The 144,179-nt window shown below is 38.9% G+C and overlaps 1 protein-coding gene across 2 annotated transcripts; it reads left to right on the plus strand.

Annotated features, from left to right (window-relative positions):
• The first annotated feature begins 12,434 nt into the window (after positions 1-12,434).
• LOC127427881 (paired box protein Pax-7-like) lies at positions 12,435-85,756 on the plus strand. Of its 2 annotated transcripts, none has more exons than XM_051675773.1 (9): positions 12,435-12,815; positions 13,958-14,193; positions 14,405-14,549; positions 14,784-14,912; positions 40,810-41,009; positions 51,244-51,409; positions 52,237-52,433; positions 79,382-79,631; positions 82,983-85,756. In XM_051675773.1, exons 1-9 carry the CDS (start codon positions 12,731-12,733, stop codon positions 83,096-83,098), a joined length of 1,524 nt encoding a protein of 507 aa, XP_051531733.1. In that variant the 5' UTR covers positions 12,435-12,730; the 3' UTR covers positions 83,099-85,756. The 2 variants fall into 2 exon arrangements, with proteins under 2 accessions (XP_051531733.1, XP_051531734.1); XM_051675774.1 differs by having other exon boundaries at positions 14,405-14,534.
• Positions 85,757-144,179: the final 58,423 nt, after the last annotated feature.

The following is a 144,179-nucleotide window of genomic DNA, read 5'->3' on the forward strand; positions in this document are numbered from 1 at the left end:
TGCGACACGATTTTATCAAATTAAATAGGAGGGCCAGATAAACCAGTTGACTAGCCCTGCCACACCCCCTAACCTAAACCCTAAACCTAACCTTCAGTGGAGTAAAATTTTTATTGTGAAGTGAAAATGCAACCTCCAAATCACACACACCATTGTTTATGTGAACGCAATTTCTTCCTGGTTCCTACGAAACTAGAACCTGTTACTCGAAGGTTGCTCACGCAACATGCTATAAGTAGCTAGAGGGAAATATGTCCATGCTCGAATTGACCCTTCGCTAAGCTCCACCCCCCTTGATGCTCGCTCTTACAAGCATTACAGAATTCCCCATTGGAATGAATGGGAGATTGTTGTGAACGACAATGAATATTCTCATAAATGGAATGGATAATATTTTTACGTGGGCTGGTATGAAGAGTGACATTGTAATGCATATTTATATTTATTTATTTATTTAAGTTTTTTTTTGTAAGAGATATTGTTAAATTACACAGTAATTTGATTAAAAACTGTGGAGACTGTGAATCAGAATCAAGGCAAACGATTATTACAGTCATTTGAAAAGACAAAAACTTAATTTAATAGCAATTACACAACTAATAACATTGGCGTAAGTGAACAGAACTGTCTCATAACGTCTCATAACACACTCATTTTGATCCTGTGAACTGTTTATTAGGGGTCAAGTCCTGAAAGGGCGAAGACCCCTATTGTAATCGTTAGTGTTCTCATTATTCTTTTTTTTTTTTTCTGCCATGGGAGTCTATGGCATCCCATAGAACCGTTCGCAGGAAAGTTATTAACTTTTGCACACCACTAGAGGACAATCTGAACTGATATCACAGTAAATTTGGAGTCTGTAACTCAAACCCTTTAGCGCCACCAACAGGTCAAAATTTCACTCATGTTTACACGAATAACTTTTGAACTGTAAGTCCTAGAGACAAATGTTTTCCCCCTGATTCCTGAGCTCACGCCGAGTCGAATGCATTTTTGAATTATAAGGAAACATGTTTTTTCGCTACTTCTCCTACAATTTTTTGTCCGATTTCCACCAAAATTGTTTTAAAGTGATCATGAGATAGAGATACACAAAAGTTATCACTTTTTTTTCCGAAGTTTGAAATCGTTCCTGAGAAATGGGTTCACAAATTTGACGGCGAGCATGCCAAAATGGACCTCATGTTGTATCTCCGCAACACTTTGACGGATTGTGACAAAACTTGGCTTGTGTGATCGCCATCATGCCTTGAGGTCACCTGCAGCGTTTCGCCACACTGCCCCATACTGGTCAGGAGATAGCAAAAACAGCTATTTTGGCTTCTAACTCTTGAACGCTTTGACCAAAAATTATAAAACTGGACGCTTTAGATTCAGTGAAACATTCCGAGTCAAACGATACCCAATTTTCCCATGTCGGCCGTTTTGTCGCAAAATGCTGTATTTTATGAACGCATTGGCGTATCGTTACGAAACTTTGTATGTATCATCAGGACCATGCCCTGTAGGTCCCTGGGAAGTTTGGGTCCGGCGCCACCTAGTGATGGAAAAATGCATTTTTGTCAACTTTGTGAGCTTATAACTTTTAGTTGCATTGGTCTATTTTGTCAGGACTGGTCTCCTTAAGTTTGGGAGGACTTGCCGAGCACAACGATACCATATTTGCTATGGTTCGCCTTATGGCCTGTTGCCACTTCGAAAATAGTTCCAAAACTACTTTAGCGAATTGCTTCAAAGCTGTTCGTCCGATCAGAACGAAACCACCAAAATAAGAAGCGTCATTAGTAAATTTCTTAAATTAAAGAGAACATGGCAAAATTTTGCTCGTAAATGCCAAAAACAGACCGATGAATTTTAAAAGTGGTCTTTTACGTAAATTGATATAACTCTTAAGTGAAATGAGATATTTCACCAAACTTGACACACTTATATAAGGGCTCAACCTGAGAACACACAGAAAAAGTTGCAGGGTTTGGCCATTTGGTGGCGCTATAACAGGGAACGATTAATTTCAAAATTTGCATGCAGTGTCTTTGCATTCATTGTCTTTGTGGGAGTTGCCATCATTGATCATGAGGACAGTTGCATATATTGAGAAACATGGCAGCTATTGGCCAATCATCAACAAATTTGACATTGAGCACACCAAAATGGACTTGAGGCTGTATGTTTGCATTTTTGTTAGACTGGTCTTGTTAGATTGTGTGGGTCATGCAGAGAACAATGATACCATGGTTGGCCGTGATTTGATTTTATGTAAACCTTTTGTTGTTGCTATTACTCCTTTAACATTTGTCCAATCAACATGAAATTGAAATCTGCTGATTATTTGCAGACCATGCCTGAAAATATTAGCAAAAAGATTTTTGTTGTTTAGAATTGTTTCACAAACAAATTTGAAAGTACCAAATTTATTTAAAAAAGAGATATTAAGGCTGTTAGTGCTTTGCTCAAGGGTACAATGACAATGGCTCATGGGTAGTATTGAGCTTGAACCAGCAAGTGTTCAGTACCACTCTTGAGCTTTGCCTATTATGCAAAACCACACCCATGGGAATTGTTATGGTAGTTATATTTATAATGTAGTTAAATAGTGCAAACAGCCAATACATTAATACAGTTGTAAGTGCACAATAGATTTGTTTAGAGAAAACAAAGAATAATTTTGAAAATCTGAAGTTTTACATTGAAATACAAAATGTCATGAAAATATGTCCCATAAGGTTTTAAAACATGATGGTTGTTTTTGAATGGTCTGACAATTTATTTATTTTTTTTACACTTTTACCTTGCTACCTCAAATGTGACAAATACTACACAATGTGACATGTTTCCTTTTGAATGTAAAAGCCATTTTTATTTAAATCAAAGAACAAACAAATTGTTAAACAGAAAGGACATCTTTCCATTGCACAAAAATGCTGTTGAAGTGACTTAAATTTTCCTTAAAGAATATTATAAGGTACTAACTGTACCAACTGTCTCCTGTTTTATTTCAATAAACATGGTGCAACTAAACTCACAAATTGCCTTTTTACAATAACTGTAGTGCTTTAATTAGGGGCTGAGCAATGAAGGTGCCAAGGCACCTAGTGATGCACCGAAATAAAAATTCTTGGCCTAAACCAAAAATTCAGGATGCACTCAACCAAAAACCAAAACAGAAAATGTTTTTAAATTACACTTTGTTAGGAAAAACTAAACAAATTATCAATATAATATTGCATAATATATTTAAATGATTAAAATATATTGTAATATCATATTTTAGTGATTGCACTTGTTCTTCCATTAGGTCGCATTACTATCATAACATCTAGGCTCCTACAACTTTTAAATATTGGATTAAACTTTTTTTATTTTTTATTTCTTTTTTTTTTTTTTTTGTTTAAATTGGATTAAACTAAATATTGCATAGGTGTCTATAAATGTATTGCATATAACTCTATGGATGTAAAAACTGACTTTTCCAATTTTTTCCAATAAATCCTACCAAGTGCTTGAGAATACACAAAGCAATGTATAGTGTGCAATGTTGCATTTAACACCCTCTGCACAACCTTGAGTAAATGCTCTTTATCAATGTACTAATAGCCAAAAGAGCAAGCACTTTTGTTCTGCCAATGATAGAGATTTTAATGTGCAACTACAGGTGCATCTCAATAAATTAGAATGTCGTGGAAAAGTTCATTTATTTCAGTAATTCAACTCAAATTGTGAAACTCGTGTATTAAATAAATTCAGTGCACACAGATTGAAGTAGTTTAAGTCTTTGGTTCTTTTAATTGTGATGATTTTGGCTCACATTTAACAAAAACCCACCAATTCACTATCTCAAAAAATTAGAATATGGTGACATGCCAAACAGCTAATCAACTCAAAACACCTGCAAAGGTTTCCTGAGCCTTCAAAATGGTCTCTCAGTTTGGTTCACTAGGCTACACAATCAAGGGGAAGACTGCTGATCTGACAGTTGTCCAGAAGACAATCATTGACACCCTTCACAAGGAGGGTAAGCCACAAACATTCATTGCCAAAGAAGCTGGCTGTTCACAGAGTGCTGTATCCAAGAATGTTTACAGAAAGTTGAGTGGAAGGAAAAAGTGTGGAAGAAAAAGATGCACAACCAACCGAGAGAACCGCAGCCTTATGAGGATTGTCAAGCAAAATCGATTCAAGAATTTGGGTGAACTTCACAAGGAATGGACTGAGGCTGGGGTCAAGGCATCAAGAGCCACCACACACAGACGTGTCAAGGAATTTGGCTACAGTTGTCGTATTCCTCTTGTTAAGCCACTCCTGAACCACAGACAATGTCAGAGGTGTCTTACCTGGGCTAAGGAGAGGAAGAACTGGACTGTTGCCCAGTGGTCCAAAGTCCTCTTTTCAGATGAGAGCAAGTTTTGTATTTCATTTGGAAACCAAGGTCCTAGAGTCTGGAGGAAGGGTGGAAAAGCTCATAGCCCAAGTTGCTTGAAGTCCAGTGTTAAGTTTCCACAGTCTGTGATGATTTGGGGTGCAATGTCATCTGCTGGTGTTGGTCCATTGTGTTTTTTGAAAACCAAAGTCACTGCACCCGTTTACCAAGAAATTTGAGCACTTCATGCTTCCTTCTGCTGACCAGCTTTTTAAAGATGCTGATTTCATTTTCCAGCAGGATTTGGCACCTGCCCACACTGCCAAAAGCACCAAAAGTTGGTTAAATGACCATGGTGTTGGTGTGCTTGACTGGCCAGCAAACTCACCAGACCTGAACCCCATAGAGAATCTATGGGGTATTGTCAAGAGGAAAATGAGAAACAAGAGACCAAAAAATGCAGATGAGCTGAAGGCCACTGTCAAAGAAACCTGGGTTCCATACCGCCTCAGCAGTGCCACAAACTGATCACCTCCATGCCACGCCGAATTGAGGCAGTAATTAAAGCAAAAGGAGCCCCTACCAAGTATTGAGTACATATACAGTAAATGAACATACTTTCCAGAAGGCCAACAATTCACTAAAAATGTTTTTTTTTATTGGTCTTATGATGTATTCTAATTTTTTGAGATAGTGAATTGGTGGGTTTTTGTTAAATGTGAGCCAAAATCATCATAATTAAAAGAACCAAAGACTTAAACTACTTCAGTCTGTGTGCATTGAATTTATTTAATAAACGAGTTTCACAATTTGAGTTGAATTACTGAAATAAATGAACTTTACCACGACATTTATTGAGATGCACCTGTACATGCAAATAGAACAGTAGTGTATCTTGAGAGACATGGCCATAGATGTTTTTTTTTTTTTTTTTTTTTTTTTTTATATCTTTAACTCCTACAGCATTCATCAGAATTCTAACTTAAAATGTGTCACGATGCTTCTTTTGCTGCTCATGCTGCCGATAATTGGCTTGACCCCGGTATTGCTGCTTGCAGCTATATTTTACTATTGCTTTTATTATGACTTGAATCAATACATAAATTCATTAAGGTTCAGTTATTAGCTTTAATTTACCTTGGAGCAAATGTAGGTGTCATTGCAGATGTTAGGCTATATGTTCATTTGGGAATGAGGGCTGACACAGTTTAATCCATTACATGCTCTTCTCCAGATTTATGTAAAGATTATTTTTATTACAAATGTATTACAAATGACTCGGCAACAACGTGTTTTACTTACAAGTTCTAAAACACACATTAATTCCATAGGCTCTCATTGGAAAATAGCAAAAACGTGTCAGAGTAATGGCGGCAGGGCAACAGTTGATAAGACAGGATTGGTCAGAATCGCCTTTAAGGCAAGGCTTAGCGAAAGGTCAATTGATGCAAAAATAGCCGATGGGGGATGCCGCTTGTCAGTTATTTGGCTGAAGGGGGTTGATTTCAGGGTACATGAACTTTCGGAAGTAACGTGTTGATTTCACGTGTGATCATGTTGACTTTTCCAAGCAAAAAGAGTAGACCATAAAATAGGTGAAAAAAATCCCGTAGACATAAATTGAAGAAGGGACCCAAGCCACATCTAGGAAACCTGGACTCTATTGACTTGGGAAGGTCTGCGCCCTAGCAACCACCCACAACACCCTGTCATCATGGCAGTGAGATTTAAATGGGTGAGCACCACTTATGTATTCTTCAGAACATTTTTAAGTCTTTGAATTTATTTATTTATATTATAGATCTATATTTATAGTTTTTAAGGCTTATATTGTAATTGTATTAAAAACCTTAGTCCGAGCTGTGGCCTAGTGGTTTGCGCATATGTTCTGATTAAGTGAGCCATGGTGCTCATGCAGGTGGCTTGAGTTCAACTCCAACTTGTGACATTTCCCCTCTATCTCTTCATTATTTCTTGTCCTCTATTAGAAAAGTGGTAAACAATGCTAAATATTCAAATGCAATACTTCAGAACTGATTTAACATTGCTACTCTCTCTAATTCACAGTACTAAAGATGCAAAGTACCAGTGGAATGAGCTGTGTTTAAAGTGTGGCCAAAAAATACCACAGATTCTTGATATAGAATGAAGATATCTTGCTCCTGTGAGACTCCAATTTTACCTTGTGATCTATGTGTGTGTCATATGTCTCATAGAGAGAGAAACTGTGAAGTTAAACAAGCAGCAGCCCTGTCCTCACACACAACACTTAACACTTTCACTCTCTTTGTCTGATAAAATAATTCTGCTTTGGAAGCAATAACACATTGTGATAATTCTCAGCAGATGTGAGCATGCCTTAGCAAGTTAACAAGAGTCTGAAGGGAGTGTGGACAGAGTGCAGCAAGAAAGGAAGAGGTCTGCGGTTGTGTACTGGGCTCCCCAGCATGTCTCAAACCTGGCAGCAAAAATCTGGAGCCCATCCAGGGTCTTTATACACAAAACAGACCCAGCAGGGGTTATGCAACTAACAAAACCTATAGATTGCTATAGTTGGGCGAATTTATACAAATTTCTTCATATGATGAACTAGTATAAGATTAACAATGACTGCAATACCTTTTTAGAGAGATGGGGCCACTTTCTTCCTTTTGCTATGAAGAATGAGTCAGGACATGCAATGAACTTGATGTAAACTTGACTATCAGTTTTAGCTGTTTTTCTATTTTGTATATTGTATGTATTGTGCTTGCTTTTCTTTATCCTCATATAAATCAATAAAATACGACAGTAACAAAGATGCATGGGGTTGTCGCTGTATTTTTGTTGAAAATGGTCACTAAAGGATACATACTGCAAATAATGTACGTTTTGAATATTATTAGAACAGATGTATAATTATTATGAGTCTGTTCTGTGATTTCAGGGTACAAAGATACAAATTATCAGAAAGAAGGGAAGCATTCCTATATTCTTTAAGAAAAGTGCGTATTCAACTAGATGAGCAAGTAGTATCACACATGATCTAGGAGTTTTTGCATTACAGGCAGGATGTTAAAAATCAATTTACCAATTCTTTCGTGACATAGTTAACCTGCATCGCCTGCTAGTGGACACATACATTAATTTACGCATCACGGAGTGAATTCTTTCTGTAGCGAAGCTTATTGTCAAAGGCAGCGAGAACAACACATTGTGGATTTACAGCTATATCTCAGCATTTTTATTGAAAACAAAGTTTAGTTTTCTTTAATTGTTTTTCCACAGTTGTTTTAAAGCTTTATTAGTATTGCATTATGTTTATGCTATACATTCGATTTTAATGGAATATGATGCTGTATAGTAGACATATATATTTTGTTTTTAAATTTTACATATTCCCTTTTTATCATCTTTATTCTTATAGATTCTGTGGGCTGTCTTATTTCCATTTTAAAAGTTTTTTTTTCTATTTATTTATTTATTTATTTATTTATTTAGCTATTTTAAATGTTTTGAAACTTCTTACATGCAAACGAGCAATTTTAGAAAATTTTCCAGGACTGTAGTTAGATTTTTTTTTTTTAAATACAAAGCAGAAGCAGAGACATATTCTTTAAATAATCAAGTGAAGGGTTACCTATAAATTATCCACGCTCAAGTCGACCGGATATTAACTTTAAAGTTTCATGTTTTCATAACATTATCCATGTCATAACTTTTGAGTGTCAATAGAAAGAAATCTGAGAAGTTTCTACACCATGTGATTGCATTTGCCTTTTCTAGTAGCCAGTCCAAAAAGAACTGATTTCTATAGGTTGATAACAACGTAAAAAATATATTATAATGTGAATACACCAATTATCAAAACCGATACATAACAACATATAACAATGTCATCATAACTATTTAATAATCTTTCTCCATCTTTCGACTTATATATATATATAGAGAGAGAGAGAGAGAGAGAGAGAGAGATAGGGAGTGTGCAGTTTTTAAACCGGTGAAAAACACTCTAAAAAATGCTGGGTTATTTTTTCAACCCAAACTCTGGGTTGGGCCCTTTGGGTCATTTTACTGAGTTATTTTCTCTCTGTTGGATAGTTTTGTGTAACCCAGCCGCTGGGTTAGTGGCTGGGTCATTTTCACTGACAGTTGGAACTACACACCCCTCCCTCCACCCCGATGCGACAACCCAGCGGCGGCGTCAGAACAGCCCAGCTGATGAGTTACCTGATGCGGGCTTTTGGATCGTCTTCAGGAGTGAGCGGTTCCCAGCGCGGACAAATTGGAGGATTTATTCGGTGAAATAAGATTTGTGTCAGTGTTTTTATCTGTAATATCATTACTGTACGTTCCATAATCAGAACTGGACAGCTCATATGACATCAGCTGTATTAGATGTCACGCTGGTGTCGTGAGCTTTGGCTTTGCCAGACTGTAATGCCCACTGGACGCTGAATAGGTTTGTTTACTTTTTCAGTTTTTTTGTTTAGTAATGCAAATGTCTCCTTTCGGCGACATTTGCCGTTTTGAATCCAAAATATATCACCAACATGATTAATTTAGTTCATACCATGTATCACCCCGTCTACACCGGACGCGAGCGGTGCGTCGCTGATATGAAGGCCGTTTCACAACACTCGCGTCACGGGCTTCAGGGCTTCAACACACCGCTCTACACAAGCGTCATGCGGAGCTTTGTCCAACACATGAAAAGCGTTGGTGTGCGCGGTAAACATTAAAAACGTATTTGAGTTTAGAGTAGAAAAAAGTCAGGGACAAAAACAAGGTATCTATTAATGAATCAATAAATTATGAGCCATCAAATATTAGAATCAAAGTCTGAGTTTTTCTTTGTACTTTAAAACCATCACCAGTGAGGCAAACACTTGTGTGAAAAATCACAAACTGCTGCAAACTTCGACCTGTTATTGTACAGAAACATTTACATTTATTAACTATGCTTCCAGTTTTCTGATGACTGTTGGATTGCTAACATTATGGGTTGATATCTTTCTTTTACCTTGTTGCTTTTCTTTCTTATTGTCTTTTTGTAGTTTGGTGGAGTACCTCCAGCAGGCTGAGATGTCAAGGCCTTATTCCCCTAAATCCTACAGTTGGCAAAACAGGCCTGCACATAGAACATTTGAATTCATATTTTATTCATATGGATTTTATTCATTCCTTACATAAACAGTGTTCTAGTAATAGACATTTAAAGGGATAGTTCACCCAAAAATGAAAATACTCTCATCATTTACTCACCCTCATGCTGTCCCAGATGTGTATGATTTTCTTTCTTCTGCAGAACACAAATTAAGATTTTTAGTAGAATATCTCAGCTCTGTAGGTTCAGTGCAACTGAATGGTGATCAAAACAGTACATAAATGCAGCATAAAAGTTATCCATATGGTTCCAGTGTTTAAATGACTATGAAAGTGAGAAAAAGTGAGAAACACATCAGTATTGAAGTCCTTATTTCCCCTATAAATCTTCACTTTCACATCTAAAAGTCACACGTGGGCAGCTGTTTAGTTATTCTTTCAGATGTGAAAGTGTAGATTTAGAGTAAGAAAGGACTTAAATTCTGTTTCTCACCCACATCTGTCATATCACTTTTGAAGACATGGATTTAACCACTGGAGATTTAGGGATTACTTTCATGCTGCTCTTATGTACTTTTTAGAGCTTCAAAGTTCTGGCCACTATTCACTTGCATATAATGGACCAACAGAGCTGAGATATTCTGAACAAAAACAAATCATTTTAGAAGCAGAAGAAAGGCATACACATCTGGGATGAAGGAGGGTAAATGAGAGATTTTTCATTTTTGGGTGAACTATCCTTTTAATAATATAATGGGTGTTTAATGTTTAATGTTTTAGTGTATTTAACATTAATTTATAAATGTTACTTTATTGTTCTACATGCTGTTTATTAAAACATTTGTAAAATAGTTTAAATGTACTTATTGAATGTATTAATATTCATCCAAAAATAAAGGAGCTACCATGTTTACACGTTTGTTTATGGTGTGGTTTGTTTTACAATATTTTTAAAGGAGAAAACAATCTGAAAATATGAACCCACTTATGAGATCAAATTAATCCAGCATTCCTGTAAAAATTAACCTGCATTTGGGTTGAATAAATAATCTATTTGCTGGGTTAAAATGAACAATCCAACTTGCTGGGTTAGTTTAGCCCAACGTGTGTTCTGTCCCATATTTAAACTGCGGCTGGACTAAAAACAACCCAGTTTGCGTTATTTTTAACCCAGCATTTTTTAGAGTGAAGGTAACTTCCTCTTATCATATCTGAGTTTATTTTAACTGATAATCATGGATATGCTGCACCATATCAATAGTGCGCATCTCTGCGTCTCTAACCCGAATTCAGCTCACCAAACCGGGCCAGTGAGGGTCAGAGCTCAGCTGTCGGGCACCAGGTCTTTTCCTATACCGGCGCATCTGCATGTGAAATCGCCATTTCACCCCGCCACACTCCCTAATTGTTGTAAAAATTATTTGTGAAATTGCTTTCCACCAGGAGTGTTCGCCACGGCAATTTCCACACAATCTCTGTGCGCGGCGGTCCCACAGAGCTGAACACACGCACCACAGCCATTCAACCTAAAGAATCTGGAGTAGTATACCCATGTGCTGTAATAACCCACGGATCTCACAGGAAAAAAAGGTGAAGAGACTTGCACTCATAAAAATAAAATAAAGGTTCTAACCATAACCAAAAAGAGGTTTACTGGTGCCACTAGGAGAACCTTTTTAAGTTATAAAAATAAGTTTTGTTTTATTATTAGAAAACCATTTGAAGAACCCAGAAACCTATCCAGAGCATCCTCTAAAAGTGAACAAACGGTTTTTATTTTATTTTTATTTATTTTTTGTTTTTTGCGGAACAGCGTTCTTTCCTCAACCTTGCAGAGAGCCCATAAGAATTACTTTTATTACTATAAAGAAACTACTATTTCTATTCTATCATTTTGGTGCATGTTGCTGATTGAAAAGTCACTATTAGATATAATTTCATATGTTTCAGCCAAGATCTCGTCGAATTAATCATTATCAGTTTTGTAGCCTACATCATCCTACGTTCAAGTGCGTTCAAGGGTTATTTATTTATTGTTATAAATGTTCCTTCTTTACATAATAATTGCATAATATATATATATATATATATTTTTTTTTTTTTTTTTTTTTTTTTTTTTCATGACCCAACTCCTGGACCTAATCAAAGACCTGCTAATTTAATTTTAAACTTTACATTTTAAACTCGTCGTCTGGTTACTTTCGTTTATCTAATGATGATGATTATAATCAAAAGCACACATCATGAATCGATTGATAAGAATAGTAAATTATGGGATCGAGGCCAAGGTCAAGTTGAAACACGATGGATTTATGTAGGCCTATTTATTGCACGACATGCATATGGTAACACGGGGTTTGCCCATGCTAAATTGAATTTTATACAGCTTTAACGAGTGTCGCCTATTTATTTATTTATTTATCTATTTATCGATTATTGGTCTATTTCAGTAAATGATAGTAATAATAAATAATTATTATATACAGGATATAAATAATAATAATTATTATTATAATAATAATACTGATAAAGATACAAAATGTTTTATGCTGGCTTTGTTTTCTGTGCATGTGAGAGAGAGAGAGAGAGAGAGAGAGAGAGAGAGAGAGAGAGAGAGAGAGAGAGAGAGAGAGAGAGAGAGATAAAGCCAGTTGGTTGTAGTCCAGAGAGAGAGAGTCCAAAGCACTGTTTGTCTGACGTTTTAGTTCAAATGAGAGATGAATGAAAACTGCTTGTAACGTTTCCTGTGTTGACTTAGAGAGAAAGTGGGAGGGTAGTGTGTGTTTTCTGCAAGGTTCCTCCCGATTGGATGCCAGGTCTTGGGCTTTACCCTTTCTCTTCATGATGAACAAAAGAGTGCAGGAGAGCCTATCGCCACGCTCGATTCCTCCTCCCACATGTGCGCCAAAGTTGTCCACTTTAACTACTCCCAGGCAGCAAGCAGAAGCTGTAATCAAAACTAACAGAACCTCTCACTGATTCAAGGCAATCACCCTTATTTACTTCCAACCCTTCATGCTTTAGATTGCTCATCTTGTTCTTGTTTTTGACTAAGTGCTGGGCAGCAACTGCAAGAACAAATCTGACTTTTTCTTCTGTTCACTGGGCACTGGCGTGTGTTTGGATTTCTTTTTTCTTTCTTTTTTTTTTTTTTTTTTGATTTTCATATGAATTTTTAAAAGATTGGACCTTTTATAGTTTCCACGGTGCAAGCTCTGGACCTTTCTGTGTGCTTTATTTCTTTAATTTATTATTGAAAGATTACATTGATTGAAAGTAGCTGGAATGGCTACTTTTCCAGGAACAGTTCCTCGAATGATGCGACCAGCACCAGGCCAGAACTACCCTCGAACTGGATTCCCATTAGAAGGTATGAAAACTTGTGCACTTGTCTCAAAAAGTCATTTTTGTCCGTCGTTCCAAAATGCCGAATGCCGGTTTTGAATACTTTTGAGGAAGGTAGCCTGAGAGTATGCCAAAGGCCATTTTGCGCACCAGTGATGGTTAAATAAGAACGAAATGCTCGTTTTGGATCGAATTGAACTGCCAACTTTATATTTAGCTGTACGACCAATTTTCTGCGACACTCAGAAACGTTAAAATATTGCAAAGGTCCACTTATGAAAATAATGGTTTGACAATTGATAGTTTCTCATTATATTGCATGCGCAAAATGTTCAATGTTCTTTACATGCGAAACTCTTTCCCATATCAAGCGAATTCGTGCTTAAGGGCTGTTTGACGAAAGCGCTCCAGCCCACGAATCCTGCAATGTGTGGGATTTTCTGAAGTATGTCGCAGCAGTGAAGGGACATAAAACATACAGCTAAGTGCTGGTTCAAAGCATCACACCAATATTTGTGTTGCATGACTGGGAATAATCGAGATTTAAAGTGGCACATCTTTAGTGCCTCTTGAATGGCAATTAGTGCCCTCAAGTGTCATATCCTCCCGAAACACAGATAAACTGATGCAGAATGATTTGTTTAAAAAAAAGAAAATGTGTGCGGATTAGATTTCGATTAATTCTCGAGGTTCTGCTTAATCGTTATTTTTATATTCAGCTAAACATGAGACCCTCATGAATAGTTACAAAATATGTCTAGCCTATCTACATATCACGTGATAAACGATATGATCTGATATGATAAGTACAATATGATATGGTTAATCAGAACGACAGCATGTTGATGTATTGCGATAAATCCTGTACAAAGCCTGAAGGAATTGCCCACAAAATGTACTCTTGAAAACTCTGGGGAAAAGTGACATTAAATGATCCACAAGTACAATTTCATTTAGCTGCTATTCTTTTTGCCAACACTTTACATTTGAGCATCTTTGCCAAACATTAATATATTAAGATTTGTTTTGCAGTTACAAGATTCTAAATATGGACACATTAGGCGCCATTTATTTGTATTTATTGTAAAGTCTTACTGGTACTGGTATATATAGAGCCTAATTTTCCAACTCTCCCATTTATGGGCTCGAATATGTTCTTATTTTCAGTCTCAACGCCTCTGGGTCAAGGTCGAGTGAACCAGCTTGGTGGAGTTTTCATCAATGGCAGGCCACTACCAAATCATATTCGACACAAAATAGTGGAAATGGCCCATCACGGAATCCGACCCTGTGTGATCTCAAGGCAGCTGCGGGTTTCACACGGCTGTGTGTCCAAAATCCTCTGTCGGTACCAGGAGACCGGTTCCATTCGCCCTGGAGCCATAGGTGGAAGTAAACCCAGGGTAAGTGAATGATTTCAGGTGCGCACTGCATGTCCAAAAGGCTGGATTGACTATTCAGATGTAAATGAAGCGTTTAAAAACTATTTTAAGAAGTGTATACGTTTTTACACTTTTGATATATTCAGAAAGAATGCTTCTTTTATTTATGCCGTTGTTTGTATAGTTATTTTACTAGTTTTTTCACCTTCCCAATTTTGTTTCAACACTAAAGCAAGTTGCAACTCCCGACGTCGAAAAGAGGATTGAGGAATACAAACGCGAGAATCCAGGGATGTTCAGCTGGGAAATCCGGGACAAGTTGCTGAAGGACGGGGTGTGTGACAGAGGCACGGTTCCTTCAGGTGAGGCCTCTTCCGGTAAGCACAATTTCCTTATTATTGAGTTATAGAGTACATTACTCGTTTTATAGCAGTCATGAGTTAATCAAATCCAACACATCTGGTATTAAATCTGCACTTCTCCCGCAGCTGTTTAGATAAAAATGATGTCTAAATGTTAAATTCGCAAAATCACATTGGTTATTGATTATTAGTGTTGTTTCTATTGTTTATTATTTCGGGTGTTAAAGTGATTTGTATCTCTCTTTATAGTAAGTTCCATTAGCCGGGTTTTGAGAGCTCGTTTTGGCAAGAAAGATGACGATGACGACTGTGATAAAAAGGATGAAGATGGAGAAAAGAAAACCAAGCACAGCATCGATGGGATTCTCGGGGATAAAGGTCAGAGGCCTTTTAAATTTCTCATTGTGTGCCAACATGCGGGGAAACGCGGTGCGTAAAGGTTTTAGATTGTATAGTGTAACTCAGTTGTACTGACAGATACGTTCGTGATAGGCTGGTGCCATAATTGGTGTTGTTGTTGCAATTGATATTTCATTAGTTATTTGAAAGAGACAGATGCTGCAGTGCAGTCTTTCATTCTCTCCAGAGGGAATCTGTGCGCCCCCTTGGAAAAATGGCACAAATAGCTCTCATTATTCATGCTGCTAGCTACCCAGTATTTACTCAATTATTTATGTGAGCCCTGACGTCAGGTATTTAGCCTGGTAAATTAATTTGTGTTGCCCATTCCATTCCCCGCTCGTTTTAACGACCCCCTAAACGACAACTGACAGTTTGACCCGTTTGAGAATCGGTGTCAGTTCAAGCATCTACATTATATGAGACATCTGGACCCCGTGGAGGTGACAGGTTTTGCCAACATTTCGCATTAATGCGATTTTATTATTATTATTATTATTATTATTATTATTATTATTATTATTATTATTATAGGGTGTCAATGATATTGTGAATTGAAAATAATAAATTGAATTACACAACTAAAGCAACTTTAAAATATATCATTCATAACCTATCTTTCTGCATATTTAATATGATTTATATTTAGACCCTACAGTATATTAACAATATTGGTAGTTAAATGAATTATATTAAACAAATTAAACATAAGTCAACTATTATAGTTAAATATTTTAAATGTTATTTTTGTTTTCCTTCAATGTGCGCTGAATTTTCTTTCATTTTAGATACGGGTCACCATTGGTTTTAATAGTTTTTACCTCTTTTTAACCTTGGTTATGAACGATCTCGTTTTAAGCCTTTGTAACCTTTAGACTTAAATACAAAAGAGCAAAAGCTCCGGAGCAGGGCAGCGAAAAGAGTAACTGGACCGGTGACCCACCCATTCAAAGATCTCAGAAAAGAGGGGGGAAACTTTGTGCAAAGGCTAAAGAAAAAAGAAAGGCAGATAAATTATTCAGTGCTCCCTGCTGGAAGATGGTTTTGTAATATAAGCAAGCGTTTACAATAGTAAGCTAAACATTTCATGGTGCAAAACGGCATCTTTTGTGCGCGTTTACTTGCGCGTAACTGCGCTGTTGGTTTGCGAGAAAACATGAGCAAAACATATGCATTTCTGAGTACGACGGATTGAGTTATTATATCGTTTTATAAAGAGGTTTCAATTTTTTTTTAATAAATCCTAGTATTTATATTCATTCTGTTTTCTCCAAACCTTATGACCGAAATATTGCCAATAATTGTAAAGTTTTACGCTCACATTACCTATTTTAAATGCATTAATAAACAGGCCAAAACTTACATTATTTGTCAAATAATTGCATGGAGAAAAAATGCAGCATATTGCTACCCATTGGTTGTTTCACGACGGATATATAACAGAAGCGCGCGTGTGTGGTTGTTTATTTGATGGGAATGTTGTGAATGCGTCATAACTGTGTTAATTATTCCATAAACCTGTCATTAGTCTCTCATCTTCGGCGCAACACTAAATTCACTGTTAAATTCTTTGAAGCGATTCTTTAAGTTACCATCCGGATAACATTTAATAATGTTAAGACTTATTAGAGTTGGTGTGTGCTGAATGGGCGTCTGTGTTGCTGAGACGTGTAATAGCTCGCAGGCATCGGAAAGAAACACATTTATCCGCAGCTAGCGCTCACTCGCCGGGCTTTCAAGCGCAAACGTAATGTAGAAGAGGTTTTTTAAGCCGCGATTAAACTGAGCCCCCTTTATTTATTTATTTATTTATTTTCACTTTCATCTCTAAACGGCTCACAGTGACTCGCCCAGGGCGTAAATTCGTGAGATTTTGGAATTTATTTTATAGAGCTTATTTATTTATTTATTTTGCGTGTGTTTACGTTACACTATTACCTCATTAAGTTACTTTGATCATTTCAAATGCAGATTCTTGTTTTTCCTTGCCATACATAAACATACAGGTTTTTCCCTTTGGGAAAAAAAAAAAAAAAAAAAAAATAAAAACTTAAAAATTGTCTATTATTGCCAACACACTGCTTAGATCTCCGAGTGTCCAGCCGTAATAGCCTTAACTATGACTTCCACGATTGGTTTAGTGGCCATTACAATAATGATAATCTTGTGCACCTGCCTTCCTCGTTACGGAAATAAAAAATATGATGAGCGACAGCAGAGTTAGCACTAACCTGCCAAACGTAATTAGTCTTTAATGGGTTACAGCCCCGCGCCTGACAGCTCACCTGGTGCTCTTGTTGTCTGATGGAGCATCAGTTACGTGTCCACGCGTCCATTTGTGAGAGTGGCAGTGGACACTTCAGCAAATCTGTGGATTACCTGAGGTTTCCAGACTAATCAAACAGAGTTCAGTCAGGGGTTTAGGAGTGTTGTTGTGGGATAAAAGTGATTAAAAGATGTGTGTGTGTGTGTTTCGCAATGTGATGCTAGGATCCATAGTCATCTGTTCAGGAACTGAAACAACAAAAAAGTAAACGACTTTTTCTTTCTTTCTTTCTTTCTTTCTTTTTTCTTTTTTCTTTTTACATGAGATATTTCCCATATATAAAAAAAAAAATAAAAAGATAAGAATATTCTGGAAATGACTCGTTTTTAAAAAAAATAAAATAAAAAAAAAAAAAAGGTTTTGAGTGCGCATTTCTTTACCATCACCTTAGACGCGTAAAGCGGATGCTTTCGAGTCTAAAGCCGCAGTGAAAGAGAAGCGCAGGGAGACATTTTTAAACAAATCCGTCTGAAATAGAATACGAGGGACACAGGGACACAGAAGGAGAGAAGAAGATTAAGTGAAAGTAAGGGGAAGTTATTTAGCTATTAATATTTTTCTCTCCTCGGGCGTTGAGAGTCACTTCCATCTGCACTTTCTTGCAGCTATTTTGGCTGGGCTGAAATTGTGGGAGACCCAAATGTTGGGCAGAGATAACATAACCATCAGAGTGTGGACCATCACTGCATTAAACACGGATTAACCTCTTCTCTCCCTTCACCCTGTCTCAACACAGCGCTAGAATTTGACTGGAGAGGGATTTTCTTTAGTGTATAGACTCATGAATGCGCCACAGATTGACAACAACAATAATAATAACATTATATAATTGATCATATATAAATTATATGAAACAGAATATTATACAATATCAAATTGTAGCCCATAGGTTATTCATAGAGTAGGCCTACATTATTGCATAGTATAGATTAGAATAGCATAGCATAGTAGAAATAATAACAACTATAATGAACATACCCCGGACAGTGATTAATTTTTCCTGTACTCTGGATTTAACATTTTTTGTTGAAAGGGATAATAAGTTGAACAGATATAAGCTCATAATAACATTACACTGCAGCTGCTGATTATGGACGCTTGCGTCCATTTCACCATTACAGTCCTCATTATATTTAAAATCCCGATAAAGGCACTTGTAATTCCTGGAACCAATCAAATATACCGAACCAGATGCAATTGACCATGATATGGATTCAAGCATTTGTGATGGTGAAAACATTTTCTTTTTTTTTTTTTTTTTTTCAAAGCCAGAACAAATACTAAATTAATTGTTTTCGAAAAAAAAATAAAAATAATAATAGTTCAGCACATTTATTTATTTATTCAGAAAATGTAAATACATATTTATTTATCTTTGGTCACAGCTAAAAAAAAAAAAAAAAAAAAAAAAAAAATGTAATTGTTTAACACGTTTCCGAATATTTATTTCTTTATTTAATCAGAAAATGTAAATACATATGTATTTATTTATCGTTGGTCACAGCGACGTATTTATTTATTCAGAACATTTCCATAAATATTTATTTATTTTTGGTCACAGCGAAAAAAACAAACAAACTGTTAATTGTTTATTATGATTCCGATTTATTTATTTATTTATTTATTTGTCACGGCTAAAAAAATAATTGTTTCTAGTTGAAAATCATTGTTTTGAACCTTTGGCAGCTTGATTGGATAATATTTTGGACGGGTCATGGTTCGCAAGCACTTTCAACAACTGACATGACCGTAGGCTATAATTCCATTGCACGACCATAAATATGATTATTGTCGTAAATCTTAATTTGTCCGCATACTGGGATTATAGACTAATACGCAAGTCATTTTAAATCCACGGATGACCTGTGAACTAGAGGCAGGGCCTAAATTTGAGGTGTGTTTCAGAGATGTTTAAAAATAAGCAATGAAATGAAGATTATAGGAATGAGGGCTCAGGCAGTTAAGGGAAATTGAGAAGCCTATGATCTTTGATCCGTGGATGCCTTTTACTTATCAAAAACACTTGAGATGACTGCAGAACAAAGCGACTTCCTCATATTACTCATCGACAAGGTCTGCTTGAGTGTTCATTAAATGCGTTTTGCCATCTGGGACACAGTGTAAATCTCTGCGCAGATGTTATGGAGAATATCACTCTCTTATATCTGAGAAATTTTGTAATGGTGCAGTCTTCAGTCCTCGGTTATTAACGGGCAATTCTAGAGAGCACATGAGCAAGACACGCATGGAGACTTTTTACGCACATAACAGCTATTTCATTATCTGTTTCTGCTAAAACCCAGAGAGGATTTCATTTTTCAACTTTACAAGGGCTTTGAAACCCAAATGTGAAAATACATGAATAACACACACTATTTGAGGAATATAGGCTACAGCAAATTAAGAGACCACTGCAAAATTCCAGCAGGACAATGCTCCATGCCACACAGCCAGGTCAATCAATGTGTGGATGGAGGACCACCGGATCAAGACCCTGTCATGACCAGCCCAATCTCCAGACCTGAACCATATTAAAAACCTCTGGAATGTGATCAAGAGGAAGATGGTTGGCCACAAGCCATCAAACAAAGCCGAGCTGCTTGAATTTTTGCGCCAGGAGTGGCATAATGTCACCCAACAGCAATGTGAAAGACTGGTGGAGAGCATGCCAAGACGCATGAAAGCTGGGATTGAAAATCAGGGTTATTCCACCAAATATTGATTTATGGACTCTTCCTAAGTTAAAACATTAGTATTGTGTTGTTTAAAAATGAATATGAACTTGTTTTCTTTGCATTATTCCAGGTCTAAAAACACTGAATCTTTTTTGTTATATTGACCAGTTGTCATTTTCTGCAAATAAATGCTCTAAATGACGATATTTTTATTTGGAATTTGGGAGAAATGTTGTCAGTACTTTATAGAATAAAACAAAAATGTTCATTGACTCAAACACATACATAGATCCAGAGAAACTGATCTATGTGAACACTTCTAATGGATATTGCTCTGTGTATTTGGTGCGCTCATATCTGGTTAATTTTTGTAACGGGGGACTTAAATACACAATTTATTTCGACATATATATTGTCACATTTGTCACACACAAGCTGCGATGCGGATGAGCACAGGTCTCATTAAACAGTGCGTAGCCTATTATATTGCATGATAAGTAAATATATATTAAAACATTTTACACAGCTAGTGTCTACTATTATTTCGTACTTTGCATGTAGTTTTATGAAGTAAGATAAAAATAATTACATCTAAAAATTAAAGGCGTCTGATGACTGGCCATGGGGAGAATCGGGACTTTTCCCGGTGGGCCGGCCGCTAAACTGCGCCGCGATATGCAGAAGTGGACAGGGAAATCCATGCACCTACCAACCACATTCCCCACACGCTTTATGGACATTCACCAATAAACAGATGCCTGCTCTTTTCTCCCAAAAATTGATAAAGGTGACAGTAACGCTGCATGTGCGGTGCTACACTACACAACTTGTAGTGCTGGCGAGAGAGCCTTTAGGTGTCAGATAGGAAGAGGAGACGAGGATGATAAGCCAGTATATACTGACCATGTTCATGCAGCTATTGTCTTTTTTCTTCTCTCTCTGATTTTAATTTATACAGTTATCTGCATCAATCATGACACCTCTTTGATGTTACCAACTAGTACAACTAGTCCACACAAATAACTTAATTCATCTATTCATCCATTTATATAGACTGTCTATTTTATGCATTTCGTTATTATTATTATTATTATTATTATTATTATTATTATTATTATTATTAGACTTGTCTGTTTAAAAAAAAAAAAAAACATATCCTGATATTAAAGTTTTAGCATAAAGTGTAAATATTTAAAGTGTAGGTGTTTAAATTGTATCAGGTGTAATTTCGCGTTTGTCTGAAGGTGTCAGTCTATAGGATGCTCTTAGCGCTGTACAATTACTCCAGAGCACTCCTAAATCTACCAGCATTTTCAAGTACTACTTAAGTTACCATGGTTTTGGGAAACGGGCAAAACTAAGATGAATCGTAAGATGGATTCTATCTACTTAGGCTTAGGATGCTTCTGGGAAGCAAGGCCTTGGCCTATAACAGTCTGGGCTTCCTTTCCCAAAAGCATCATAAACCTAAGTAGATCACAGAATACAACTTTGGATTCATCTTAGTTTTGCAGCCTGTTTCTCAAAATGCTTGTAGATTAATGAGTGCTCTGGAGTCATCGTACACTGCTAAGAACAAGGATACAGACTAATGCAGACACCTGCAGGACAATCGTGAAATTACACCTGATACAGTCTAAATACCAATAGCAACACTTTATGCTGAGACTTTAATATCAGGATAAGTCTAATAGTAGTAATAATAATAATAATTATTATTATTATAATGAAATACATAAAATAGATAGTCTAAATAGATGAATAGATTAATTAGTAAGCAAATAAAGTTATTTGTGTGGACTAATTACACAAGTTGGTAACAACAAATTGGTGTCATGATTGATGCAGACGACTGTATAAATTAATATTAGGAAGAGAAGAAAAAAGTCATTAACTTCCTGCCGTGCATGAAAATCGTCCATATATATATCTGCTCATCATCCTGCATTTACATTTATTCATTTGGCAGACACTTTTATCCTCGTCTCCTCTTCCTCTCTGACACCCAAAGGCTCTCTCGCCAGCACTACAAGTTGTGTAGCACCGCACATGCGGCATTACTGTCACCTATAGATAACAGATAGCAAATTAAATGTTGCAGTCCAGGGCTGTTTCCCAATATCGATTCATCTTAGCGGTTAAGAGCGTTTTCTACGAGCAATTTTACGAACGCTCTTTATATTTTACATGCGTTTCCCAAAACTGCACTTAACATGCACGTGCGAGGACGCGCTTTAAGTGCTACTTAAGAAAGTCGCTGTCCATGTGACAGTGCTGAAATATGACCGTATAGTGCTGCTCGTCATTGTAACTTCATTATATTTGTGCATAACTTTACAATTTGTAATTTACCTGGCTACAATGTTTTTTTTTTTATTTTTTTATCTTAAATATTCGACCTAATTAACTGCATATTTACATATTGTTTTTACAATAATTTTGTGCAGAACGATCTTTTTATTTGACACAATCTGCTTCCATAATCAGGTATATTTAGTTTTCACAAATTCCTCTCGATATAAAAGCTTCCAGGATTAGTGAAGACAGTGGAGGCCCTGTGTGTGATCCTGCTAATTAAAAGCATTCATTGAATATTATTCCGTGTTATCGCGGAGCGCAAAATAAGAAGACGTTTAGAAGATGCGCTTTATGGACATTCACCAATAAAGTGACGGTCTGCTCTTTACTCCCAAAAGTGTTAACTGCGCTGTGCGTTTGTCACGTGACGTCATTAATCATTACTCACTCTTTACCAGCGCAGGCGTGTGGATTTAACTAATGTAGCGTTTCGGTCCCGTTGGCCGGTATTTCAGCGATCCGTTCAAGTGGCCTTTAGGGAACAAAGGAGGATCCCGGGATGCTGTAAAATCGCAGTGACCGGTCACCACCGGTCACCTCTCTCACACTCGGGCAGGTCATCTCACTTCAGTAAGCACAGCTAATAGAGTTCAGAAGCACCTCTGAGAAAGTCATCTCAGAGCAACAAGTGATAGGCTACAAAGGACATTTATTCTACATCCTAAACTTTAATCGCACTGATAGACGTATCAAGACTATAGTTGGAATCATTACTTATTACTACTTAGTAGGCTAGCTAAGTGTTAACAGTTATTTGCTAAATTTTTATGAAGTAACAACAATATATAAAATGCAACAATAAATGTAATGAAGTAAAAACGACATAAAATTAAAAACAAGATAATAATAATAATAATAATAATTATTATTATTATTATTAGCCTATGTATTACTACTACTACTACTACTACTAATAATAATAATAATAATTATTATTATTATTATTATTATTATTATTAGCCTATGTTTTTTTATTTGGATAAACTAAAGTTCACTACATTTTTTTTTTTTTTTTTTTTTTTTTAAGATTTACGCATTTCAATGTAATGATAAATTCCCGTTAAATTGAACTGAGCAAGCTATTCTTTACGAAATAAACGTAAAACCTATATATTTAAAGTTTTATTCATTTAATTTTATTTAAGATTACACAATTCAGCTTGAGGGAAATTTGATATGAAATTGAAATGTATAAATCTTAAAAATAGGCGTATATATTTTTTGAGTGTTGACACTGAAAGATCCAGGGGTCTTCTGGTGCGTTTGACTCGGAACTCAAAACTTGAGCAGGCTTTCATAAACCGAAACGAACGCATTGAACTTGTCAGATCTGATTAGAGCGTTTAAACGCACAAACTCGTCTTGCAGAAACACAAAGCAAAGATGATGTATTCTAAGTTTTCTTTTTACAATCGACATATTCACCTTCATAGGCCTGTTTTACCTATTATTTGTGTTAGAATAGTCTAATAAATTATTATTATATATATTTATGTATTATACATTTTTATATTTTATATATTCATTATAAATCTTTATATTTATTTACATTTTTTCCTATATTTTATATTCAGAATTTATTTTTATATATAAGATTTTATTATTTGTAAATATTTATGTTTATATATTTTTTCATATATATATTTATTTTTACTATCGGAGCACAAAAGACAGTCATCAGTTTTGCGCGACTCCTGATATACTTCATGGCTGTTAATTTAGCAAGTTTGTCAAAAAAAATAAAAAATACATTTGGAGTCGTTCCGGACCCAAAGGCGAGACGCAGCTTGGACTGTGGTGATTCGTTCTAATTGGGGATGAAATTCATTGGAGAAGACATCCATTTAAGGCCTTTAAGTTTTCCACCCATTTTAAAGGTACGAGACTGGATTAATGGCTTATAGCCATACTAAAATTTCATTGTCCCTTTGAAATTTGTCCTGCCTGTCTAACGGGTGTCACACGCGAAACACTTAGAAAAATGAACAAATAAACACAGATACCTCAAGCTTAATCTAAGGGCATCTAGCCATGAATGAATCGAAGCAAGTGGTGGTTTAAGCAAGCTGAAGCATAAACTACATAAAAATGAGCTCTATCCATATTGCAGACTGATTGGAACAACATGGATTGATGAGATGGTCTTCTTTGTGCATTGAGGACATATTTGCTTGCTCTTTGCATTCTCTCACTTTGTGTTTGCGTCTGAATGTGTGTTTTTCTCTTTTTGAAAAACACATGAAGTGATGCTTGGATCATCCTCTCACTTTTGAATGGAGGAAAAAGCAATTGTCTTCTTCCCCTCTATAGAAAACATTTTGTTCCTTTAATTGAATGCTGCCTCTTTTTTTTTTTTTTTTCTTGTGCTGGGCCTAAGACTCCTCTGAAGTCTAACAGCCTCCTATCTCCATTGTCAGAGAGAAACTGCTCCTAAAAAGGAAAAAAGAAAGAAAGGAGCAGAAGAAAAAAAGAACTGTTATTTTCTGTCTTGAGATTCAGTGCACAGGCTATTCAGGCCCGTTGATGAACTCCTTCAAAAAGTTTATTAAGGGTATGAAAACAATGTGGACTAAAGCCTTTGGGCTTGCGGGCAGACAGTTTCTAAACTAGCGACCATTGTGCCTCGAAGGCAGATGCATGAATACTTTTGAATGAGGGCTTCAAACTGACACGATGGGGCTGGACAGCAGCCTGTTTAGTGAAGAGCGCTTGTGGAGGAGACGAGCTCAGTGTGTTGTCTGCATTAATGTATATCTGTAGAGACCGGGGGTGAATCCCCTCTCCAGCAAACAGACGTATAAGCACCACATTCAGAATACCAAGTTGTTTTTATCCCTCTATGCATTTGGGATTTTTTGCTGCGCTACCTTGAAGTTTATTTAAAGGAATAGTTCACCCAAAAATGAAAAATCTCTCATCATTACTTAACCTCATGCCATCCCAGATGTGTATGACTTTCTTTCTTCAGCAGAACACAAATGAAGATTTTTAGAAGAATATCTCAGATCTGTAGGTCCATACAATGCAAGTGAATGGTGACCAAAACTTTGAAGCTCCAAAAGCACATAAAGACAGCATAAAAGTAATCCATACGACTCTATTGGTTTAATCCATGTCTTCAGAATTGATGAACTGATAAGATAGGTGTGGGTGAAAACAGATCAATATTTGAGTCCTTTTTACTATCAATCTCCACTTTCACTTTCACATTCTTCTTTTGTTTTTGGTGATTCACGTTATTTGTGCATATCGGCACCTACTGGGCAGAGAAGAGAATTTATAGTACATAAAGGACTTAAATATTGTTCTGTTTCTCACCCACACCTCTCACATCACTTCTGAGGATATAGATGTAACCACTGGAGTCGTATGAATTTCTTTTAAGCTGTCTTTCTATGCATTTTGGAGCTTCAACATTTTGGTACCCATTCACTTGCATTGTATGGACCTACAGAGCTGCGATATTCTTCTAAAAATCTTCATTTGTGTTCTGCAGAAGAAAGAAAGTCATACACATCTGGGATGGCATGAGGGTGAGTAAATGATAAGATAATTTTCATTTTTGGTTGAACTATCCCTTTAAGTGAACATTGTTATTTTCTTTACAGTTCAATAAAGGCAGCTGTCTTGAATATAAAATGCTGGTTAAATTTGTTGTTTGATGTAAATCTGAAATAAAGGAGGTTACAAAAATATATTCTAAAGCTTCATATTTATGGTGTAAAAGCTAAACAGTCTACTAAAAAAAAAAAAAGTTATCTGTACAGTGGGGTCCAAAAGTCTGAGATTTATGTTGACTTCTATAATGCTTCAATTTGGCATTTATTTACCCCTTAATTAACTTTTCTTTTTTTTTTTTTTTTTTTTTTCAATACAAAATATAGTTTCAGCATGGTAATTGGAGTTGAATTGGGAAAAAAAAAATATTACCTTTTACACCGAGTTAACATGGTCAGTGTCACTCGTGTTTGATTAGTGACTGAGGAATAGTTCAGAATATTAAATGTTTCTTTGTCATTTTGTATCATAACAATCATAGCTGTTTATTTCAATAAAAATCCTATATTTCTGGTGTGGTCTCAGGCTTTTGGACCTCAATGTATATTGATGTTAAAACAACTTAATTGCCACAATTATTTAAAAGCTTATGCTGTAGCTGAAAATATTAATGTTTGCAAGCCAGCAATATGATCAACTGAACCAAAACAGCCTGAGAAAAGTTGCCTATATCTCTCTTTTCTTTCTCTTTTGGCTTGCCTCTCTTCAATCATCAGAATGAGCCCTGCTGTAGAAGTAATAAGCATCAGTCCTCAGTGGGCACAAACATCCCTCGCTCTGCTCTGCATTGGCAGGTGTCAACATTAGCAACACAATTGGCCCTCGGAGCCTCACCCCAGCGAGACGGCTAACTTTAACTGTGTGAGATGCCATGAAAAGAGCCCCATGAAGAGGTCTTGGAGGGGAGGAGGGAGATTATGTGCTGAGACAGCTATTAGTGGGGATGAGGCTTCTCTAAACAAACAGCAAAGAAACACCCAAGAAAAGATCAATAATGTGTTGGTTTTCTAAGCCAAGCCATGATGGATTTCAAGCACCTACTTTTTCTTCTTTATTAGTATAAATGTATTTTATCTCCTAAAATATGTTTTTCTTGATCTTGTAGGTATTGGCAATCCAATTTGGACTCAAATCATTTTATATTCGGCTGATGGTTTGAACGCAATCTGTGCAGAATGTTGTTTTATGAGATTATGGGGTGAATTCGGGTAAATTGGGCTACTCTGTTGGTGCCCATTGTATTGATCAGAATTTGCTCTTTCAGCTCAGAAGAATTCAGTGAGTTCATAGTAATGTTTCATTTAAATATCAACTTGGAGAAATAAAACCAGGTACAAAGGAGACAATTGTTGGCATTCAGTAAAAATACAGAGCTAAAAAAGAATGTGGATTGCATAGCTCAGAAAATTATCTTTTTGAGATGTTGGTGTCTGAGCAAATCTGAGCAAAGCTTGAGACATTGTTGAGATATCTGAAACTGAAAAATCTGATAAAACTGGAGACCTACTAGACTTCACCCTACTATAATTTATTATAAGCCCATAGTGTATTTTTTAAACTTTGAGACATGACAAATTCTGAATTCATAGGGGGCATGTTGATATCGGTAGGTGTCAAGTCAATATGGTTTTAGGATTATAGGTCTTGTCTTTCATTAGACAAAGGTATTAGTAAAAGGCAAGAGGAGATATTGGTAAAGGAATGAGTTGACATCAAGGTTGCATTCTCATTTTAAGTGCGTGTCTTGACAAGAACAACAAGGTTTCCAAAAGTCATTTATCTATCTTTCTATCTATCCTCCTCATGTAGTTCACAAGAGTGCTCAGCATTCTATAGTAGCTCCCATGGGGTTTTGACTCAATGTTTTTATTAGAGAGAACGCAATATTGGTATAATTGGTTGCTTTAGACTCGTTTCTTGTCACCCACTCAAGATACCTCTCAGAAAACAAATAGAAAAGGAAAAGTGTCTCTTGTTTTCTCCAGGAGTTTGTGTGAAGAACATCTTCCAAAGTAAGGATTTTGATTGAATTGTCTGGCTTGAAAAAAAAAAAAAAAAAGAGCAAAATTTGCAGCTCCCAGATGATGATATTGAACGCAAAGCATGAAATATTCATTATAACACAGTTTCAACAGATAATACTATAGTCATCCTAATAACCCATTCACATTCGGTTTTTGTTTTCACAAGACTAAAAAAAGTGACATTATTCCTTTGTTTCATGATTGACTCTTCTTTGTTTCTGCAAGTGTAAAGTTCAATGTTCCAACGTTTGTCACTGTTAATTGCCCTAATATGTTTATCATTTAGTCTGGTTGTTTTCATTAAGTTTCAATGCAATGAAATCCACAAGTCTTTTAATTTGCTGCAGTTTTAAAATTGAGAAAATTGCAGTTTTTGGAAAGCCAGCTGTCTTTGTTCTATCATGCTCTAAAACAATATGCAAAATTATGTCCTCTAGACAATAAACAAAGTTATTCTAAAATTTGTCAAAATACAAAACCACGCAAAACTACAACAAGAATATCTATACATCCTTTCACCCATCCTCCGTCTGTTTACATTTTCATTAGATCATTTTTACCTTTATGAACAAACCAGCATATTTAAAGATATTCTTTTATTTTGCTAGTTTTTTAGCTTTGTTTGGATTGGATCTGGTTTCTCCCGAAATCTGTGTGGTCTATCTTTTTTGTATATTTATATTTAAACAGTGCTTAGGAGAACATTCAGCACATTGTAATTTTGAGCTCTCTCTGATATATCAAAGGAAGTTCACTTTAAAAAAATGCATGCCATGTGTAGTTACAGCAATAGATGTAATATTGTGAAAAAAAAAAGCATATCTTTTATTCTTTGTTAAAAGTGTATAAAAAGGGTTTCTGTTTTCATAATGATCAATGTCAAAGGAAATTACAGGGTCATAATAGTGCTGATTTCTAAATTTGCCCCCTGTGTTTCTCCCTGCCTGCCATATGTCAAAGTTTATGACAGCCAAATTATTGTCATCCCCCCTTGTTACACCAAGGCGCGTTGGAAAGTACAGCGAGCGTTTGCCCTAATTTTATTACAATGGAGAAAATGCCCCACATAATGTGCAACACTAATTAAGTTTAGAGCTCTGTGCCCAGTCGGAGAGCTGATGAATTAGAGCCATTCACACCATGCACGACTGCTTTAAAATCACCATTAGCCCATGCTACTTACGGCCATAACATTGCCCATTTTATGCCTCTGATCTGCTTTGCAAATAGAATCTTCATTATTATCATTTAACATGTGGCTGCTCATTTTTAAGGCTGCTCAAAAAGACAATAAACATGTGCCGTGGAGTGTTACAAATCAGAAATGTGTTTTTTCTTTCCACCAAGTTAAAAAATACGCAGGCGTTGACCGGTGAGCATAGCGCGACAGCAAGCGGTGGAGACCAAGCAAGCCCTGTAACTTCAAAAAGGCAAGCGTTCCATTTTTTAACTAATGGGTTTATTTAGGCGTCCCCTGTCGGTCTCTCCCTAAGGGAACATGCAGTCTCATTTTAAAATGCCCTTCCAGTCCAAAGACACAATATAGAGCTCTGATCTCTGACTTCACCATCAGCTGCTGTGACTGCTCAATATTAAAGACCTCCCTATGTCCCGAAGAATGTCTTGGGAATTTCATGTGTATGATTCACTGAGTCAAAAGTGAAGGCATATGTATAACTGCAATACTTAGAACTCATGTCTTTAAGTTGAGTATTTCCATATAGTTTTCCATCATTGTGCTCTAGTGTCTGAGTGTATCCTCACATAGAAAAGAAAAATCACAAATGACGTATTTTTAATATCTCAATGGTTTCTCATGAGATTGAATGGCGGCTTTTGTCTTCTTTAGAGCTTCATAAGAGATCTCAACAATGTCTCAGACTGTGCTTAGATTTACCACTATGCCAAAGTTTCAAAAATCAATTGTCATGGATTTCAACATGAACTCAAACGTTTCTCATCAATTTCTTCCTACAACTGAATTATATGCTATGCCCATTAATTTTATAGTTTTATACTTCTATAATATTATTGGTGATTCATCCATGCAAGTTTTGCCAGACTGATCTCACAGTGAAATCGGAAACAGTAGGTTGACTTTTCTTTAAAATCTGTCTGTGCTTGCCGAAATGTGAAACACTGCTCCCAGTGGCCAAAGTGGCAAGTGTTGTAATAGCATACGGGCACATGTGTGCTCCATTTTCAGGGTGAAATGTCTACAGAGGGGCGCCAAAAGCAAGTTGTGAAGCGAGTAGTTTTCAGCTGTACAGACTGTAATACAGTAAAGAGCAATGCATATTTTATAAACTGAACCAGTATCACACAACCCAAACCCCGAACCTAAACCTGACCATCAGTGGAGTAAAAATGTAATGTGAGAGGGAAAAATGCAACCTCAAATTGCGCTCATCACTGATTATGCAAACGTGGTTATTTCCTGGTTTCAACGCGGATTCCAAACCCTGGTCTCCTACACTGCTGAAGTGACATGCATCTGGTCATGCCACAGGGGAAGTTAAACACACTGGAGCCAATGCAAAAATGTCTGATAGATTATAACACTTGTCAGTGAGTCGCCATAATGTGACCTATCCTAGGGTACCTGTGTGGTACCTCCCCGAGGACTTTCGTTTGTCCACTGAAACGAAAAGACAATCTCTGTAAAGCCAAAAAGAGCATGATGTTCTTTCCGTAAGGATAAATCAACAATTAGTATTTGAAATGTGGGTTTTTGCAGAAGACAACATTACTGCCCTTAGGTTTTTTTTGTCAAGTCCTGCAATATTCCTCTCCAGCGAAAATGCACACTGGCACTGAGTTTTGTCTGTACTACTGTATATAACCACTTCATGATTAAAGAATTGCTTGCTTTCACTCCAGAGCTGTCCTTCAGGCACATAGATCAATCCTTGAGTGCATTCTGTCTGCTATACCTACAGTAAACTCCCTTTATGTTCTGGATAAAACTCTCAGGCGCTTTGCAAAGCTCAGAGTTAGTATTTGATTTCCTTTGCATTGCATGTTCTTGCAGAGCCCTTTGTAGGGGCTTCTGCATTATTGGCACAGACCCCTTGGGTTCCCTTTGTGTTTTGTGGTCCTTCTTAATTTTATTACTTTAGCTGTGACCTTAATTAGCAGGGACCAAACCCCAGGAAACGAAATCCCATTTAAAAAAAAAAAAAAAAAAATGAGGATGGGGACCTGGTGTCAAAAACTAAGCCCCGATCCCTCGGAACAGAGGCAGGTAGGGTGACCCTCAAGAAAATGGCTCAGGGAGGCAACTTCCATGTCTCATTTAACTTACTCCCTGTGGAAAAATGAATTCAAAAGCATTCCGTTAAAAATATTCTTGCTTGGGTGCTTCAAGTGCATACAATGACAAAGGGCATCGTTTTTTTTATTTAAAAGTGTTATCCTACAGCATTGATGAATCAAAATGTAATTATGTCAACCGCTTAAATAATGTACACATGTTTTCTTTGTTTTTAAAATCACAGACAAAGTGAAGTTCAAAGTCTGAGACCACATTAAAATTCTGTTTTTTATTATTTTAATGAAAATAAACAAAGAAAAAAAAATGATCAAAGATTTAAAAGAAAGAAAAATGAAAAAAGTTATGGCTATTTCTAGGTCACTAATCAAACAAGACAAAAAGATTTCTTTGCTTGCATTTAAGCACATAAGATGCTGACTGTGGCGACATTTTTGCAAAATGCCATTATGTGGTTCATTACGTGTATCGCAGCAGTTCCAAGGTGAAATGTCCACTGTGCGGCGCTAAAAGCGAGTTAAATGTTCTCCAAACAGATGAGTTTTATTTAAGATTAATGCTCTCTTTTGTTTGAAATCAACAAATCCAACCTCCCTACCCTAAACCTTAAACCGAAATCTAACCGATAGTGTCAGAAATGTTAATTCGAATGCAATTACTGAAGCAACCACATCATTTTGTGGTGTTTCTATGACACTTTCGGCTCACACGTTGACTCGCTCTTAAGGACTCCTACCCAGATAGCATTATGTGAGGAACACATCGAAAAAGAAGAGTTTATGAATTGACAATCTGCCATTTTACTTGTTATTTGTGTGAAAGTTAATAAAACTCGTTGTTGCAGCGCCTCCAGTGTTCATTTCACCAGGAAACTGCTGTGATATGTACGTCGGGCCACGTAAAAATAATTTTAAGTATAAAGTATAGTAGCGTGATTCTATGAGACCAGATTGCTCAAATCATGCTGGATAAAATGGATAAAAAATAAATAAATAAACAAAATCCAGAAATACCAAATTCTAATAAAATCCGAAATACATGGACATTTTTCAATTCAGATTATTTCAACTCAGATTGTAATGCTTATAATAAAAATGTTAATTATATACGAAATTATAGGCTATACGAAAAATTTAGTTTCTTCACTATATAGACTTTTGGATCCCACAGTATACGTATCAGTGTTTATGTATAAAATCCCAACCTTCAAGTCCTTCACGCTCTCATATTTTGGCACGCCTGTCCCCTGGTGCTGGGGCATAGGGAGTCAATATGTCAGCATTTATCGATACCCCACTGAGCTACGCAGGGTTGTAACGGGCCTATTCAGTCCCTAATGGCCCCCCGAGGTGCAGCGTCTATACAGGCTGAAAGCGCAAAGAGGCCCCGGCCCCGCCTGTTGTTGGACGTTAGGCGTGTGTTCCAGTGGTCGCCCTGCGCATTCACACACATGACAAGAGCTATAAAAGAGCAACGCCTAAGCTGCTTCTTCTGCCCCTCTCTTAAACTTCTTTTTTCAATCTCTCTGAAAGAAAAAAGGTCTAATTGTTTGTTGTGGGAGCCAAAGATTATAGACCCTCCCCTCCTTTTGCTCTCATTCCTTTCGTCTATTTTCCTTAGGCTCATCTTTCTCTCTGTCGCTCTTGACATTTCTAAAGGATGTGATTTTTATCCTGAATGTTGTGAAAAGGAACGCACTAAAAGAATGTTCCTGAGAGACTGCTTTTGACAATGGCAGTGAGAAAGTGGAGTTCGATTTGGTAAAAAGGACAGAAAACTACAACTCAAAGTTAAATTGTTGATTTCAAAAGTTTACTTGCATAAATATAAGCTTTTAACTCAGTTTACAGAAGTTTGAACCACTTCAGAACTCTGAATTGCCTGATAAAGTGAGTTAAATGTTCTCTAAACAAATGATGTTTTTAAGGTTAATGCTCTATCGAGTTTTTAATCGAACAAAACCAACCTCTCTACCCTAAGCCTTATACCTAAACCTAACCGATAGTGTCAGTAGAAGCAAATGTGATATGAAAAATTCAATTGCTGAAGCAACCATGTCATTTTGTGGTGCTTATTTGACACTTTCTGCTCACATTTCAACTCATGTGCTCTTCTGGACTCGTACCCTGGTCATTTGCATCACAATTTCAATGCTCTATCAGTTGAGCTTCCGTGCAGTTTGATCATACGCAAACAAGCTTTTAAATGTAGTTGATTTACATCATGTAGTTGATGTAATGTAAATGTTAAAATGTATCACTTTTACAAACCATGAATTGTAGTACAATTTTTTTTGATGTCATAAGATTGTATTGTGGGAGGAACAGAGCGAAAATTGTGTTTATGAACTGATAATCTGCTGTTATATGCGTGATTTGTGCAACGATTGTTGCAGTGCCTCTACTATGCAATTCACCAGGAAACTGCTGTGATATGTGCAACGAGCCATGTAAAAATTATTTTGCAAAAATGTAGGTATAGGGGGCCTGGGTAGCTCAGTGAGTATGGACGCTGACTACCACCCCTGGAGTTGCAAGATCGAATCCAGGGCGTGCTGAGTGACTCCAGCCAGGTCTCCTAAACAACCAAATTGGTCCGGTTGCTAGAGAGGGTAAAGTCACATGGGGTAACCTCCTCATGGTCACTGTAATGTGGTTCGCTCTTGGTGGGGCACGTGGTGAGTTGTGCATGGATGCCACGGAGAATAGTGTGATGCCTCCACACGTGCTATGTCTCTGAGGTAACATGCTCAACAAACCATGTGATAAGATGCATGGATTGACAGCCTCAGACACGGAGGCAACTGAGATTCCTCCTCCGCCACCCGGATTGAGGCAAGTCACTATGCCACCATGAGGATTAGAGCGCATTGGGAATTGGGCATTCCAAATTGGGGAGAAAATCGAGAAAAAAAGAGAAACAAATTTTAGGTATAGTACGTGTTTCTACGAGACCAGGTTGAAAATATCTGCTGAACTTCATTGAAGAGTTTGAATGTAAAATCAAGCATTGCAGGGATGAGTTTCTGTGTTTGCTCCCAGTCCTTTTTGGTCTGGAATGAGGCTTAAGGGAGATATTAATTCAACTCAATCAGGCAAAATAGTAACTCTCAATGACATTGAAAGTCAGTGGTAGCACTACTTTCTATATTGTGTAATGCCAGACAGCAAGACTAGTAGCAAAATCACAGAGGAGATCTATAATATCTCACTTGCTTCTCTTTTTGTTTCATTGAGATTGAAACATAACTTTGTGTGCAGTTATGTGCAATCAAAGGGTCAAAGATTTCAATATGAACTCAAACAATTCTCATTAAATTTTTCCTACATTCTATCCACATTATTAGTTTAGCTCAGTACTCTTTTTGAATCCCAACAATGTTCTCATTTGAGTGTGTTTTCAAGCTACAACTGAGAACCCAGTTAAGTCTTCTGAGCTTTGAAAGAGCAACCTCTGAGCAATAAAATGTTCCTTTGGGTGTTCTCTTTCTCATTGTCAACACTAATCTTGCATGATAGGATATATAAGGATTTGGGATTGTTAATTCAAGCCTTTTCATGCAATTTTTTTTAACATTTTGTTGTTTGAACATTTCGTCAGATCGGTTTAACTCTGTGGGGGCAGGAAAAGTGTGTTGGAGCTCCGTCTTCAACAAGGCAAATTTCTCTGTCAGTTTTTTGATCTCGCTGCAAACTCCCACCCCCCTCTCCCTCTGTAGGCACACCAGTATCAAAGGTTCAATCCCTAAACAGACCTGAGGAAACATGGCGAGTTTTATATTCAGGCCGTGAGCCAGAAAGATTGTGGAGAGAGGCAGATGGATGTCAGAGATATCAAATCAGATCGCACGGCGAAAACCACACTCATTACAGGTTGTTTGGTATTATGATTCCCCTCTCCTCCTCCTCGTGTGCTCCCTTGTGAGTGACAAAAAGTATAATTGCTCCTATGGCTCTGACAAAGGCATGCACAAAGTAAATGTGTAAACAAAAATTAAGCAGGGATGCTGTTATTTTTGTCCTGTAGGAATGTGTGGGGGGATATGGAAGAAAGATATGTTGTCAGTTACACTCAACTGGTGTCATTTGCGACTCTGAGGCTGGTCCTATTGAATGCCTGTAAAATAGCAAGCGTAAGACTTGATTGTAATTATGCTGGAACTAATATGCTTTTCAAAATGAGCCATTATGAGCTAATGCCGCACTGCAAAAAAGCTCTGTCTGTTTTTGTCCCTCTGTCTTGGGTAGTTTGCAAGGTACAGCTGATATTGAGGCCATTGGTTACGGTATTAAAAAAAACGGCTGCATATAATGTTGCCATAATGTTAAGTTAATACTAATTCAAAGGCAATCTGAGCAGATGAGGTTGGAGACGCCTCTACCTCCTTCTCTCCATGTCATGGAAGCTTTTTATTATCCGCAATCCCTGACTAATTCACAGGATTCTGATGATGTCAAAAAGCTGCATTTTGAATTCCAGCTCAATCGTGCTTTTCAATTGTCTTTTTTTTTTTTTTTTTTTTTAAGATCTTTGACATGCTTTTTGGTTCTTAGGTTTGGTAATAATAGATCGAAGTCTATTTTCAGAGGAGCTGTACAAATCACTTTTGATGCTTTTGGCTGATATAATTTAAATGATTAAAATAGATCTCAGAAGTACAAAGAGACAGTTTTAGCTGTGATGTTAGGCAGGGAGTAATTTATCCACCATTATGTGTGTGGGTTTCCCTTTCAGAAAAAGTACTGTGATGGTGTCATGATACTGTGGTGGTCTCAGATGGTAATACCATGGTATTTTGATATACAGTGGTTCTGAATGATTACTAATTCATAAAACATGGTTTGTACTCCAAGGTACTTCAAAGAATACCATGGCACTACCATGGTACATATCCAAAAAACATGAAAATACTGTGGTACTTTTTGTTAAAACCAAGTGTTCTCTCTCTTTTCAGTGGGCAGAAGTATAATTTTTTTATTAACATGGCAGAAACAGGAAAGGAAAAGCTCTTTGGAGTCGAGTTCATCAAGGCTGTATTACCTCACAGCCTTTACAAAAATCGAGAGTTCATGACAAAACTTACGCAAACTTGCACCAAATTCGCCACTGATTATTTTTCACATGCAAATGAGCTTTGCGGCAAACTTGCGGCAAATTTTCCATTGTTGCCAAAGGTTTGCTGCAGGTTCACCACAAATGGATAAGGGCTGCAAACGTCTGGAAAACATTTGCGGTGAATCACAAGCTCATTTGCATTTGAAAATAATGAGTGGCAAATTAGCGACAAAGTTATGGCAAATTTGCGGCTAGTTTTTCCAGAACTCTACATTTTTGTAAGGGAGATTACTTCTTAAAAGGCCCATAGAAAAGAGAATAATCTTCAACAGAGTAGAAAAAGACAAGTGGGGATGGGCTTCGGGGAGGAGTTTTGAAGGATTATATTCAGTTTGTGTTTATGTCTGAAGTTAGAGCTAAGACTAATGACTAGCTTTTTTTCTAACATGCCTTCAGTGACTGAGATAAACTTTGGGTAATACAAATTAAAACATATAATCCGGTATGCATCATTATGATCAAAGAAATGCAGAGAAATGTAACTTGATTTAGCATACTCAGTCTTTAAACATAGCTGTTTAGCTAGCACTGATATCACCTTACAGTTAGCATGATTGTTTTTGTAAACCCTCAAAGATGGGTAAAAATTAAAGTACAAAAAAAAAAAGCACAAGGTAATTGCCTAACCATTTTTATTTTAACTGTCATGACTGTTGATATACATAAGGCTAATGCGTATTAACTAAAAATAGCAACTGAAATTTTGATGTGCAACAACAACAATGCTGTTTTTATAAGCTAGCTAAATGTTTGGTAGACTACTAAAAATGCTAAATGAGTATGATGGCTTAACTATCGCAGATAAGAAGAGATTTGGTTATAGTGATTCATGTATCCAAGAAACACAGAACCTATTTGTAATGAATACGAACTGCCAATTAAAATAAAATAAGTTTATCAGTCTCTAACCCTCAATGCCCCATGAGGGTTTGTTTCTAAATGAAATATGATCTAGAATTCTTCCAAGCATTCGGTATGCACCTGATTTGTTGCCAATCAAATACTCGGCACAAAGTCAACATTTTGTTAAAAATCACGTCGGGCCCTGGAGGAAAACACATTCAGGCTGTAGCACCAAATGAATGGAACATAATTAGGCTTTAATTGCCTGATAAGTTAGCAGAGGACTTTATCAATATCCCCAGGACCCTCAAATAGAATTACAGCTCTGTTATTGTGTGGCGGATTAGCTAGGATGTAACTTATTGTTTTAAAACAGGGAAGAGTTCTTGAGAATTGACCTTACATCTATGTACTTGGATTTCATTGTGTTCAAGGTGCAAATTAATTGCCTCTGTTTTGTCTGATTGACCACTGATTATTTTGTCCTCGCCATTTGTTTTACACTGTTTAGTCAGGTAAGTCAATCTGTGCTCACATTAGCAGCTCGCAAGGACCATATGCTTGTAGCACTTTACATGTCTGCCATAACCCATTGGAACCCATTTGGGGCTCCTGTTCCCCTGATAAAAGCTAGCATCCCAATCAGTGGATCTCTTTGGGACAGAGATTAGGCCTGTATCATGCCCCACTCACAGCTCTATCTCTGCCTGCATCTGTTTCATTACCATAATCCGTCGCTGTTGTCAGGGGGCCTGTTGACCTTCAGTCTTGGACTTGCAGGGTGGAAAGGGTAGAGCTTGTGATATGGCAACCTGACTTTTGTTGTTCAAGAGACCTCTGCAAATGTATTATGTGCATTTTGTAAAAACATGAAAAAAAAAAAAAAAAAAAAGATGTGTGGTGGGATTTGAGAGAGTTACAGTACGTTTGTTATTAAAAGTGAGAAAGCTTTGATGCATCGTGTGGACATTAAAAGTGCCAAAAGCAAACAAAGGGGTGTGAGGGCAGGGTATGCTGGCAGAATCTCACTTCAAGAATCATGTGGCGAAACTGTGCAAAAATCACAGCGGCACGTCTTTCCCTCCCCCTCAGGACAGCGAGGTGACTTTGGAAAGTGATCCGTAGACCACTGCCCCAGTCTCGAGTGTTGTCATGGTGTGTTAGCAACAAATCGCTCTGGCGCATCCTCATGAAAACCAACAAAGGGATATCCAGGATATGTACATATTCAACTTTGTATATTCAACATTTTTTGGGGGGGTGTGCTGGAGTGCTGGCCAGTGTTGCAAAAAAAAAAATCAATCTTTATTAATAGGGGGAAGACGGAGGAATTGATTTAATGAATGCGGACTCATGTCCTGCGGTCGCATGTAATCCATTGAGAATCATTGAGCTAGAGCTCGGGGAGACAAAAAGACATTCTGTGAAGACTGCTCGAGTGGTCTGTAATGATAGTCTCCATATAATCCCCTAATTCCTTGTTTAATTAAACTCTTGAGCCGGTCTGGAGACCGCAGCAGTTTGTTTCGTGTCGATGCAATTGTCTTGCGGAAGTGAATTTTTTTCCCCACTGCCGATTTAGTTGAACCAATTACTTAGACATGCAACAAGAAAAATGCAACTGCGGATATGCAAGCATGCACCAATTTACTTGCATATCCACAGACTGGTTTGTCTTTTTTGTTGACAGTTGCCTTGTGGAATGAGCTGTTTTTTTCAGTTGTTAATTTAGTTGCACAAAATACTTGCACATATACCCAGAAGAATGGATGCATAGATAAGCAAGCATGCACAAACTTACACATACACCCACGGTTTGGTTCATCTTTTCATTGATAAGAGTTGAACAGTTGCCTAATGGAATGGGGTGTTTGTCTTCTATTGTTGAATTAGTTGTACCAAATACTTATGCACTAAATAAGAATGTATTAGTTAATACACAAGCATGCACAAGTTACTTGCAAATCGCAGTTTGGTTAGTTTTTTATTGGTATAGTCGCCTTGTAGAAGGGGCTGTTTTTCCTCTATTTTCGATTTAGTTACATCAAATACTTGCATATGCACCTAGACGAATGGATGCGTGGATTTGCAAGCATGGACAAACTTTCTTGCATGCCCGCAATTTTGTTCGTCTTTTTATTGATACAGTTGTACAGTTGCCTTGTGGAAGAAGGTGTTTTTCTTCTCTTTTTATAAATTCTGTACACTCAATACTTGCACATGCACCAAGAAGAATGGATGCATGGATATGCAAGTATGCACCAATGTGCTTGCATGTCAGCAGTTTGGTTTGTCTTTTTATTGATGCAGTTGCATGTGCAGTTGTTGGTTTCAGTGCACTAAATACTTGCACATGCACCAAGAAGAATGGATGCATGGATAGGCAAGCATGCACAAACATAATTGCACGCCCGTACACATACTAATATACACACACTTGTGCAATCCCACAGGCCTTTTTGTAGCCTCTTTTCCTGGCAGTCTATGAGCCCCAGAAGATTCCCTGGCAGATGGGGGTTTGAGAGAGATGATCAGGCTCTGGTTTGGCGGGCGAAGGGGAATGGAAGCACAGTAAAACTCATGTGAAGTGGTCCAGGGTGAGGGAACCTGCTGATCAGCAGTGGGCAGAGAGCACAGACGAAGGCTCAAAGGAGATTTGTCTCTGCTGTGGCAGCTGTGGTGTTGCGGGGGAAGGTGTTTGGAGCCCTTCTTTCTGTCTTTCCCCCGTGGATGATGCAAGACCAAAGGGCCCGGAGCAAGACTCACACACTACGCTGCTTGTTAGCACTCGTGCGTTTTAAGAAAGCAAATTTTGAAGTGTGATTTTTTTTGTGTGTGTGTGACAGGACCTTTCACTAGCTTTCTACTGCTGTGAATAGATATGAATAGATGTGGCTCACAAAAAAAGTATGATGCAATTTTAGAATCAATTATCATGGTAATGTATGTCAGTAATATATCTTAACGCACTCCGTATCTCTCCTTACAAGCGCTTCTCTTGGCTCAGTCGCCGAAGTGCTCCGCTTTGTGCTGCGGAAATACTCCTCTGGCTAAAATGCAAACTGCCAACTGCAATCTGCACTTGTCTTTGACTGCATGTTTGAAAAAAAAGTAATGTAAAATATGTTGTAATATATTTTGAACACTAGGTTGAAACACAAAGAGCGGGATTCAATGGGCCAGAAGTCTCATACATTCTTATTTCAAACACTTGCTGTTAGAAGCTAGCCTCAGGCCGCTACAGAGAGAATAAGGCGGACGTGCTAGAGCAAGGTGTCTGCTGTAGATTACCCTAACCCTCACAGTTACGTCCCTCAGGCCTCTCCAGGGCTCAGTGGCAGGATTATGTGTCTGAAGACTTCTCACATATGAATAAGACCCAATAAAATGGCATCTAGGGTGCCGTTGACATGTAGAGATAACAGGGGCATTAATATCGCCATGATAGCCTGTCTCAGTTTTCAGGATGTTTTTTCCTTGATACATTTGTGTTGCACTGCTTACATGCTTGCTGTGCTAACACTTAAAGATGATAGCTAAAATTTTCAATTGCTGTGTGTAAAATTTAAATAAATAATGTGCTATATTGACTTTTAAAATGCCCGTAAATATGAATAATGAATAGGTAGGCAGGAATTAAAAACTATACTGATTCCCAAAAGCTCTCAAGGACTCATTTCCAAACTGTTTTTTGTAACTAATTCAGGTAATCGTACAGACGACGGTTCGGACATAGAATCAGAGCCAGACCTGCCCTTGAAGAGGAAACAGAGACGAAGCCGTACCACCTTCACAGCTGAACAACTGGAGGAACTAGAGAAGGCCTTCGAGAGAACGCACTATCCTGACATCTACACCAGAGAAGAGCTCGCACAGAGAACCAAACTGACAGAGGCTCGTGTACAGGTGAGACACACGTGCTGACACACCATCAGATTCAAACACGCATGGAAGTACACTATTGGAGTGCACAAATATACACACTTAGACACTGAGAATTATTTGGGGAGCTGCAAATTAAGGTATGTGAGAAATATTAGATCATCTATTTAATAGGTAAATTATTCATCATAAGAATTTAATTATTTGTTGAGAAATTCCTTATTTTAAAGTTTAATTTAAAATTTTAATTATTTTCCTTATTTTAAAGTTTAATTGTTCGTTCAGCATTTGTAATCCAATATACCTCCAGAAGACAATAATATGCCTGTACTGAAACGTTGTTTTCCCCCTGGACAGTTTTGCAATGTAATAATTTGCAATTGACATGAAAATGTGGCAATCGTTGAAACATACATCAAAAACAACATCTAACAAGCATACTTGCATGAATGTATTTACTTATGATTAGTTACTAATGTAATATCGGATTGGCATGTGGATCTTTTGTGGATCTTACTTTTTTCTCAATTCATCCAAATGCCAAATTGTCAGTGTTTGTTATATTAATGTATTCAGCAGAGACTAATTGTCTGACCTCCCTTTTCCTCTGGGAATACATCACTCTTGGTCAGATGTCATTTGGAGCCCTGACCTATTACTTTCACCCGAAGTCTTTGGGACTCTTCCTGAGAGTTTGTGAACCATGTAGTTTTATGTAACATCCAAAAGCTAATACAGTAGAATTATAGCAGCAGCTGCACTCAGAGCTAGTGGGAGACGAAAAGAGGGATGGGGGGAAAAGAGAAGGGAAGAGAGAAGGACAGACAAAATGCATTCCTGATGGATCTCTCATCTCTTACCCGCTGATCGCTTCCCAGCACTTGAAAGCTGGCCGCTACCTGTAAATCCCTCTACATATCAGAAAGGATCCTTCTCTGGCTCTCTGGGGATTCTGTGGCTTGACAACAACATTAATCAATCAAGCACTTGTATAACAACGGAGAAGCTAAGGGGTAGTAGGGGGTGTAGGACTCTCCAAAGTCTTATCCTCTATGTTGTCCTGGGACTCCATGGATCCCAGCTACTTACAGTATACTTAGGTTCCCCATCAGAATGTATACTTCTGCAGGGTAACTGATCCAACATATGTCTTTGTCTGTCTCCGAGCAATCAGGGAAGAAGACATATGTGTCTAAATGGTTGCTTCCACACTCATGGGAGAATGCTGAAAGATTTATGCTGTGCCTGTGTTCTTGCAATATTTCACACATGATGTGTTCAGGGGACTGATTTTCATTGATTGTAGGCTTACTGTATTTAAGATGCCTACTATAAGCTCTGGAGCATTAAAAGGCATTCATTATTACTTAAACAGCATTGCAAAAGTTGAGATCAAGGTATCGTAGGGATTTCGAAAGACTGGAAAACAGACAGGGACAATACTGAGTAAAAAAAAAAAAAAAAAAAACATGCTGTAGGGTCCTGTCTCATTGGCAAGAATACCGTTTCAATTTTGGCAAGGGTACAAATTCCGGATTGTACTCTATCAGCCATATTGACAATGTTGATAATATTAATTGGTCAATTGAAAGCCATATGGCTGTCGAAAACAGGCATCTTTTGTTCCAGCATATCATGTCAACCAATGAGCCATATTTGTAGGTCAATTGTAAATTTCTTGGCCTGCCAGAATCCCCTGGGGGGTGCTTGGTGTATTTATGGTAACTGATGTAAATGAGGAGATAGGACATGAAGACAAACTCGAACAAGGCTGAATAAACTCAAAGAACACATCTCTTCCTCCTACGCCCTCCCGCATAACAGAACTAAAGGGATATCATGTGAAAAGCTGAGGTATTTGAGTCTTGGATATAATTTGTTAATGCAATTTTTCTCATAATCTAATTCTGAAATACTTTGAAAATCTCTAGAAGGTCAACTCAAACTTAATCTTCTGAAAAGGACACCCTAAGAAATGTCTCTGGTTAAGCAGACTAAATAATGGCCATAGGTCTTCAATGTTGTTCACCAGTGTAGAGGTGGAATGGGGCCATTCTCTGTGGAGTCTATTGTAAAGTTCTTCCCCTCCCCCTCCAGTTGGGGATTTCATGTGTGGTTTTGTCATTGACTCACTTTGGCGGAGTCAGTCTGCTGGAATACTCATGTAGATATGGGACATTTACTTGTAATAGTGCAGTTCATTATAGATCACTCTTTGTCATACCACTGGACTAACGTTAAAGGGCAATGGTGATGCATTTAACTCACCCAAAACAAATATGCCAATTTCTGTCAGCTGCATTGGCAAAGTGTTCTAATAAAATAAAAATGCAAGACTCCTTCGTGTAGCAACTGAAGAGGTATTTTGCAGAAGTTCCCACTGCTTTGGCTTTGGGCATGCCGGCAGGTTTCTGTATAGAGATTCCTCCCAGGCCACAGCTAGATCAGACCTTTGGCCCGGCTGGCGACCTGCTCTGCTACAGCTGTGCAGACCCATCCGGCAGATGTCAGTTTAGTGGGGAGTAGAGAAGAGGGCACTGGGGTGAGACAGGGGCCAAGAGAGGGGCCTCTCCACCCCTGGATCACCCACTCCAGACTTTAAGCATGTTAGACAGCCTTCCTTCTCCAATCTTGGAGCCACTGATGGACAATAATACTTTGCACTTTACACTAAATGTGCCATTTAGTCATTTAGTTATCTAACCCTTTTATCCAAACTTACAGCACAGTTATTGCACAAATAATTCCACAGAAGTAACCTAGGGGTAAAGTAACTTACTCAAGTGTACAATAGTGGTACCTCATGGATCAGCCCTTGCAGGATATGATCCTACAACCTTTTGGCTGTAAGCCCAAATCTGTAACCACTAGGCCACACAGCAAGTTTGAGAAACAACCATTTTTTAAACCAACAGTATCTGCATCAGAATTTTCTTGCTACTAAAGGTTTTCAGTTGTATAAAGATAATCATATGTAAGCAATAGCTGCACCAATAACCTTCGAGAGCTGCTTTCATTTCCAAACTTGATTTTCAGCAGTACATGACCTTCAGTCGTCTCTGTCCTTTGAAGATCTTCAGACTATCCATCTTTATCATGACCTCTGCCTGTCTCAAATGCTCAGTTACCTTCCTTGGACCCACTGCAGTTTTATTGCCCTGTCTGACAAATCACGGAATCCAAACCATATTTCACCTGGATCAGTTTCAGTTTGGTGTGAAGGCCATCAGGATGTCAATAGGTTGTGACAGAGTTATGAAGCCTAGCAGAGTCTTTCTTCCTTTGGCCTCATAGTCCTGCTGTTTTGCCTTCCATAATTTGAAAGAGGACCAGATGAATGACATTCGAGGTAGTCTAGCCACCCCTCTGACTATTAGCAGAAGGAGAAATGTTTGTTGGATTTTCTATAAAGTATTAGCTACTAAATGAAAAGCAAGTGGAGAACTTTCAACCAGCAATTAAAAACAGACATGAAACAAAAGGGGCTAGAGCCAGAGAGGCTGGTGATTGCTATAAATCAACATAGAACCAGGTTAAAGTAAATTACATTCTATTCTTATTCAGGCTGAAGTTTTAAGAGGCAACGGTGGGCTCCACTTCAGTTAATGATCATAGAAGAGACGCGATGCTGTCTCAAGTTCCTTGTTTTTGACATAGATCCCCTTTCACAAGCATTTTGCATGCAGCTATTGTAGTTGGCAGAATCTAATAAGGTACAAGCGTTTCCTTTTATATACCGTAGAAATCAATTTGGTAAGAATTTAGCCACTCTCTACCTGGGATTTGTGTTAATGCTGGCTAGCTGCTAGAGGAGGCTGTTTTGTGTAGTTTGTTGAGGTGTTGGTCATGGCACACCTAATGATGTTTTGCATTTTAAGTCCTAACAATGCATTCATCAAAAATAAGGTGATTAATGGTGTAACTTTTTTACTCCACACTGTAAAGATGCTAATATGTTTTGACGATGCTATCTAACTAATCCATTTTTCTCAGTAGTTTTCTGTGGTTTTCCAGCAGTCTTTATGATATACTGTATATCTATCTATATGTGTATAGGTAGTTGACATTCATCGCACAATGGGGCTAAAGACCCCTCAGGGTAAAAGGCACTTTTGATTTTATTTTCTCCCAAAACACTAACCAGAAACCTTACATCAGCATTTTAATAAACACCTGTTTGTCACTATGCACTGCAAAATGTTCCTCATCCATGAGATCATCGCTTCCAATGTCTAAAGCTTGATTTTGAGGTAATTTTACCTAACATTTAATAACTTTTAAAATGTTACAAATTTATCTAGCTAATTATGAGAATCCCTGAAATGATCACATTTATTTTGAGACAAAATACTTATTTGTCATTTTCAGTTTTGTTTATGGAGAAAAAAAAAGTGATTTAAATGAACAAGAAAAGGTGCACCCTTTTCTGAAGTGGTTATTATGAATAAACATTATCTTAATTGGTTACTCAAAAAAACTTATTTGCATAAGTTGACACATTTTGCCCTATAACCAATGCCTTTACATCTACACTATCACTATAACACCCCACATATGGGGTAAAGGGCCCCCTCACCGTCTTAATAATAATAATAATAATAATAATAATAATCATTTTAATCAAAACAACCTTCCTTTATAATGTATTTTCACACAAATTATGATGCTCTGTTAATATTCAATAAAATAAAATGTAGTTTTTTCAATCTTGAAAGACACATTCCTTAAGGGGTGCCTTTCGCTCCATTGTACTCTACATCTCCAACTTACAGTATATGCACATATAGTATGTATTAAAGAAAGTGTATATATTCTTATAAGTTATACGTTTTTGTTAAGTTTCTAATGGTGGTGATATCACAAAATAAATAGCAGCAATATGCACATTATTCCAGCATTTCCTTGCATTCCAAGACCAGTAGAATGCTTGCCACAAAATCCCACCCAACTGAGATTCTTACAGTAGCTTGTGTTCCATAATAGAATAAATAGGATTTATGAACACTGTATAGAACAAAATTGTTGCAAGGCTTCAGTGAGAATGTTCTGACAGTGTTGTATTATTAGAATTTAAATGACTTTCTTTTAGCTGCTTTGTATTCGTTGATTCTTATCTTAGTAATCCCACTTTCCTTTCCTTTCCTTTTTTTTTTTTTTTGTTTTTTTTTTTTTTGTATTTCACATTCCCAGCAATGGTAATTAGCATTGTGCCAGTCTGGAAGACAGAGAGGGAGAAAGAGAGAGAGAGAGAGAGAGAGAGATAGAGAGAGAGAATTCACGGTTTGATGTAGTCAACACATTGCTTGTTAGACTGAAGTTGGTTTAAATTGCATTTGTTGGTATAAAAACAGATGTCGCCCTTGTTTAATGTGTATTCCTTTGAAATACGAGGTGAACGGTCCATGCCTTTTTAAAACCATCCCTTAACAGCATTTTCCTAAAGAAGAAACAGGTTTCACTGGAGAGTGTAGTTGTATAAAAGGGGTGTGGAGACATGATCCAACACCCTATTAAATTTATGGGTGAACATTTTTTTTTGGTTGTGCTCTGCTTTTCATAAGTCATATGCGCAAATTTAAAAAAAATAAAATATGGCACATTACTTACAGTATCTAAATTAAAATAGTTCACCCCAAAATTAAAATTCTGTCATCATTTACTCATCCTCATGTTCCAACACATATGACTTTCTTTCTTCCGTGGAACACAAATGTTGATGTTAGGCAGAAAATTAGAGACTGACAGCCTCAGTCACCATTCAGTTTAATTGCATCTTCTTTCCAGTGTGGGAAACATCTCATAAAAGATGGAAATTAGAAATGTTGTGAATGTGCACACAGATTTATCTGTGAAAGGTGTTTGCAGTAAACACAAATCTCCCCAGACTCGTGCGGACACAGCAACAGCGTTGGCAACAGATTCTAAATGATGAATTCATTTTATGGGTGAAACATTCCTTCAAATACAGTTCTTTATTTTTATTTTACTTTTTCAATTACTTTTCATTACTTCAAACTGTTTATGCTAAATTAACCTCATTGTTTTACCATCTCCTCACATTATAAGCCAAGAGTGCCAATGGACAGTGCTGAGGTTCTTCCTCATGGGTTTTGCTGTGGGTATGATGAGAACCGTCTCAGTGGAGGAATTAGGCTGGATTGCAGCAAGCAAGACTTGGAATCTAGGGCTGTTCAAGGTGACTTTGTAATTGGGTTCCAAATCCAGCTGTGCTGACGCAACTCTCCCTGCTCCAAACAGTACTGTATTAATTTGGCCGCATTGGGCTCAATGTTTGCCAGCTTTAACTTGATAGAGAAACAGGGCACTGGCATTCAAGTTAACTTGTGTACCTCGGTGACACCACGTTCGTTTCAAAGGCACGCTGCGAATTCACTTAGACAGATATGCTTCACAGGCTCCGGTTGTGATTAAAGCAGACGGGAGTCTTCGTGGAGCACATGGTAAAGCCACAGGATCTGCAGCCTTCGTCTTAAACTCTTTGACTAAAGGGATGCAGGCAGCACATGAGACAGAGCAGGAGAGAAAGAGAGACAGAGAAATGGATCCAAAACCTCTTTAAGAATTGTCATAGCATTATGCATATTACAGACTGTGTGGTCTTACTTTTGTGCAGAGATTAGTACATGTGTGTCTATGAGTTTAATAGGATGAATGTGTAGGAAAAAGATCAAACATAAAGCCAAGGAAAGATACAAGCCACCATTTAAGGAGATAAATGGTCGCATCTTCATAATAAAAATCAGAAAAATAAAATATCTCAATTCTCCTAGACAGCAAGGAGATTAAAAGGAGAGCAAATTGAGAATTTTGCTTTGGATTTTTGCTTCTCAAAAATGTCTATATCTATGTCCCCCAAGCAATTGTAGGGGAAACATCTGAGACAAAGTTGATACCTAAATGAATTAAACTATGAAAGAGCAACCTCAGAACAAGAACATTTCCCTCATTGACTTCACAGAAGACAATATCTCCAATTCACAGTAGAAGAAAGAAGGTAGAGACTGTCAAGATGAAAGGGAAGAGGGGTGGAGAGTGGGGTGCAGGGGTCAGGGGTCAGGAGGCACAGCAGAGCATGACACTTTTGGGGTTGTGGGGGAAGGACAAAATGTTCCCCCATTTCCCAACACTAGGCTCAGGTAAACTGGTTGTCCAACCCCAGTAGGATATTAGTTAGAATCTAACCACATACAGTACATTTATAGAGCTTCTACAGGACATGAAACCCTCACTCTAGGTCAGTATTTCTCAACTGGTGGGTGGCAACCCAGAACGATCTTTTCTGATAAGGAAAAATACGACAGCCTGATCCCGCCACGGAATAAAAAATAAATTTTTTTTAATTAAAAAATAATAAAAAAAGTCATTCTGACTTTTGATTTCACAATTGTGACTATATCTTGCAAACTGCAAATTTATATCTCACAATTGCAACTTTATTTCTCGTAATTGGGAGTTTAAATCTCAAAATTGTGAGTTTATAGCTTGCAATTGCATCTCTGTTTCTTATAATTGCAAGTATATCTCGGAATTGCAACTTTATTTCTCACTATTGTTTTTTTTTTTTTTTTTTTTTGCTTTATATCGCAATTGGAACTGTATTGCAACTGCAACTATTTCTTGTCATTTTGAGTTTATATCTCAAAATTGTGAGTTTATACAGTATTTCACAATAGTGATTATATTTCTCATAAATGCGAGTTTATATCTCAAAATGATTAGTTTATAACTTTTCGCAATTGTGACTTATATCTCACAACTGCAGTGTTATTTCTCACATTTTCAACTTTATATCTTACAATTGTGACTGTATTGCAACTGTGACTATTTCTGGAAGTTGCAAGTTTATATCCTTCAAATGCAACTTTTATATCTCGCAACTGCGAGATTATATCTTGCAACTGTGACTTTATATGTCAGAATTGCATATCATCCCTGGTGAGATCTGGCTCCTAAAGAAAAATAATGCTGAATGAAAATAATATAATGCAGTTCAACAGCTAAATCATGCATAGTTTGGATAGCAAAATAAATAGACTTATCAACTTTTAAAAGGGAGAAGAAGGGGCCTGGGTAGCTCAGCAAGCAAAGATGCTGACTATCACCCCTGGAGTCATGAGTTCGAATCCAGGGCGTGCTGAGTGACTCCAGCCAGGTCTCCTAAGCTATGCGCTATGTCTCTGCGGTAACACGCTCAACAAGCCACGTGATAAGATGCGTGGATTGACGGTCTCAGATGCGGAGGCAACTGAGATTCGTCCTCCGCCACCTGGATTGAGGCGAGTCACTACGCCACCACGAGGACTTAGAGCGCATTGGAATTGGGCATTCCAAATTGGGGAGAAAAGGGGAGAAAAATCACCAAAAAAAAAAAAAAAAATGGGAAGAAGAAAACCACCTCCCATGTCTTCTGTTGTTGACATCAAAGGCAGTGTGCCCAATCAAACTTTATGATATTTTGTGCAAATTTATTTTGATTTATTATGCAATTGTATCTGTCACCAAGATGGACAGGCTGAGTGACATCTTTAAAAACCATGAACAAAACTATGCAAAGTGGAAGTAAATACGATCCAGACAACATTATATACAAGTGAATAAATTTGTTTGTAACAAGAGAAAACAATCTGTTTTGATGTGACTTGATGTACAGTGCAATGTAAGACCTGGGTCTTGAAGCAAAATCAGTTGTGAACCACTGTTCTTGGCCCTTTATTTGTACGTAACACCAGGTTTAAATTTGAGATGGACTGAGCAGGTAAATGTCTTCTTCTAAACCCTTTCAGAGCATGATAGCTGGGGTGGGGGTTTCACTTTTTGAGTGCAAGAAAGAAAGATTTGAATCCAACGCATGACAGATGGGTAAGAGTCAACTTTAGTCACATAAAACGTTGGCGATCCATTGAAGTCATTTGAATGAGATGCTAGCTGTTAGCAGGGATGACAGTTTTGCACATGGACAATGTAAGCAACTCTTTGTGCAAAATAGCCTGTGAGTGTGTGTTTTGTAGAGTGTGTCTACGGAGTCGTTGCATCAGAATAGAGTGTGTCTTTGTGTGCACACCATGAAAGTGGAGCTCTTAAAGGCACGTTTAAAAAGGGACGCCTACTCTTTGTGGACACTTTTCAACCAGGCGTATTGAGAGGCCTTTGTCCCCACCTTTCATCTGGATGCACAATGGACCAGCCCATTTTAAACACAACGGTAGATGAACTGCACTGACAGTGTATTAAATGTGGATGAATTGCACAGATCAATGTCCTTCAACCTTTCACATATGCAGGGCTCTAGTCTTTTCCCTGTAAAATATAGAGCGGGCTGCTGTCTAAACAGCCTTTGAGTGGGGCTAATTATATTCATGTTTTGGTGGAGGAGAAGCAATGTGCAAATTATCCTTTTTTAAAGACAACTGTCTGAAATCAGTCTGGTTTAAATGGAGACTTATTTTGGTGTTGTGACTTAAAGGGATAGTTCACCCAAAAGTGAAAATTCTATCATCATTTACTTGCCCTTCCATACACTTATTTGTTTACAAAAATGTATTAATTGTCTTTTGTATCAGTAAAGGCAAACATTTTAACCATATGGGTAATAAATCTTGATATTAAGCAATATGCATCATGTGAATGATGTGTGTGTACATTTCCACAATGTGCTTCCAACAACACCACTGTGGTAAAAGTTCTCTAGATTGTCTTCAAAGTGTCCGTCAGGTAGATAAACATACTCAAGATGTCTGTAGGGGTGATGTGTGGGCTACCTCTGACCTGTTTGCAACCTCTCATTTCTGATGGCAGTTCAGAGAGGCATGTTTATACAGATCACAGCTTTAGCCACTTAACTAGAACAACAGGGACCTCGCCATGTGCTAAGAGGCAGTTTCCCATAGAGATACACTCTTTTACCACACACATACCCTATAAACCTGTACCTGAAATACTGGTGATTCTTAATTGCATCTTAACTTTCTCTGTCTCCTTTTTAAAGTCAACCTGAAATCATAATCTACCTTATTTATGTTCTGAATTCTGTACTGTCTTATTGTGAATGATTCTTTGGCGCATATTAAACTTGCTCCGCCTCTGAAATGGCTTTACTTTTTTGTTGACATCACCAGGCCCTTTCACTATCCAATCAGTAATTAATGCATAAAATAAAGCACCACCCTTTACCAAACATTACCAAAGTCAAATGGGTTGTGAACACTTTTTCATGTTAATTTCCCACTTCTTTCATCAGGTGTGGTTTAGCAACCGAAGAGCCAGGTGGCGCAAACAAGCAGGAGCCAATCAGCTTGCAGCATTCAACCACTTGTTGCCCGGAGGATTCCCACCCACTGGAATGCCAACCTTACCCACCTATCAACTTCCAGAATCGACATATCCCAGCACCACGCTCTCTCAAGGTTAATATACTAAAATCCACAACCCTTTGTAGAAACAACATTGCTGAAACAACAATATCCTTACAAAAAGTAATATACCATGTGCAATGATGGTATCAGATGGTAATAGCATCGAAATTAACGTTTACCATATTCATGTACAATGATATTTACATGGCACTCCAAACTATTTTTGGAATATCATGCTTGTACCGTGGTACATGTGTAAAAAACACAGTACAGTGGTAAATGTTAAAAAAGATGTTAACATGTCTATAAACCATGGTAATAACATGATATTTTTCTTCTAAAAACAAAGTATCAAACAGCACTTTAAAGGTGGTACAATGTACATGTCCAAAATAACATGGTATTACCATGGTACATGTCCAAAAAAGGTAGTACCATGGCACCTTTCCAAAAACATGGTATTACCATGGTACTTGTCCAAAAACATAGTATTACCATGGTACATGTCCAAAAAAAAAAAAAAAGGTGGTACCATGTTACCTGTCCAAAACATGGTATTACCATTGTACATATACAAAATACCATGGTAGTACCATGGTAAATGTCCAAAAACATGGCAGTGCTATGGTATATATCCAAAAAAGGTAGTACCATGGTACATGTCCAAAAACATGGTATTACCATGGTACATGTCCAAAAAAAGGTGATTCCATGGTGCATGTCCTAAAGCATCGTAGTACCATAGTGCATGTCCAAAATATCATGGTATTACCATGGTACATGTGCAAAAAACATGGTATTTATATTTTTGTTAGGCTAAATTGTGAATAAGCAAGCATTACAGTCTCATTCTCATTGCCTCTGTGTTTGTATTTCAGATGGCAGTGGTACATTACACCGGCCGCAACCTCTTCCACCTTCCTCCATGCATCAGGGTGGACTCTCGGCCGACGGTAGCTCCGCCTACGGCCTCTCGTCCAATCGCCACACCTTCTCCAGCTATTCAGAAACTTTCATGAGCCCGTCAGCTTCAAGCAACCACATGAACCCTGTGAGCAATGGCCTCTCGCCACAGGTTAGTGCAGAGAATAACATGAAAGGAACGCTGAATGAACGTCGACATGGTTCAGAGATCAAGTACATGCTAGAATTTAAGCCAGAATTAAGTTCTTGGCTGAATGAGGATCATTTTTTGCACTGACAAAGAGAGAAAAAAGTGTTTTATTCTAAGCACAAATCCAGTTAACTTTAGCTATCTTCCCCAAGTCTCTTTCAACTTAAATGTAACTCAGCTAACATGAAAACATGCTCAGATTTTAAAAAGGAAACTTGAGTTGAGGCTGGAACCCAAGAGTGTAGATTTGGCTTGAACATTGGGGGGTTTTACAGTGTGAAGAATTTACATGCTTCCATTGATCATTGTATAAATATTTGGGGGGTTGTACTTGCTTGTTTTGATTATTGGGAGTGGGGGGGAATCTACGCCCCTGCTATCATCCCCCCTGGAATCTACGCCCCTGCTAGAACCATTTCCAAACCTTCATTTACATATGTAAATAAAGGTTTGGAAATGGTTCAAGTATATGATTTCTAGGTCTTTAAGGTCGACATGAAATCAAAATGAACCCGATACACACATTCCTGGTCTTATGGTGAAATATTAATTGGTATACAATATTTAACAAATAAAAAATAAAAAGTTTCATCAAAATGTAATAACTAACTCTGCCTCTGAAACAACGTTCTTTTTCTGACCCATAGAGACATATAAAGACCACTTTTCACCATCCAATCTATTTCTGATCACACCCTACGTCCTTTTTCTCATTGAATATGCTGTTTCACTCTGAAATGCATCACACAAGTAAAATGGATTGCGAACGCTGTTTCATGTTGGCTTAAAGTCGAAACAGACTGTGTATATATTTAAATGTAATTAAGTTAGGGTGTCTGAGTGACGTTTACCTTGCTGTTCCTTCCTGCGCAGAGTAAAGCAATTGTTGTATGAGCCAATAAGTGGATCCTTTGTTCTGTGGGTTGGTTTTGTGTAGTTGTGGTTTTCCTAGTTATCCACTATGGTCTCTCCAGGCCTAGCAAAGAAAAATAATGCGTATTGATGCAAATCACGTGTAAGGAGTGAATTATGCACAATTATCCATCAATACTGGGCAGTCTTGCTGACCCTCACCGACGAGATGTGGCTAACAAGCATAAAATAAGATTGAAATGGTGTGTAAAGAGTTGAAAATGAATTTCAATGCTGCATTTGTCCACAAATACAATTTTGTTCACACATGTTTTATTGGGGCTTTCCTTTTCTCTCCCCTGCTCTCTCAAAGCAGATTGAGAAACATTCTCGGTATTAACCGCTTTTTTTTTTCAGAGAGAAGAAAGAATTAAGGATTTGGTGACAAAAAAGAGCTTTTCCCCTCGTAACTAGAACGTCGGAAGGATAACATGGGCGTCTTACAGTGAGTGAGATTGTAAATCATGGCACAGGGGCTTTGAGCACTAATGCCTTCGCTCCAAACCACCGTAAATACCAGCAGACATGGAGGTCTTTTTTCTATTAATGGGAGTATTTAACATTGGTTATGGGGGTGCTGTCTCTCGCTTTCTTTCCAACTGTGCTGAAATACTTTTACTTAATAAATAGTAAATGTTTCCTGGTAAATGCTGTGGATCAGTTTTACAGCTTTAAATCGGATAATTGATTTCAGTATTCTATTTTGTGTTTTCTGTTAAGCATTTTTATGTTTTCTATTAAAGCTAACTTTTTTTTTTCTTTTTTAATTAACATTATTGGTCAACATCAAAAGGAAATTCAACAAGCAATTTCAGATGGACTGTGGAAAATTGGCTTATGATGCTTGTACACTGTAGTTGGTTATTTTATGTCACAGTTACACTACCAGTCAAATGTTTGACAGACTTGTGCAAAGGTTTTTAGTAATAATAATAATACAAAATAATATTCATAAATAATGTTAACATTTATTTTATTTTTACTTGATGAATTTGGCTGTATTATAAAGAATAGGCAGCCAACAAGTCGCCAGCATACATAGGCATCTCAGGATCCACATCATGAAGATGGCTGCTTTGAAGAAGATTTTGATTGATTTGATTCGATTTTTTTGGTCACTACATAGTTCCTGTACCTCCATTTGTGTTTATTTTATATTTTATTTTCATGTGCGTATCCAACTTTTAACTGGTAGTGTATACTAAAATATTACAATATTTTGTGGGTTTCAACAGTTGGTACATGCTTATCAAATATTAGGGAAGTTTACAACAAATTGGAGTTGAGATGAAGAGAAGGCTGAATCAGTCACATTAAATTGCTTATTTTTTTCTGATTAAAGACCTCCATTTCCCTCTTCCATATGGAAGAATCATCAACTATCATGGCGAGGAGATAAATGCGCTTTTTTGACAGGAGAGACAGAGTTTTTTAAACCGTCTTCACAGACGTAGCAAAACTTTCACACTAAAGCTCCACATTTCTTCATTTCACATGCAATGTCCAAGAGCATCTGGTGTGCTCATATGAAACATAACATAACCTGAACAAACTTTGACTAACTTTCATTTACTTTAATCTGTAAGTTGACTATACAAAGTCTACTTTACTGTACACTTACACATCATCTTCTTTATCTCTGATAGTGTGAAATGTGAAATGTGTCATTTCTGCGCAACTAGTGTCAGAATTGCAAAACAATTACTGTTTTCAAAAAAGTTTCCCCGAACACTCATAAAATAACCAATGGAAGACAGGGGGTCTTCCATTGGTCAAAAAATAGATAGTCCTTTCCCAAACTCACGCCATTGGTTGAGTGTTTATACTTTTGGGGGGAATCAACCTTCGAATCAACAAGGTTAGAAGAAAGTACTTTAACACTGAAAATTTGCGCAAATCACCTTTGTAAGAAGCTTTATAGGGACGTTTTACAATAAGGTTCTATTTGTTAAAATTAGGGCTGTCAATCAATAATTTTTTTAAATTGAATTAATTGCATGATGTGGCGATTAATTAATCGCAATTAATTGCATTTCAATATTTACAGCAAAAGGCCTCCATGTTAATTTATGACAATACAATTGTTAATTATTAGCTCATGTTAGTTTATAATGCATGAACTAATGCTAACATATGCAACTTTTAGTTTTAAAAATGAATGTTTTTGTTGAAATTAACATTAACCAAGTGCTGTAAAGTGATTGTTCATTGTTAGTTCATGTTAACTAATGTAGTTAACTATTGTTAATGAATACAGCCTTATTGTACACAAAACAAACAGTTCCAATTCTAAATTCGGATTGGATAAGAGGTACTCAAAGCCATTGTAAAATGTCGATAAACACACACTTGTGATCGCGCATTCCATATTAATGCACCAAGTTGCCACGTTACTTGGCAACCGTAAACGAAACCTATAGTTAGGCTAATAAACTATATTACTTGGCGGAAGAATTGTTTATTCCGATTATAAATACAAGTATTTATTGAACATTAGTGTGTTTTATGGCGTTGCTATTGAGACCGTTTTATAAACAGCTGTGCTTTTGTATTTGCGTATTTAGGAAAATTAAGCTTAGTTTTAAAAAAAAAAAGTGGAACTGTTACTGCTGGCTAACTTTACCCTTCAAAAAACCAATAGATGTCACCTTGCTGTCTGTGACAGAAAAAAATATGTTTTTCCATCTTTAAGATGAAAGATAACTCCCTTAGGCCTATATATTAGAACTTTGCAGACAACACCTGTCTGGCGGAGATAGGCGCATGTGCTCGGACGAAAGACCTATTTCTCCCAACGTCTGCTTTTGATGGTCTACTGGTTGCTGGTAGAGATTGACCAAAATGTTGTGAGTGGCTGTAAATGGGTAGTGGCGGCCGAGTGCCAGGAGGTAATGGACCCCTGCTGATCTCAGCACAGGTGTTGGTGTAAACTATCCAGACAGCACACATTTTCCCATTACAGACCAGTAGAAAAGCCATCAACCAGCGGTTGTTGTTGTTGTAGTCCTTGATTATAAGTTAAGACTGGTTTGGGAGTGATGCAATGTCAGATCTATTAAAAATTGCTTGGCCGGACTGCAGGTATGGGTTATTTTTTTGGGGAAGGGTGAGCCGTATTGCCCTTTTTCATTTTGCTGCACAGCAGGTGCTGGATAAGGACACGGACTCTGAGAGATGTCAAGGAAAACATTCTTTTCCATTCCCTTTCTGAGAATAGAAGGCTTTTTCATTGGGGGAAGATAAAGTGGCCCCAAAAAGTATTTGGACACTTGAGATACACTTAAAAATGTCTGCATGTCTTTGCATAATTCACATTGTGGCATTTATTTTGAAGAAACAGAACAAACACACATATATTTAATATAAGTGTATGTAAGCATTACATGTATTATTATTCAAAATTAAGACAAAAGTATTTTTACACTTTCTGGTTGTCAAACATTAATAGAACATGTCCATTGTTAATGTGATTAAATACACCTATGGTTACTTGAGGAGAACTGACTTTGTACATCTGGTTAAAAGTCATTGAAAAACTGGCTGAGAAAAGTTTTTTTCTAATGCAATGACATTCAGACATGTTTAAGTGTGACTTAAAGGAATATGCCTGTTTCAATAAAACACAAGCCAAATCAACAGCATTTGTGGCATAATGTTGATTACCACAAAAAACTATTTCGTCTCGCCCCTCCTTTTCTTTAAAAAAAAAAAAAAAAAGGAAATATCTGGATTGCAGTGAGGCACTTACAATGAAAGTGAATGGGGTCAAGCTGAAAACATTAAATACTCACTGTTTTAAAAGTATAGCATAAAAAGGCATAAACACTATGGGTTATAACATGATTTTATTGTGATTAAATTGCTTTTCTGTGTGCAGTTATATCTTATTTTACAACTTTGTTGCCATGACAACGTAATGCTGTAAACCCTATCCTATAAAAACAATGTTTTAAGCAACTTTACAGCTCAAATAATACACAAGATTTACAGAAGAATTAATGTAAGTGCTTTTATAAAATTACAAGCTTCACATTTCTGCTTTTAAACCCTCCAAAAATTGGCCCCATTCACTTCCATTGTAAGTGGTTCACTGTTACCTCCATTTTTGCTTTTTTTTTTAAGAAAAGGAATTTTTTAATGATTTATATATATATATATATATATATATATATATATATATATATATATATATATATATATATATATATTATTATTATTATTATTATTATTTATTTATTTTAATTATTACTATTATTATTATTATATTTAATTTTGGTAATCAACATAATGCCACAAATTCTATCAATTGAGCTTAACTTGTATCAAACCCAGAATATTCCATTAAGTGTCCAGGCATGTCCAAATACGTTTTTGGAGCCACTTTATGAGCAATTTTCTTTTTTTGTTTCTCCAATAGACAAACATCTCCATTAGTGTTTATTTTCAAAACAAGTAACATAATGATATATTTTCATCCTGATGACCCCTTAAATGGCCATACTGATAAAGATAATATGCTGCGATGTCCCATAACCAAGCAGAAAATCTCTAATTGATGTTATCTAGAGAAAATAGGCACAAGTTTCCGGTTTCTGTGTAGATGGGAATAAACAGAGAAAGCAACAGCGGCAAAGACCAACCTAGCACTGTTTAACCACACTGTAAGCTTATGATTGCCATTATGGCTCTAAATGGGTTTTAAAAGGGGTCCTGGGAATTGTGTTCTCTGGCAAAGGCGTTTGAGGTGGATTCTGCTGCTTTGCCTGACAGGGACACCTGCTGGGAGAGAGTGAGAATCAGCAATGCAGAGGAATGCAGACAGCTCTAGAGTGTGATTGTTGCCCCTAAGAAATTTTGTACTTAAGAGTTGTTTATATTTGTATTTGTTTGTTTTTATTTTATTGTTGCCCTAAGATAAGGGGGAAACCTTACAAAAATTTATCATGGAAAGCATATTTTCTACCAAAGTACCAGTTACTACATTTATTTTTACTACTTTATAAATTAAATTAATAAATGAATGAGTAAATAATAAATTAATAAATAATAATAATAATAATAATAATAATATTACATACTGTATATATGCTGTGCAAAAGTTTTAGGCAGTTGTGAAGAATGTTACATAGTGAGGGTGTTTTCAAAAATAATTCCATGAGTGGTTTTCATTTTTCAATTAACGTCATACAAAGTGTTTAAAGTGCACTAAACATAAAAAATTAAATACAAAAACTAAATCAGTATTTAGTGCGACCGCCCTTTGCCTTTAAAACTGCACCAATTGTTCTAGATACACTTGTGCACAGTTTTTCAAGGTTGTTCAAAGCATCATGGAGAACTTAAAACAGTTGTATGTATTAAGGCTGTCTCAACTGCTTTGGTCTCTTCATGTAATCCCAGACTGATTCAATGATGTTCAGATTTGGGCTCTGTGGGGGCCATACCATCTGTTGTAGGACTCCTTGTTCTACTTTTATTCTATTCTATTCTATTTAAAAAAAGCAATGTTTGTAAATCTAATATTGATATTTCCTACTGACACACTAAAGCAGAAGATATAAAATAACCATGTTAAGACTAACACTAGACATCTGCCTAAGACGTTGCACAGTACTGTATATGTATATATACACACACATTATATTACTCGTGGGAGTGTGCTTGTGCTGTGGAATGAAGCTCTTCTCACGGATTGATGGAGGGATGAGTGCGTGCGGCAGCACACGACTGAGCGGGGTTGGGTCTCGCCATCGGAGGGATCAGAGAGAAAACAGACATTCACCCAAGCTTCCCTTTGATCTCTGTCCCCGGGCCTGCTCGCCTGCACCGTACCGCACAGCATCGGGTGCTCACGCCAGCCCTCGCCAACCGCTGCTCACGACTGTCAGACAGAGATAAGCACAGAAAAGCTCCAACCCTCTTCCTCTTCCATTAGCTCCTCTCGAAAAAGGGGATGAATTACATTTAAGAACCCTGTGCTGGCATCGACTAAAAAGCAAGAAACCTAGCTCACAAAATTTCAAGTGCTCGCTTCCCTCGCCTCGCAGTTTTGACAAGACATTAGGCACGTGAATATCAATGAGCCATGGAGATGCATGTAGTCCCACACATTATTAAAAAACTTGAGCATTAAGCTGCAGACTGGGCACGGTGTCAGCTGGCACGCTCTCGCGACAAACGAATCAAAGCGGATGAGCACACAGCATTTATCCGTACCCTGTGCACTCCCAGTGCGAGAGGGGGGAATTGATACTTAATAATTAGAAGCCATATTAAAACAGATACTGTTTATATTTGGCAGTAATGGAAAAGACCTATAAGAGGCTTTCCAAAAACAAGACCTGTTTGGTGGATGCCAAGAACACCAGACGGCAAAATCATCGCCATGGGCAAAGAAACTGTAGTTTTGGTGTTAGGCTTATGGTTTGGGTGTCTCTGAAGAAATTAGTGCTCAATTTAGCCTGCATGTAAGTGCAGTCTTAGGCAAAATGATAATGGAACATGATGAACTGCTGCAATATAATGACACCAGGTCACAAGACCTGATGTGAGCTTGTATTGTGCTCAAAATAATGTCTAACCTTCCTAGTTGAGAGCCAATAATTACTCCACTCTTTAAATGAAAGGTACTTCAATGGTTCTTTGTAGCAACTTAAAGGGACAGTTCACCTAAAAATGAAAATTCTCTCATCATTTACACACCCTCCTGATATCCCAGGTGTGTATGACATTCTTTCTTCAGCAGAACACATTTGAAGAAAAATAGAAAAATATCTTCGCTCATTAGGTCCTTAAAATGCAAGTGGAAAGAACAGATAGTCAGCATAAACATCATTCAAACGACTCCAGCAGTTAAATCAATGTCTTATAAAGAGAAACAATCCCTTTTGGTGCAAAAAAAGATAAATATTTAAGTACTTTTTAAATATAAATCAGTCAGCAGCAGTATATGTGTGTGATGTAATCGCAAGAGTGCTAAGTTCACACGGCCTCTCGTGTGACAAATTCGCGTTGGCATGTTATGGACGTAATTTCACGTTCTTCTCTCGGTTTAGACATCCAGGATAAGCACACAAATGCACCATTGTGAGTAAACAAACAGATAAATACAGATCAAAACCAACTAAGCTTCTGTACAGCGTTCCTGTTACTCAGTTGTAAACAGTGCTGCTTTTCCGGCTGTGACGCACATGCAAACACACCTGCGATATCATGAGGGTGAGTAAATAATGAGAGAATTTTCATTTTTGGGTGAACTAACCCTTTAAGTTCAGTAAACAGTCTTCTTTTCATGAGTGGTGCTTAAATCATAGAAATTAGAGGGTAGGCTTTTTTTTTATTTGGACTGTAGTCAACCACCTAGGACACTCTAGCAAACACCTAGAACACTCTAGTAGCAACCACCTAGAACACTCTAGGAACCACCTTCAACACTCTAGCAACAATCTAGAACACGTTAGCAACCACCTAGAACACTCTAGCAATAGGCTAGAACACTCTTGCAACCCCTTAGAACACTCTAGCAACCACCTAGAATACTTTAGCAACCACCTAGAACGCTCTAGCTATAGGCTAAAACACTCTTGCAATCACCTAGAACACTCTATCAACCACCTAAAACACTCTAGAAACCACCTAAAACACTTTAGAAACCATCTGGAACACTCTAGCAACTATTTGTAACACTCTAACAACCATCTAGAACACTTTAACAACAGTCTAGAACACTCTAGCAACCCCCTAGAACACTCTAGGAACCACCTAGAACATTCTAGAAACCATCTAGAACACTCTAGCAACCACCTAGAACACTTTAGCAATAGGGTAGAACACTCTTGCAACCACCTAGAACACTCTAGCAACCACCTAGAACACTTTAGCAATAGGGTAGAACACTTTTGCAACCACCTAGAACACTTTAGCAACCACCTAGAACACTCTAGCAACCACCTAAAACACTCTAGAAACCACCTAAAACACTTTAGAAACCATCTGGAACACTCTAGCAACTATTTGGAACAGTCTAACAACCATCTAGAACAATTTAACAACAACCCAGAACACTCTAGCGTCCACCTAAAACACTCTTGCAACCATCTAGAACACTCTCGCATCCACCTAAAACACTCTAGCAACCATCTAGAATACTCTAGCAACCACCTAGAACGCTTTAGCAATCACCTAAACACTCTACCAACCACCTAGAACACTCTTGCAACCATCTGGAACACTATTGGAACCACCTATAACACTCTGGCAATCACCTATAACACTCTTGCAACCATCTAGAATACTCTAGCAACCACCTAAAACACTCTAGCAACCACCTACTATACTCTAGCAACTATCCAGAAGACTTTAGCAACCACCTAAAACACTCTTGCAACCATCTAGACCACTCTTGCAACCATCTGAAACACTTTAGCAACCACCTAAAACACTACATGAATGATCTGGAATACTCTAGCATCCAGCTAGAACACTTTAGCAACCACCTAAAACACTATATGAATTATCTTGAGCGCGCTGCCACAAAGAACACTCTAGCAACCACCTCCATCCTGACTGCCCTGCACTGGCCCAATGAGTCCAATACCACTGTCTCTTACAGAAAAAGAGGTCTGTGTTTTTATTTATTTATTTAAATGTTTTTTCCTACTCAAGTCTCTTCCTTTAAGACTGCTCAAGACTCACCCTCTTTTTTTCCTCTCCTTCCCCTGGAGTGGAAGAGATGCTTTTTCCCTGTCATTCAGATGAAAGGCTACGGCGGACAATAAAAATGCTATTTAAATGCAAGGCTGTTTGTATGCGGGTGAGAGATATTTTCCCCCTGCCGAAAGTGAGCTGCCACATCCTGATAAATAGCAAATATAAGGGAATGTGATTTACATTTATCTTGCAGAGGCAGCCAATATAAATTTCGGCAAATCCTAGAAGATAGGGATTTAAAGGAGGAAACGACTAAGACCAGTTCAAATGCCGAGTGTCCCACGCAACTGGAAATGCCTATAATATGGAGAATGGCGAGTGTATAGCCACATATACGCATGCACACAAAAATAGACGCACCAATCATATCTTGTATACCAATTATCGAGAGACCAAAACATGCAGAAGTTATATGTATTATTTTACTGTAGGGTGATTGTTTGGTGTTTTATGTAGAGGCTGGACTTGTCTATTATAACAGGCTTTTGTTTTTCAAGCAGTGACTCCAAAGAATATTTTAAGACTCAAGCCATACTTTTTAATGTATGAATGTCAGTGCATTAGATAACAAAATATCAAATTGAATTTTTTTTTTTATTATTATTATTTTATTTTTTTTAAAGAAAGATAGCACAAGCACACTTTTGAAGCAGTATATTTTACAAAATTACATTTGTTATGTTTAAATTGGTGAAACAACAGATACAGTATAATGTTTAAAATGGAGAGAAAAAGTATTTAGATACTGAGGCTAAACTTAAAAATGGGTTTTGATATTTAATCCAAAGGCATTCAGACATTTCTAAGTGTGGCTGAAGTGTCCCAATACTTTTAGGGCCGTTGTGCTAAAGCAGTGTTCATAAAATATCAGGCTTTGCTGCATCGAGTTCAGAGGCAAGTTCAGTTTCTTTAATTACTGCCACTGCAATTTATTGGACACTGTCGTAAAAGTAGATTTTTAACACTTATTAGCAGGTGAAGGTGGTGTTTCCAGGTAACCTTTGCCTGGGCTGTGCCTTCAGCACCATGAGTTCAACAGGTTAAGGGTTTGCAGGGTCACCATAGAGTTGAACAGACATCGAGAAAACTCTGGATGTCGTCTTTATGAAATGTGCTTCCTGTTAGTTCCACATGCCACTCTGACAGGTGCACAGAAGTGATTAATACTCCAATGAGTTGTGCTGCTCTAGTTTTACCAAACCCAAATCCCCATCCACCCCACCACACACATCTACACCAAACCCAAACACTGGCAACCTATGGTCTTATTTTTTGTGTTGCCTCTGGACTGACATGGACCAATATGGTCCAGCTGTCTTCTCTGTTTCATTTTCACTACACTGAACGATGCTACTCAAACACATTTTCCAGTTTCCAAATAAGTATTTTTAACCTGGGCTGTGTAGATTCTATGTAGCATTGAATGCAGAGGTACAATGGATGGTTCAATAATGCAAAAAGCCATGACAGACCTTGTAAGGCAAGCATCACTACTTCTATTGCTCCTACTTGAGTTTAGGGATTCAAATATGTTTTTGTTCTGCTTATGTGTGGTCGTTTGGTGATATGTTCCTATTCACTCACATCTCTGAAATACTTGACCCAGGAGTACACGGCGAGTTGAAGAATGTTGATGATCGGTAAAAATTAATTGTAGGTGTGGTTTGGATGTGACCTTCTTTATTTATTTATTTTCCTCAACTAGCTCATTTTAAAGTGACACCGCGAATAGTGTACAGGTTCATTCTCCTAGGGTGCTTTAGTTCGTTCAGTAGAACAAAGTTTGTCTTCTTCCATTGTATAATTGGAAGTATTAAACTTTGGTGTGTTATTCATCATCCTTGTGCTACCAACAATCATATGGCTTGTAGAGCAGAAGTGTACTATTACTTTTCTAAGCAATCTTAAACTTATATTTGTTGTCTGAATGATGATAAAATGACCAAAAAAAATGCATTGATTTTCATTGACTCAAGCCACTATATCTAGAAAGATATCCAGAGACTTTGGGGTGGGCTTTTTATTTACTTGAGACAGAAATCAAAAGCTCTCAGCTGGTAACCAAAAGGTTGTAAGTTCAAACAAGGGATGAACAAAAGACTTGACCTCAGATTACTCCAGGGGAATTATCCCTGTAACTAGTATATTGTACATTGTTTTGGATAAGAACATGTTCGCTTAAATTACCAATTACTACTGTATGTTGAAAAGTGAAATGTGGCCCTTCTTCTTCAGAATTGAGTTTTTGAATTATTCTGCAAATTTAAGTCTCTTTTCTTTACTTTCTCTAAAATGAGCCGATCCCAGCTGGCTGTCTCGCTGAAGCAGTTCTTTCCTCTTAGTCTCCAGCTGAGCACTATTTCACTACTTATTTACATGTAATTATTGCTATGAGGTGCAGATATTAACTCTGTCAAGAACAATTTGACCTGACATATTTCACTGCACAGATCCCCTGCTGATTTTAGCAAACAAACCGCCCGCTCTCTCTCTATCTCTGTCTCTCTGACTCTCTCTCCTGCTTCCTCAACCACACTAAAACCACTCTAGTGGAATCATAAAATCTGCCATTTAATTTGGTTGAGGCACCAGTGCAAAGTGAGAGGAGCTGTTCAAGTGTGTGTGTGTGTGTTCCTGGTGGCTGAATCCGCCCCATACTCACTCAGGCATATCACTGGGAGAGAATAGATGATTGTGCCTGCACACATTCTTCAATTGCAAGCAAATAGAAAGCAGATTAACTTCTGGTTAGATGGCAGACTGCAGCTTTTTTCTTGCTGTGAACTTCACCGACCCACAGAAAGAACTTTGGGATATACTGTATGCATAATTGCCCCATTCCGACATTCTTTCTATTATTATTATTTATATAAAAACCACCAATTTATATAAAAATACACTTAATTAACACACTTTAGATCAGGTATGCACTGATATAGAAATTTTGGTCTTTTGGATCATTTTAAAAACACTGCCCAAACAATCTTTAGATCAGGGATGCAACATTATCGAAATTTTGGGCAATCCCAATAACCGATACGATAGCCAGTTTTATATTTCTAAATGCTATCTTTCTGACATTCAGTAAATTTTTTATTCTTATTTAAACCAGCCATTTTAACACTTATAAATATATAAAAACCCCTGCCCTAACAATATTTAAATCAGGGATGCACTGCTATAAATATATTTGTCTATACTGATAACTAATTATTATAATATGTCATGGCCGATAAACAATATGAATTAGAATCAGAATCAGAATGAGCTTTACTGCCAAGTGTGCTCATGTACACAAGGAATTTTTTTTGTTTGTTTGTTTTTGGTGATAGGAGAAATAAGCAAGTGCACACAGAACATAACAGTGAGGCACAGAATATAAAACAAGGTTAGAGTATAAATAGACATACAAAAAAAATAGGACATACAACATAGAATGGCGTATGTACATGTCCAAGTGGCAGTATATATATGTGCAAGGTAGGGGTATGTACATGACATACAGTATGTATACATTATTGCACTATGGGAGTCCTGAAGGCAGTTTAATTGTTCATGTGGTAAATGGCCTGAGGGCAAAAACTATTCTTGTCCCTGGTTGTCCTGGCGCTGAGTGCTCTGTAGTGCCGGCCAGAGGGCAGCAGTTCAAAAAGGGAGTGGGCAGGGTGGGGTCCAGAGTGATTCTACCTGCATGTTTACTCACTCTGGAGACGTACAGGTCTTGGAGGGTGGGCAGGGGGGCACCAATAATCCTCTCAGCAGTCCTGACTGTCCGTTGTAGTTTCCTTCTGTCTGATTTGGTGGCTGAACCAAACCAGACATTTATAGATGTACACAGGACAGGCTCAATGATGGCTGAGTAGAACTGAGTCAGCAGCTCCAGTGCAGGTTGAACTTACTCAGCTGGCAAAGGAAGTACAACCTCTGCTGAGCCTTCATGGAGCTTCAATGGAGCCTATGTGGGTGTCCCACTTCAGGTCCTGAGAGATGGAAGAGCACAGGAACCTGAATGTCTCTAACTGCAAGGGGATTTCTCCTGAAGTCCACTATCATCTCCACTGTTTTGAGCTTGTTCAGCTCAAGGCTGTTGTGACCGCACCAGACAGTCAGCTGTTCAACCTCCTGTCTGTGTGCAGACTTGTCACCATCACGGATGAGGCCAATGACCATGGTGTCATCTGCAAACTTCAGGAGCTTGACAGAGGGATCCTTTGCAGTACAGTCATTCATGTACTGGGAGAAGAGCAATGGAGAGAGAACGCATCCCTGAGGAGCACCAGTGCTAATAGTGAGGGTCCCGGATGTGATTTTCCCCAGTCTCACTAGCTGCAGCCTATCTGTCAGAAAGCTGGTGATCCATCGACAGATTTGGGTGGGCTCAGAGAGCTTGGTCAGTTTGGTTGAGAGAAGATCAGGCATGATGGCATTGAAGGCTGAACTGAAGTCCATAAATAGGATCCTTGCATAAGTCCCAGGTCTGTCGAGGTGTTGCAAGATATAATGCAGTCCCATGTTGACAGCATTATCCACAGACCTGTTTGCTCAATAAGCAAACTGAAGGGGGTCTAGCATGGGTCCACTGATGTCTCTCAAATGACTTCATGAATACAGACGTGAGGGCGACAGGTCTGTAGTCATCAAGTCCTGTGATTTTGGGTTTTTTGGGGACCGGAATGATGGTGGAGCATTTGAAGCAACAGGGAACTTCACACTGCTCCAGTGATCTATTGAATTTCTGTGTGAAGATGGGGGCCAGTTGGTCAGCGCAGACATTCAGACAGACAGGTAAGACACCGTCTGGGCCTGAAGCTTTCCTAGTCTTTTGTTTCCGGAAGACCCAGCACACATCCTCCTCACAGACCATAAGTGCAGGTTGAGTGGCAGGAGGGGGGAGGAGGGGGGTTCCAGGAGGTGTTGGTGTGTGTGTGTGAAGTGAATATCAGAATGGGGGAGGGGTGTGAGACTGGGTGTTTCAAACCTGCAGTAAAACACATTCAGTTCATCAGCCATTTGTTGATTCTCTACAGAGTGAGGGGGAGGTGTCTTATACTTGGTAATGCTTTTCAGACCTTTACACAGATGCATGATCGTTGGCTGAAAACTGTTTTTTCAGCTTTTCAGAGTAGCTTCTTTTAGTCAATCTGATTTCCTTAGTGTGTTTCTGGTCTGGTTGTACAAGATTTTATTCCCACTTCTGTAAGCAGCCTCTTTGGCATGATGAAGCTGTCTGAGTTTCCCTGTAAAACATGGTTTATCGTTATTGAATGATAAAAATGTCCTAGTAGGGATGCACATATCCTCACAGAAACTGATATATCATGTCACAGTATCCATTTGTTGGCGAGGAAGCGGACATTCGCCAGATGAATACTCGGCAGCAGAGTCCTAAAGACATGTTGACAAAGCTTCACAAGCATGCCAGCGCGCTTCCCTCGCTTGCATCTCTTGGAGCACTTGTAGAACACTGCTGCGTCTCCAACTAAGACGTCTAATAAAACATCAGAATAATCAAACAACAGAAAAAAATGATCAGGTATGCTCTGCTGAAAATTCAGCAGTTGATCCCTGGTGAAACTGATTGGGAAAATTGATTCTGATTCTGATAACTGATAATTATAATGTGTTGTGGCTGATAAATTATATTATGGCCAGTATTATCTAAATGCTCTTATTCTGACATTCTTACAATTGTTCTTATTAGAACCCACCTGTCTAACTGTTATAAATACAATGTAAAAAAAACACTGCCCTATCAATTTTTGGATCCGAGATACACCAATATCGAAATTTTAGCTGATACCGATAACTGATAATTATATTTCTCTCATTCTGACATTCTATCAATTCTTCTTTATCTTATGAGATATGAGAAACATACTGGCCTAATATACTTTACATTAGTGATGCACCAATATAGACATTTTGTCAATATGATAATCAATAATTATTTTTGTTATGACCATTAATCGATATAATCACTGTTATTTTAAATTTAAACTGTTTGATCAGTTTCCTGTTTTTTTATTTTTTTATTTGTATGCTTCTAGATGTGCAAATTTACTTGTTAAAAGTAAAAAAAACAAAAACAAAACATTACAATGTGTACATATTTTTAAAACCTGGCATACTGTAGAAAAGAATGGGGGGGAAACAATGAGCCTAATTTTATTTGCTTCCATATTGGCTTAATCAGACTGATAACAGTAATTAAAAAAAAGAAAACTACTATTTGCAGATACCAAAATGGCCACTGATATATTGTGCATACCTACATGAAATGCTGATTCCATGCAGGCAAATTACACACTGTGAGACTGTTTGAGTTGCGTTGATCTGCTGCTGTCAGTAAATTTGCTGACGAGAGGTGTGACTGACCAGAAGAGAGAGGTAGAGACCATATGCACTCTATTTAGTACAGTAAAATCCTCTGAGAAGTGATAACTTGTTTCAGTGACTGATAATGGCTTTCATCTGTGTCCTGTCAGTGCCCAGATTCTGTCAGTGCCAATCACAGACTAATTGAGCTTGATTATCACACCCGCCCTTCTTCTTCAGAGCACATAAAACTGAAACTAGCTCTGTTCCAAAACCTAGTGAGCTGCCCGCCTAAACATTATTTTAAGCAAATAACCGCTAACCACTCTGTTCCAAAAGTTAGGCAGCAACATTATGCTGCCATTTTGTGTGTGTGTGTGTGTGTGTGTGTGTGTGTGTATGTGTGTGTGTGTGTGTGTGTGTGTGTGTGTGTGTGTGTGTGTGTGTGAAGTATTTAAATGCCTATTAGAGTATTCGCTTTTAGTGTAGCAAGATGCTAACATCAAAATCTTTTCAATGAGTTGTGAGTGCCTATATAGAGCATTTCAAATCAGTCACCTTAGAAGACAGCTGACAATGTAGGGCTAAGATAATCTACAATGCAAGCGAGCAGTGTGATGCGACAAAATGATGATGCTGCTTTTAACAAGCAGTGTAGCTAACAACATTCATTATAACATGAGCATTCTAGTTTTGTCACATCGCTCACTTGCAGTGTAAACACAAGAGGTCATTCTGCATTCCACTCCTTCATTTTCTCACATATTCTCTCTGTCTATCTTGTTGTTTCTCTCAGAATTTATGAACCACCCCCACCCCCCACTCCCCCCATTTGTGTCGCCCTGTTCTCTTCCTCATCTCTCTCACCCTCTCGGAAGCCTCGTTTCACTTTTGATTAATGTGCTTTGGCCAATTACGGTTGTGACATGGCGAGCGGCCCCCATCATCTGTTCTCTGTCACCAGTCAGGCAGGCTGAGGGATCCCAGGCTGGTTAATTGGCCCGCGCTCCCTTTCCACCGTGACCAAAAGCCACTAATTGAATTTATGCAACCACTGTTATTTTTAAATACTCATTTTGTCTCAGATGAGCACCACTATGGGATGTGTGGGAGAGTGGTTAAGCCATAGACTTGTTTTAAAAGCATCTGATTACTAGCAAATCAGTGTGGATGACTAAAAATGTTTTAGCAGACATATATCTTTAAATGGATCATGATTAGTGGTTAACTGAAATAGATTTTTTAATGCATTAACTAGAACACAAGGTGATAGACAGCTTATATATAAAAATAAATTAGATATACTGGTGGCCAAAATTTTGGAATAATGTACAGATTTTGCTCTTATGGAAAGAAATTGGTACTTTTATTCACCAAAGTGGCATTTAACTGATCACAATGTATAGTCAGGACATTAATAATGTGAAAAATTACTATTACAATTTGAAAAAAAAGTTCAGAACTTCTTAAACTACTTCAAAGAGTTCTCATCAAAATATCCTCCACGTGCAGCAATGACAGCTTTGCAGATCCTTGCCATTCTAGCTGTCAGTTTGTCCAGATACTCAGGTGACATTTCACCCCACACTTCCTGTAGCACTTGCCACAGATGCACCTTACAGTCTAGCTGATCCCACAAAAGCTCAATGAGGTTAAGATCCATAACACTCTTTTCCAATTATCTGTTGTCCAATGTCTGCGTTTCTTTGCCCACTCTAACATTTTCTTTTCTTTTTTTTTGTTTCAAAAGTGTCTTTTTCTTTGCAGTTCTTCCCATAAGGCCTGCACCGCTGAGTCTTCTCTTTACTGTTGTACATGAAACTGGTGTTGAGCGGGTAGAATTCAATGAAGCTGTCAGCTGAGGACATGTGAGGCGTCTATTTCTCAAACTAGAGACTCTGATGTACTTATCCTCTTGTTTAGTTGTACATCTGGTCTTCCACATCTCTTTCTGTCCTTGTTAGAGCCAGTTGTCCTTTGTCTTTGAAGACTGTATTTTACACCTTTGTATGAAATCTTCATTCATCTCAAAACAATGATTGACTGATGAGTTTCTAGAGAAAGTTGTTTCTATTTTGCCCTTTTTGACCTAATATTGACCTTAAGACATGCCAGTCTATTGCATAATGTGGCAACTCAAAAACAAACACAAAGACAATGTTAAGCTTCATTTAACAAACCAAATAGCTTTCAGCAGTGTTTGATATAATGGCAAGTGATTTTCTAGAACCAAATTAGTAATTTAGCATGATTACTCAAGGATAAGATGTTGGAGTGATGACTGCTCGAAATGGGGCCTGTCTAAATTTGATTAAAAATAACTTTTTTAAATAATGCTGGTGCTGTTTTTTTACATCAGTAATGTCCTGACTATACTTTATGATCAGTTGAATGCCACTTTGGTAAATTAAAGTACCAAATTCCTTCCGAAACAGCAAAATCTGTAAATTATTCCAAACTTTTGGCCGCCAGTGTATATCTAGAGTTAATATATGACTAGAGTTAAATTACATGAAATTAAGTGGAGAAATTTCATGTATTTTAACTCCAGTCATTAATTGTGGGAGTTTTGTGACTACCCATATATATATATATATATTACACACACAGTATATACTGTATCTTGGCCAATGCAATATATCAGCATATAATATCAGCTAGTCTTTATAAAATAACTTTTGCAGCTGTTTGCAATACATTAGCAAAAGGAACTTGTTTTTTCTCCATAACTATCTGCTAAAATGTCTCGATATATATTCAAAATTCTTTAAAAAATCTTAATAATTTTTAAAAAAAATCTATTTACAATTTTATAACTGATCCCCAGTTAAAATTAACACTTCTCTTAATCAGTCAAATTGGTATGGTTAATCGGCTGATTCCAAAAAAATTTTACATGCTCAAATATCAGTCCATTAATTAGTCTACTCAGAATATTGGTCAATTATTAAGCATTTATTTGATAAATTGGTACTATTCATTTGCAGTAATCATATATCCTATATATTAAATTGTCCTAATATCAGCCCATTAATTGGTCTACCCAAAATATCAGCCAATCACTAATCATTTATGCGATTAATACTGTAGGTACTATTTATCAACAGTAATCATATATCCGATATATCAAAATGGCCAAATATTATCCCATTAATTGTGTCAAAATTGCCCTAAACAATGTTTAACTATGACAAGAATACGAAGTCAAACTGTTAAACACTGCCAAAATGTAATTGGTCAGGATCAGTTTCCATTTATTTGGGCTGAAAAGAGTGCACGTTCCAAAAGTGCAGCAAACAAAGTGCAGCAAAAGAGCTCTGCAGGGACCGCCCACTCCCAAGACATACTGCGAATGTCGAGTTGCTAATTGGTCTACCCATAATTTCGACCAATCAGTAATCATATATGTGAGAAATTACTACTGATTTACAATAATCATATATCCGATATATAAAAATGGCCTAATATCGGTCCATTAATTGGTCTACCCAAAATATCAGTCTATCACTAATAATACATCCAAATTATTGGTATTATTCATATACACTAGTCATATATAATATATCGAAATGGCCTAATATCGGTCCATTAATTGGTCTAACCGATATATCTGTCTATCTTAAATCTGACGTACCTGGTTATCTTGTGATATGTGTATAAAACAACTGCAATGCTTAACTTACATTACTAATCAAATATTACAAAAATAATATTTACATAACCTGAAATATTTTTCATAACATTACTACCCTAAATATATCATTGAATTCCATTAACTTTATTGCAATTTGAACATTCTCTATTGTATCTTACTCCTCAATAATCCCGAAAGAGTGTCAGTTGAAGGAGTTGATAAATTACAGAAATGGTTATTTGCCGTAATCATCGCCCCAGGAATGTCCTTTGAAACATAGACAAACAATCAACAGCAGGAGTGCAAAGAACCGCTCGCATTTTCCAGTGCAGGCGACTATCAGCCCCACAGATCTGTGAAGAGAAGAGATGCTATTCTGTTTGTCTCAGATAACTTACACACACCGAGAGGGCTCATTCCCTTCCGTTTGCCCTCATGACCTGCACTGAACTTGAAGGTACCACTGGAGGGCATGGGCTAGGGGAAGATAGGGGGGAGTTAGTGGTGAGAGGAACTCTCTAATCCACTCTGGGCTAGATTAAGAGTAGTGTGTGTCTGTTGGCCGAGAGCCTGGCGAGGGTGCAGAGGCCTGTGCTATCTGTTCTGGTGGCAGGCTGGCCCTTAGGCAAACTCAGTCCTACTGGAGTCTTTGTACTCTTAAAAGCCCCCTGACTCTTTTTCAGCACCTAAACCCCCTTCTCAAATCCCCTCAAACTGTCTGTTGTCCATGCGACTCCCTCTCTATTTGGAAATTAATTTATTTATCCTCAGCATATTTTTCCTTTTAATTTTGCTTTGCTGCACTATATTTGTGCTCGGTATTTACCAAGTGTGCACTTAGCGTTCAGGTGGACATAGACTTTAGTGAGAGTAGACACCATATTTATGTTGGTTTGCACCAAGAATTGACATATCAAAAATAAAATGGTTGCAGTTCGTTAATCCTTTGGACTATAACTGTGGTCTCTGAAAGATGACACTTGTTAATTATTATTATTATTATAATTTTTTGTCATAAAGAAAATAGTTAGTAAGAAAAGCTCTGATTTATTGGAAAGTGATTAGCAAATTATCTGCAAATATTTGTTTTTTTTATGAAAAAAATATATGACACTGTCCTTGTCAAGGTCTAGAAACAAAGCCAAGATTTATAAGGGGGGAAATGTAAAGAATTTCTCTTTCATACGATTACAACTTCATACATTTAAAAATTTGGACAATGTAAAAAATCTTTGTCAGAGTATATGCCATATTTAACATGACGCAAACAAAATTTTTAAAGATTTTTAAATTGTGATTTTCAGGTCTGGGAAAGTCATTCTATATTCTATATTTTATGCTATTTTTTTATACTATATATTTTTTAATTTATACTATTTCATTGGCTACAAATTGCTCTTTGTGAGTGCATTCCCTTCTATATACAATAATTACTGTATAAATCCTTTTCCAGTAATAACAAATTACAAAGTCAAGGAAATTCATCAGTTATCATTGAGATTTTTCACTATTTCTTACAGAATCACAACAAATAAAGGTAAAATAAAAGATTTTCATAAAATAGCATTTTTAAATTTTAAATTTTAATACTTAATACATGCTCCGGACCGGAATTAAGAGTTGTTTGCAGTTCTGATTTTCCAGTACCATTTTGTTTCCATTACCATTTCTTTTCTTCTGTTGATGAGCATATGCAATTGTCTGCATGTGCAGTTGTAGTGCGATTGTAGTGTTTGGCTTTTGGCTAAATTGCCTCTTTAAACATTGTCAGCTGCAGATTACTGATTCGTTTTAGCTGTGCAATTGTCAAGCTGTTTTTCCCAAGCTCGACTAAACACGAAAGGACTTGTTGTACATTTAACCAGACAAAAAAATAAAATATATATATATATATAGAGAGAGAGAGAGAGAGAGAGAGAGAGAGAGAGAGAGAGAGAGAGAGAGAGAGATATAATTTCACTGTTAAGGAAATTAGAGTGGTATGAAAGAATCCCTTTTAGTGTGTTGCAAATGCACTATTTGTTTATCTGAAAGGATGCACATTGTATCAATTTACAATTCCGGGTTTGCACAGCCTCAGGCTGGAGGGTCTCAGAAGTTGGCGAATTAATTAGGTTTTTATTATTATTTATGGAGTAATCTATTTGGAGAGAGGAAGGCAATGCCTGTGGGCTGTGTCCTTTAAACACTGGAGTCTCGACTTCCATTATCTACAGCGCACACGACGCACAACAAACGAGTAAAGTGCTGCTGAAGATAGAGTTGGCTAGAGATAGAGAAAAAGAGAGACAAAGAAAAAACTGTATAGCCTATTTGAGGAAAACAAAAAGTAACTGTGTGGAATGACTGTTGAAATGAGGGTTTATTTAGTCTGTGAATGACACTAAGCTGTATTATCAGGTATTTTTGCCAGTGTTGGCCTGAGGTGCTTGTTTTGCCATCAAATCTAAGCGCAGATACTGTATGTCACACACTTCACCCTGCGCCCGTATCAGATGAATGGTCTGAATGATATTGATTTTTGTTTATTTAGCTGCGTTAATGTTCTGGGTGGGTAGATTTGTAATACAATCTCAGCCGAGCTTAATCTTTCCCCTGCAATGAAGTTCAGCAGTTACGCCTCTTTTGGTCAAGGTGCATCAAGGTCAAAATTCCCCCAAACAATGTTTAACTATGACAAGAATACAAAGTCAAACTGTTAAACACCGCCAAAATGTCACTGGTCAGGATCAGTTCCATTTATTTGGTCTGAAAAGAGTGCACGTTCCGAAAATAAAAATCCCACTAATTTTTCCACAAGGAAATTGATTATTAATGATAATGTGTAAATCTTTCAAAACAAACCTACCATGAGCTCTGAGGTTGTTAATCAATGGTTTATGCTTATGTTATTTAAACTTTTTTTTTTTTTTTTTATGTATTTATTAGCAGAATTTCTGGTGAATAACTACACTACCCATGATCCTAAAGAGAAAGATCCACCAATCAGAGAATCTCAGCAAACAAAGTGCGGCAAAAGAGCTCTGCAGCGACCGCCCACTCCCAAGATGCACTGCTAATGACGCAATCGAGTCGCACTCTCTACACTCTCAAACTACTTACACATTTGTATATACCTGACTGTTTTATGATAAAATATTTGATTTATAAATTCATTAATTGTATTTGTTATTCAAATAACTTCTGAGTGTTACACCAAGCCAGCCCCGATACAATAAAGAAGCTCAATTAAGTTACTGTAAATGTTAAATTATATTCTCAAAACCAGTAGTGAAACATTACCATCTATGAAAATGACAGCCCTGTCTTTTCAACAAAGGTCCAATGATTTCCCCATATTAACTCTCAATCAGGCTCTGTTGAGGAACCGCTGCTGGAATTTAGTGCTTTATAATTAGAAGCACTGATAGAAGAGTCGGTCCTGATTGTCTGCCGCTTTAATTTAATGTGCATATAAAGACGGAAGCAGTGTAATCAAGCTTCAATTAACCGATGACTAAATCTCCCACCCCTGCAGCTGCTGTCCCCATCAAACTGCCCCCTCATGTGGCCACCAACAAGGAATACTTGTGCTTTCCATCAACTAATCTGCTCTAATCAGGAAACCTATGAATCTCCCAGCCATATGGCCACATCACATGTGTCTCTTATAAAGACACGGCCATGAATCTTCCACTTATGTGATCCGTGTCACATGTGTGCGGAACGGCGCTCCATACTGACAGAATTAGCACGAGGAAACCACTAACCAGTGTTATGTGTCTGATGTGTCTCAAGTGTTCCATATTTCCTGCGAGACATTTAGGGAATATTAATCATAATGTGATTAATTTTCATCCTCTGCATTCATTTGGTGCGTCATCAATTAGCACAAAGGCGACTTGGAAGTCAACTCTTGAGACTTATTCGACTGTTGATTCTGTATTGCCGTGGTGAACTGTGTTTAAACTCAGTCGGTGAGTGTTTAACCAACTCCATGATGGTATAATTGGTTTAGCAGCCAAACGGAGTCAAAGGGCAGCATAGCGTGTCGAGACGCAACGTGAACCTGATGCGAGAAGGATGCTTTCTGTCGACTGAGAGGGGAGACCATGTGTGGGGCTTCTTAGTTTACCCTTCTTCAGCCCCAAACATTATATTTTCCATCTCTCTTTTTCTTTCTATCAGGATGTTTTTACATTTCAACTTTTGATATGCAGCAGATCAATGTCAGTTAAAACAATGGACCAATCAGATGAATCTGTGGATGGGATTAGCATATTTACACAAGGGCAAGAGTATTGAGTGTTGATTAGCAGGATCTATGGGAGTTAATGCACCTATAAACTCACTTTTTGTTCAAATCTGTAGCACTCCGTCTAGCTGTTTATAACGCTGGAAAGTGTTGTTTATTTTAAGTCACAATTTAGTTGATAAAATCAGCCTGAAATATTTTTTTCTTTCTTTCATTAGAAATATGAAAAATGGCTAAATGTTGAAACAACCAACATAGTTTGTTCTCAAACCTTGGTTATTTATTCTAATTTTGGCTGTGTTTGCAGTGGTACACTAGTGCATTGCATACTGCACAATATATACTGTATACAGCATACTATTTTTTTTTAATTGTCGACTATTCTTATGTAAACTGTCACATTCAATTAAATACCACAATTTACGTAAGAATGGGTTTATAAGCAATTTACACAGACATTTGTGATGCTTGTGTATCATAAATACAGCCTAAAAGGTGAAACAGTATGCAGCAGTTTCAAGCATGCTGCGTTGTTGTGCAATTGGGTAATCATTCTGGAACTAAATATTGTTAATTAATAAATATGTCCGACTAGAAATAGAAGTTCTAAAAGAGTGCATTGCATTGTAGTATACAGTCTGCAGTATGTTTTGTTGTATACTGCACATTTTGGTGAATGTAGTAGGCCATCCAGGTATTCCATGCATACAGAACATTTGCAGACTATAAATACTTAACACTACAACAATGGTATGTGTACTATTGTAGTATGCTATGTAGCATGTCTATATATATATATATATATATATATATATATAAAGGTCAAGTTGAGTGCATTGAATTTTGGATAAATGCAGTATGCTTTGTTTTATACTTCACATTTTGGCAGATGTAGTAGGCAATCCAGAAAATGTCCAGATTGTACATACTATATAAACTTGATACTGCAACTATGTGTAGTGTGGTAGAATGCAACTTCAAATAGCTAATTAATAAATGTATGTAAATACCATAAATAAGTTGACAACAACTTGTTAAGCCCTTAAACCAGATATTGTTTCTCAGCACACAACACAACACAATAAACAGCTTGTACACATATTAATAGTAGCTTAAAGAGCTAGGCCTGTTTGTTAGGAATGGAAGATCACGTCCTTGGCTCTGTTCAGGCCACAGCTCATTATTATTCATGAGCGTGGGAGTGTTTCTGAGGCCTGGGGGCGGGATTATCAGCTCCCTCAGTGCTTGTTGTGCTGGAGGCCTTAGGACTGGGTCTGTCTGGCACTGCCGCTGGGGTCTGATGGGTCTGGCCCTGTTCCCCCGTCTCTTTCTTTTGCTGTATCTTTCTGTCTGTTCGCTGGCACTGCCTGGACTCTGCTAATCACTCTGGGACTCTGGCTGAGCTCTATGCTTGGCACGCTTTCACTCTCTACTGCTCTCTTTCTCTTTCTCTTTGAGATGGAGAGGACACTGGAAAACTGAAAATGACCTGCTGTGAGTTTTGGGGAAGCTACTTTGAAACTGTAGCTTCCCAAGCTACAAGCTACTCATAATTTAAAGTAGATGTGTGTCATTTTTTTCGATGTTAAAATTCTTTCTTGTATCCAAAGCTCAGTATGCAGAGTCAACTATAAGTAAGCCATTTATTGTAACACTGTGACTGTGGTGCTATTGAAACGTTCCAAAACAAAGCAGCATTGGCTCGACCAGTGGCATGCGTTTGAAGCGTGACTCTGTTTGTACAACCAATGGAAGATGGGGAGAGTTTCCTGGAATCTGTTTGATAACAGTGATTATTTTAGCAGTTCCGATTGGTGATGCTAGTGGTGTAGAAAACACACTTTAGCTTTAAAGGTTTTTTATGTTAAAATTATTTTTAACATAAGCGTTCATGGCATAGAATCATTGAAATATATTCCAAAGTTTTGAATTTTCTCTCTTTGAGATGGAGGACATTGAGGCCAGGTCCACACTAATATTTTTTCGTTTTAACTCTGTTTTCAGTTTTCTAACATCATAGTTTTCCAAACTATGTGGTAATAGAGAGCGGGTTTTTTAAAACGCTTCATTTTCGGTGGAACAAAATGCTGTTTTAGTTTGGATGAGAGGCGTAAATGTAGCGAAACTAATGCGTTTATAAATGAAAACATTTTAGTGTGGACATGAGCTGAAAATAGGGTTACCGACTGTCCTGTATTAGCCAGGACATCCCATTTTTTGACCGAAATTATGGGATGCCTCAATACAGGATGCCTACTGTCTCATATTTTAGTGTCAACATACAGTACATCGCTAAAATATATGTTCAAAAGTTTCAAGTTTTATTGCGCACACCTTTAAATTCAGCTTTGTTCTCAGAGTTACCCTTACAAAAATAGAGAGTTCTGGCAAACTTGCTGCAAACATGCAGCAATACTTGCATACAGAAAGTATGTGCAGCTCTTTACCACTACAGGTGAAGAGCTGCAAACTTCTGGCAAACATTTGCGGAGAATCGCTAGCTCATTTGCATGTAAAAATAATGAGTGGGAAATATGCTGCAAGTTTGCAGCAAATGTGTGGCAAGTTTGTCAGAACTTTAGATGTTTTCGATGTGTCATACCATAAACAACAATTAATAAACCATTTTAAATGTCAGTCACATGATCTCCACCTATCTAAGTGGGTGGTTCTTATCCAGAATAACCTTCAATGTGGACCAGACTTTATACTGTCAGAAAAAAGAAAAAAAATCTCACACATAGTGAGCGTGGTTCAAATTTCTTCATCAGTTTTTCTAGACACACAGAGAGTCCGCATCTTTGCGATTGTGGGCACATGCCCCTGCTGTTGACTGTAATACAAGAATATCACAAAGCAGCTTTAGTTTGCATGCGTCGAACACGTCTGTATGGGATTGCAGTCAAAAGACTGTGCTTTGAATGGCTGAAAGCTAGACCGTATGCGAGACGGAACGACACATGGAAAAACCAAGTGTACCCTAGCCTTATGTGGGCAGCTCTTAGAATAAGTTGCCATGTGGACTAGACTTTATTCTGACAGTCAAGTTTGGCTATGCGAGACAAACCGATTTTTAACCACCTGTATCTCTCTATCTCTCTCCAGGTGATGAGTATTTTGAGTAACCCCAGTGCGGTCTCCTCCCAGCCTCAGCACGATTTCTCCATCTCTCCTCTCCACGGCAGTCTGGAGGCATCTAACCCCATCTCAGCGAGCTGCAGTCAGCGGTCAGACTCCATCAAGGGTGTGGACAGTCTCGCCTCCTCCCAGTCCTACTGCCCCCCAACGTACAGCGCAACCGGCTACAGCATGGACCCCGTCACTGCTGGTTACCAGTACAGCCAGTATGGCCAGAGTATGTACTTTACCATCACTCCGTTATATACTCTGTATATGTCTTTGTCGTAAGTTTTAAAGTTATAGTTCCCCCAACTGTCATTGGAATTAGGCCATAATTGGTTACAATCCGTTTCTTCTTTTCTGCTGAGGGTGTCCGTGCCCATTTCCAACCATCTCAAGACTCCCTGACCCATCAGAGCAGGGCAGACATATGCTCCTGATAAAGACCTCAGTGTTGGCCCCGGGCTCCTCTGTTAGTCACAGTTTTGTCCCTCGACTGGGAAACGGGCACTTCAAAGCCCACATTAACACCCCTAGGGTCCCAGTGTCCTTTTAGTCACCTTTTACAAACACACCCTCACACACACAAGCTGCAGGGCAGGAAAAAAAATTATTGATTAAATTAGCATGATCATAGGCTGATGTGGTCAACGAAGCAACTGGCTTCTATCTACCACCATACATGTGCATGTTTGTTAAAGTCAACAACAATGGTTTCTGCTTATATTATGAATGGTGCAAATGTTTGTCTTTGGACTGTGTCATCAAAATGACAAATTTAAATTACAAATGATTGTAGTTACAACGGAAGTAACTTTGGTAATTTGGCGTTAACAATGGTTACTATGGCCTAGTCCAAAATCACATACTTCTGCACTTATTCTATGCCATTTTGTAGTGTAAGTAATGTGTTCTCATTGGAAATACAACAAAAAGAAGAGGACTATAAGTATCTTGATGATGAACTTCTTCAGCCAAAATATAGGAGTGTGGAATGTTGGACACTTCATGCACTCAGTGCTCTTTGCTTGTCCTACATAGCGGAAGGGATGGGGTTACCTGGCCGTGATGCTGGCCCGACAAAACAATTGTAATTGACAGTTAGTGTCGCAACTAGCAAAACTTCTGTGAAGACAGCACCTTACAAATGTGAGTCGAATACTTTACCATCACAAGCTGTCTGAATATGTACGTTATTTGAGATATGGGAGTTAAACTGAGGTTGAATAACATGCTAAAGCTAGTGTCAGCACATTGCATGCATTTGAAACCTCACTTCCGTCAAATGAAAAATGGTGACTGTTCCGTGCAAAAAAAAAAAAAAAAAAGAAATGTTGGGGATCCATTTGAGACAACACTGCAGTACACTTAAAAAATTCATACACTAGATAGCAATATATTGATATATGATTGAATTGGCACAGCCCTGGTATACTGTATGTGTGGTGGTGTTCAACACATTTACTTGTGTGAATGTGAGTTTGTGTGTGTGTGTGTGGGCAGGTTTAAGTGGTCTACAAGGACTTATTTTTAGGTTACAAACTGGTAATTACAAGGGTATTATGCTATAAATGTGGTTTATGAGGACATTTCTAGTGTCCCCATAATTCAAATTGCTTACAAATCATACTAAACAATGTTTTATTGAAAATGTAAAAATGCAGAAAGTTTTTTGTGAGGGTTAGGTTTAGGGGTAGGGTTAGGGTTAGGGGATAGAATCTATAGTTCATACAGTATAAAAATCATTATGTCTATGGAGAGTCCTCATAATGATAGCTGCACCAACATGCGTGTGTGTGTGTGTGTGTGTGTGTGTGTGTGTGTGTGTGTGTGTGTGTGTGTGTGTGTGTGTGTGTGTGTATAAAGTACTGTCAGGTCCATCAGAAGGTGAGGAAGTGTTGATTGAAGAGATCTGACGAGCGAATGTCAGGTTAATTAGGAGTCAGATAGAGAGGAGTGATGTGTTTAATGAGAGAGAGGAGAGAGCTGCTCAAATTGGAGAGAGATTGAGCCGAATATGAAGCATGAAATCTCTAATGCTCAGTATAATAAAGACTGGCACATACACAAGCGCACAGACCTGAATGAATGACACATGGCTCTCTCTGTCTCTCTCTTAACTAAACCCCTATTTCACTCACATTATCTTTCATTAATCTATATTTATTTAGTTTTCATCTAGCACTCTTCAAAAGTTCATCAAAGTGACTGTATTAAATGTGTAATGCAGGATTACCTGTATCATTATTTGTTTCAATGGTGTGAAGTGATGTCAAATTCACAAATGAATTGTTTGAATAAGCCGGTATTTAGAATGATATGTTCAAACTGATTCACAATGCGTTTGTGTATCACTTGGCTATAAGGGAAAATTTAAGAGTAGATCTCTAAGTTGGCCAACATGTTGGAACCACATGCAACATTTGAGTATCTTGTTTCGAGCACGTATCAAAAATTTTTTTTGACAACAAACACACTCAGGTCTCAATTAAAGGTGCACACAGCAATTGTTGTGTTTATATCATCTTGGATATACACTGACACCTAGGGGTTTGGAAGTAGCATCATTCGAACGCAATAGTTTTCAGTTACCGATTCCTCTGTAGAGAGTTATTATTCACAGTCAGAAATTATTAATTTAATGCATGAGTGAAAGTGTCCAATAACAGGGCCATTACTGAGATTAAGCGAGTAGTATTCAGCTGGTCATGTGGATCTAAAATGGCAGCCCCCATGAGGGGACCCTCTCCATGTAGAATAAAACAGCTTTAATAAAGTTACTGATATGACTGAGGAGTCTTCATCTTATGTCAGTGCTCATGATTTTATACATATGTTTCAAAAAAGCTTTTTTAATGAGTAAAAAATTCACCTTTAAAGTGAGCACATTACTACACCTAAATTTACGCTAAATATCAATATAACTGAGAAACACACACATTTAACTTTGTGTATGTAACCGAAAAGTTGTGATTAAAGCAATTAAGTACAAAAGGCCGTGCTATATTGTGATGAGACAATTTTATAATATACAGTATATTTAAAAAAATAGTTTAATTAAGTGGTATCCTTCCGCTACAAAATATAGTCCCTAACATGCAAACTAAGGTTAATAGTTGGTAAGTAAGCTACAGTATGTAAACACGTTTTAGGCATCATAGCTGTAACTATTGTGTATTTTAGCACAGCTGGAATGTTGTATTAACCAACCAGCATCCAGGACCAGAAAAAAAGTATGTTTATGGTCGTTTTGGAACAATTTTGAGTGATGATTTAAAAAGAATCAGTGTATCGTTTTTAACCAATTCATTGATATGAACTGTTTGCTTCGATTCTGAAGCAAAGCCCTCAATCACGTATTTGTTTTGGGTTTAGCCTTCCATTGGATAGTGGAAACCTTTTTGGCAAACTATAAATGCACGGTTGATCAAGGTGTTATTTAATAATTTCTGATGTCATTTAATAAAATGCATTGTGAAAATGAATTGATTTCCCAACTCTAATGTGTAAAACTGGCTGGTTTGTGGTTAGTTTTATGTTTAACTATGCTCATGAGATTGTCTGTGTTTGTCTTTATTCTCTACAGCCGCTGTTGACTATCTGGCCAAGAACGTGAGTCTGTCGACTCAGCGAAGGATGAAGTTGGGTGATCATTCTGCGGTGCTGGGACTTCTTCAAGTGGAGACAGGACAGGCTTACTGAGTCCGCCTGAATGTCCCATCTGAACACTGCACACAATATACACTCCCACGCTCTCAAATGCACCCACACCTCCTTGAACCCGGCGGAGATTTTTAACGCAACGTTCTCAACTGCGTTTCAACGTGTGTGTAGTCCAGAGAGACCTTACTCTGTGATTTTCAAGAAAAGAAACTCTTGCCATTCCAGTTGATGTGACAGACTGTCTTCACGTCATTTTTGGCTGGTGTTGCTCCTCTAAATCAGATAAGAGGACCAATGGCACATCAACGGACGCAGCGTATAGCAAGAACGCATTCCTAGCCATTTCCAAAATGTACTTTCACCTTAATGTGCAAAGATGTGTATGAACCCCAGTGTCATGAAAACGGATAATCTAGCTGGTTTTATGTTGATATTGTTATTACGATTGCCCTCACAGTTGTTGTAATTATTATTATTGTAACTATTGTTTTGTTGTTTTGGAATCCACACATTGTATTTTTTCTAATTTGAATCCGAAGTCTTTGTAAAATGCTAGCCGTGGGTGAAGACAGGGGTTTATGTGTGTATGTGTTGAAAGTGTGACTGCTGGTTTTCCACTTTCTCCACCACTAGAGCCATTATGTTCCTCAGCGATTTGACCTTCACTGCCATCATATTTCACTCGACATTCCATATGAACATGGCCACTCTGTGGGAAGTCTAGCTTTGGACATTCTGTTGGGATTAGCAGGGCTTTTTGGAGGACCAACATTTTTCCCCTTTTCCTCAAATGCCTGCTCTGTCCTTAGTGATCATCTTGAGGGAAGTAATTGGTATTGTTTGGAAAACAGGATTTGGAAGAAAGCTATGAGTTTTATTTTATTTTTATTTCCAAAGAATGGAGCCACACTGCAAGAAATAATTTTATTACTTAGTATATTTGTCTTGTTTCAGAAAAAAAAAAAAAAAATCTCTATAGCCTTAAAACAAGGAACATTTATCTGAAAAGCAAGATGGCATATGATATTCATATGAAGTCTTGTTTTTAAAAAAAAAAATCTATTTAGTGAGGTTTATGCTTAAAGCAAGAAAAAAACACATGCGCCAGTAGGTTTAGAAAAATAAGCTTTCCCTTTGAATTAAGATGATTTTTCTTGGCCATTGGCAAATAATATTTTCTTGTTGTTAAATTTCACCTAATTTTATTAGATTGCTCTTTAATCAAGATGTAATGTCTTAAGTCATTTTGCTTCTGAAGCAAATCTTGTTTTAAGTATATTTAAATATTTTTACTGGAAAACAAGACGAAAATACTGAGTGAGAATAGTTTTTATGTGTGTGTGTGTGTGTGTGTGTGTGTGAGCTGATTTTGAAATAAACAGCTAAATTTAAACATTCCTCATAAATTGTACAGAATTGGTTTGATTATATATGTGGTTATTAGACCAAGTATAACATTTCGGCATTCCTTACAGTTTGGCTCATGAACGGATTACAGGGCCCGCAAGCTGTGACATTTATACGCACACTGACCAATCAAATAATTCTTTCAGAAGGTACAGTAAAGGACACCTCATTCTCATCTTTGCATTCTCTTTATCTGTTTTTCTATTTCTCTCTCCATTTTTGAAACGAAATGATACGAAAACAAACAACATTAGGGCTGCTGTAATTTAAGAATTCATGCATTCACAGGTATGTACAAAAAAAAGTAGTGACTTTTTGACATTTGTGTAGGACTCACAGGTGACAATTTGACACATAAATGGAATTGTACAGTAGATGAAGCAGAGTGTTTATTGTTTGTTTATAAAGAATATGTTTTATACTAAAACAAAAAAGGTGTTGTGTGGTAGATGACGCAGGGGATATGTGTAAGTCTAATACTGTAATTTTGTGTTTATATTTACTGCTTTTACTTCTTTGCTTTTTAATAGTTAATATGTATAATTTTCCTTAGGATTCAAAGTGTATGTGAAAACCACTTGGTACAAATTCCACATGTAAAATTGTACGGAAGCTGAATCATATTGGTGATGATTCCTAGCAGGTACAAATTTGCTGAAGTCAGGTGTTAATTAAGAATATTGCGCTTAAGGAAGAGCTCATATGTGGATCCACAATGAAGATACTTGTTACTAACTTTTAATATTGACATTCCGTTTGGAAGCAGAGACTGTGCAGTTGAAGTGACTGAAGGCTCATATAACGGACTGTGTGAATACACAGCAGTGTTTGGTGCTAACTGACTGCTTCAGAATGCATCTTCGAATGGACGTCTTATTGGATGTTTTTATGACGAAGACAACTCTTATAGGAACAGTGTGACCCAAACCCCACCCCTTCCGTTTCAACTGTCTATGATCTTATAAAAACCATCACAAATGAGGAATGAAATTTAAACTACTTCTACTATAGAAAATCCACAGCTAACACATTTGCTAATCAACATTTGGATAATAAAACTATATTACCCATCATGCCTTTTTGGGACATCAAACTGGGCACCTGCTTTCGTTAGCCTTTGTGTTTATGCTTTACTCCATTTTATTTCAGCATGTGTGTATATTACCATGGTATAATTTATTCTGCTGTATGAAGTCGTAGCTTTAGTGGGAACCTTGTATTTGGTATTTTCAGCCTGTTGGTGTCTTTACTGTAACACTGGCGTAAATGTTATCAATTAAAGATCTAAAACTGACATACAAATGTTCTTTGTTGCGTGTCTTTTCTCTACACGCTTCACACGTTTTTTGGGTTTTTTTAATTGGAATTTAAAGTAATTTCAGAATTGTGAAAAGTTAGGACTACTGAAGCTTTGCTATATTTGGCAGTTGAAACCTTATAATGCCAAGATTATGTTTTTAGAAACATTATACTTTGACTATAATAAATTTTACAAATTTACCAATTTATCGGTACATGTTGCCAAACAGCAAAAGCAAGTCGTGGTGAAGCATTGAATATGTAGAAAAATTAAATAAATTGGATTTGTTCATTTTTAGTCAAACTGAAGATAACTTTGAAACTGGATAAGACGTACAATAATAGATCTATAAACATGTATTTATGTGTTAGGGTCTTAGTTGCCTAAGCGAAACAAATATCCAAATAATAATGATTTTTTTTTATATATACCAAAAGAGCTGTTAAAGGTACACTGTGGAGGATTTCTCATTTCATTTTCTGTTAGAAATGAACAATATCAAAACTGAATGCAGTACAAAACTGCATTCTTGCCTCATGTATGTGAATGCAGACGCATGTTGCAATGCCACCTTGATTTTACTTATCATTGCATCTTGAAATGTCACACCGCAATTCATAACAAAACGTAACTATGCATTGCATTCTCAGCACTGCCACAAAAATCTGTGTTCAAAACTGCATCCTTGCCTTGCCCTGAGTGCCAAAACATACGTGAAAGCAGATACATCTTGCAATGCAACCTTGGTTTGAGGGCCGAAATACGCTCTACATGTGTTCGTGAAAGCAGACGCATCTTGCAACCCAACCTTGATTTGAGGGCCGAAATATGCTCTACACGTGTTCGTGAAAGTAGACACATCTTGCAACCCAACATTGATTTGAGGATTGAAATGTATTCCACGTGTAACCGGTCCTGTTCTACCCGCTCCGAGTGGGATTTGAACCGACACAAGCCGGCATGGGAGGCGGGCGGGCTAACGAGGAGGCTAAAGGCTACAGCCCCTAGTGTCAATCGCTAGTGCGCCTCTTGAGTCACTGCACCACTCTAACAGGTCCTGCTTGACCCGCTCTGAGCAGGATTCGAAACTGGCATCAGCCAGCACGGGTGAGGTTTATTCATACTGCACAGCTATCACATACCAGCTGGCTACGGTTAAACACGCATGTTCGTGAAATCAGACGCATCTTGCAACGCAACCTTGATTTGAGGGCAGAAGCATACTCTACGCAAGTATGTGAAAGCAGACGCATCTGCAACGCAACCTTGATTTGAGGCCAGAAGTATACTATACACAAGTATGTGAAAGCAGACGCATCTGCAACGCAACCTTGATTTTACATGCCATGGCATTCTGAAATGTGTCACACACCAATTCATAACAAAACGTAACTAACTACGCGATGCATTCTCAACGTTGCTGCAAGGGGCACTATTGCAAAATAAGAGTAAACTGTCTGCTTCTACTGTGAGTTTATTCTTTTAAGCCAACCACTGTCATGGCGGAGCAAGTAAGTTTGGCTGTGTCTTGTTTGGAAGGCTGCGTCCTCCGGAAGTCGCATTAGTCGGCCGCATACGTCATCGATGCGGCCTCGTTTCATTTTTTTTATTTTTTTTTGTCTTTATTTTCTTATTTTTTATCTATTGTCAATGACTTTTATGTATATGCACTTAGGCTTATACAATTGTTAACCTTTTTTGCATTCCCAATAAAAAAATAAAAAATAAAAAAACAATAAAAAAAATGAAACGTGACAGCCTCGATGACGTATGCGGCCGACAAAGTCGACCTCCGGACGCATCCTTCCAAACGAGACACAGCCAAAGTCAGTGTATTTATAACAACTTAACATATAAAATAATAACACATCCAGTTTAAAGGCACAGTCGCTTGAAGACAACGCTGTCGCCCCTTTGAGTACTGAGATTTGATCCCACCACAGTAACGCAAAAATGCACGTAAAGCATGTTCAGCCGGACCACACGTTGGCAATGCGGCAGCAAAGCGCTCGCATCTGCGTTCACGTACGGATCCTGGCATGGGCGATAAAGGCAGACGCCTAGCCCCGGCGGCAACGCTCTCTGGGCGCTCCCTTCCCTGGCTCGATAGCGATGGGAGAAAGGTTCCCAAAATCGTGCCACCCCGCCCCCGCACAGTCTGTGCATCACAGAGCTCGCAAGATCGCGATGGGAGAAAGGTGCCCCGAGTTGTTCTTGTCAGGCTACTTAGCCTTAAAGACTATATGGTAAGGATTATGGATGTTCACAATGCATTCTTACTTTATGAACAAACATAAGATAACCTTGATCAACACTATAGGCACACCATGACACAGGATCGCCTCAGCGGTCTTGAGTAGTATCAACCATGTGAGTGCTGGGCAGATATGACATTCTCTCATCATTTACTCACCCTCATGCCAAATCAGATGTGTATGACTTTCTTTCGTCGGCGGAACACAAATTAAGATTTTAGAAGAATATTTCAGATCTGTAGGTCCATAAAATGCAAGTGAACGGTGGCCAGAACTTTGAAGCTCCCAAAAGCACATAAATGCAGCATAAAAGTAATCTATATGACTCCATTGGTTAAATCCATATCTTCAGAAGCGACATGATAGGTGTGGGTGAGAAACTGATCCAAATGTAAGTCCTTTTTAATCTCCACTTTCACTTTCACTTTCAGATGATGCACTGCTCTTATTTGCACATAAGAGCAGTGCATCTAAGTCCATCTAAGTCCTTTTATAGTATAAATCTCCACCTTTGACCAGTAGGTGGCTATATGCATGAAGAATGCAAATCGGCAAAAACATAAGAAGAAGAATGTGGAAGCGAAAGTGGAAGTGTAGATTTATAGTAAGAAGGGACTTAAATATTGATCCGTTTCTCACCCACACTTATCATATCGTTTCTGAAGATACGGATTTAACCACTGGCATTTTATGGATTACTTTTATGCTGCCTTTATGTGCTTTTTGGAGCTTCAGAGTTCTGGTCATCATTCACTGAGATATTCTTCTAAAAATCTTTGTTTGTGTTCTGCAGAAGAAAGGACAGTCATACACATCTGGGATGGTATGAGTGTGAGAAAACGATGAGAGAATTTTCATTTTTGGGTGAACTATCCCTTTAATTAAAGGTCATTGGTAAATCTCGAGTACAGCTGTGGAAAGTCATACATTCTGCTATTTTTCAGCTATGAAATTCCTCTTCTGTGTAGTCTGTCTGGTTTAGACTTGACCCATGTGTTGTGTTCTGAAGAATGACTGCTGGAGACTGACCGCATTCACATAAGACCTACTGGTATGCTGATGGCATGAATCAGAATTCCAAACTGTCCAATACCATATGCTGGATATTCTACATACAGTAGGTGATTTCAGTTGATCATGTCATAATAACTCAGCCCTTATTTCTTTCTCATAAACTTTAACTAATTTTTTGAGAAGAATACTTCACCCAAATAGAAAATTCATGTTGTTCCAAACCTGTATGACTTTTTTTTTTCTTATGCAGAACCCAAGAAATTTAAAAAAATACCCTGGTCCGTCTTTTCAGTACGTCAGTTGATTGGGAATCACTTTAAAGCTTAAAAAAATGACCCAAACGTATCATAAAAGTTGTCCATGCGACTCCTACATCATATCCCAAGTCTTCTGATGGCAAATGATAGGTTTTAATGAGAAACAATATGAAATGTAAGTAATTTTTCAGTGAAAATCTTCTTTTCCTGTTCATGAGCACTATGAGAGTAGGGTAGACCAAGTACAGTAGTTACGGAGTATAGTTGAAACACTGTGAATATTTCCCGGCTAATGCAAGTTTGAATTTTCATTTTCAGTATGCATATTCACAATAGCATGCTCTCTCTGTGTAGACAGACAGACAGACAGATAGACAGATATATAGATAGATAGATAGATAGACAGACAGACAGATAGACAGATAGATAGATAGACAAATATATAGATAGATAGACAGACAGACAGACAGACAGATAGACAGATAGATAGATAGAAAGAATTATGCAGTGTAAATGTAGATTTAGTATATAAAAAAGTCTTGCGCCAGTTCATAAAGTCACAAGTGTTGATTGGGTGCATTGATTCAACTTACATTGTACAAAAAGACTAAATATAATCCACACACCCGGCCGTTGAGGTTACAAAAAAAGAGAGAAAACGAGGTACAGAGTCCAAGATCCATTGAGAGAAAAATGTTTTATTGAATATTTGCTGTATACAGTAACAAAAGTGTACAAATGTTCACAACAAAAAAAGTGAGTATGTGCGAGAGAAAAAAAAGGAAAAAATCATAAAACACTTAAATTTCATGTTGTTTCTCACTAAAACCTATCATTTGCCATTAGAAGACCTCAATGGCCTGGTGCTCGGATTCTATTTTGTTATTTCTTAAGTAGATTTAGTCCATAAATATGATTGTAAATGGGTATTTTGGTTTGTTTGCATTTGTGTGCATGTTACAGAATGCCTTGTATCAGGGTGAGGAAAACTAAGGGGCCGTTTACACAACAACGTTTTCAACTAAAAACGGAAAACTTTTTATGCGTTTTGGCTGTTCGTTTACACGACAACGGCGTTTTGGGGCCTGAAAACGCAAACTTTTGAAAACGGGTTTCAAAGTGCAAGTTTTTGAAAATGATGCCGTTATCGTCTCCTTGTAAACATACAAAAACGCGAATTTGTGAAAACGATGACGTCATGCGCACACGTATTACGTGTTCAGTCTATAGGCATGCGCGCGAGTACTTCAAAACAACGTGCGAGACATTCAAAACTACAATGGTGGACTACAGGACTGTGTTTGTGCTGCTCAAGATTTTGAGTTTATTGACGCTTCTCCAGCAAAATAATTGTAGTAATAAAGCAACCTCATCTTCCGTCCAGACAAAATTGCTCAATGCTTTCACCATCTTCATTGTTTGTATTCACCGCTCTGTGGAAGAATGCTTATGTGCGCAGGCGCGTAGTGTTTCTTTACAAAGTGACATCGCCAACTACTGGCCTGGCATGCATGATACAGCGTTTTTAGTCATTTTCGCGGATCCGCGTGAACGGGGATCGTTTTGACAACGTTGTCGTCTGTACGCGAAACTTTTCAAAAACGCAAAGGAAAAACTTTTTGGTTTTTAGTACATCGTTGTCGTGTAAACGTACCTTAAGAGAGTATTTCCAGCTCATGTGTTAGAAGTGATAGATATGAAAGCATTAGAAATATTTGAAAACAATCACAGAGAATAAATGTGTCAGTATATTTACCTTAAGTTAAATATATTCTGTATGTATATAGCATACTGCCTCATTTAGCACATTACAACTGTCCCAGGGTAGTGTTACAACTATACCTGGTATGGGGACAGTCTTAACAAAAGCACTCCTTGTGTTCAAACACTAATTGTAGAAAACATGAACAATGTATGTAGGTTTTTGCCATTTATTTTGTTAGTAGACAGAGAAAGGTATCTCATCTGAAAACATTGCTTATTCTGCTCTGTAATTGTGAAGTACAGCAAAAAGTGATACAGCTGCACTCAGTCTACCCTCCTTATCTTGTTTAACACTAAAAACAATACTAGATTTCTGTTGTTAGCATGTTGCTAAGCTAATGTTTCAAAGCTCTAAGCACAATGATACATAGCACACACATTTGGGATGAAATAGTCCATTTTTAAGTAGATGAAGCTATGTTTACTGATACTTATTAGTATTTAACAATATATATATATATATATATATATATATATATATATATATATATATATATATATATATATATATTAATATTAATTAATATTTATATTTATATATAATATATATTTATAACCATAAGTTCTTTCTAGTCCGCCATCTTAGGTGAAGGTTTTTTTTTTTCTTTTTACTGAGTTTAGGACATATTTAGCATTGCACTGCAAAAAGTCATTTTCTTAATCAGTATTTTTTGTCTTGTTTTCCAGTAAAAACAATTCTTAAAATCATTCAAACAAGATACATTTATTTGAGAGGTAAGCTTACATAAGATGCTAAGTCTTGTTTTCAGAGAAATCTAACAAAATGTAGTGAGGTTTATGCTTAAAACTACAATTAACTATTTGCCAACAGGGTAAGAATCCTAAACTTGTTAGAATGTGGTAAAAAAAAAAAAAAAAAAAAAGTATCTTAAAGCAGCAGAATTTTACTGTCTACTGTTTGGAATACCCGACCCAGTTTCATGACAGGTTGTAGGCTATAGAGAAAAACAAATGAACCAACAATCTGTGTTATTATGATTTTTTCCTAAGTTTAACTAGAGAGTATTTAGCAGAGACAGGTCACTTCTATTAAAATGAATGGGAGAAATTGGAACGCCCAACGGTCAGCAGATGTAGAAAGAAAGTACCGCCTTACAGGAAAAAGAGCCAAACATACAAAAATACAGATGTCGCCTGTCAATCAACTCTAGAATGTGCATGCACATTAGCTATACAGTCAGGAAAATTTTTGTTTTTTAGCGTCATCAGAGGTCAAGAAGCACAATTAATGATACCAGTGTAGTCAGATTTTACTGCTGATTTGAAATATGTTCGTAATCTTGACCAACCATTTTGGAGATTTTGGTCTTTCCCCATTCAAGTAAATAGGAGCTGCACTGGCATGCCACTTGTTTACATAGAAAAATAGCTGCCCGGGAGCATTGCAAAGATGGCCACTGAGTGAACTGACTTGCTAAAAAGACTTTGGTTTAACCCCTATACCAAACCTAAACCTAACCATAAAGTCTAACCCATTGCACAAACCCTAAACCAAACCATGATTTTAATAGGAAAATCACTGTTGTGTACCACAGAGGAAAGAAAACATTGGGGTTTTGAATGAGCATTTTCAAGATTTTTTCTAAGATCAGAATTAATTTACCAGCCTCATTGAATAAACACCGGTTTATACTGTATATTATAGCATTGGTAATAAGTAACAGGTACATTTGTGCCAAAATACCATAGATTGAAACATATGGCCTATGCATGATTATATGATTAGTTGCATTTTCCCTGCTTTCCATGATCAGAACAGACCTACCTCTACTATAGACCATAAATCTATAGGGTGAGTTGGTGTTTTATCCTCTTGACAGTCACATATAATGTTCAGAGGTCTTTAGATACTTCACAATGTGGTTCTAAGACAAGTTTATCTCTTCCTATGAGTTTTAGTTGTCGCTTCAAGTGCATGCATGCAAGCATTTGTATGCGTCTGAGCAGGGATGTGTGTGCGTAGGCCTCTGTATGTATACTGTACGTTTAGATGTTTCACAATATCTTCAACCGTGTGTTCTGGTTTGTCTGGATTAAGGCCAAGCACATGTTCTGGCTGTCCAGACCTTCGTCTCTCGCCTTTCTCCAACTCTCTCCCTCCACGAGGCACCGCCCAGTCAACCGTGTGTCCTCTTCTTTGTTACCGTCTCCACTCTCCCCTTTTGATCCCGTAATTGATTGACTACAGGAAGAGGAATCAACAGGACCCACAAGAGCCAATTCCCCTCGCTTCTCTGGAGAGGTTCTGATAAAGTGCACGGCCGCCTATGTGCTTCCTTCACTAGACGTATGGCCATTGAAGGTAGCTATGAGCCACGGTGGCTTAGCCGCAAGCTTTCTCCAGGGGCTGACGCTTGTGTCCTGCCCATAATGGGCTTGTTTAGATCAGAGGAATGGAAATGGAAGTCTTGAGCCTCGGAGAGGAGGATGCCGGTGGACTCATATCTCCCAGGAGGCAGACGAGAGGCATCTGCATAGACTGTGTTGGGAATGGAAGAAGGGTGAGAGATTTGGATCTTATTTAAGAGAGAGAGGGGGCTCAGGAAAGCTAGTCGTGAAGAAGCAGGAGTGGACAGGCATGGAGAATGAGGTGGTTGATGGACCTGGACGAGCCAAGAGCCACAAATTAGAGTGAAGGACAGTTTAATGAAGCCATTAGTGCCCCACTTTCAGAGGTCCAGCTCTGCCGCTCAAAAGAGAAAAGATCAGCACACCACCCGAAATATAAACAACAAAAGCAAAACCCAGGATAAAGTTTTGTTGAAGGTTGGTCTTTTTAAAGGTCAGAAGACTTAATGGAGTTCTCATTTAAGTATCAAATTTAACTCGGATGTTTCTCCTAAGTAAATAGGCACAAATGAGACAGTTGTTGGCATGCAGTAAGAGTACAGAGTTATAAAATAAAGGAATATTCGGGGTTCAATACAAGTTAAGCTCAATTGACAGCATTTGTGGCATGATGTTGATTATAACAAAAAGTTATTCTGACTTATCCCTCCTTTTCTTAAAAAAAATAAAAAAATCTGGGTTACAGTGAGGCACTTACAATCAGTGTTGGGTAAGTTACTCTAAAAAAGTTATTTATTACTAACTACTAATTACATCTTCTGCAGTGTAATTAGATTACTGTACTAATTACTCTTTCTGAAAGGTAATTGCATTACTTATGTGGAGGTGAGGGCGTGGTTGAGCGTCCCCGTCTGGGGAGAGAGAAAGCAGTAAGGACATCCACCTGAGATTAATTGTGACTAAAGGCCATCTCTATATTCACAGTGAGATTCGGGGGAGATAAAAGATGGCCAGTCCTCAGAGAGAGGGAGAGAGAGACCAGAGTCTTCGTGTCTGTTCCCCGAGAGAGAGAGAGAGAGTTTTGTTGTGTGATGCTGAAAAGCGGACTTTTTATTTGAGTGATGCTGAAAAGCAGTCTTGTGTTTTGAGTGATGCTGAAAAGTGATTGCTATTTATTTGTTAATAAAACGGACTCACGTGAACTGTGGAAACCGGCTCCCACTTCCTCATTTATCTGCCCAACACGAACATTTATCACACTGGTGCCGAAACCCGGGACTGCCCATTGTGCCCGCGGCCATTCCAGAGCTTGGTCCATGCGCTCGAAGAGCTCCAGAAAGGCCTCCAGATCATCTTGCGCCCCAATCTTCGGAAGCAACACATGGGGGATCGCTGCTGCCGGGATCACAGCATGCGCCCCCTCCTGAGGCACCAAGCTCCGCAACGCCCGTCGGTCCTCCTCTTGGCCTCGAAGGAGCGCCTTGAACCGTTGTTGCTGTTCTGCCCACAGATCCAAGAGGGCCTGGTGTTTAGCATGGTGGATGCTGGTGAGGGATCGGAAAACCTCCTCCAGCGGCGAAGACGACTCCATAACAGTGTACCCTTCCTCCTTCTCCAGGGTTTTGGCACCAGTGCGATAAAGGTTCGTATTGGGCAGATAAAGGAGGAAGCGGGAGCCGGTTTCCACAGTTCACGTGAGTCCGTTTTATTAACAAATAAATAGCAATCGCTTTTCAGCTTCACTCAAAAAGTCAGCTTTTCAGCTTCACACAACAAAACTCTCTCTCTCGGGGAACAGACACGAAGACTCTGGTCTGTCTCTCCCTCTCTCTGTGGACTGGCCATCTTTTATCTCCCCCGACTCTCACTGTGAACATAGAGATGGCAATTATTCACAATTCATCTCAGGTGGATGTCCTTACCGCTTTCTCTCTGCCCAGACGGACGCTCGACCACGCCCTCACCTCCTCAACGTATTACTAATTACTTTCTAAAACCCTGATCAACCTCGACCAGATGAAAAATACAAGGATAGACATGAAACTGTTCTTTTAATTCTTTCAAATAAATCATATGAAATAAATTATTCATGAACTTGCCAAAGAATTTAAGGGGGCTGCTTTAAATTAGAAAACATATATTTTAACATTAGATGTTAAATTTTGATTTTAAATACACTATTGTTTTATATAGAAATAATCTAGAGTCTATACATTATTTAACGGTACAGTATTAGCTTCCGGTTAAGTACCGAATTGATTTCAAAATCTTGCTTCTTACCTACAAGGCCTTAAATAATCTTACTCCTTCATACCTTTCTGATCTTTTTCATATCTATACACCTACTCGTACCCTCAGATCTTCCTCGTCAACTCTTCTTGTCATACCACGTATTCGTCTGAACACTATGGGGTCTAGAGCCTTTAGTTATACTGCCCCTCACTTATGAAATTCCCTTCCTCTGGACATTCGTAACAGTGAAAGTCTTCATACTTTAAAATCTCATCTTAAAACTCACCTTTTTAAACAGGCTTTTTTATGACTGTGCATGCACTGAGTTCATACTTTGTATCTTCCAATGTTTTATTGTATATCGTAGTATTGTTTGCTTAATGTTGTTATTGTTGATGCTTTCAAGGATTACTTTTTTTGTTCTGTTTGTAAGGTGACCTTGAGTGTCGTGAAAGGCGCCTATAAATAAAATGTATTATTATTATTATTATTCTCCACAGCAACCTAATTTTCCCGGGATACTTGTGTAAATCACAACCATAGGATCTGAGGAAGACATTGCTATTTTTACCTCTGTTGCTTTATTTCCAGATATTCCAGAGTTGTTGCTGTTTCCTTAACTTTCTGTGGCAACCTGCAGCGGAATTGCGATGCAATAGTGGTGTTTCCCTCTTAAGTCAGACTCAGGAATTTCCCCAATATCCAAGTGCATAGACTGTACGCGAACACGAGGGACAGTTGATATTCTACATTTGTGTGTATACTGTAAATGGGTATTGTTCACAGTTTATGTGATTTTCCCACTGTACGCCACTGTGTTGACTTCTTGTTGGGCTCCATCCTATGACGTTTGTTATCCCAGTCTGTTCTACACACGCGCACTCTTCAAAGCACCAGTAAGAAAGCAGTTTACAGTATGTGTTTACATGGCCACAATAAGCCGTGTTCTCTGAGAGAAACCTAGGTGTGTTAAACCGCTTTCTCTTAATCCCATAAATGGCATAAGGAAATCAGCATTCTAGTTCACATCAGAATGCTGCTTTCTGCAAAAAGCCTGGAATAAACAGTTCCCTATCTGTCACTCACTCGACGTTGGTGTCGATGTAGTGACACTAGGGGTCACTCTTGGGAGCCCGAGACACCTCTGGTCTTTGATAAAAGGCCAATGAAAATTGGCGAGTGGTATTTGCATGCCACTCCCCCGAACATACGGGTATAAAAGGAGCTGGTATGCAACCACTCATTCAGATTTTCTCTTCGGAGCCGAACGGTCATGCTCATTGAGCTGAATACTACTGTTCATTCACCTGCTGGATCTGACGGCGCATTTCAGCGGCTTCTCCCTCCTCTGCACTGGTGCACTGCAGAGAACGCCCCTGGGCGCTTCGGCAGAAAAACTAGAGAGTATATTTTCTGAAAGAGCATTTTTCCCCTCTAAAAGAGTATATATTTCTCTAAAAGAGCGCACACACGGAACGTCTTTTTAAAGACGCGTCTTTTTAAAGATGCTTTTCCGATTGTGTGTTATTCCTGGTTGTGCTCGTTATCTCTCGCCTTCTAACGGTCACGATCACTGTCTTTCGTGTCTGGGCACTGCTCACGCGGAGACAGCGTTCGTGGATGGTCACATTCTCATTGCGAGAATGTGTCCATGGCAACGTTGCGGTCGCGGCTCGCCTTCGTAAGGAAGCGAGCCACCCCAGAGACTCCCGCCTCGGTCCTTTTACCCACGGGTTTGAGGCCAGCGCGGCTAGCACTGGGGGCGATTTGGGGACCCCAATGGGACCGCCTCCGCCGGGTATCCCCCCGCGGAACTCCCATCCCCCAGCACGCTCGTCTGCCCCGATCGGGCTTCCGGGTGAGTCCGCCGGCTCGTCTCACGGCGAGTTCGACCTCTTATTCGGAGCCCGCGAAAGTGATGAGCTCTCGAGCGCAGCATCGGAGAGCGGGCTCGTCCAGTCGGAAGCCTCGGCTGGGCTCCTCCCTTCGGGGTCGATCGCCCAGTCACAGGCTGACGCGGAGATGACGACATGCTTTCCCGGACAGCCACGAGCGTCGGTTAGAGTGGATTTCACCGCTCTTCCCTGAACCCTCGCGGCTCTGTGATTGGTTCCTGGGCTCGCGGCGCCGCTCAAAGCCACGCCCCGCCCCGTTCCTTTCTTCCCGGAAGTGCATGAAGAGCTGACAAGATCGCGGGAGGCACCTTTTACTGCCCGGTCCCGATCTTTTCAGCTTCCCCGCTCTCACTACCCTCGATGGTGGGGCGGCCAAGGGTTATTCGGCAATCCCCCGGTGGATAAAGGCGCTCGCGGTGCATCTATGCCCGCAGAGCGCCGCCACCTGGCGTGGGTGCCCAAAGCCCCGTCCAAGGCCTGTAGGTTTACGTCGTCTCTGACGGTCGAAGCCTACGGCGCTGCTGGACAAGCCGCCTCCGCCCTGCACGCCATGGCTCTCCTGCAAGTCTGCCAAGGCGCTAAAGGAACTGCACGAGGGTAGTTCCGCCCCGGGATTGATGCAGGAACTGCGCTCGACGACCGACCTCGCTCTCCGAGCGACGGAGGTCACGGCACGGTCTCCCGGGCGGACGATGGCCACACTAGTGGTCCAGGAGCGCCACCTTTGGCTCAACCTGGTCAAGATGGTGAGGCCAACAGGACACGATCCCTTGCTGCCCCCATTTTCCAGGCGGGCCTATTCGGCGACACTGTCGAGGACTTTGCCCAGCAGTTCTCGATGGTAGAGCAGTAGATGGGTGCTAGCCGGCTTGTCCTGCCCCGGCGTGGCTCAAGATCCCCCCATCTACTCATCGCCGAGGGCGTCCCCCTGCGGTGACTGCACCGGCTCCGCCGCAGCCCGCCCCTCCGGCCCGGCCCCGGCGTGGAGCCCACCGCAGGAAGCCGACGCCACCCGTCTCACAGCCGGCACCGAAGAACCCACGGAGGTCTTCGAAGCGCCCCTGAGACGGGCGACCCAGGGACAACGAAACCCGCTGCTCTGGAGCTGGTAAGCAGATCTTCTTTTTGTTACCTTTTGCATTTAATTGCGCTGCATGCCCAAGTGGCTGCAGTACTCAAGAGCTCCGCAAGAGTGGTTTCCTTGTTCCCTGGGTCACATATTCGGTGTGTACGGCTGGCATCACGACCACCGTCCACCACTCCATTTGGCAGGTTGGCGCTCCAGCGGCGGTCTCCCGCCCTGAGCGCCCAGCTGTGGCACAAATCTGCCCCCGGTGTGACAGTCTCCACGGGTCATGAGGACAGGCCTCTTCCTCCCCCGTCCCAGGCTGTTCCGGGGGTGGTCACAAGGAGCCAGGTAAGTGCTTCGATGTCCTCTGACTCAGCACGGCCACGATGGGGTGTGGCACCTCAGGCTCCGCCCCGCCGCGAGGCCCCACCCGCCGGTACATCCGATGACGTTGTCCCTTTGGTCCCCCTTGCGCGGAACTCGTGTGAAGCATGGCTTGCGCTTTCCAGTCCGTCGCGAGGGCTGGTCCGGACCGTCCGACTCGGCTGCACGATTCACTTCGCTGGGCATCCGCCCAGGTCCAGCGGTGTCCACTTCACCTTGGTGAAAGATGGAAACGCTGCTACCTTGCGCGGAGATCGCTACCCTCCTACGGAAGGACGCGATAGAACCTGGCCCTCCAGCCGAGATGAAGAGGGGGTTTTACAGCCCCTACTTCATTGTACCGAAAAAAGGCGGTGGGTTGCGGCCAATCTTGGACCAGCGAGTACTGAACCGGGCCTTACACAGACTCCCGTTCAAGATGCTGACGCAAAGACGCATTCTAGCGAGCGTCCGGCATCAAGATTGGTTCGCGGCAGTAGACCCGAAGGATGCGTACTTTCACGTCTCGATCCTTCCTCGACACAGACCCTTCCTGCGGTTTGCGTTTGAGGGTCAGGCGTATCGGTACAAGTCCTCCCTTTCGGCCTGTCCCTGTCTCCTCGCGTCTTTACGAAGATCGCAGAGGCTGCCCTTGCCCCGTTAAGGGAGGTGGGCATTCGCATTCTCAACTATCTCGACGACTGGCTAATCCTAGCTCACTCTCGAGACGGGTTATGCGCACACAGGGACCTGGTGCTCTCACACCTCAGCCGACTAGGGCTTCGGGTCAGCTGGGAAAAGAGCAAGCTCCTCCCGGTTCAGAGCATCTCTTTTCTCGGTTTGGAGTTGGACTCAGTCTCCTTGACGGCGCACCTTATGAACGAGCGCGCCCAGTCGGTGCTGGCCTGTTTGAAGGCGTTCAAACAGAAAACAGCGGTTCCACTGAAACATTTTCAGAGGCTCCTGGGGCATATGGCGTCCTCGGCGGTGGCCACCCCGCTCGGGTTGATGCATATGAGGCCGCTTCAGCACTGGCTCCAGACTCGAGTCCCGAGACGGGCATGGCGCCACGGGACACACCGCGTGGCCATTACACCGGTCTGTCACCGTCTTTTCAGCCCTTGGACCGACCTCTCGTTTCTACGAGCAGGTGTTCCTCTAGAACTGGTCTCCAGGCGCATCATGGTCACGACAGACGCCTCCAAGACGGGCTGGGGCGCTGTTTGCAACGGGCACGCAGCCACCGGCCTCTGGACGGGTCCGCGGCTGCGTTGGCACATCAACTGCCTCGAGTTACTGGCAATTCTGCTCGCCCTGCGGAGGTTCCGGCCGTTGATCCAGGGCAAGCACGTGCTAGTTCGGACAGACAGCACGGCAGCGGTAGCATATGTCAACCGCCAAGGCGGTCTGCGCTCCCGCTGTATGTCACAACTCGCCCGCCGTCTCCTCCTCCGGAGTCAGCAGCACCTCAAGTCGCTGCGAGCCACTCATATCCCGGGCAACCTCAACGTTACAGCGGACGCGCTGTCACGGCAGGTTCCCCGCAGGGGAGAGTGGAGACTCCACCTTCAGGTGGTCCAGCTGGTTTGGAGTCGATTCAGTCAGGCACAGGTGCACCTGTTCGCCTCCCAAGAATCCTCCCACTGCCCGCTCTGGTACGCCCTCACCGAGGCCTTCCTCGGCATAGACGCGCTGGCACAGCTGGTCCCCTGGCATTCGCAAATATGCATTTTCCCCAGTGAGCCTGCTCGCACAGACCCTGTGCAAGGTCAGGGAGGACGAGGAGAAGGTCGTCCTGGTAAGCACCCTACTGGCCCGCCCAGACGTGGTGCGCGGACCTCACGCTCCTCGTGACAGCTCCCCCGGGCAAATTCCCCTGAGAAAGGCCCTTCTTTCTCAGGGAAGGGGCACCATTCGGCACCCGCGCCCAGACCTCTGGAATCTCCATGTCTGGCCCCTGGACGGGACGCGGAAGACCTAAGCCGTCTCCCACCTGCGGTGGTAGACACATTCACTCAGGCTAGGGCTCCCTCTACGAGGCGCCTGTATGCCTTTAAGTGGTGTCTGTTCGCTAAGTGGTGTTCTTCCCATCAGGAAGACCCCCAGAGGTGCGCAGTCAGATCAGTGCTTTCCTTCCTGCAAGAGAGGTTGGAAGGGAGGCTGTCCCCTTCCACCTTGAAGGTGTACGTTGCTGCCATAGCAGCACGCCATGACGCAGTCGACGGTGAGTCCTTAGGGAAGCATGATCTGATCATCAGGTTCCTAAGAGGCGCCAGGAGGCTGAATCCCTCCAGGCCACGCCTTGTTCCCTCATCGGACCTCTGTAGTTTTTCAGGGTCTACAGAGAGCCCCCTTTGAGTTTTGCAGTCAGCCGGGCTTAAGGCACTCTCCTTGAAGACTGCCCTCCTGACTGCGCTCACTTCCATCAAGAGGGTAGGTGACCTGCAAGCGTTCTCTGTCAGCGAAATGTGCCTGGAGTTCGGTCCGGGCTATTCTCACGTGATCCTGAGACCCCCGACCGGGCTATGTGCCCAAGGTTCCCACCACTCCTTTTAGAGACCAGGTGGTGAACCTGCAAGCGCTGCCCCAGGAGGAGGCAGACCCAGCCCTGGCGTTGCTGTGTCCGGTGCGCGCTTTGCGCATCTATTTGGATCGCACGCAGAGCTTTAGACTCTCTGAGCAGCTCTTTGTCTGCTTCGGTGCACAGCGGAAAGGAAGTGCTGTCTCCAAGCAGAGGATCGCCCACTGGCTCATTGACGCCATAACTATGGCATGTCTCGCCCAAAACATGCCGCCCCCGGTAGGGCTACGAGCCCATTCTACTCGTGGTGTAGCGGCTTCTTGGGCCCTGGCCAGAGGTGCCTCTCTAACAGACATTGCAGAGCAGCGGGCTGGGCAACACCCAACACCTTTGCAAGGTTTTACAACCTCCGGGTGGAACCGGTTTCGTCCCAGGTAGTGGCACGCAACACAAGCGGATAAGCCCGGGATAGCCGGCCGGGTGTATCGCTTGCACATAGCGCCTTCCACCTCCTTTTGAGCTGAAGATGTGCGCTGTTAATTCCCAGTAGCGTTCACAAAGGTTGTTCCCTGGTTGACTTCCTCCGAGCCCTGTGGCAGTCGAGTTTTCGGAGAGACTCGCTGCCGGCCCAGTACACGCGCTAACTAAGAGCCCGGTTCTGGGGTAGGTGCTCCGCATGTGGCGGTTCCCTGTAAGGCTAACCCCATGCGATCTATATCTTCCGCTAGTTCGTTTCCCTACTGGCAAACTGCGTCTTCCTTGGGCAGAGCCCCTCAGTCTCCATGTTGTAGTAACTCCTCCCCCATTGGGTAGGATCTACCTTGAAGGCTCTCCACATGGTTGGAAAGACCATGTGATGTATTCTTCCACTTAAATATCCCCCCTCTCTTGGGGCGAGGTGTGGTCTCCGCGGTGTCCTCCCCTTGGGAGGGACACCCCCCGACTAGACCTGGCGGCCCAGTCGGATAATCCCCCTTCTTTTTTAGGGAGTGGAAAAAGAGAAGGGGAAAGAGGCCATGACTGGGTTAAGCCTGTCTCTATCTCTGGGTAGTCGACTTGTCCCCAAAAAGGGCCGTTCGACACTCATAACTGTGTTGGGGGAGGTTACGTGTCGACCTGGTGTGCTGGCTATGAGGCACACAGCAAGTCTGCCCACCACACACCGCCAGTTCACGTAACACAGTTCAGCCTTGTGGCGTTTTGTATAGGGACCCCTAGTGTCACTACATCGACACCAACGTCGAGTGAGTGACAGATAGGGAACGTCATGGTTACTGGTGTAACCTCCGTTCCCTGATGGAGGGAACGAGACGTTGGTCCCTCCTGCCACAACGCTGGACTACCCACTGAAATGGCCGGACCTTATATCGGCTCCTCAGCGTAAAACCTGAATGAGTGGTTGCATACCAGCTCCTTTTATACCCGTATGTTCGGGGGAGTGGCATGCAAATACCACTCGCCAATTTTCATTGGCCTTTTATCAAAGACCAGAGGTGTCTCGGGCTCCCAAGAGTGACCCCTAGTGTCACTACATCGACACCAACGTCTCGTTCCCTCCATCAGGGAACGGAGGTTACACCAGTAACCATGACGTTTTCATAAGTGCATGTTAATGTGGTCGTTGTTGTAGCGCCTCTAGTGTTTATTTTACCAGGAAACAACCGCAATACATACAAAAAGCCAGGCAAAAATAATTTAGCAAAAATCTCATTATTGCAACTTGATTCCGAGAGATCAGGGGTGCGTTTCCCATACAACGATGTAACTCACTGTTCAACCACTATAGTACGATGCATAGTTGGAGAAATTAACTAGCTAGTCACGACTGTTTCTTGAAACCATATTCACTGTGTGAGATTCCATTGTTTTAACCACTTTTAGTTTATGAGATTTTTCAGAACCCCACTTTTTGTATTCCACCTGAATTAGCTGTTTTCTTAAATGCATGTAAACATGGTCAAAGTGTTGACTGAATGAAAGATATGTATGGAATGATAGATATAGAAGCGCCAGCAAAGTCAAATGATGTCCACACAGCAAACTAACAAGGAACTATGCTTTTAACCACAGGTAAAGAGCTGTAGTTCCAACCACACAACTGTGCAATGCTATTTGCGAATGTTCGTTGGAACTATGGTTTCGGGAAACACCAAATTGTTGAACTATGTTGGTAACAGTGGAACTTTTCGACTCAAGATGGTGCCGAGTATGGCTGCTGCGTTGCGAGCTCCGACACAACATGGTAGTGCTTTGTTTGTTTTGTTTACAATTCTTATGTTTTTTGTCTTGGATGTTGTCTGCCTTATTGTCTACGACAGACAAACACTTTTGGACATTGGTTCAGCAATTGCACACCGTAAACAGGACTTCAAATTCCTCAGTGCCGACCCGCTGTTTACAAACATGGCAGCGGAGCCCTTTGTCTGGGCTGGACTGGTGTCAGGAGCACAACATCTCCCTCAACGTCAGTAAGACAAAGGAGCTTGTGGTGGACTTAAGAAGAAAAGACAGGGAACACAGTCCCATCACCATCAATGGAGCACCAGTGGAGAGAGTCAGCAGCTTCAAGTTCCTGGGTGTCCACATCACTGAGGAACTCACATGGTCCATCCACACTGAAGTCGTTGTGAAGAAGGCTCATCAGCGCCTCTTCTTCCTGAGACGGCTGAGGAAGTTTGGAATGAACCGCCACATCCTCACACGGTTCTACACCTGCACTGTAGAGAGCATCCTGACTGGCTGCATCTCCGCCTGGTACGGCAATAGCACCACCCACAACCGCAAAGCACTGCAAAGGGTGGTGCGAACTGCCAGACACATCATCGGAGGTGAGCTTCCCTCCCTCCAGGACATACGTATATACCAGGCGGTGTGTGAAAAAAGCTTGGAGGATCATCAGAGACTCCAGCCACCCGAGCCATGGGCTGTTCTCACTGCTACCATCAGGTAGGCAGTATCGCAGCATCAGGACCCGCACCAGCCGGCTCCATGACAGCTTCTTCCCCCAAGCAATCAGACTTTTGAACTCTTGATCTCACACGATCAAAATACATCAGCACTGCACTTTATTACTCTTACTCTTATATCTCACACCGGACTGCCATAAATTATATTATTATTATATTAGATTCTCTCTTAACAACTGACTATCAACCGACAGCCTGAATGTCAATACAGTACAATACAACCTACTGTACATTCTATATATACTATATATACTTTTTTATTGTATTGTGTGTATTGTATACTGTACAGTGTATGTTATTTGTATATTGTATTGTGTGTAATTATGTGTATATTACACTTTAATTGTGTTGTGTTAGTCTGATGTTTATTGTAAATTGGTATATGTCTCATCAATGTCACGTCAATGCTATGTTGATCGGAACTGCACCCAAGAATTTCACACACTATTGCACTTGTGTATATGGTTGTGTGACAATAAAAGTGATTTGATTTGATTTTGATTTTGATTTGAACTTGCCACCATAGTTGGCAAACAATGCTTCTGGGAAACGCACCCCAGATTGGACATACAGTGAGAGTATAAAGCCATGAAGTGAATGTGAATAGCGTAGCTAGTTTGCATTATTTACATATAATGATAATTTGGTTTTGAAAAAATTTGATGAGGAAAAAGTGCTTATTGAAATCTTTTGATTGCAGAATTTGGTATCCTGGCAAATCTGACACAGTTTGAGACATCTCTTCTGAAACAGAGATTACTGGGGTCTTTTTTCTTAAGCAAAAGTTTCCATTTGCTCTCCATTTCATCTCATTGCTGTCTAGGCGAAGATATTAAAGAGAACCCCTTTGTGATTTTATTTCCAATAGGGCACAAACAAAACAACAAATCAGCATGCTTTCATTTGAATACAGTCTTGCCCATATGTTTATTTAGTGTTTGATATATATATATAAAAAAATGAGGGTTTAAAGTGACACAGAAGACCTGATCCTGGCAGATTACACTTGAGGTTTTCTTCTCTAAGGCTTATGTGTCTTAAGAGAGCCACGCTGTTTCCGACTGTCATGGCTGTCACAGTCAAAGCACTTATAGAAACCCGTAATTCTCTAAATCCCGTAATTATTCCACGGCACATAATGTACCTGCGCCACAGCCTGTCTGACTTCCTACTTTGACTCCGGCTTTGCGCAGACAGAGGCCTCTGTAAGCTAGGATTTCAGTCTCATCTTTGGCAGCGGGAGATCTCAAAAAGAACATATTCCAATATCGGCTTTTTATATGTAAGGCCTTAAGTTTGCAAAAGCAGGTCGAATTAAGATGTTTAAAGTTGATTTGTTTTGAATGTGTCATTGTCATACGGGATTGGAGTCGCATGAGTCTTTGGAGACGAGGTGCTGCCTTAGTTTGTCCCGTTATTGAAGTATTCTCTTTGAGTACTGAATGCAAAATACATCCTCAACTTATAAAGAAGAGCTTGATTAAGTTCTGTGCTTCTTGAGAGCATATCTTACTGCAAGTTCAACACTGAAAGTTTCACATACATTGACCCCTCAAGGTGTCCTGGGCGGTGCCTCGTGGAGGGAGAGAGTCGGAGAAAGGCGAGAGACGCAGGTCTGGACAGCCAGAACATGTGCTTGGCCTTAATTAGTTCACACAAAAATGAAAGTTGTTGTCATTTACTCACCCTAATGTTGTTTCAAACCTGTATGACTTTCTTTCTTCTGTGGAACACATCAAGAGATGTTAAGCAGAATGAAAGTCCAATGACATCCAAAAACTTGTGTTGCTTAGGGTTAGGGATTTGGACTCTCGATAAAACGAGATTTTGACATTATTGTTTTGTGAACAAATAAAAGTAAATTTCTAGTTTCAGCATTATTTGCATTTCAGACCTTTGTTTTTTGGACAAAAAAACCATGTGACCCACATTTTGTTTTTAACTATTGAAAATGGGGTAAAATTTAAGTATGGAGCCACATTGAGAGTCCCATATCTCTGGGATTTAACCACATAGGGCCTTTAAAGTAAAGATACAAAAACAAAAGTTTGTTCTGAACCTGAATCTAAAAGAATATTAAGATATCTTCAATACTTCTGAAGTTAAGCACCCCCCACCCCCTTCCCAATGCAACAAGGGGTGCTGAAGTCAACTGATTTTAGTAATAGACCTACCCATCTCTGTGTAAAAATTAAATAACGACACTGCCACGTTTCTAAGTTTTGTTTTGTTTTTTTCTGTAGTTTTGCTCTAAATTCATAAATGATCATTTGACCCCCCCCCCCCCTGTACAAAATAATGGATTACTCAGTAAAAAGAGATCCATCGTATTATTATTTTGGCTTTGAACACCATTTCACCATTTTGTCATCTAATGCAATACAATTCATTCATTTCAAGTGTGACTTAAGTGTCCAAGTAAGTTTTTGAAGCCAGTGTTTATGCGTTGGAATAGTTTATTTTTCAATTCTGTTCTTCATACGAATTCCATTCCCGCACTTCACACCAACACACCTATCTCTTCTCTCACTTCTGCAGATAAGCGGTAAGAAAGGAAAAAAAAGGACCACTGAAGTTGAGAATCTAAGAGATGGTTTGCTGAGATAACGTCGCTGTGAAGCCGGGTTTTGATTAACATATAAAAATCTGCTCTTAGCTCGCAGACTAATTAATATTAATAACTAAAATGCAAATGAGTTCAGACAGATGAAGCCCTAATGCAAGAACAAACCACAGTTTTGTTCGCGAGACTTACATAAGCCTCTTGTGAACGTAAGAGGGCCGTTAACAGCCGTAACGCCTGGGCACAGAGCTCTATACACAGAGACAATTTTTCTAGATAATAGCCTATCACGCAGGATACGATTTAAATTAAAAAATGCAATTTTCACCTTGAAATGAACAAATGATTACAATTTCTATACAAATTAAGGCATCCAGGCTGTGGCTCAGTGCAGAGACAGGGCCATGAAACTTGACATAATTGCCATGAAATACATTTTCAAATATTTGTATTTTGTCCATCGCTTTAAAACATGCCACTCTTGGCTTCTGTGGGTATGTGATCTTACCTTCTGGCAGAGGCGGGGGGGAAAAATATAAAGGAGAGAAAATCAACAGAGATAAAAAGCTCTTGAACGGGGAAGATAAAATGTGTTGAAGGAAAGGGAGAAAGGGTGTAGCCGATCAGTGCAACCCCTGTGGCTATCTCTAAAAGCCAAATTTGCTTACTTATCAAGGCAATCATATCTAGCAGTTATCTGCTTCTATGATAGGCACCCTCTCCTCCCTCAACGTATCCGTCTGAGCACTTATTTATTTGTGATTAGGGACAGCCTTTGGAAAATAAATAATTGTGCTGGAGAGTTTCCTTGGATTTTCAACTTTAGGGGTTCTTTTAGATTCCCGACGATAAGTGTCTGTACTTGGGATGTCTGTACTTGAGATCTATAGAGTAACAGGAGCCAAAACCCAACATATTTTTGCTGCCTTTCCTTTTTTCTTCATCTTTTATTTATTTGTGTGTGCTTCATGTTAATTCTTTATTACATCATATTTTATAATCTCTTAAAAGAATAGTTCACCCAAAAATTAAATTATCTCATCATTTACTCACCCTCATGCCATCCCAGATGTGTATGACTTTCTTTCATCTGCTGAACTCAAATGAAGATTTTTAGAAGAATATTTCAGCTCTTTTGGTCCATACAATGCAAGTGAATGGGTGCCAAAATTTTAAACCAAAAATCCCGCAAGTCAGCATTAAAGTATTTCATAAGACTCCAGTGGTTAAATCAATATCTTCAGAAGCGATATGATAGGTGTGGGTGAGAAACAGATCAATATTTAAGTCCTTTTTTACTATAAATTCTCCTCCCTGCTCAGTAAATCTCCACTTTAACTTTCACATTCTTCTTCATGTGTTTTTTGTGATTCACATTTTTCATATAAATCACCCCCTACTGGGCAGAGAGGAGAATTTCTAGCAAAAAAAAAAAGAGACTTAACTAATGATCTGTTTCTCACCCACACCTATCATATGTCTTCAGAAGACATGGATTAAAACACTGGAGTCATATGGATTACTTTAATGCTGCCTTAATGTGCTTTTTGGAGCATCAACATTTTGGCACCCTTTCACTTGCATTGTGAGGACCGACAGAGCTGAAATATTCTCCTAAAAATCATCATTTGTGTTCTGCAGAAGAAAGGAAGTCATACACATCTGTGATGACATGAGGGTGACTAAATAATGAGAGAATTTCATTTTGGGTGAACTATCCCTTTAAGATCATACTTTTGTCTTAAGAATCTCATGTATTGTAAGGGAATATTTTATGAAATACTACTGTAAACTGTATGGGACCAGACTGACTTCACAATGAATTCCACAACAGTAGGTCGAAAGTTCTGCTGCTGAAATTGTTCTGTGCTTATTACAATTCGAATCACTGCCCCCAGTGGCCAAAGCCGGAAGTGTTGTTGAATGTATGGGCACGTGTGAGCTCCAGATTCCAGGTGAAATGTCCACAGAGTGGTGGTGAAAGACTATGATGTAGTACTTTAAAGCAGAAATGCATATTTTATTAACCCTACCAACTAACCCAAACCCCAACCCTAAACCTAACCATCAGTGGAGTAAAAATTGAATCTTAGAGAGAAAATGCAACCTCGGTAATGCGCTCACCACTGTTTATGTCAAATATATGTGACAAAAATGTTGTACAAGGAATCAAATTGTCATACTAAAGTAAAAGTAAAGATAGCTCTATGGAAATTGATTCAAGTAAAAAGTTAAAGTAGCTCATGAGAGAAAAAAATTCACGTAAATGTTTTAAAGTAACTGATATTAAATGTACTTAAGTATCAAAAGTACAAGTAAGTGGCTTAAATAATGGCACAGATGGTCATTGTTAATTTATACATACGATATCTTGGTTAAATGTAAATGATTACCACATAAAATTCACTCATGAACTGCTAAATAGTACACATATGAACAGTGCTCAAGGAAAGTTAGGAGATGTGAACAAATGTTGAGGCACATACAGTAAGTTCATCAGTATTTTGCAACGTTCTTAATGTTTAAGCCCAAACATGTATCATATTAATTTGTAGCCAATAAACTTACATAAACAGTCTCTTCTCTTTAGATTCCCGAGTGGAGACGCAACACACCCTGTATGGGGATGCAGGCGATTTTGATTCAGATTCGTGAACTGATTCTTAAAACAAATGTTTGAATTCAGACTGCTTTTCAAACCGTTTTTACCTATTCTAACGAATCGAATTGATGAAAAGATGGGGGGGTGGGGCGTTGGGGTTCAATCGAAAAAGTAGCAAGACGGTTTGGAGAACTGTATCAAAGTAAAAGTATTTATTTTTCCTTCAAAATGTAATAGAAGAGGGGAAAAAACTAGAAGGGAAAGTCATCAGAAATATTTATACTTGCGGACAGATATTCCAAAAATTTACTTAAGTACAGTAACAGTAAGTATTTGTACTTTGTTACTATACACCTCTGTAAAAAAAAAGAAAAAAAAAAAAAAACTCAAGCAGTGGTAAACAGTTACAACAGATTGCCTTTTTATCCATAGTTGAGATGGTGGATCTCCACAAGTCATGCTCGAAACACATCTTCCCTTCTTCCTTATCACATGGCTGGACAGAATGGACTAAAGCTTTGACAGTGATGTGGACACAGGGCCCATTAAACCCTGATCTTCTCCCTCCTCTCTTCTCTTCTCCTCCTGCAGGAGATTCTGTCATCCAGAGGTGCCCATCAGATTTCAATAGCTGACCTCTTATTGCCCGGGGTCAGCGTCGCACCAGCACCAATTTCACACTGAAGATGAAAGGGAAATGAACAGGCAGGACACGGTGGTGACCAAGAGGCCCTGACCGGGTGGAGGAGTGCAGTCCGACCCGCTTCAGTGCACTCAGAGCTGGTGATGCTTACATCAGGACAGGAGAGAGAGGCTCGGCCGTCACTGAAAGCAACAGCCGGATAACAAGCCCCAAAACGGTGAGAAAGAGCTTTAATGCTGATAAAATATCTCAAATCTTTTCTTATATCACAATATCACAATTTACTGAACATAGGGGTGAAAAAAAATAAATTTAAACCCAGTTTCATAGAAAAAATATTTGTACATGGCTGGTTGTACGTATCGCGACAGTTTCTTGGTGAAATGAACACTAGAGGTGCTACAACAACAATGACTTTCATTCCCTTTCACACAAATCATGAGTAAAATGGCAGATTATCAGCTCATAAACACTTTTTGCTCTGTTCCTCTCACAATCCTATCTTATGACACACAAACACTTTAACTATAACATGTGACTTGTAAGGCGATACAGTTTAACATTTGCATTACATAGGCAACTACATTTCCAAGCTAATTTGAGCACGATCAAATTGCACGGTAGCTCAACTGAAGCATTGCACTTGCGAGGCAAAGGTCCAGGGTCCTGAAGAGCACCCGAGTCGACATGTGAGCCGAAAGTGTCATAGAAGCATCCAAAAATGATGTAGTTGCTTCAGCAATTTCATTTTTTGTCTCACATTTGCTGTTTATGACAGCATCGGTTAGGTTTAAGGTAGGGAAGTTAAGGTTAAGGTTTTGTTGATTTAAAACTCAGTAGAGCAAAAACCTTTAAAACCTCATCTGTTTGGGAGAAATTTTTACTCGCTTTTAGTGCCACACAGTGGACATTTCACCTCAGAACTTCCGCAAAAAGTACAATGAGCCACGTAGACTAATATCATTTTGCAAAAATGTTGCTTTGGTTTGAAGAGATGGTGCCATTTTTGTAATTTCCCTGGATGCCATGCACTGACTTTCATAAAATGAAAAAACATACATTTGTTAAGAAATGCTCCAGGAGTTGCTTCATTTTTCCTTTGTCTAATCGAAATATTTCAATAAAACTGTTTTAGATGTTTTGAGGAATATTGTTTTAATTAGTAATCAATTTATAGGTTCTTTCTTTGTCCTCAATATCACTAACCATCCTGTTAGTATTTTGCAATATCCCATTTCCTTGATGACATCATCCCCCAGGAAGTGACTGCATCATTTTGGAGGGAAAACGACTGCACAAACAACCATAAGTGTTAGCAATAGATTTGACAAGTGATGTTTTGTTGTATTAGTTGGTATGTCTCACTCTTAAACATTCCATCATGTAAGATTAAAAATACAGAAATCAGTATGAAAATATCAAAATGACAAATAGTTATAAAAATATCAAAATTAACCCTTATGTAAGCTAATTGTAATTCCCTCACTGAACAATGGCTAACTTTAGCTCTATATTTCCATCCTGCTTTGTGTACTGCTAATTTTCTTGCCATTGTGTAAATAATTCAGTTATAATTAATATGTTTTCTGCATATTTCTTCTAGTTCATGTAATCATTCTTATAACAGTAAATATGAGATTTGTGCCAAAAAAAAGTGACGGGACACTAAAATGTACCATACTCGTGGAATGTGGCAGTAGCTTCACAAACAACAACCACATCAATTTCACAAACTTACCTACACATGGTATTTTCTGGCCACTACAGGGTCAAAAATTCCTCAAACAACCTGGCCACAAGCTATCAACTGAAGTCATTGTTGTGGACAGAAAGCGTTCAGGAAGGCTGATGACCCCCTCTGTGTGTGTTTAAACGTGTGAATTGAACCCCTGCCTCAGCATTTCAGGCATCACAGCCTTAACAAGTGTCTGTCCTGGTCAATATCTACTGGCCACACATGTAAAGTGATTTTTCACCTAAAAATGTCATCATTTACCCACCCTCACATTGTTCCTAACCCTAAAGGAGATTTTAGGCAGTATTTTATTGTCACTCACTATTTGCTTTCACCGCATCTTTTTCCCCCCTTACGATGAAACTGAATCGTGACTAATTGGTAACATTTAATTTAACGTCTTTTAACTTTGTGGTTAAAGCTTTTGCCTCACATTTTTGAAAGATATTCAGAGTTTTGTTTAAGGCACTTAGCAAGTAAACTAGATATTTACAAGCATAATTATATTTTCTGCTTTGTTTTCAGAATTATGCTCATGAAATAATCAATACTTAGTACTTTTAAACAGACAGAAATTCTGATCGCAAATAATTTTCCTTTGTGCTGTTTGGTTTAGGAGTATGGTGTCTTGATCCCACCATGGAATAATAAAACAAATAAAGGCAATTCTGATTTTTAATCTCACATTTCTGACTTTATATCTCACAATTGCCACTTTGTTTCTTTGAGATATAAAGTCGCAATTACGCAATATAAATCTTGCAGTTGGGCCTTTTATCCTGCAATTAAGACTATTTAAGTTGCAATTGCGAGCAATTTAAGTTGAAAATACGCGAGATATAAAATCGCAACTTAGAAAAATAAAGTCTAAATTGTAAGATATAGTAAAAATTCTGAGAAATAAAGTGACAATTGCATAAAATAAAGTCAAAACTGCAAGATATACAATCGCAATTACGAGCAATAAGGTTGAAGTTGCAAAATATGAAGTTGAAATTGCAAGAAATTTGCAGTTGTGGGAAATAAAGTCGAAATTGCGAGATATAGTTGTGATTTTGTTTGTCACTCGATTGTAATTAAGATTTTATTTAAGTTGCAACTGCATGAAAAAGTAGAAAATATGAGAGATATTATATTGAAATTGCGAAAAATGAAGTCAAAATTGTAAGACAGTCGAATTTGCGAGAAATAAAATCGCAATTGCAATAAATAAAGTCAAAATTGCAAGATATCAAATCGCAATTACGAGTATTTTGAAATTGCAAAATATAACGTTTAAATTGCAAGAAAGTTGCAATTATGAGAAATAAAGTCAAAGTTGCAAGATATAAATTCCCAGTTGCAAGAAATAAAGTAAAATTGGGAGATATAAAGTCGAAATTGTGAGAAAGTTGCAGTTGTGGAAAATAAAGTCAAAATTGCCAAATATGAAGATCCAGTTGCGAGAACTAAACAAAACTGTGCGATTTTGTTTGTCACTCTATTGTGAGTTTATATTACGCAGTTGCGTAATATAATACTTTATATCTTGCAATTGCGGCTTTATTTAATTTGAAATAATGAGATATGAAGTCGAAATTGCAAGAAATAAAGTTGAAATCTCGAGAAATAAAGTTGCAAGTGCGAGTTTATGTCACACAATTGTGAGCTTTTATCTTGACATTGGGAGATATTAGTCCCAATTATGGTGGAATCTGGCTTCCATACAGGAGAGATAATAATAAAAAGAGCAAGAGTTTAAATCTAATGTCCTATTTACACCCTTGGACATTAGGACAGAGGTGTGTGTATAGTATGTAGTATGAAAATTGTGTATTTTAACAACTCTTCAGTTGTTCCTCTAATATTTAGTGTCCCCTTCTTAGGTCACAGAGAAACAGCCATTCATCAAAAGATCATAAGTTCTCTCTCTCTCTCTCTCTCTCTCTCTCTCTCTCTCTCTCAGGGGGCAGTGGCCGAGAGACTCCTTATGCATTCATGAGCAGAGTGGAGGGTAAATAAAAAGGGTTCATTACCACGCTAAAGTGTTACTAATGATATGAACCTGCCACCCAGCAACTCCAAAAATCCAATGTGACACACTCGAATGGAAAATCTATTCCACCGCGGTTGGCCAGCAGTGGTGCCACAGAGCGCTGTATGGAAATTTCCCACCGCCTGCCCCTCCATTTCTGTCTGTCTCTAACCAGTATTTACAATTCTACTGCTATAATGTCCTACCAGGCCCTTTACGCCCGCTGTCACGACCTCCATATTAGCTGAAAATTGGTCTTTGCAAACATAGCAGGGGATCAGCGCAACTGTTTCTCTCGCTGCCGTAGATGCGTTGCTAGGGTGCCCAGAATGAGGGCTCATGGGAGGGTTCCTCAAACCCTTGCCCAACCCCTGACAATTGGGGGTGTGTTTCTTATGTGTATCTGTTATATAGGTGCCATTTTTGTCCAACCAATACACACATAAATACATGTTTGTTTTTCTATCATGGTGGGGACTTTCCATTGATTTCTATTGTTTTTATACTGAGCTAATGATATTTTCTATCACCTAACCCCTCACACAAACATTCCTGCATTTTTCGATTTACATTAAGACATTACTTAGTATGTTTATTAAGCCATTGTACATTGGCTGGTCCCCACACACAAACACACAATGAAAGATTAACATACATAAGAGGGAACTCTTTTAGTAAAAAATATCAATTAAAACATTTAGGAAATTCTAATAAAGCAATAAACCATCAGAGATGTGTTACACTAGTTTTGTCTGTTAAAGTAATGTCAGGTATCTAAAACCCTCATAAAACTGAGGCAATATGAAAAAAAAAAACAATGTTCAATTAATATTAGTTGGTGAAGGAATTTGTAATTGGAATTAACAATTCTTTCACCAACTAATATATTTCATAAGTGGGTGTTTCTTCAACTTCGGGCACTTTCATGTCCCAGGGGTTCATTCTTTTGATTAAAACAAGCAGATTTCAACTTTTTATTTTTGTTATATAAAAGTCTCATTAAAACTTAATTGGGAATTTTTTACCAGGCCTACATCATTTATTTTTGGTGCTTTTCAAATGTTTTTGCCTTGTCCCAGACCCAGACTTTCCATTTTAAACTATAAAAATACATTTTAAAAATACAAATTATTACATGTTTAAAACTATGATCATGTAAACAAACAGTGAAATGTATATATTGTATTGTGTGAAACTGATTTCTATCAACTTATCAAACTGGTCTGTCACACAGTTGGGGCGTCATTTCCACCACACCAAACAATTTTAACAATTTTTACAATTAATTTTTTCTAAAAGTTAGTGTACTTGTTAACCAAGCTGACAAAGGTGTCAGTAAAGAGCATGCTTGAGATGAAATATGAGACGAAAACAAGGAAAAAACACTTGTGAGCAGAATATTTTCATTTCCAGTCAAGCTGTAATTACCCAAAAAGTGTGAAAATTTTATTTAATTGTGTGCATTTAAGATACATAACATGTTAGATATGAAATTAACCTTAGCAAGACAAGGACGTTGACCATTTTAGTTCAAAAACGTTAAAAATGTCATTTCTATCAGCTTGTGTTACAGTGATTTTACAACAATTAAGGAGTATTAAGAAGTGCCTAAAGTCCCCTTAACCACAGTAAAAAAAAAATAAAAAAAAACCTGTCTGCCACAATGCTAGGGTGTTGTGAATTGTTTTTAGTGCGTTGCTTTGCAGTTACTAGGGTGTTCTGGGTGGTTGCGAGGGGGTTGATACTATTGATATCAGTTGACTCTAGATAAAACTAAATTTAAATGACAATTTAAAAGGGCTAGCTTCTCATTTAGATGCTTAACACTTATTTATTTCAGCTTTATTAAATGCAGGAGGCAGGAGCTGTTCAAAATTCAACATTCTCGGCTTCACTCAAGTCGAGCAGTTTACAAAGGCACAAACAAACTGAGGCATTGACTTCTTCGTTTGTTGTAATTAACTTATGCAAATAGGCATCGTTATCCAGTGTTTCTAAACAGCAGTCGGGATGTATGCTCGTGTAATTATCTCATTAATACAGTAGACAGGGCTGGTGAGGCAACAGCCTGTTAAAAGCCTGTGTGAGGTTGCCATGGAAACCAAGCTTAAGTAGCTTATTGGTCGCTCAATTGAGCTCAGAGCTCACGCAATGTTAAATCACCATCCGTGTGTGTGTGTGTGTGTGTGTGTGTGTGTGTGTGAGAGTGTGTACATATTTATACTACATTTGGTCCCCACAAGGATAGTAAAACCTGAGATCACCTACCTTCTGGGGCCCAGCCAGTGGTCCCCACGAGGGAAATTGTTTATTAAACTTACTAAACTAGGTTTTTTTGAAAATGTAAAAATGCAAAAAGGTTTCTGTTAGGGTTAGTGGATAGAAATTATCGTTAGATGTGTATAAAATCCATAAAATGCATGGAAGTCTATGGAGAGTCCGCACAATGATATAAAAACATGTGTGTGTGTGTGTGTGTGTGTGTGTGTGTGTGTGTTGAGTCGATGCCAGTAAAACTTGCAAAAAGCATCACATAATTATTATTTAAATTCACCAGAGTTCAATTATGGATGACAAATGTGTGTGCGTGTGTCTAATAAACAACAGTAGGATCAGCAAGAGTAGCACTGTACACTGATAATGTTTATACAAGGTTCACCTTAATTAAAGTTTAATTAACCCATTATGATGTCATACAGGGTCTGGCCTACATTAGAAATCTGTCTGTCTGTCTGTCTATCTATCTATCCAAGGTATTATCAAGAACTATAATAGCATTTCGCATTACTAATCATTTATGGTTAGTATTGATCCTTGATGTTAAGAAATTATCATACATTAGATTTAGTCACTTTCTTATGACAATCTTTTGGACTTACACACACAGTGAAACTATTGATACATAAGCTACAATTTAGCATTTATTCTTTCACTTTTTGGTTAGTATTGATCCTTGATGTTAGGAAATTAGATACGGTTGGGTGAGATTATTTTAAAATGACACCAGTGGTGTTTAGAATTGTAATTGAGTCCAATGGTGAATGAAACAGACATGATTAATGCAAATGAGCTGAATAATGAACTTGGCCTTTGGACCAAGAGTAGCTAATTCTTAAATCACGACCACTTTTCCTCATTTATTGATTTATGTTGGGTAACCAAACATATTACCTGCACTTACACATCAGGGTCAGTGATTTTCAGGGTGAGGAATCCCCAACGGATTTCAACAGAGGACGTTTAAAAACAACAGTACCTGCTCTGAGACATTTTTTATTTTAGTTAGTTATTTTATATCAGAATTATGCTATTTGTCAAGTTTAAGAGGCACAAATTGGCTACCCTAACAAAACATTTACCATGGTATCCATAATAACCCCCAAATATTAAGACCACTTCATGTAATAATTATGTCTTAACTAGACTCTGAGTCATTTCTGACCCACATATGTGTTATAGGGTTGAATCAACATTTAAAACATAAAAAATCCAATATATATACACTGGCGGCTAAAAGTTTGGAATAATGTACAGATTTTGATTTATGGAAAGAAATTGGTACTTTTATTCACCAAAGTGGCATTCAACTAATCACAATGTATAGTCAGGACATTAATAACGTGAAAAATGATTATTACAGTTTGAAGAAATGTTCAGAACTTCTTAAACTACTTCAAAGAGTTCTCATCAAAAAATCCTCCATGTGCAGCAATGACAGCTTTGCAGATCCTTGTTATTCTAGCTGTCAGTTTGTCCAGACACTCAGGTGACATTTCACCCCACACTTCCTGTAGCACTTGCCATAGATGTGGCTGTCTTGTCGGGCACTTCTCACGCACCTTACAGTCTAGCTGATCCAACAAAAGCTCAATGGGGTTAAGATCCAGAACACTCTTTTCCAATTATCTGTTGTCCAATGTCTGTGTTTCTTTGCCCACTCGAACCTTTTCTTTTCTTTTTTCTGTTTCAAAAGTGGCTTTTTCTTTGCAATTCTTCCCATAAGGCCTGCACCCCTGAGTCTTCTCTTTACTGTTGTACATGAAACTGGTGTTGAGCGGGTAGAATTCAATGAAGCTGTCAGCTGAGGACATGTGAGGCATCTATTTCTCAAACTAGAGACTCTGATGTACTTATCCTCTTGTTTAGTTGTACATCTGGTCTTCCACATCTCTTTCACATCTCTACCTGCCATAGAATATTTGGACCATTGAGTAGACTAGAAGCTCAATCTAGGTGTCATTAGAAAGCTGAGATCCTCCCCTTTGCGGTGATGTATAACATTTCATCATCGATAGTCAGTAACATATTATTCAGATGATTTATTTAGCATGCTTTTCCTGTGGGACTGCATATTTTGTTATGAACATCTAAAATATAACATTGGATTATTCACACAAGCAAGCTCAGAGACAAGTAAACAATGGCTAATGTTTTAGGAAACTAATGTAAAGGTAAAAGCAGATATAAAGTTTTTAGCTATTTGGGGCTTACAGCAGCATTGGTCGGTGCATAAATGAGACGTTTTTATTTGATGTCTTACAAATTTCATATTTCACCTTGTGATTCTTTTGAAAATCTTTTAAACTGTGGTATTAGGGCAACAAAATTGAAACAAGTAAAGGATGGGCAAGGAGGAGGTGGGTACCAGCTGAAAAATCAACAAACTTTTGATGCATAAATTAATTTAAACAAATATAAACACACACAGTGCAGCAGTGTGTCTCTCTCTTTCCCGAACTGGTGTCTCCGGGTCCCCTTTTTATCTCTCCGTCGCTGATTAATTGACTCAACACCGGCCGTGCACCCTCACGGCCCGGCCATGCCCTCCTCCTCATCACAAAGATAAACTGTACAGTCACATTCCTCAGAATGAGAACTTTCAATTGATATATGATTTGTCTATTTAAGTGCTATTTTAAAGACTTCTATATTCATATTAATATTTCTACCACATGACCACTAGATGATGCTTATTCGTGATGCGGATGTTTTGAAGCCTTATTTTGTCATTTTAAGTAACATAAATGCAGAAATGATGGTTATCTCTGAAAATGTCAGATTCTAAGCATTATAGAGTTAATAATGGAAGAGGGAGAGTTGCGCCGAACAAAGCGCGGCAAAAGAGCTCTGCAGCAACTGCCCACTCTCATGACACACTGTGATTGACACATTCGAGTCGGTCTCCCTACACTCTCAAACTACTTCTATATTTGTATATATTTGAAGTCAAAACAGTACACTGCACCTTCAAGCACATAGGTAACACCTCAACATTTATCGTTGTGTGTGTGGTCAACTAGATGCAGCTGTTTTGCAGTGTTGAGTGGGTTCTGAGCCCCTCCGGTTTGTATCTGCCTGTCAGTCTGTATTGAACAGTTTCAAAAACCCCTGGTTAGGGCTTCTATAAGCTCCCCAATTTAATCATGAGTCCTCATCAGTCCCCAGGAATGAATTAAACATCTGTAAGACCAACATGTCCACCGCTGTTTGACTGATTAATTCATATGATGCCAAAAGGAATGTTCTGGCTTGTTTGTCATATTATCCCAGCTTAGAGTTCAGCCTGCCTTCGTTAATTGAACACTTTCTGGGCCTCCGGTTGGTTCCACCCAACACTCTGCGAGCACATGACTTCAAAAGCCTCTTTTCACAATGCTAGCACAGTGAGTTTCTAATTATGCCTGTAATAAAAAGGTAACTGCTGTGGCTCAAAGCCGCTGCCAAGTTGCCAAATCTTCTCCAAACTCGCACGGCAGCTCACTGGCTTTTTTTTTTCCAGCTTACGGCATCAGTGCCCCTCCTTGGCCAAGTGCACAATAGGAAGATAATTAGGAGAATGGGAAATCCGCCTTGTGTTGGTTTAGTGTATTTTTTAAATTGAAAGATCATAGACTTCATGACTTCAACAAAAGAAGCACAAGGGGACTCCCAAAGCCCCTGTTAATATCCATTAGCCTCTCTAGTCAGGCGCTTAACGGTGTCTCCTCTACTGTCCTGCGATCTTTAATTGTGTGAAAGTCCTTTAGGGAGGGGCTGGAGTATGCCACGACATTGGCACAACAAACGGTAAAGCATGGTAATATCTTCAAACTTGGCTTGATGCTCCTCAACACCAAATAAGACTGTAATTCCATGTGCTTCCCTGCTGAGAAAAACAGTCTAGACCAGCTAAACTTGTTAAGCTGGTGACCAGCTTAGATCAACCGTTTAATCAAACCATGATATTGCTGGTTAACAGTTTTAGGTATGTTTTGGGGACTTTCATGTTGGTTTTGACTGGCCATCCATACATTGGTATAGCTGGCCAACATGCAACAATAACCAGATTAACCAGTTTGTGGCTGTAACAAACCAGGGTTTTCCATTTAAAAATAGTCCATCTTGAAATTTGATGAAATAGTTCTGTCATTTACTCATGATCAGGTTATTTTAAAAGAGTGTTCTGTTATTTTTCCATGAAACACTTAAAAAGAGTTTTTGAAGAATTCTTACTCCCTTCTCGCTTTTCCATTCAACAACAGTTCATCCCATGTTCGTCAAGCTCCGGAATTGGCAAATAAGCACCATAAATGTCATATAAGCCATAAGATGGCTTTGTGTAAGAAATAAATGTGGTGTATTAGATGCATCACACTAGGTTTGACATCTGTGATGCCAAACAACATTAACTGATAGGGTTGGGAACCGAGAACCGATTCCCTATTTTAAAAAAAATACTGTGTGATTTTCATGACTTTCGGTTCCATTAATGGTTCTGAAATGTGATTTTGCCTACGATGCGAAAGCAACACCATGCTAAAAACTCTGACATTGTGTCCTGCGCTACCATTCAGCAGCACAGCAACACCGCTAATGAATCAGAAGTGCGAACCATACAGCACATCCAGTGTAGTCCGATTCCCGAACAAATTTTTCTAATAGTTATTTTTAGTAAATTAAAAACACATAGCATTAAAAGTGTAGTTCAATTCCTGGACAAATGACTCTTATGAGCCGGTTCTTTAGAATCTTTAGTGCAAAACACACAGCGTTACCAGTGTTGTCCGATTCCTGGACAAATCACTCTTATGAGCCGGTTCTTTTGAATCTATACCGCAAAACATATAGCTCTACCTCCTGAACGAATGACTCTTGTCTTTTCAGCTGATTCTTTTTAGAGAGTGAAAAACATACTGAATCGCAAGTCATTCATTGTGTTCGACTCCAAATGAAGTGGTAATTGTGGTATTTTATAAAAATGAATGAATGAATTAAATTTCATAATTTAAAAAGTCTGTGTAAACACATTTAGCAAGAATCTGTTCTGTTCAAATATGAAATCATCGACACTGTGATGCTGCCACTGTAAATTCACACAAATATTCTTTCTCTGTAGATTTGGTTATCAAGGCAGAAAATAAATCAGAGTTGCAGGATTAAAACGGTGTTAGGTGGGTCACATGATGCCATGCGAGGTTCGGACGTGTGAACAGCGAGCTCTGCGCACTTCGCTAGTTTTTAATTCTTTTTGTGTCCTAAACTGGTGAGATTCGATACACTCTGTTTCATAACTGTTATATGAAGACAATATGTCAAAGAATTAAAAATCCTCGGGCTCTGGAGACATTAAAAGACACTTATGTGCTCAAGCTGATACCCCTGACAAGGCCACAGACCAGGGACTCAGTTTGGACAGTGCGGCAGGAGAAATTCAACGTCAACCGTTGGTTACAAGATTGACGGACGTCGAGAATCGGATCAGTTATCTGGAGTCATCGGAGAGGGAATTAGCTGCTAATCCGCTAGCAACCAAGGCAGATTTGCAGTGCATCTGGGAAAAACTGGAAGACTGATAGAATCGTAATCGGCTAAACAACGTCCGTATTGTTGGAATTCCTGAGAACGAGGAAAGCCGAGATATGGTGAAATTCCTTGACAAGCTCTTCCTGAGTCTGCTCGACATAACAGGCCATCAGCTGGAAATTGAGCGAGCTCACAGGGTTCTGGCTCGGAGATTGGCTGAGGGAGACAGGCCCCGAACAATTCTGGCCAAATTTCTGAGATCTTACGATAAAGATCTCATGTTGCGCGAGGCAAGATGTAAAGGAAGGCTTTCTTGGAAGAACCACAGCATTTTCTTGTTCCCAGACTTTGCGAATTCGACAAGAGAGAAACGTGATTGATTCAAGAATTGCAAGAAACTCTTACATCAATGGATGCACTGATGTTCCCGGCCAAATTGAGAATAGATGCTAAGGATGGCTGCAAAGTATTTACATGCCCACAACAAGCGATGTCTTTCATAAAGTCATTGGAAGTTATTTTGATGATTTTCACATTGCTCCCGAGTGAGATTGACTCGCTGAACATTCACTCGACTGTTCAAGGAAACTGGGCGCCTTTTTTTTGTTTCTTCTTGTGATGGTTCCGCCTAGCGCTGGAGTCTGTTTTGTGGAATAAAATTCCTTCAGGACAGTTGTGGATGAATCTGCTCATTCTTTGTACTTGTGGAATATTTTTTGGAAGGATTGGAAGGATTAGGTCATCTGCTGCACTTGTGAAATAGCCGGCTCACTGAACATTTGTTTGACTGCCCAAGGAAACTGAATGTTTTTTTTATTTTTTTATTATTATTATTATTATTTATTTTAATTAATTAATTAATATATATATATATATATATATATATATATATATATATATATATATATATATATATAAATGTTCTTTGTGTGTGTGTGTGTTGGTTCCGCTAGAGGCTGGAGCTTGTTTTGGGGAGGAACACACCTTCAGGACAGTATGTATAACACATTCTTTGTGTTTATTCTGCCTATTGGCTGGGGTTTGTTTTATAGATTTTTTTTCTGTTATGTAATTCTGTCTCTCAAAATTTGTATAGAAGCACCGGACTTGAGCAATCTGATGGCAAAGTTGTCGCGGGGACTCTCGTAGGCGTACATGGACTTTTTGAGTTTAGAGGGATGGACACTGGTTGGTTTAACTCAAATAGTCCATGTACGCCCTACGAAAGCCCCCGTGACAACTTTGCCGTCAGATTGCTCAAGTCCGTTTTTCTTTTTTCTATTTGTTTGGTTCAGGGGGAGGTTTGGAGTTTGATTGTTGCACTGATGTTGGAATGTGGTCTTTATAATATTGTTTTTGACACACAATCTATTTTTTCTAATATGTCAAAATGTCAAATGTTAATATGAGTGGAATATCTCTCTCCACGTGGAAAAGCTTCCCAGATTACATTTCAGTAAGTTACATAGGCCGATTGAAAAAGGTGAGCTAGGCCTACCCAAGATTTTGTTTTATTATTATGCATTCAGTCTTAGACATTTGGCTCATTGGTCTCTTCCACCTGAAAGAGCCCCTCCCTGGTTTGGTACTGAACAGGAAGTTCTTGCCCCTATTTCGTCATTGCAAAGCCTTTCTATCAAACGAATCGGAGAAGTTAAGTTACACCCCGTTATCTCGCATTTGCACTCGGTATGGACAAAAGTATCCAGAGTGTTTAATTCGTACATTTATTTAAATGTTGCCTCGAGCATATGGCTGAACCCAAAATTATGTATCAACAAGTCCCCTTTTTGCTGGTCAGAGTGGATTTTGAGGGTTAAATATTGATTCTGTTTGTATATGTTTTGCTTTTCATTGTTTAATAAATGAATCAATAAAAAAATGGTAATCACAAAAATATGAAATCATCTCATTGTTTTGGCAGTAAATGATTGCAGTAAATCTTGATAGACACTAGTCTTTTATTGTATGAAAAAGAAGCAGCATACTTCAAAACTTCTCCCCATGTCAACAAGGTAAGCAAATTATGACAGAACTTTACATTTTAGGTGAACTTTAAGCTGGTTCAGTCTGGCCTAAGCTGTTTTTTTTTGGGGGGGGGGGGGGGTTGGCAAAGTTGTGGGACTGCAACCTAGTCCTGTCCTTCTCTGAAACTCGGAGTAGGAGTAGCATGTTAAGAGGAGGCTTAATTTGGCATTTTCTTGTTAACAGTATTTTTCCTCTTTTCAGTCGCCAAGCAAAGGTCATCTGGATGCTCTGTTCTCAACATGACTGATAGGAATTCAACCGCTCAGCATCGGGTCAGAGCGACAATCCCTCCTCCTCAACAAATATAGCAATTGAGCTTAAACCTGTTACTGTCAGCTTCTCACCTGGATCACAATCTTTCCGACCACTCGGCGTGTGAACCAATCCCCTTTATGTTACTTTTTTTCCCACCGTTCACCAGTGCGGATTCCCACTTACCGAGAGCCTGCAGCTAAAGTGGATGGCTGATGTGGCATATTGAGTTACCGGCAGCTAAGCCCGCCTGACGATCAGCACAATAGCAGCAGGTAATAATGGCTCTGGCACTAACCCTCTGTCCACGGCTTTTCCCCGGGCTTCATTTCCGAACAGCGCCTGCCATTTTACAGCTGTTAAGTGCTGCCTGTCTCTTTGTTGTGATTAGGAGAAAATTAATAGATGCCTCCTGGTAATCAACCTCCATTAGGGCTGTCACGTCCTCACTGTCAGCTGGCTGGGAGGACGCTGGGTGCATTGGACAGGGGATCTTCACCCTGTCACCATCGGTGCAGGAAAATGCTTTTTTTTTTAGTGGTGGTGGGGGGGGTGGGGGTCCTGTTGCAAATCTTGGGGGTCTCACCCACAAATAATGATGTCACACATGAGCGTTTGCATCGTGGGTGAAATATTATCGCTAATGGAGAAAGATAGTGATGTGTTTTGGGCAATTTAGCCCCCTCTTTAATATTTTTCTTGATATTAATTCTATTTTATGTGCTGAAATATTTTGTTCATCTTTCTATCTAGATGAACAGGCATTTGTCAATATCTCGATCAATATGTTATTTAGAAAGCGAGTGCTTGATCTGGCCAAAGCTCAGATCTTTACACTGACACTTTTTCATGTCAGTCAGTATTTGTATTTGTACGGATCTATTAAGTTTTTCAAAAATACATTAAAAATGCAATTCATATTAAAAAAAAAATAATAATAATAATAAACTTGAATACACCTCTAATATCATGAAAGTTGAAATTCATTTTGATATTTTTTCTAGTGCTTAAAATGAATTTTAATTAAAAGCTGAAATTCTTGGATGGAGTTTCCAGGGACGCCATGCGAGAATCAGACGTGTGAGAAACGAGCTCTGCGAACTTTGCTAGTTTTTTAATTATTTTCATGTTATAATCTGGTGAGATTCAATACACCCAGTTACATACTTGCTCTTTGAGGTAAACATGGCAAAGAAGTCAAAATCCTCAGACTCTGGAGACATTAAAAGATACTTATGTGTTCAAGCTGAGGCCTCTGACGGGACTGCGAGACGAGGACTCGATTTGGACGGCATGTCGGTAGATGAAATTCAGCGTCAACTGTCCAACATGTAGGTGATGTTGACGAAGGTTGTTGCTGACTTGGAGGATCTCGCTGTAATACGTCGATCGATTACGGCGATGGAAACAAAATTCTCTGAGTTGTTTACAAGAGTGACAGAAGTTGAAAAACTAATCGATTATCTTGAGTCATCGGAAAGGGAATTATACGCTAATCCGCCCACGTCCAAAACAGATTTGGAATTAATTTAGGAAAAACTGGAATATTTTGAAAATATGAGCCAAAGGAATAACATACGAATTGTTGGAATTCCTGAGCATGAAGAGGGCAGAGATATGGTGGAATTCCTGGATGAGCTCTTCCCGAGTCTGCTCGACATAACAGGCCACAAGCTGGAAATCAAGCGAGCTCACAGAGTCCCTGCTCGGAGATCTGCTGAGGGAGACAGGCCCCGATTGATTTTGGCCAAATTTCTGAGATCATCCGATAAAGATCTCGTGTTGCGCCAGGCGAGGAGCAAAGGGAAGCTTTCTTGGAAGAACCATAATATTTTCTTGTTCCCGGACTTTGCGAATTCGACAAGAGAGAAACGCGATCGGTTCAAGGAATGCAAGAAACACTTACATCAGAAAAAGATCTCGTTTGCTCTGATGTTTCCGGCCAAACTGAGAATAGAAATGAAGAATGGTCGCAAAGTATTTACATGTCTAAAACAGGCACTCTCCTTCATAAATACATTGGAGTAAGCCATTTGATGTTTCTTATATTAGTGGACTGACTCGTGGTTCAGTCACTCTATTATCTGAGGAAGCTGGGTGCCATTTTTGTTTCTTTTTGCGCTGGCTCCGCCTAGCGGCTGGAGTTTGTTTTGTGGCATGACTCCAAGAAACGTTTGCATTGACGGAAGATAATTTTTACGCTGAAGTTTCCGGCCAGATCGAGAATGGACACTTTGGATAACCGCAAAATATCTACATGCTCACATAAAGGACGTCTTTTATAAAGTTGACGGGCTGAGTAAGTTAAGGTGTATTTTTCTTTTCTTTTTTTTTTTCTTTTTTTTTGCGGCCTCCGAGTTAGTTTGGCTCTTGATCATCCGAGGAACCAGGATGCCGGTTTTGTTTTTTGTGCTGGCTCCGCCTAGCGGCTGGAGCTTGTTCTGTTGAATATCACTCCTTTGGATCAGCTGTGGATAAATCTGTTTGTTCTTTGTGCTTATTCTTCCTGCTGGCTGGAGTCTGTTTTGTTGAGTATTTTTACGGGACATTGGATTATGTCATCTGCTGAACTCATAACAGCTGGCTCACTGAACAATTGCTTGTCTGTCCGAGGAAACTGAATGGCTTTATATCAGCTTGAGTATATTTTGTGGAGGAACACACCTTCGAGACGGTTCTGTGAATGAGTCTACATGATTTTTCTGTTATTCTGCCTGTTGGCTGGGGTCTGTTTTGCAAAGTATTTTCTGTTATGTAATTTTGCCTTACAAAATTTGTATAGAAGCTCCGGACTTGAGCAATCCGATGGCAAAGTTGTCGCGGGGGCTCTCGTAGGCGTACATGGACTCTTTGAGTTTTAAGGGATTGACGCCGGTTGGCGCTGTCATGCGCGGGGTTAATGTGCACGTTTTTCACGTTCATGGTTTGATTGTTGCATTAATGGGGAATGTGGTCTGTATAATCTTGTTTTTGACACACAATTTATTTATTTTTATTATATCAATATGTCAAATGTTAATATGAATAAGTTGTCTCTCTCCACATGGAATGTGAATGGGTTGGGGCACCCCATAAAAAGAAAGAAGGTTATATCTTTTCTTAAACGTAAGAAATATGATATAGTGTTTCTTCAAGAAACACATCTTTCCCCGCAGAAAGCTGAAAAATTTGGGAAGATATGGGGTGGACATGTTTTCTTTAGTGTTGGCTCAAGTAAGAGCAGGGGAGTCATTATATTGATTAATAAACATCTACAATTCAAATTTCTCAAACAGATTAAAGATAAATTAGGAAGAGTCATTATTGTTTTAGCGAAATTCAGGGGCAAAGGTTGATTTTGTCTAATATTTACACACCTAATGCTGATGATCAGGGCTTTTTTATAGATCTTGAAGGGATGTTGCAAGCCATTGGCACCCCTCATGATATAATATTGGGAGGAGACTTTAATCTTTTGATGGACTCAGTCCTTGATCACAGTGAAGCAAAAGTGTGTAAGCCCCCTAGAGCAACACTGACGCTTCACAGGATGTGTAAAAATCTTGGTCTTGCAGATATTTGGCGACTTTTGAACCCATCTGGTAGGGACTATACATTTTTTTCATCAGTCCATAAGATTTATTCTAGAATAGATTTATTTTTTATATCTAAGTCCCTCATTTCATCTGTTGTGGATTGCTCAATTGGAAACATTTTAGTCTCGGATCACTCCCTGGTGAGTTTGGAGATGTTGCCACATATGGAGAAAAAGAAATCATATAGTTGGCGCTTTAATGTATCCCTTTTGCAAAATCCTGATTTCCAACAAATGTTAAAGACCGAAATCAATGTTTATATGGAAACCAACTGGTCCTCAGTATCCTCTATGGGCGTGGCTTGGGAGGTACTTAAGGCAGTTCTTAGGGGTCGGATCATACAGTATGCCTCATTCACCAAAAAATCCAAAGCAGGAGAACTTGTGGAGTTGGAAGAGAATATTAAAAGTGCAGAGGCAGAGCTGAAGCGCAGAATGTCATCTGATGGCCTCAGAGAATTGACTAGATTGAAATACAGATATAATGCTAGTTTGTCACGGAAAGTGGAGTTTTGGTTATTCAGGGCAAGACAGTCATACTTTGAGTCAGGGGACAAAGCAGGGAAGCTTTTGGCTAGATATATAAAGCAGAGAGAGTCTTTTTCTACTATTCCCTCAGTGAAATCTGCTGGTGGTGAAATATTTACCTCGGCCACTGATATTAATAATGCTTTTAAAGAATTCTATATTGATCTTTATAGTTCTACGTCTTCGTCTACTGATGAAGATATTAGAAAATTTGTGGAACCATTAAAACTTCCTAAACTGATGACTGAGCAAAGAAATTGTCTTGATTCTGAGATAACCTTGGAGGAACTTGACGAGGTAATTAAGGCCTTACCTACAGGCAAAGCTCCGGGGCCAGATGGTTTTGCTGCTGAATTTTTTAGATCTTATGCTACAGAACTGGCTCCACGTTTGTTAGAAGTTTATACAGAATCATTAAAGAATGGAAAGCTTCCTCCAACCATGACACAAGCCCGGATCAGTCTGATTCTTAAAAAGGACAAAGATCCGTGTGTGTGTAAAAGTTACCGACCAATTTCCCTGATCCAGCTAGATGTAAAAAAAAATTCCAAAATTTTGGCTAATCATTTAAGTAAGGTTATGACATCTCTTATACATATAGATCAGGTGGGGTTTATTTGGGGCCGCAGCTCTTCTGATAACATCGGGCGTTTCATTAATATCATGTGGACAGTAGCGAATGATCAGTCTCCGCCGAAAAGGCATTTTATATGGTAGAATGGGATTATCTTTTTAAGATTTTAGAAATGTATGGGTTCGGGAGTACATTCATTGGTTGGATTAAGTTACTTTATAGACACCCTGTTGCAGCGGTACAAACAAATGGACTAATTTCAGATTATTTTACTCTGGATAGGGGCACTCGGCAGGGTTGCCCTCTTTCCCCATTATTGTTCTGTCTTGCCCTGGAACATTAGCAGCTGCGATAAGAAAGGAGGATGATTTTCCAGGGGTGGAGGTGGGAGGTATGGCGCATAAGCTTCTGCTTTATGCAGATGATATTTTATTATTTGTCTCCGACCCCACTAGATCTATGCCTGCCCTCCACAGAATTATTAATTTATTTTCCAAGTCAATTGGTCTAAATCCGAAGCTTTGGCTCTGACAGCATACTGCCCAGTAACGGCTTTCCAGCCGGGCACCTTTCAGTGGCCCAAACAGGGCATTAAGTATTTGGGTATTTTATTACCAGCAAATTTGTCTGATTTAGTTAGAGTTAATTTTGACCCTTTAATAAAAAAAATTTAGAGCGATGTGGACAAATGGGCTTCATTACATTTATCGATGATTGGGAAGATTAATGTTATTAAAATTAAATGTATTCCAAAATTCAACTACTTGCTACAGTCTCTCCCTGTAGATGTCCCCCTCTCTTATTTTAAGCAATTTGAGAGCATAGCGAAGTCCTTCATTTGGAATGGTAAATGTCCCAGACTACATTCCAACAAATTATATAGGCTGATTGACAAAGATGGGTTAGGCTTACCCAAGATTTTGTTTTATTATTACGTGTTCGGTCTCATTGGTCGCTTCCACCTGAAAGAGCCCCTCCCTGGTTTTCTATTGAACAGGAAGTCCTTGCCCCTATTTCACCATTGCAAAGTCTTTCTATTAAACTAACCTGAGAAGTTAAGTCACACCCCGTTATTTCACATTTATACATGATTTGGACAAGAGTGGCCAGAGTATTTAATTCGGACGTTTATTTAAATGTTGCCTCAAGCATATGGCTGAACCCAAAATTATGTATCAATAAGTCCCCTTTCTGTTGGTCAGAGTGGATTGTGAGAGGGGTTGTTACACTCGGCGACCTATATGAGAGTGGAGTGTTGAGATCTTTTGAGAGTCTTTGTCATCATTTTGGGATTCCCAGATCTCAGTTTTATAGGTATTTATAGCTGCACCACATGCTCTGTACTATTTTTGGGAGTAGCACACACACCCCTAAAGCGGCAGATGCTTTGGGAGAGGTGATTATTTCTTTTGGAAAAGGTCATGAGGCATCAGTGTATTACTCCCTGCTGGTTCGGAGTCTGGGGGATGGAGCTTTAGCTTCTATCAAGAGATTATGGGAAAAAGATTTGAATTTGGTATTGGAGGAAGAAGTGTGGACTAGGATTCTAAAAAATGTCAAGTCTGCATCTAGAGATGCAAGGATTCGCCTTATGCAATTTAAGATTCTACCTAGATTTTACTGGACCCCCTCTAGATTATATAGGCTTGGTCTTAAAGACACACCCAACTGCTGGCGTTGTCAATCAGAAGTTGAAGACACAGCTCATGCCTTTTGGGGGTGTGTTAAGATTCAAGATTTTTGGATGAAGGTGCAGAGCTATTTGTTTGACGTTTTGGGCACTCAAGTTTTGCTTTGCCCCAGACTTTGTTTTTTGGGTGACAGAGCTGTCATAAATTTTGGGGACAAATTTATTAAAAAAATTGGGTTTTAACAAGTGTTATGATTGGCAGACAAGTGATTTTAAGGGGTTGGAAGTCCGACGGAGCTCCATCATTTCTAGAGTGGCGTACAGAGATGGGGAGGATGGCAGCGTTTGAAGAAGGGGTATCTAGAGGATTGGGTAATTTGGAATTGTTTATGGGAAAATGGGGCAAATATTTGGCATATTTGGAGGGCTCATGGGGAGGGACAGTGGAGAGAGAGATGTAGAGGTTATGTGTGTGAATAATTATATTTTATTAATTATTTTATTTTTTTATATTAATTTTTGTGTGTCTATAATTATGTGGGACCACTGGGATTTTGTTTTGGGTAGGAGTGGGGGGGGGGGGGGTAGTAATAGAGGGGGTTAAGTATTGATTCTTTTTGTATATGTTCTTGCTTGTATGTGTTATGTTTGAAAAAACATTTGTCCACCAAATCAAACACACACACACACACACACACACACACATATATATACATACACTACCAGTCAAAAGTTTTTGAAATTGATGACTTGGACCAAATATTAAAGAAAAGCAGCCAATAAGTGCCCAACATAGATGGGAACTCCTTCAATACTGTTTAAAAAGCATCCCAGGGTGATACCTCAAGAAGTTGGTTGAGAAAATGTCAAGAGTACATGTCTGCAAATTCTAGGCAAAAGGTGACTACTCTGAAGATGCTAAAATATAACACAGTTTTGATTTATTTTGGATTTTATTTAGTCACAACATAATTCCCATAGTTCCATTTATGTTATTCCATAGTTTTGATGACTTTACTATTATTCTAAAATGTGAAAAAATAAAATAAAGAATAAGTGTGTACACACACACACACACACACACACACATATATATATGGATACAAGGCGGTGCCGCGTATGGCAACCTCGATGTGTAGCTCTTTGGTTCTCTTGTTGTTTTTGTTTGTTTGTCCTGTGTTTATTAATATTTCTCCAGTCAGTTTTACCAGGGACGAACTGCTGAACATTCGGCAGCATATACCAGACAACCTTTTCCCAGTTTTTGAATATTCTGACGTTTTGCTGGACATTTTAGTCGGAGGAGCGGCTGTGTTGTTTAAACGCGCTATGAGACACAGGCGAGGGAGACGAGCAGGTGCGCTGGTCAGGCTCCGTCGGCGCGGCTTTCGAACAGCGCTGCTGAGTATTCATCTTGCAAATCTCCGCTCTCTTCCTAACAAAACGGACGAACTACATCTCTTCACCCGCACAAACAAGGACTTTTCAAACACTGCTGCCTTGTGCTTCACAGAAACCTGGCTGAGTGAAGTCATTCCAGACAGCGCATTACATCTGCCGGGCTTTCAGCTGCTCAGAGCGGATCGCATCGCGGAGTTAACGGGGAAAACGAGAGGCAGTGGAACATGCTTTTACATCAATGAAAGTTGGTGTACAGATGTAACAACATTAAAGAGGATGTGCTGTCCTAATTTGGAAGCGCTCTTTATTAACTGTAAGCCTTTCTACTCGCCGCAGGAGTTTTCCTCGTTTATTCTGGTGAGTGTGTATATCGCACCAAACGCGTGTGTGAACACAGCGCTGCAACAGCTGACTGATCAAATCACAGACACAGAACAACAATACCCGGACTCAGTTATTATTATTCTTGAGGATTTTAACAAAGCAAATCTCACACATGAACTACCCAAACACAAACAGCACATTACATGCCCCACCAGAGACAGGAACATACTGGATCATTGCTACACAACAATAAAAGATGCATATCGCTCTGTCCCTAGAGCGGCTTTGGGACTCTCAGATCACTGTCTGGTTCATCTTCTTCCAACCTACAGGCAGAAATTAAAATCAACCAAGCCAGTAGTAAGGACTGTAAAGATGAAGCATAACGGGAACTACAAGCCTGCTTCGATTGCACGGATTGGAATGTTTTTGAGGCTGCAGACACCAATCTAGATGAGCTCACAGATACTGTTACATCATATATCAGTTTCTGTGAGGATATGTGCATTCCTACTAGGACTTATTTAACATTTAACAACGACAAACCATGGTTTACAGTGGAACTCAGGCAGCTTCGTCAGGCCAAAGAGGATGCTTACAGGGCTGGGGATAAAGTCTTGTACAATCAGGCCAGGAACACACTGAACAAGGAAATCAGAGTGGCTAAAAGAAGATACTCTGAGAAGCTGAAAAACAAGTTTTCAGCTAACGACCCTGCATCAGTGTGGAGTGGCATGAAACAACTCACAAATTACAGGACTCCTACCCCCAACCCTGTGGTGGACCAACAACTGACTGATGACCTGAATGTGTTCTACTGCAGATTTGAAAGGCCCAATCACACACCCCACACTCACTCTGACCTTCACTTCACATAAACACCAACACCTCCTGCAACCCCCCTCCTCCCCCCTCCTGCTACTCAACCTGCACTTAAGATCTGTGAAGATGATGTGAGCCGTGTGTTTCGGAAACAAAAGACGAAGAAAGCTTCAGGCCCAGATGGCGTCTCACCAGTGTGTCTTCGATCCTGTGCTAACCAGCTGGCCCCCATCTTTACACAGATCTTCAATAGATCACTGGAGCAGTGTGAAGTCCCATGCTGCTTCAAACACTCAATCATTATTCCTGTCCCAAAGAAACCAAAAATCACAGGACTTAATGACTACAGACCTGTTGCCCTGAAGTCTGTGGTCATGAAATCATTTGAGAGACTGGTGTTGGCCAACCTGAAGAACATCACTGGACCCTTTCTAGATCCCCTTCAATTTGCTTATCGAGCAAACAGGTCTGTGGATGATGCAGTCAACATGGGATTGCATCATATCCTGCAACATCTGGATGGACCAGGGACATATGCAAGGATCCTTTTTGTGGACTTCAGTTCAGCTTTCAACACCATCATCCCAGCTATACTCCAGAATAAATTACACCAATTCTCTGTTCCCATGTCTATCTGTCAGTGGATCACCAGCTTTCTTACGGACAGGCAGCAGCTTATGAGACAGGGGAAACTCACTTCCAGCACCTGTACAATCAGCACTGGTGCCCCCCAGGGATGTGTGCTCTCCCCATTACTCTTCTCCCTCTACACCAATGACTGCATTGCCAAGAACCCCTCTGTCAAGCTCCTGAAGTTTGCAAATGACACCACTGTCATCTGCCTCATCCAAGATGACAATGAGTCTGCATACAGAAGGGAGGTTGAACAGCTGGCTGTCTGGTGCAGTCAAAACAAACTTGAGCTGAACACGCTCAAAATGGTGGAGATGATTGTGGACTTTAGGAGGAACACCCCAACACTGTCCCCCCTCGCCATTCCAAACAGCACTGTGGCAGCAGTGGAGTCATTCAGGTTCCTGGGCACTACCATCTCACAGGACCTGAAGTGGGAGACACACATGGACTCCATTGTGAAAAAGGCCCAGCAGAGGTTGTACTTCCTTCGCCAGCTGAGGAAGTTCAACTTGCCACAGGCACTGCTGATACAGTTCTACTCAGCAGTCATTGAGTCTGTCCTCTGCACTTCAATAACTGTCTGGTTTAGTTCTGCTACGAAATCAGACATCAGAAGACTACAAAGGACAGTTCGGACTGCTGAGAGAATTATTGGTTGCCCCTGCCCTCCCTTCAAGAACTATACACTTTCAGAGTGAGGAAAAAGGCTGGAAAAATCACTCTGGACCCCACTCACCCTGCCCACTACCTTTTTGAACTGTTGCTTTCTGGCCGACGCTTCAGAGCTCTGAGCACCAGAACCGTCAGGCAAAGGAACAGTTTTTTTCCCTCAGGCTATCCATCTTATGAACAGTTAAATTGCCCCATTGAGCAATAACTATGTGCAATGCACAGTTTAGTCTTTTTTATATTTATCCAACACATCCAACCTCTTCTGCCATTTCATTCCTCTGAAGAAAAAAAACAAAAAAAACAAAAAAAAAACATTTGCAATGTACATAACAGATTGTATTAGATTTGCACTACCCATGTGTATGTGTGTATGTATGTGTGTGTGTGTCTGTGTGTGTATGTACGTATGTGTATAATTATTTTTTATTTTTTATTATTATCTATATCTTTCTGCTGTTTTTTTATTGTTGTACACTGGAAGCTCCTGTCACCAAGACAAATTCCTTGTATGTATAAGCATACTTGGCAATAAAGCTGATTCTGATTCTGATATATATATATATATATATATATATATATATATATATATACACACACACACACACACACATACTACCGGTCAAAAGTTTTGAAACACTTACTCATTCTTTATTATAATTTTTTTTTTTTTTTTTTTTTCACATTTTAGAATAATAGTCAAGTCATCAAAACTATGGAATAACATAAATGGAACTATGGGAATTATGTTGTGACTAAACAAAATCCAAAATAAATCAAAACTGTGTTATATTTTAGCATCTTCAAAGTAGTCACCCTTTACCTAGAATTTGCAGACATGTACTCTTGACATTTTCTCAACCAACTTCTTGAGGTATCACCCTGGGATGCTTTTTAAACAGTATTGAAAGAGTTTCCATCTATGTTGGGCACTTATTGGCTGTTCTATATATATATATATATTACTATTTATAGGTATGTGTTTGAGTAAAATGCAAATTTTTATTTTATTCTATAAAGTAATGACAAAATTTCTCCCAAATTCCAAATAAAAATATTGTCATTTAGAGCATTTATTTGCAAAAAATGACAACTGGTCAAAACAACAAAAAAGATGCCATGTTTTCAAACCTTGAATAATGCAAAGAAAACAAGTTCATATTCATTTTTAAACAACACAGTACTAATGTTTTAACTTAGGAAGAGTTCAGAAATCAATATTTGGTGGAATTACCCTGATTTACAATCACAGCTTTCATGTGTCTTGGCATGCTCTCTACCAGTCTTTCACATTGCTGTTGGGTGACTTTATGCCACTCCTGGCGCAAAAATTCAAGCAGCTCGGCTTTGTTTGATGGCTTGTGATCATCCATCTTCCTCTTGAACCCCCTTTCCTACTGCATCCATACCCAGCGTTGGGGAGTAACGGAATACATGTAACAGGATTACGTATTTAAAATACAAAATATAAGTAACTGTATTCCACTACAGTTACAATATAAATCATTGGTAATTAGAATACAGTTACATTCAAAAAGTATTTTGATTACTGAAGAGATTACTTTGCATTTTACTGTCATTTGTTTCATTTAATATTTAGTCCTTTCAGATGGAAAACATTTATACATATAAATGATGCGATTCAAAGTGCATTTGAACAGCGGTGAAACACTTTCTTATGATGTGTTACATTCATACGAGCAGACAGAGAAGTAAGTTTGAAGTAAGTCTGGAGCAGAAGAAATAGAAATAAACCTTATGTAAATTGTCAGCTTTATGCTAAGCTAAAATGCTATTTCTAGCCATTTTACATGCACGTTACCAGGCACGATCATATTTGTTTATCAAGAAAATTCACATTGGATCATAATTTCTTTTTTCTAGTAAGACATTTGATATTAGGGCAAAAATCATATTCTTGATAATAATTTTTGTATTGTTTTCCTGTAAAAAAAATCTAAAAATCCTTAAAACAAGATAAATTTGATTTATCTTGTTTTAGAAACAACAATGCATAAAGTATTTATGTTTTTCAGAGAATGTATTTTTAACATGTGTATTTTGTCTTACTGTACTGGCAGAGTTTTTACAGTCAAAACAAGTGAAAAAATCTACCAGTGCTGAAGAAGTAATCCAGAGTATTTAGAATATGTTGCTGACCTTGAGTAATCTAACGGAATATGTTACAAATTACATTTTATAGCATATATTCTGTAATCTGTAGTGGAATACGTTTCAAAAGTAACCCTCCCAACCCTGTCCATACCTTAACCTTAGCACCCATAGTTCCTGCGGCCTTGTCTGTTATTAGTAGCACATTAATATGGTGGTAAATTTTGGGAAATGTATAAAGAACAGTCTTTACTGACAGTATTTAATTCACCCCATCATGTTTAAAATGCCCTGTGAAATGTACAGGGGGTCGGATAATTGATTTTCCCTCTGAAAGCAGGATTCAGCAATGGCCCGTTTAGCAAGTCATTTTGCAGCGGCATAACAGACTGGTGAAGATGATCCCAGAGGCCCCATCAGAGATAAAAAACACCTGAGACCCCTGAGCCGAATGACTGACAGGTTACACGTTTACACACACAAACTCAAACACTCACCAATGCGTCAAGGATTATTAAAATTACACATAATGCAGTTTTCAATTTTGCCATTATGTTCTGTTGCTTTTTATTAAAATCAAATAACAATTAAGCAATTTACAGCCAATTACAAACCAATGGCAATTTAATTTAACAAATGGCTTTAACGATTTAACAAACTAGAGTTTTTTGAGGGAAATTTGCTGCCATGAAGCTGTGGTGTTGTGACTGATTGGCAGGGTGTTGCTATGTGGATGCTGAGGTGTTCTGAGTGGTTTTAACATGTTGCTCTTCAGTTCAACCAGTGTTTTGGGTGATTGCTATGTGGTTGCTAGGGTGTTTTAGTTTAATAATTGTCACTAGTTTAGTACTTAGGGATAGGGGTTTGTTCAGTCTCTAACTACACTTATGAGACTTAGCAAGCACCACTAATTATGTGACAAATGAAATGACAAAATTACTTTGAAATCAGGGCCGTTTCTGAGAATATGTGGCCCAAAGTGAAATCCTACATTGAGGCCTTCTTAATCGTAGCTTTTAGCATATTTAAAAAAATAAAGAAAATACGACCTTGCTTTGCGGGTCCCCCTGGTGGCTTGGGGGCCCTAAGCAGCCACTTTTACCACTTATATCTAGAAATGTCCCTGATTTAAATGATTGCATTTTCACAGAAAATTAACACATTTAATTAACACAGAAAATACCTTTTTGGATAATATTCACATAAAAAATACAGAAGGTCTGAGGCTTATTCACATGAATCAAGATGGCAGTGTGTAGCTAGGCAGGTGCTACCACGTTGCCTCTTGTTCATCAACTTTAAACTTATATATATAGTATAAACTATGTAGCGTTGAATGGCATGAATTATGTAAACAAAATCTGATAAACCACCTAAACCGGTACATAAATCGGCAAAAACAGAATGCTAAACAGTCTAAGGTTTGCTGGACGTTGTCTGGATATATCTTTCTTACCCTGTTTTTGCTCTTGGGAGACGTACATCTCAATCCTGGACCGGCGACAGTGGGAGTTGGCGGCCCTGTGGTATGGACTCGCTGATGGTAATCTTCACCACGCGACTGCAAAGGGTGAGTGCTTTGCTAGTGTATTGCAGAGCAGCAGTGTATAGTTGGATTTTCTACAGTTCTCAATGGCAAACATGAACTATTCTGATGCTCTGCCACCAGACACTATGCCTCCAGCTATTCTTGCAAGCATTGATCTAATCATCTGATGGAGATCACCATCAGCAATGTTACATGTTCCTGTTATAATATTTTTAGAAGAGATAGATCCGTGGGTAGGGGTGGGGGTATTATGTTTTATGTTAAGGACAACAGCAGATGTACTGAGATACAGTTGGTTTATGAATTTGATCTTGAATGTATAGATCTACATGTTTCCCTCTCACCACAAATGTCTTATATAATTATTGGTATTTATATACCACCTTCATCAAATAATGATTTTTATGATAAATTATGTAAACTTCTTAAGGCTTGTGATTCTACTAAAGAAGTTATCTTAATTGGTGATTTAAATATTAATTGGTTTGATCAAATTTATAGGACAAAATAAAAATAAATGACTAGCAGTTTTGATTTGACACAACTTGTAAAAGGACCCACACGGATAACCAGATCTTCTGAAACACAAATCGATTTGATTTTTAGTAATTAACCTGATCATATAATAAAGTGTTTCAATATGATTACAGGGTTGTCTGATCATAATTTGACACTTATAGCAAGGAAATTGACAAAGAAAAGGTTCGGCAGTCATACTAGTACAATATCTGGTCATTTCAAAATACCAAAATGTGATGTCAGTAATCTGAGAAAGGCATTAGATGATATAAATTGGACAGAACATTTTCCTTATAACTGTACTGAAATGGATGCCAATGTTCTTATGAATACTATTCAAAATACTATAAATAGCTTCATGAGAAAAAATTTAAAGTAAAAAAAATTAAAAATTAAAAGTAAGGAAGAAAAACTGCCTTCCATGGCTAAATGAAAACATCTGGTTATTCATGAAACAGAGAAATAATGCACTGAAACAGTTTCTTAAATATAGATCAAAACACGAAAAGCAAAGTTTTAAAAAGTTAAGGAATAAAGTAAAAAGTGAAATCAGAAAAGCTAAAGCAACATTTTATATTACTATATTAGAGGAAGGAAGAGAGAATGTTAAATTGATGTGGGAAAATCTGAGAAACCATATTGGAAATTATAAAAAGCCAGTAAGAAATGTAGGACTTGAGCTAAAAGGAAAACGTATTCATGATCATGGTGTGATAGCAGATACTTTTAATAATTATTTTGTAGATTCAGTTAATGCTCTCACAAAGTCTTTTTGTCCACAGACTCAGTGTTTTAAATGAGAGGATAACGCTTTGCCCATATTCACTCTTAAGGAGGTGTCTGAGGCAAAAGTTGACAAGATTATTTGCTCTCTTAAGGATTCTAAGGCTAGAGATAAATATGGAAAAGACTCGATCTTTTTAAAAACCCACAAAGAGGGGCCTAGGTAGCTCAGACTACCACCCCTGGAATCGTGAGTTCAAATCCAGGGTGTGCTGTGTGACTCCAGCCAGGTCTCCTAAGCAACCAAATTGGCCCGGTTGCTAGGGAGGGTAGAGTCACATGGAGGAACATCCTCGTGGTCGCGATTAGTGGTTCTCGCTCTCAACTGGGCGCATGGTAAGTTGTACTTGGATCGCGGAGAGTAGCACGAGCCTCCACATGCTGTGAGTCTCCGTGGTGTCATGCACAACGAGCCACATGATAAGATGCACGGATTGACTGTCTCAGAAGTGGAGGCAACTGAGACTTGTCCTCCGCCACCTGGATTGAGGAGAGTAACCGCGCCACCACGAGGACCTACTAAGTAGTGGGAATTGGGCATTCCAAATTGGAAGAAAAAGAATAAAAAAAAAAGATCCATAAAGAATCAATTATAATTAACTTTAACCCAGGTCATTAACCTATCAATAATGCATGGAATTTTTCCTACTGTGTGGAAATATGGAGTAGTCACACCGATTTATAAATCTGGAAATCATGCAGACATTAGTAATTATAGACCGATAAGCATTCTTCCAGTCATGTCTAAAGTTGCTGAGAAATGGGTAGCAGAACAATTAGTTTTACATCTTAATAACAGTCCTGTTTCTCTTCATCTCATGCAGTTTGGTTTCAGAAAAAACTACTCTACTGAAACAGCAAACTGTTTACTGTTAGAAAACATCAAAGTAAAGATGGACAGTGGGGTGAAGTTGGTGCTATATTTCTTGATTTAAAAAAAGTATTCGACACTGTAAATCATGATATTTTACTTGCTAGGCTATCAAATTTAAATTTTTCAGTTGGTGCCATCAAGTGGTTTAAATCTTACCTAGAGAACAGAAAACAGTGTGTAAGAGTGTGCAACACAACATCTATTATTCATTGTATAAATAAATACAAAAATACATCGGGAAAAATAGAGAGTTTTTTATCACATCCACCTGATTTAGATTGTGGATGTGATAAGCTGTGTCCCAAATGTCGCACTATACACTATGCACTATGCCATGCAGTGTATGAATTGTAGTATCATCCCAAATGGAACACTTAACATTATTTACTACAAGGAAGCATTTGCCGTTTAACAGCTGAATGAAGCATGCAATGTGCTGCCGGTAGCTTTAGAGTGTTAGCCAACCTTAGTTCAACATTTGTATCTCAAAATATGTATACATATTCACACAGCGTGATGTGTGATGGTAAAACATTTAACTTACATTTATAAAGTGCTGTCTTCACTGAAGTTTAGCCATTTGCTACATTCTCCATTATTTACAATTGATTTGTCAGGCCAGCATGGCGGCCAGGTAACTCCGCCCCTTCCACTATGTACTGGACAAGTCGCGAGCGCTGAGTGCATGAAGTGTCCAACATTCCACACTCTGTTTTGATGGTTGAAAAAGTGCATCATCAGGGTACTTGTACACTTTTGTTGCATTTTCAGTGTAAACATACTAATTGCACTACTTAAACTACAAAATGACGTAGAATAGTGTGCGGTTTGGGACACACCTACAGAAAACAAACACATTTAACAGTAGGATGAAGCTTTTTTACGTGGATCTGTTCCTCCAGTTCAAACCTGAAGAGATACTATAGTCTGGGATGGCCAGTGTAATCTAATTTGGTTGGCCGGAGCCGGCAAAAAATTACACAGTTGTTCACAGTTGGCAGAATACACATGAAACAAGTAATTTCTGGAAAAATCACACCAGAACTCATAGATAATTGTGAATAAAATCAGTTTCTCCAATTCAGAGAGCAACACAGCACCATTAACAATTTGCAATGTTGATGGCTGTCTGTAAAAATCATTATTGGCAGTTTATTTTGCCAATAATGATTTTATTTGTTCACTTTCTACACTGTTTGGATTCACTACTTTTTTATTTTCTTAGCGCAGCAAACCTTAAAGAGCCATATAATGAACTGCATTCAATTTATGCATCAATATTTATGGAAATACAGACGGAATACACAGCGCTATTCCAAAAAATATCAAGCTTACACAGTGCGTCTGTTTGCATTATGAGTAATTACAGAAGGATTGAATGTTGTGCTTAGGCCGAGCTTTAGCAGGTATGCCGATATAAGGGATTGACTTTGCCGTTCCTCATTACGGCCACATATGGGAAACCCAGCTGGGATGTGAATTGGTGAGAGGGAGGGAGATAATCGATTTCATTTGCGGGATTATTGAAGCCACCGAGATGCGCTGTGTATGAAACATAAAGTCTCATTTTCGAGTCCTCCGCAGGCAGAATGAAAACATATGGCTGTTAGGGAGTTATTTTCATGCCGTGGAACAGTAAGGAAATTGTGAAGTTTACTAACTTCAGGAGAGGTAGGCGGCTTGTCTGCTTTGGATGGTAATTGTGTTCTCTCAAGAGGCAACTAGTTTATTTGAGCTGCATAACACGGTTGAGATGCGAATGTTTTAAGGTTACCATCTCAAAGTAAAGTGACTCCAAATTTGGCATATAAATATTTGTTTTGAAAGGAGAGGAGACTTTACACAGTGATTCCGTCACTCAAACTTTGTCCCAGCTGTATTGAAGAAACAGGAACTGATGTTTTAAATTAGTAATTTATGGGGCTTTACATTTGGAATCTGTAAAATTACATTGACATGAAAAGCAGAAAGAACAAGATTTTCTCATGACGCTTTAAGTCTAACAGCTGGATCTTTCAGTCTTTATGTGTATGCCCAATGCCAAGACATTGTGTTTTCCCATAACCCCTAAGTCTCTTTCTGGCCTAAGAACCACCGCAAATACAACTGGAAAGTTTTGGTTTAGGTAGGACCACACCAGGGAAATCTTTCATGAAATTCAATTCTAGGTCCATCTAGTTATGTTTAGTGACCTGTAGCTGTGAGACTTTTTTTATCAGACTGTGATGGCGAGTTTCCGCCTTAATTTAACAGTTTACATCTAATCAAATGTTTTTTCCTATTAGTTTTATTTAATTTTTTTATTTAATGTACATTTATATCACTCTTCTTTGTGTTAATAGTGCCCTGGCATTAATTCAAAAAAGACTAGTCAGCACTGCTGTGATGGGGTTTCTAAGTTGCTGAGGGAGTAAAAGTACATTTGGCATCTTTTTTCTTTTCTTTTTTTCTTTTTGTAATGAAAATATTATCTTTGAAAACAGTGAATGTAAAGAATGACAGTAGAGTTTCTAATCTAATGTACAGTCAAATATTTATGATTATTTCAGAGCGTTTAATGTGTTATGATATCTTCAGCATTATTTTCAGCTACTTTTGTATTTGATTTGATTTTAAAGATAAAAACCATATTTGAGTGAGAATTTAATTTAACTAATTGATTCAGTTCAAGTTTTTTGACGTGAATTGAAAACATGCTGTTTGTTTTATATGATTAAAAATAACCAACATATACTGTATAAATGGTCTCTTAAAATTAATTTTTTATTTATGTTACCATACAGCCCCAGCTGGGGCAGGAAATTTTGTCATTGAGGGGCAGCTTATAATGTTAGTGTGAGTGTGGCGGGAATGGCACAGTGATGTAAGAAGAAGTGGGCGGCCACTCGGATCTTTCTGGAATGCCACCCGTTTCCCATTGAGCTCCTTTAGTCCGAATCATAGGCATGTTATCGCACATTCTAGTGTGTGTGTGTTTCTCTATGTGTAAGAGACTAGTGTCCTCTTACACACACAGAGTAGCAATTATTATTTGTGGTGTTTGTTACAGAAAGCATCACCAACTTTTTGCTTATTAAAAAAGTTTTGCACATAAAGACATGACTAGCATTTCTCATAGATATGTTGAAAAGGATGTACACTCACATGAGATAAAGACTCCAGTCATTTCAGTAACCCAAATAAAAGCTGTTTAATTTTACATTGAGCAGGTCACCCCCTCATGGGCACTGCCATGTTGACAGCGCATGACAACCTACGTCATGCAATTGACCGAGTTACTACCACTAATAATGACAATAATAATAACATGTTTGCTTTTTATAGTGCTTTCAGCCAATGCTCAAACATAAAAGTACATGTAAACAAAACAAGCATATTATCAATAAAACAACAAACACAATATACACACTACAGACAACAACAGAGCCCAAGTCAACAGAATAGTGCAGAGTGATGGCATGATATTGATTAGCAGGGGTGTGATCCATCAGACAGTCTGAACAGAATGAGTTCAAGTAAAAAGATAAAATGTCCAATCAAGAGGTCCCTGCTGGAGTGCTATGACCTGCAGCTCTCACGGAGCTGATCACGGATAAAATGCACGACATCAAACGGCAAGCGCAAGCACACGGCGGTCTTCAGCTGCCAGAGAGCTCGTGAGTCGCGGCTGCCAGGTTGCAGTTCAGTGCTGATAAACGTGCCAAAATGTTATAAACTTGGCGATGGGCTTTTTTGACTTGCACCAGGGTGAAACCTTCTAGCAACCAACCTAAATGTCCTAGTAACTACATAACAATGTTCTAAAAAGCACTCTGAAACTTTTGCAACCACCCTCCACACCCTTGCATCATGGCAGTGTGTTGCAAGGCCAAGCACCACTCACATTTTCTTGTAAAATGTAAAAATCTAATTAGTTTAGCAATCATAAAAACAGCTAAAAGCACTTAATAAAGGAAATGACTGAATTCCAATATATAGGATTCCCTTTCTGGGATAAAAAAGAGTGGGCAGTAGAGAAAAGAAAGGGGGAGAGGGCTTTTGCTGTTGGTTTCAATGGGGCCAGTGTTTTGATATAGGCTCGGAGATGGGGCCTCTGTCTGGGAGAATGGCTACGGCACCGTTATGGAGCTTAAGTCTCGAACCATTCTAATAA

This window comes from Myxocyprinus asiaticus, chromosome 37 (assembly GCF_019703515.2).
Source record: "Myxocyprinus asiaticus isolate MX2 ecotype Aquarium Trade chromosome 37, UBuf_Myxa_2, whole genome shotgun sequence".
NCBI classification, from domain to species: Eukaryota; Metazoa; Chordata; class Actinopteri; order Cypriniformes; family Catostomidae; genus Myxocyprinus; species Myxocyprinus asiaticus.

What these genes read in the sequence shown, in the direction of transcription:
- LOC127427881 (XM_051675773.1), top strand. Translation starts at nt 12,731, where the DNA reads ATGGCTACTTTTCCAGGAACAGTTCCTCGAATGATGCGACCAGCACCA. An exon ending in TAGGTGGAAGTAAACCCAGG is followed by an intron (nt 14,194 to 14,404) that starts GTAAGTGAATGA and finishes TCAACACTAAAG; the next exon opens with CAAGTTGCAACTCCCGACGT. An exon ending in GCAATGGCCTCTCGCCACAG is followed by an intron (nt 52,434 to 79,381) that starts GTTAGTGCAGAG and finishes ATCTCTCTCCAG; the next exon opens with GTGATGAGTATTTTGAGTAA.